Consider the following 144,179-nt stretch of genomic DNA (forward strand, 5'->3'; position numbering starts at 1 on the left):
GACTATTTATTGCTTCAACATGGTATAGGATGTTCAGCGTTCCAGGGATGTGTTGTTTCAATTTATCAGATCACTCCAGTGGAATAAAAGATAAAATAGGCCAACTAGAAGAGATGATAAAACATATAAAACAAGATGTTGACCAAGGATGGTGGGACTGGCTTTTGACTGGATACCTGACTTTGGTCAAATAAGGTATGTTTTAGGAGTGGCACTCGCCGTGGTCGCTGCAATAGTGTGTCTCTGCTGTTGTCTACAGTGTGTGCCCTCCCTTCTTACCATATGTAAAAAGTGGCCGGAAGAGGGGTACACTCAACATTCCTCTATACTCCGATAAAGGTGGAAGAGGTAAACACAACCCCAACAAAGCCTGAGGATTATACTCCTGAAGGGTATATGGAATATCTAAAGGCTTACCAGCAAACTAAGGAAGAACTAGAAAAGGAACAAAATGAAAAACCCACATTATATAGATATATGTAAATGGGTTTTAAAGAGAGGATTGAAGGGTTCTATTACAGTCCAAAGCCTATTTTTTATATAAGCTTATATTCCATCACTATCTATACATTAGTACATCACGCACACAGGAACACGTAGGGGGCAAAGTTCTTGAAAAGCTGCTACTAAGAGGTTTTGCTCACATATCATATATAGCCTTGGACTCTAATAAACGATAAGATAACTTAAATGCGTAGCTGACTAAGACGTGTGTTACTGGTTAACTTAAACATCATGTCATTTTGGACTATATATGTCTCATGAGATCAATAAAGATGCAGAGTGATTTTGAACTGCACAGAAGTGTGTCGTGCTTCATTATCTCTCTCTCTAGCGCTAGATAAGAGTCAAACCAAGCTGAAAACTGAAGTCTTATACCAGGGGTACACATAAGGGGGAACGAAAAGAATATTCCTTACAGCGCTCGCAACTGGGTCAGAACTGGGTACAGCTACGGTGCACTTATCGGGCGGGAGCAGGATATGCACCTGCCCGATCAGCTGCATGGGTCCAGTAGTCACTGATAGCCAGACCCCTGCTGTATGCGCCATCATCGGTGAAAACACTGATGCCGGCGCATTAACCCTCGCACTGCCGCGGTCAAGAAAAAATTGATTAACATAAAAAAAATCTACCTCAAGGGTTAACAAAGTTTGTAGCATCAGTTTTGAATAATTTGAGGGGTGTAGTTTGTAAAATGGGGTCATTTATGGGTGGTTTCCATTCCGCAAGCCACTCAAAATCACTTTATAACAGAATTGGTGTTCCAAAAAAATGGTTTTGAAAATTTTGTTGAAAATTTGAAAAATTGCTTCTAAACTTCTAAGCCTTCTATAACGTCCTAAATTTTTTTTATGATTTACAAAATGATGCCAAAATAAAGTAGACATATAAGTAATGTTAAGTAATAAATATTTTATGAGGTATCACTTTCTGTTTTAAAAGCGGAGAAATTGAAATTGTCAGAATTGCGAATTTTTGGTATTTTGGATTTTTTCATAAATAAAGGGGAAATACAGTACAGACCAAAAGTTTGGACACACCTTCTCATTCAAAGAGTTTTCTTAATTTTCATGACTATGAAAATTGTAAATTCACACTGAAGGCATCAAAACTATGAATTAACACATGTGGAATTATATACATAACAAAAAAGTGCAAAACAACTGAAAATATGTCATATTCTAGGTTCTTCAAAGTAGCCACCTTTTGCTTTGATTACTGCTTTGCACACTCTCGCCATTCTCTTGATGAGCTTCAAGAGGTAGTCACCTGAAATGGTCTTCCAACAGTCTTGAAGGAGTTCCCAGAGATGCTCAGCACTTGTTGGCCCTTTTGGCTTCACTCTGCGGTCCAGCTCACCCCAAACCATCTCGATTGGGTTCAGGTCCGGTGACTGTGGAGGCCAGGTCATCTGGCACAGCACCCCATCACTCTCCATCGTGGTCAAATAGCCCTTACACAGCCTGGAGGTGTGTTTGGGGTCATTGTCCTGTTGAAAAATAAATGATGGTCCAACTAAACGCAAACCGGATGGAATAGCATGTGGCTGCAAGATGCTGTGGTAGCCATGCTGGTTTAGTATGCATTCAATTTTACATAAATCCCCAACAGTGTCACCAGCAAAGCACCCCCACACCATCACACCTCCTCCTCCATGCTTCACGGTGGGAGCCAGGCATGTAGAGTCCATCCGTTCACCTTTTCTGCGTCGCACAAAGACACGGTGGTTGGAAAACAAAGATCTCAAATTTGGACTCATCAGACCAAAGCACAGATTTCCACTGGTCTAAAGTCCATTCCTTGTGTTCCTTAGCCCAAACAAGTCTCGTCTGCTTGTTGCCTGTCCTTAGCAGTGGTTTCCTAGCAGATATTCTACCATGAAGGCCTGATTCACACAGTCTCCTCTTAACAGTTGTTCTAGAGATGTGTCTGCTGCTAGAACTCTGTGTGGCATTGACCTGGTCTCTAATCTGAGCTGCTGTTAACCTGCGATTTCTGAGGCTGGTGGGGCGGTCCGCATGTGAGCCAGTTTCTTTGTAGCGCTTGATGGTTTTTGTGACACACACTTTCAAAGTTTTCCCAATTTTTCGGACTGACTGACCTTCATTTCTTAAAGTAATGATGGCCGCTCGTTTTTCTTTACTTAGCTGCTTTTTTCTTGCCATAATACAAATTCTAACAGTCTATTCAGTAGGACTATCAGCTGTGTATCCACCCGACTTCTCCACAACGCAACTGATGGTCCCAATCCCATTTATAAGGCAAGAAATCCCACAAAACCTGAGAGGGCACACCTGTGAAGTGAAAACCATTTCAGGTGACTACCTCTTGAAGCTCATCAAGAGAATGCCAAGAGTGTGCAAAGCAGTAATCGAAGCAAAAGGTGGCTACTTTGAAAAACCTAGAATATGACATATTTTCAGTTGTTTCACACTTTTTTGTTATGTATATAATTCCACATGTTAATTCCTAGTTTTGATGCCTTCAGTGCGAATCTACACTTTTCATAGTCATGAAAATAAAGAAAACTCTTCGAATGAGAAGGTGTGTCCAAACTTTTGGTCTGTACTGTATGTCACCCTCATACAGCATACAGATAGATAGATCATAGATACAGCTATTATATAGATGGTGCTAGATACTGTATATTCTATATATATATATATATATATATATATATAACAAGAAAAATGAGCGGCACTCCAAGTGATAAAGTGATGAATCCTTTATTCACACCAGTGGTGCAACGTTTCGGCTCTGATCGCGAGCCTTCCTCAAGCAAAGACACAACTCAAATGACTGTGGTTATATAGGAAATACAAATCATGTGACAACACCCCAGTGGGTGTGATTAACAGATCATAAATATATGACAATAGTGTGCATTGAATCAACATAATATCTGCAGTGTACAGCACATATATACATATAGTGATCATCATCAGTAGTGAAATCACAAATATAGGGCATGTCTGCAAGTGAATTTCATAAACCTAATGGTATAGTATACCAACGGTCAGTGTGCATACATATAAAAAAAAGGGAGGGGGGGAGGAGCATTGAAGTGTTACACGTAACATACTTGGCAGGTAAGGAGGCTCATTCCTTGCCGTAAACTCGGCGTTCCGGATGTCCGTCTGCGCAGGCGTGGCAGCGCACCAATGATAGATTCTCGGCATGCCGGACACGCTGCGCATCATCACACTGGCGCTGCGCGTCATCTCGATAGGCCGATCCTCCTCCGTCACAACGTAGGACACAGTATGTTGTCCTGGGCGCATGCTCAGTAAGAAAACGAGCTGCAGGCGCCATCTTTATGACTGGAGAGCTGCCCATACATACCTACTATGCAATCGCATCCAACCACAGACAAAAACGAGCATAGGGGGACAGAGAAAGGCACAGGGAGTCCCATAGATAGGGTACCAATGTGCCCCCAGACGGAAAAACCACAGTAGCCACGGAAAACCGCGGCATTTGCAGGAATAACGTCAGGGATTCTGTCGTCCCATACTGCCCGTGAGGGATCTCCTCCAGTGGTGCACAGATGCTGCAGAGTGTGCAAGGTTTAGCTCCCAGTATCAAAGAATAAGATATGTGACAACAGAGGAATATATATAAGGTGTCGATGAATATCAACACCAGGTGTCTATCACGCCTGACGATGACAGAACTAAAACAAACATAATATATAGAATATAATAAAAATAGACTCCTTCCGTAGTATGTTGCGTGCACTCCAATCGTATGATCCATACCCCAAAGTGCAAGTAGTGAGTGATCTGAAAAAAGAAGAAAAAGAGAATTAAAATAGGAATAAAATGAGTTGTATAACTCTCTTAGTGTGCACACAATTAGCAAAACGATATCCGGCAAAGCACCAGGGGCAAACAACCCTCACAGAACTTCCCCAAAATTGTAATCAACATTTAAGCCCTTTGGCTTCAGGCTGTCCAATTTGTGGATCCAGCTAAGCTCTCTGCGTTTGAGTATCCTGGATCTATCTCCACCACGCCGTGGCTGGGGTATATGATCCAGGATCCAGCATCTCAAATCGCCTTCTTTGTGTGTGGCCTCAGTAAAATGTTTAGATAGTGGTAAGTCCATACGTTTTTTACGTATGCTGAGGCGATGATTGTTGAGGCGTGTCTTCAATTCGGTTGTTGTCTCGCCAACATAAAGCAAATTACATGGGCAAGACAACACATAGATGATATAGTTGGAATCGCAAGTCAAGTGAAATGGAATACTGTAGGACACCCCAGTGTTGGGATGTACAAAGAATCTTCCCTTGCGAATGTACCTACAGTTAACGCAGTTTAAACAAGGAAAACAGCCTAAGCCAGACTGAGTCAATTTAGTTTGTTTCAAAGCTACCCCGGGGCCTATGTCAGCCTTAACCAGCTGATCACGTAGGTTACGGGATCGGCGATATGATGACAATGGTGGACGTGAGAACTCGGGGATATCTTTGAAGCATGTACCCAATAGACCCCAGTGTTTATTCAAAATCTTGTTGACTGACGGGCTCAGTTCAATATATACTGAAACGAACGGAATCCTGGCCTTGTTCTGGACAGTGTTCCGTTTCGTCAGTAACTCCGTTCTATCAAGCGTTCGTGCTCTATTCATATGTTCGTCCAGCAGTCGTTTGGGATAACCCCTGTCACGAAACTTAACTGCCATGGAATCTAGAGTCGCATCAAGTTTATTCTCATCTGACACAACACGCTTGACGCGGAGAAACTGAGAGAACGGCAACGACCGGATCATTCTCCGAGGGTGTGAGCTATTGTAACACAAAAACGTATTGGTGTCAGTAGGTTTTGTGTACAACTCAGTATGTAGTTCACCCTCATTGAGTGTGACTCGTGTATCCAAGAACTGGATCTCAGTTCGAGAATAAACAAGGGTGAACTGTAAGTCAGGATCCTGGCTATTCAAAAAACTATGGAACTGTGCCAGGTCGGTCTCAGTGCCGGTCCATATGAGGAAGATGTCGTCAATGTATCGCCACCACCTCAGCACCTGGCTGAAGTGGTGGGACAGATAGACGACATCCTCCTCATAGCACCGCATGAATATATTTGCATACGTGGGGGCCACGTGAGACCCCATGGCCACCCCACGTTCTTGCAAGTAAAAAACGTCCCTGAAGAGAAAGTAGTTGTGCTGTAACACAATCTTGAGCAATTCAATGATGAATTCAGAGGCTTGAGGAGAAAAGGCCGAGGTCCCCAGCATTTTCTCCACAGCTCTGAGACCCTTGTCATGGGCAATTGACGTGTACAGTGAGGTAACATCAAATGATGCGAGTAACACCGAAGACACCTGGGTTAAATCAACACTTTGCAGTTTAGTCAAGAAATCAGATGTGTCCTGTATGTAGGATGATCCCCCTATGGAAAATTCCCGCAGTACTTTGTCTAGGAAAACGGCTATGCCGCTGAAGATGGAATCTGAGCCCGAGACAATGGGGCGACCCGGGGGATCGATGAGGGTCTTGTGAATCTTGGGCAGCACATACAACACCGGAGTGACAGGATGCGCTACCTCAAGAAAATCACTGAGACCCCCATCGATGATGCCCGCGGCCTTGGCCTCCCTAAGACACCGGCGGATGATATCCGCTATCATGAATTTGGGATCAGAATCCAAAATCCTGTACACCTGAGGGTCACATAATTGTCGCATGATTTCTTGTATGTATTTTGTGGTGTCCATTACTACGACCGCACCCCCCTTGTCAGCTGGTTTAAGGGTTATGGTGGGGTCGGATCTAAGGGACTCCAGGGCTTCAATCTCAGTAGTAGTCAAATTGGGATGTCTGAAGGCCCGGCCTCCATTAGAGGAAGACCTGAGCTCAGAGATCCCCAACTTGACTGCACTGATGTATGCATCAACAGATGGCTCATTGATAACAGGTACAAAGTTACTCTTTGAAAATAGGTTGAGGGAGCCCAGAGTGAAATCACTAATCTGGGGTCTCGCAGCCACATTCCTCTTGTGGAACCAAATCTTCAACTTAATACGTCGAAAGAAGGAGAACAAATTGGATTCTAATTCAAACCAGTCAATAGGTGCATTGGGGCAGAATGAAAACCCCTTGGACAAGACACTCACTTGAGAAGCTGTCAGTTCCTTAGAGGAAAGATTGACCACAGTCACTTCTTCTTTCCTGAAGTTGGCTTGGCAGCCATTGACCTGGTCTTGCTGCGTGCTCCGCCTGGCCCTCCTGTGTCCACGACCACCTCTCCTGATACGTCGTCGCGTCTCGCTGATGTCTGTGGACCCTTCTCTAAAAAAGACTGTTCCACATTAGAAGAGGCTTGATTTGTCTTTCTCCGTCTCTTATTGTCACGTTGTAGCATGTTGAGTTGTCTATCGGTCTGCCAGTTGTAGATATTCCCTTTCCTGTAGTCATCTGCGTCCCGGCACCATTTCACCCTTTTGTTTTCCTCAGACTCAGTTTGGAAATTCCTCATGTGGATGGACATATCCTCCATATACTTGGTGAGATCTTCAGGAGATAGGAGAGTTTGCAAACCGGCCTCAATTTCGCTTTTTTCACACTGTAGGGTGGACAGTTCCTGTTGCAGGTATTCAATATTAAGCAAAATAAAATCTAAGGAGTAGCGGTTTGATAAGGATTCAAACTTTTTGCAAAACAGAGGATTGTCAAAAAACAGATTAGGTCGGATGTTAGACCGCATCCCTCTTGGAACTTTTTGTGTTCTGTGGTATTCACCAAGTGTCATCATATGAAGACGCTAAAGAAATAATACGTTTGGAGAGATTTTCATACTTGCGTTTTAACTCTTTAACAGATGGGGTGTTAAGGAAGGTGGTATCTCCCCCTATGCCTCGCAGGATACGTTCAGCATCTTCCGTTGTGTACACACAACCACTGATGGAAGCGGATTCAGATGTAGACATCGCAGAAAAATTGAAGAAAAAAGGGGAAAAAATGATGATAAATGCGCCGTGCTCAGCCAATGGACCAAATTATATGAAGAAAAAAGGCGGCACTGGCTCAACAAGGAAAAAGCGGGTGCACGCCTCAGAGGGAATGGAATGATTTCCCTATTGAAAATAACAAGAAAAATGAGCGGCACTCCAAGTGATAAAGTGATGAATCCTTTATTCACACCAGTGGTGCAACGTTTCGGCTCTGATCGCGAGCCTTCCTCAAGCAAAGACACAACTCAAATGACTGTGGTTATATAGGAAATACAAATCATGTGACAACACCCCAGTGGGTGTGATTAACAGATCATAAATATATGACAATAGTGTGCATTGAATCAACATAATATCTGCAGTGTACAGCACATATATACATATAGTGATCATCATCAGTAGTGAAATCACAAATATAGGGCATGTCTGCAAGTGAATTTCATAAACCTAATGGTATAGTATACCAATGGTCAGTGTGCATACACATAAAAAAAAAAAGGGAGGGGGGGAGGAGCATTGAAGTGTTACACGTAACATACTTGGCAGGTAAGGAGGCTCATTCCTTGCCGTAAACTCGGCGTTCCGGATGTCCGTCTGCGCAGGCGTGGCAGCGCACCAATGATAAATTCTCGGCATGCCGGACACGCTGCGCATCATCACACTGGCGCTGCGCGTCATCTCGATAGGCCGATCCTCCTCCGTCACAACGTAGGACACAGTATGTTGTCCTGGGCGCATGCTCAGTAAGAAAACGAGCTGCAGGCGCCATCTTTATGACTGGAGAGCTGCCCATACATACCTACTATGCAATCGCATCCAACCACAGACAAAACGAGCATAGGGGGACAGAGAAAGGCACAGGGAGTCCCATAGATAGGGTACCAATGTGCCCCCAGACGGAAAAACCACAGTAGCCACGGAAAACCGCGGCATTTGCAGGAATAACGTCAGGGATTCTGTCGTCCCATACTGCCCGTGAGGGATCTCCTCCAGTGGTGCACAGATGCTGCAGAGTGTGCAAGGTTTAGCTCCCAGTATCAAAGAATAAGATATGTGACAACAGAGGATATATAAGGTGTCGATGAATATCAACACCAGGTGTCTATCACGCCTGACGATGACAGAACTAAACAAACATAATATAGAATATAATAAAAATAGACTCCTTCCGTAGTATGTTGCGTGCACTCCAATCGTATGATCCATACCCCAAAGTGCAAGTAGTGAGTGATCTGAAGTAGAGAAAGTAGAGAAAGGCACTCCCTGTGCCTTTCTCTGTCCCCCTATGCTCGTTTTTGTCTGTGGTTGGATGCGATTGCATAGTAGGTATGTATGGGCAGCTCTCCAGTCATAAAGATGGCGCCTGCAGCTCGTTTTCTTACTGAGCATGCGCCCAGGACAACATACTGTGTCCTACGTTGTGACGGAGGAGGATCGGCCTATCGAGATGACGCGCAGCGCCAGTGTGATGATGCGCAGCGTGTCCGGCATGCCGAGAATCTATCATTGGTGCGCTGCCACGCCTGCGCAGACGGACATCCGGAACGCCGAGTTTACGGCAAGGAATGAGCCTCCTTACCTGCCAAGTATGTTACGTGTAACACTTCAATGCTCCTCCCCCCCTCCCTTTTATTTTTATATGTATGCACACTGACCGTTGGTATACTATACCATTAGGTTTATGAAATTCACTTGCAGACATGCCCTATATTTGTGATTTCACTACTGATGATGATCACTATATGTATATATGTGCTGTACACTGCAGATATTATGTTGATTCAATGCACACTATTGTCATATATTTATGATCTGTTAATCACACCCACTGGGGTGTTGTCACATGATTTGTATTTCCTATATAACCACAGTCATTTGAGTTGTGTCTTTGCTTGAGGAAGGCTCGCGATCAGAGCCGAAACGTTGCACCACTGGTGTGAATAAAGGATTCATCACTTTATCACTTGGAGTGCCGCTCATTTTTCTTGTTATTTTCAATAGGGAAATCATTCCATTCCCTCTGAGGCGTGCACCCGCTTTTTCCTTGTTGAGCCAGTGCCGCCTTTTTTCTTCATATATATATATATATATATATATATATATATATATATATGTCGCCCGCATACAGATAGAAGATAGATACAACAGCTATTATATAGCTAGTGTTAGATACTGTATATTCTCTCTCTCTCTCTCTCTCTATATATGTCGCCCTCATACAACATACAGATAGATACAACAGCTATTATACAGATAGCTGATACTGTATATTCCCTATATATTATATACGTCACCCTCATACAACATATAGATACAACAGCTATTATATAGATAGTGTTAGATACTGTATATTTCCTATATATACACGTCGCCCTCATACAGATAGATACAACAGCTATTATATTGTGTTAGATACTGTATATTCCCTATATACGCCGCCCTCATACAGCATACAGATAGATACAACAGCTATTATATTGTGTTAGATACTGTATATTCCCTATATATACACGTCGCCCTCATACAGCATACAGATAGATACAACAGCTATTATATTGTGTTAGATACTGTATATTCCCTATATATAGGCCGCCCTCATACAGCATACAGATAGATACAACAGCTATTATATAGATAGCTGATACTGTATATTCCCTATATATATATGTCACCCTCATACAACATACAGATACAACAGCTATTATATAGATAGCTTATACTGTATATTCCCTATATATACGTCGCCCTCATACAACATATAGATACAACAGCTATTATATAGATAGCTGATACTGTATATTCCCTATATATACGCCGCCCTCATACAGCATACAGATATATACAACAGCTACTATATAGATAGCTGATACTGTATATTCCCTATATATACGTCGCCCTCATACAGCATACAGATAGATACAACAGCTATTATATTGTGTTAGATACTGTATATTCCCTATATATACGCCGCCCTCATACAGCATACAGATAGATACAGCTATTATATAGTGTTAGATACTGTATATTCCCTATATATACGTTGCCCTCATACAGCATACAGATAGAACAGCTATTATATTGTGTTAGATACTGTATATTCCCTATATATACGCCGCCCTCATACAGCATACAGATAGATACAACAGCTATGATATAGATAGCTGATACTTTATATTCCCTATATATAGGCCGCCCTCATACAGATAGATACAACAGCTATTATATAGATAGCTGATACTGTATATTCCCTATATATACACGTCGCCCTCATACAGCATACAGATAGATACAGCTATTATATAGTGTTAGATACTGTACATTCCCTATATACGCCGCCCTCATACAGCATACAGATATATACAGCTATTAAATAGTGTTAGATACTGTATATTCCCTATATTTACGCCGTCCTCATACAGCATACAGATAGATACAGCTATTAGTGTTAGATACTGTATATTCCCTATATATACGTCGCCGTCATACAACATACAGATAGATACAGCTATTATATAGTGTTAGATACTGTATATTCCCTATATTTACGCCGCCCGCATACAGATAGATACAGCTATTATATAGTGTTAGATACTGTATATTCCCTATATTTACGCCGCCCTCATACAGCATACAGATAGATATAACAGCTATTATATTGTGTTAGATACTGTATATTCCCTATATATACGCCGCCCTCATACAGCATACAGATAGATACAACAGCTATGATATAGATAGCTGATACTTTATATTCCCTATATATAGGCCGCCCTCATACAGATAGATACAACAGCTATTATATAGATAGCTGATACTGTATATTCCCTATATATACACGTCGCCCTCATACAGCATACAGATAGATACAACAGCTATTATATTGTGTTAGATACTGTATATTCCCTATACATACGCCGCCATCATACAGCATACAGATAGATACAACAGCTATTATATAGTGTTAGATACTGTATATTCCCTATATATACGCCGCCCTCATACAGCATACAGATAGATACAACAGCTATTATATAGATAGCTGATACTGTATATTCCCTATATATACGCCGCCCTCATACAGATAGATACAACAGCTATTATATTGTGTTAGATACTGTATATTCCCTATATATACGCCGCCCTCATACAGCATACAGATATATACAGCTATTATATAGTGTTAGATACTGTATATTCCCTATATTTACGCCGCCCTCATACAGCATACAGATAGATACAGCTATTATATAGTGTTAGATACTGTATATTCCCTATATATACGCCGCCCTCATACAGCATACAGATAGATACAACAGCTATTATATTGTGTTAGATACTGTATATTCCCTATATATACGCCGCCCTCATACAGCATACAGATAGATACAACAGCTATGATATAGATAGCTGATACTTTATATTCCCTATATATAGGCCGCCCTCATACAGATAGATACAACAGCTATTATATAGATAGCTGATACTGTATATTCCCTATATATACACGTCGCCCTCATACAGCATACAGATAGATACAGCTATTATATAGTGTTAGATACTGTATATTCCCTATATATACGCCGCCCTCATACAGCATACAGATATATACAGCTATTATATAGTGTTAGATACTGTATATTCCCTATATTTACGCCGCCCTCATACAGCATACAGATAGATACAGCTATTATATAGTGTTAGATACTGTATATTCCCTATATATACGCCGCCCTCATACAGCATACAGATAGATACAACAGCTATTATATTGTGTTAGATACTGTATATTCCCTATATATACGCCGCCCTCATACAGCATACAGATAGATACAACAGCTATTATATTGTGTTAGATACTGTATATTCCCTATATATACGCCGCCCTCATACAGCATACAGATAGATACAACAGCTATTATATAGATAGCTGATACTGTATATTCCCTATATATACGCCACCCTCATACAGATAGATACAACAGCTATTATATTGTGTTAGATACTGTATATTCCCTATATATACGCCGCCCTCATACAGCATACAGATACAACAGCTATTATATAGATAGCTGATACTGTATATTCCCTATATATACACGCCACCCTCATACAGATAGATACAACAGCTATTATATTGTGTTAGATACTGTATATTCCCTATATATACGCCGCCCTCATACAGCATACAGATAGATACAACAGCTATTATATAGATAGCTGATACTGTATATTCCCTATATATACGCTGCCCTCATACAGCATACAGATAGATACAACAGCTATGATATAGATAGCTGATACTGTATATTCCCTATATATACACGTCGCCCTCATACAGCATACAGATAGATACAGCTATTATATAGTGTTAGATACTGTATATTCCCTATATATACGCCGCCCTCATACAGCATACAGATATATACAGCTATTATATAGTGTTAGATACTGTATATTCCCTATATTTACGCCGCCCTCATACAGCATACAGATAGATACAGCTATTATATAGTGTTAGATACTGTATATTCCCTATATATACGCCGCCCTCATACAGCATACAGATATATACAGCTATTATATAGTGTTAGATACTGTATATTCCCTATATTTACGCCACCCTCATACAGCATACAGATAGATACAGCTATTATATATAGTGTTAGATACTGTATATTCCCTATATATACGTTGCCCTCATACAGCATACAGATAGATACAACAGCTATTATATTGTGTTAGATACTGTATATTCCCTATATATACGCCGCCCTCATACAGCATACAGATAGATACAGCTATTATATATAGTGTTAGATACTGTATATTCCCTATATATACGTTGCCCTCATACAGCATACAGATACAACAGCTATTATATTGTGTTAGATACTGTATATTCCCTATATATACGCCGCCCTCATACAGCATACAGATAGATACAACAGCTATGATATAGATAGCTGATACTTTATATTCCCTATATATAGGCCGCCCTCATACAGATAGATACAACAGCTATTATATAGATAGCTGATACTGTATATTCCCTATATATACGCCGCCCTCATACAGCATACAGATATATACAGCTATTATATAGTGTTAGATACTGTATATTCCCTATATTTACGCCGCCCTCATACAGCATACAGATAGATACAGCTATTATATAGTGTTAGATACTGTATATTCCCTATATATACGCCGCCCTCATACAGCATACAGATAGATACAACAGCTATTATATTGTGTTAGATACTGTATATTCCCTATATATACGCCGCCCTCATACAGCATACAGATAGATACAACAGCTATTATATAGATAGCTGATACTGTATATTCCCTATATATACGCCACCCTCATACAGATAGATACAACAGCTATTATATTGTGTTAGATACTGTATATTCCCTATATATACGCCGCCCTCATACAGCATACAGATACAACAGCTATTATATAGATAGCTGATACTGTATATTCCCTATATATACGCCACCCTCATACAGATAGATACAACAGCTATTATATTGTGTTAGATACTGTATATTCCCTATATATACGCCGCCCTCATACAGCATACAGATAGATACAACAGCTATTATATAGATAGCTGATACTGTATATTCCCTATATATACGCCGCCCTCATACAGCATACAGATAGATACAACAGCTATGATATAGATAGCTGATACTGTATATTCCCTATATATACGTCGCCCTCATACAGCATACAGATAGATACAGCTATTATATAGTGTTAGATACTGTATATTCCCTATATATACGCCGCCCTCATACAGCATACAGATATATACAGCTATTATATAGTGTTAGATACTGTATATTCCCTATATTTACGCCGCCCTCATACAGCATACAGATAGATACAGCTATTATATAGTGTTAGATACTGTATATTCCCTATATATACGCCGCCCGCATACAGATATATACAGCTATTATATAGTGTTAGATACTGTATATTCCCTATATTTACGCCGCCCTCATACAGCATACAGATAGATACAGCTATTATATATAGTGTTAGATACTGTATATTCCCTATATATACGTTGCCCTCATACAGCATACAGATAGATACAACAGCTATTATATTGTGTTAGATACTGTATATTCCCTATATATACGCCGCCCTCATACAGCATACAGATAGATACAGCTATTATATATAGTGTTAGATACTGTATATTCCCTATATATACGTTGCCCTCATACAGCATACAGATAGATACAACAGCTATTATATTGTGTTAGATACTGTATATTCCCTATATATACGCCGCCCTCATACAGCATACAGATAGATACAGCTATTATATAGTGTTAGATACTGTATATTCCCTATATATACGCCGCCCTCATACCGCACGGGCTGCAGTGGGAGAAGGGGCATGCACAGGGCAGCAGACATGGCGGGCACAGCTAGCTGTTCGTCGGTCCCCGGTACTATGGGATAAGCCGCGGTTTCCCTCCACCCGGGTTACCGCTCGAAGCTGTCCCTTTAACGCGCTTCCACCTGAGCCTGCCCTACGAACATGGCGGAGTCCGGCGGGGAAGAGTTCGTCTCGCTGGGGCAGAGCAGGTGAGCAGGCTCCGGGGACATGGCGGTCACATGTGCCGACGACAGCCCCTTTCTCTCCGGTCAGTGTACCGGGAGACACTGGGGACGCAGACGGGCGGCTGCTGTAAGAAAGTCCGGGGATCTCTATGAGAGTAGGCCGCACGGGGGTCACTGCGGCCAGCCCTGTCTCTCCTCACACCCGCCCAGTCATCCTGAGTAATGGAAGCTGGGAATATACGTTCTTCTCCTAGATAGTAATAAAGTCTGCTGCTCCATAAACTGCATGCTCGTGTGTAACTCGGGAGGATAACCCTCATCATCCTTCCTAATAGGGCACATGGAGGCTGAAAAGTGAGTTCCGGGACCGTCCTGTATGGACATCTCCGTGCATTACCTGGAGGGGATCCCTATAATGCTACCCTTCCCATGTACCAGACCAGCTGCTAAGGACTCCGTTCAGGACCCCGTCACACATTCTGTCAGAAAGTCCCACATGCAGAACTTTTTTTTGTCTGGTGTTAAAAAAAAAAAAGTTTCCAAAACAAAAAATGAATGGACGCTATTATAGTTAAAGGGGTTCTCCGGGTTTAGGGCTGAACCCGGATATAAGGTATTCTTTTACTATATATGAGTGGAGCATTTCCTTGCTCTGATGCCCCCCCCCCCCCTCTTGCGCTGCATTACAAAGCGCATGGTCTGTTTAGGGTGGGTTCACATCATGTTTTATGCCTCCGTTTGACGTACACGTTAGAAAAAAAAAAAGGATACAAAAACGCAGCACACCACGTTCTTGTATCCTGCACAGTCCGGTAAAAAAAAGTATACTTTTTTTTAATGGAACTGTGTGGTGAACGGATGCCACTGTATGAGGCATACGTGTAAGGGCTCGTTCACACGAACGTGTGCGGCCCGTAGCCATATTGCGGATCACATTTGCAGATCCGCAATACACGGGCACCGTTCCGAGTGCAACCGATCTCGGTTTCGGTTACAACTAGTACCTCTGAACCAGAAGCCAAGTTCGGTTTCAAGTTTTAAAGGGAATCTGTCCCCTGGTTTGAGCATATTAAGGTGTTGTTACTACTGCCATGTACAAGAAGATCCCTTATTTCTTGCTGTAGTCTTCATTTTTTGTTTCATGGTTTCATTAGCAATAAAATCCACTTTTTATGCTATGCAAATGAGTGTCCGAAGTGCCCAGAGGGGCGTTATTATCCTTCTCTGGAGCCCAGGAACTCCACCGTACAGTGCCCAGCCCGCCTTCCTTTAGAGCCCAAGCACGGCTCTTCCAGCATAAGTAACTCCCCTCACCTGAACTCTTTGCCGCCGCCCCCCTCCGCTATGTGAAATCTCACGCAGGCGCAGTACCGCGGACTGCCTGCACGATGTAGAAGCTCCTGAGGGCAATAGATTTAAATTTGTCACTGAGCTCGTGCTTCACGAGATTACGGCGATCTGACTTTGTGAGCAAGGTGGAGATTGCTGGTTACAGGCGGTGCTGGGCTCCTTCACAGGGGGGCGGGGCTGGGCTCCAGAACGGTTAGTACAGCCCCTTGGGCTCCTTACCAGGCTGATTTATTTATATATATATATATATATATACAGTACAGATCAAAAGTTTGGAACCTTCTCATTCAAAGAGTTTTCTTTATTTTCATGACTATGAAAATTGTAGATTCACACTGAAGGCAACAAAACTATGAATTAACACATCTGGAATTATATACATAACAAAAAAGTGTGAAACAACTGAAAATATGTCATATTCTAGGTTCTTCAAAGTAGCCACCTTTTGCTTTGATTACTGCTCTGCACACTCTTGGCATTCTCTTGATGAGCTTCAAGCAGGGCCAGACTGGCCTACCGGGATACCGGGAAATTTCCCGGTAGGCCGCCGGCCCTGGGGCCGCTTTAAGATGTGCCTGCAGTTTTTCTCTGGCCGGCGTGCCGAATCCGAAAGCTCTGATGTGGTGGACGGTAGGTGGAGCTGAGCAGGCCGGTCTCCGTGGGAGCGGCACTGCTCCCTCCGACCACCTGGTGTCGCTGTGAGCGGCAGCCCGTGATCCTCCTGGCCCGGCCTGGCTGTCCTGTGTGTGGCCGCCCCTCTCTTCCTGCAAGTGGCCTCAGGCTCCCGCCGCCTCACCTCCAGATTCAATATGCCGGGCCCAGGCCGCAGACCGGAAGCAGAGCCCGACCCCTGTGTATGCCGCCGTCATGACCGATGCCCTGAGAGGACTTGAGGAGCCGCAAATACTGGGGGTAAGAAGGGGCCAGGCTGTGCCCACATGTGACTGTGCAGGCTGTCAGGGTTATGTAGTGTATATTATTTACATACAGTCTTATAAATTATAAGACTGTATGTACACTAATATACACTACATAACCCTGACAGCCTGCACAGTCACATGTGGGCACATCCCTGGCATCCAATATATATCACAGAGAGCTATACTGTGCAGTATAGCTTATAATGCACAGTATAGCTCTCTGTGACGTGTATTGGATGCCAGGGCTGTGCCCACATGTGACTGTGCAGGCTGTCAGGGTTATGTAATGTATACTATTAGTTTACATACAGTCTCTAGTTTACAGGAATCTCCAGGAGTGACATCGGCTGGGCAGATCCGCTTCTAGGATCTGGGCACCATGGACATTCTGTAGCCCTCACATGCTTCTTTATGCGTCACAGCAAGGAGATTGGGGCAATTGACAGCAGGGCTCTGGCTGGAGGTAGCACTTTGTGAAAGGTTGTCACATAGGTTGTCAGGGGCTGGGAGTGGAGAACATCTTGGTATGTAACCTGGTGTCACTGTGCTGTACAAAGGATCTGCTGGGCATGGTGCCTCCACAGAGGGCAGGGAATCAGATTGACTGAGGAGGGCTTGTACTTTGGAGAAGAATATGTGGCTTCATGTGACAGAGGAATGGCACAGAAGATTGTGTGGATGAGGATACGTCGTGTCTCCCGGAGATCTGCCCCTGACATCTCCAAGTGACAGACCCTGCTGGACCCCCCAGGCACCCTGCACACATTATAAATGCACAGTATAGATTTCCCTGATATGTATTGAATGCCAGGGCCATGCCCACATGTGGCGAGTGGCGGTGCATTATACACAGCAGCACGGTGTCCGGTACTCACAAAGACGTGGTAGACAAATGCCCAGCCCTGGGGTCTCTCCAGCACGTTGCACAGGTAGTTATGCAGCCTCCGATACTTCACGTACCTCCGGCAGCTCTGGCTGCTGTTGTACGATAGCGGCTTCCCCAATAAGCTCATGCAAGCTCCCTGCTTCCCTCGGTGGCTCCTGCAAGCCCCCTCCCGGTCCCACACCGCTGCCCCTGCCAGTGTCACTGGTGCCCAGGAGAAGCAGCCCGTCCCCTCTACTGGAGTTTAACAGCACCCTGTTGCCCCGACCCGACTCCACATCTTTCATGCCGTAGTAACGGTCCCTACCCCTGCCTTTACCTCCAGAGCTGCTTTTTATCCAGAGCCCAGAGCCTCCCACATCACCTCCACTATGGTTGCAGGACATTGCATCACCGGCGTGGGCACAGAGGGCTCCGGGTGCATGCACAGAGCAGACCTGGGGACAGGGTGGCAGCGCTTCCTGGCTTTAGACTGTCAGATCTGATCACAAGTTGGCACCAGCCATACATACAGGAAGGCTCTGTGTGCAGGGTGCCAGGGGGGTCCAGCAGTGTCTGTCACTTGGAGATGTCAGGGGCAGAGCTCCTGGAGACACGACGTATCCTCATCCACACACTCTTCTGTGCGATTCCTCTGCTCTGTCACATGAAGCCACATATTCTTCTCCAAAGTACAAGCCCTCCTCAGTCAATCTGATTCCCTGCCCTCTGTGGAGGCACCATGCCCAGCAGATCCTTTGTACAGCACAGTGACACCAGGTTACACACCAAGATGTTCTCCACTCCCAGCCCCTGACAACCTGTGTGACAACCTTTCACAAAGTGCTACCTCCAGCCGGAGCCCTGCTGTCAACTGCCCCAATCTCCTTGCTGTGATACATAAAGAAGCATGTGAGGGCTACAGAATGTCCATGGTGCCCAGATCCTAGAAGCGGATCTGCCCAGCCGATGCCACTCCTGGAGAGTCCCTTGCTGCTCTCTGTACAGGAGGGGACAGTGATCACACAGCTCTCTGCATCCAGCAGGCTGCTCAGCCTCCACACAGGCAGCTCCCAGCAGTCTACTGTGCCTTCCTACATAGAATACCCTGTTTATCCATTAAGTAACTAAATTTAATAGGTAAGTTCAGAATTTACATATATACAGACAAAACAGTTCTATGCAAATGATCCATGTAGAGGCCAGAATATGGATACCTAAGATACAGGTATACATAGGCGGGAGGCCGGGGAAAGTTATCCCTAGCACTGATTCCCTGATCTGGTCCTCTGCCCAGGGACGTCTCCTGATGGTGGGGGCGCCCTGTCCCCGTACCTGAACTCCAACTCCTAATTATCCCTGGTGAGGTGAGTGATGGAGTGGGACGATATACGTGGTGTCTAACATGGAAAACAAGCACAGATAGGAAAGGATAGGTTACAAAGGTGTCCACTGTATACTGCCCTCATGGCGTAACCAGGAGGTACAGGGCCCACCTAGAAGATAAAATATACTAACAAAACGCACAATTGGGTATAGATATATTAAGATAATTATAGATGACCTACAAACCCCGACGCGTTTCACCCAAACGGAGGGTTCATCAGGGGGTTACGTGTAGTAGGTATGCAAAGATAATGGGACCATTGCCAATGGTTATGGCCGCCCCAGTTCAGTGATGCGTGCGTGCATATATAACAGGAATAGACAATCCTTTATGACACTGCAGACCCACAGTAATGAAACGATTGCCAAATGGCAGTTTACATACGTTTTTGGCAGCGTGGTGAGTGAACTCGACTACCAACATACACACTGAGGTTGGCAATAATATATTGCAAACAAGGTCGTTCCTGAGGAGGCTCATAGATAGGAGCATATGCACCTGACTGAAGTGCAGCACGAAAGATATGCGTGCCCCAGTTTAGTCACCCAGGATGCCGGGTTACCCACCCAGAGGATACATGGTGTGGTCAGTGGTGTGGAATAATGGGTCACCTCAGACCCATTATTCCACACCACTGACCACACCATGTATCCTCTGGGTGGGTAACCCGGCATCCTGGGTGACTAAACTGGGGCACGCATATCTTTCGTGCTGCACTTCAGTCAGGTGCATATGCTCCTATCTATGAGCCTCCTCAGGAACGACCTTGTTTGCAATATATTATTGCCAACCTCAGTGTGTATGTTGGTAGTCGAGTTCACTCACCACGCTGCCAAAAACGTATGTAAACTGCCATTTGGCAATCGTTTCATTACTGTGGGTCTGCAGTGTCATAAAGGATTGTCTATTCCTGTTATATATGCACGCACGCATCACTGAACTGGGGCGGCCATAACCATTGGCAATGGTCCCATTATCTTTGCATACCTACTACACGTAACCCCCTGATGAACCCTCCGTTTGGGTGAAACGCGTCGGGGTTTGTAGGTCATCTATAATTATCTTAATATATCTATACCCAATTGTGCGTTTTGTTAGTATATTTTATCTTCTAGGTGGGCCCTGTACCTCCTGGTTACGCCATGAGGGCAGTATACAGTGGACACCTTTGTAACCTATCCTTGCCTATCTGTGCTTGTTTTCCATGTTAGACACCACGTATATCGTCCCACTCCATCACTCACCTCACCAGGGATAATTAGGAGTTGGAGTTCAGGTACGGGGACAGGGCGCCCCCACCATCAGGAGACGTCCCTGGGCAGAGGACCAGATCAGGGAATCAGTGCTAGGGATAACTTTCCCCGGCCTCCCGCCTATGTATACCTGTATCTTAGGTATCCATATTCTGGCCTCTACATGGATCATTTGCATAGAACTGTTTTGTCTGTATATATGTAAATTCTGAACTTACCTATTAAATTTAGTTACTTAATGGATAAACAGGGTACTCTTGCTGGACTAACTGTTGATACATATTGATACCCCGTTTTAGTATAAGCTCGCTATCTGTATTGCTGGACTTTTACTTCCTACATAGAAGCCTGGAGGTCACTTCCAGGCAGCTGAAACTCCATGCATGAAGGTCAGAGTGGCTGTAAGAAGCTTGGAGCCCACCACCTCCAGGCAGCTGCACTTCAACAACTTTTCCAGGAGAACCCAGCAACTCTGTGACAGCAGGAAGGGGGTGCCAGTCACTCACTTGTCCCTGTGCAGCCTGCAGCTCCAGTCCTTCTCCTGGTGCTGCTGCTGACATACATTCAAGGGGGACAGAAGGGGAAGGGGGTGAGGAAGAGGAGGACAGAGGGGGAAGGCCAGGTACTTACAGGAGGACTATATCTGAGTATAAATTAAAGGGGTTGTTCGGGTTCAGAGCTGAACCCGGACATACCTCCATTTTCACCCCGGTAGCCCCCCTGACTTGAGCATCGGAGCAGTTCATGCTCCGATGCTCTCCTTTGCCCTGCGCTAAATCGCGCAGTGCAAATGCATTTTTTGAAGATCTGGTGACGTACCGGGGCTGCCAGGAAGCCCAGTGACGTCACCGTCACTGATGGCCGGGATTTAGCGCTGCCCTAGCCAGTAAAACAGTAATATGAACAATGGGGTTCTACAAAAGAGCTATTGTGGGGCAAAGTTCATATTCGTGTTTACACACGTGTTTTAAAATGAATGCTTTCCCCTTTTATAAACAAGTAAATAATGACGCAACGCTGTGGGGCTGGTGTGCAACTTTTTCCAGGGCTGGTTTTTATCCCCAGTCCGGCCCTGGCTTCAAGAGGTAGTCACCTGAAATGGTTTTCACTTCACAGGTGTGCCCTGTCAGATTTAATAAGTGGGATTTCTTGCCTTATAAATGGGGTTGGGACCATCAGTTGCGTTGTGGAGAAGTCAGGTGGATACACAGCTGATAGTCCTACTGAATAGACTGTTAGAATTTGTATTATGGCAAGAAAAAGCAGCTAAGTAAAGAAAAACGAGTGGCCATCATTCCTTTAAGAAATGAAGGTCAGTCAGTCCGAAAAATTGGGAAAACTTTGAAAGTGTGTGTCACAAAAACCATCAAGCGCTACAAAGAAACTGGCTCACATGCGGACCGCCCCACCAGCCTCAGAAATCGCAGGTTAACAGCAGCTCAGATTAGAGACCAGGTCAATGCCACACAGAGTTCTAGCAGCAGACACATCTCTAGAACAACTGTTAAGAGGAGACTGTGTGAATCAGGCCTTCATGGTAGAATATCTGCTAGGAAACCACTGCTAAGGACGGGCAACAAGCAGACGAGACTTGTTTGGGCTAAGGAACACAAGGAATGGACTTTAGACCAGTGGAAATCTGTGCTTTGGTCTGATGAGTCCAAATTTGAGATCTTTGGTTTCCAACCACTGTGTCTTTGTGCGACGCAGAAAAGGTGAACGGATGGACTCTACATGCCTGGCTCCCACCGTGAAGCATGGAGGAGGAGGTGTGATGGTGTGGGGTGCTTTGCTGGTGACACTGTTGGGGATTTATGTAAAATTGAATGCATACTAAACCAGCATGGCTACCACAGCATCTTGCAGCCACATGCTATTCCATCCGGTTTGCGTTTAGTTGGACCATCATTTATTTTTCAACAGGACAATGACCCCAAACACACCTCCAGGCTGTGTAAGGGCTATTTGACCACGATGGAGAGTGATGGGGTGCTGTGCCAGATGACCTGGCCTCCACAGTCACCGGACCTGAACCCAATCGAGATGGTTTGGGGTGAGCTGGACCACTGCTAAGGACAGGCAACAAGCAGAAGAGACTTGTTTTGGCTAAAGAACACAAGGAATGGACATTAGACCAGTGGAAATCTGTTCTTTGGTCTGATGAGTCCAAATTTGAGATCTTTAGTTCCAACCACCGTGTCTTTGTGCGACGCAGAAAAGGTGAATGGATGGACTCTACATGCCTGGTTCCCACCGTGAAGCATGGAGGAGGAGGTGTGATGGTGTGGGGGTGCTTTGCTGGTGACACTGTTGGGGATTTATTCAAAATTGAAGGCATACTGAACCAGCATGGCTACCACAGCATCTTGCAGCGGCATGCTATTCCATCCGGTTTGCGTTTAGTTGGACCATTATTTATTTTTCAACAGATGCCTTTAGTGTGAATCTACAATTTTCATAGTCATGAAAATAAAGAAAACTCTTTGAATGAGAAGGTGTGTCCAAACTTTTGATCTGTACTGTATATATAATCATTTTTTCCCCTAAATAAAACCACTCAGAGATATGGGACAGGTATATTGCGGCGATCTAGCCGTGCATGTCTGCATGTCTATAGGGTAAAAAGAGGTGACAGAATCCCTTTAATAGCCATAACTTATTCAATTTCCCTAAGTGTAGCCATTAGTGTTGAGCGAGCATGCTTGGCCGAGTACTGCATGTGCTCCAGCGCAATGCTCGAGTCTCCTCCCTGCAAGTTTCGCGGCTGCTTAGCAGCCAATAAAAATGCAGGTAAGTACTGCCCTCACTGTAATGCCAGTAGCCATGTTGACATATAGCACCCGATGACACGTGTTCGGCTGATTCGAAGTCAGGGAGAGCTGACCATAGGAAGGGACAGACAGTGTAGGGAGTGTAATTGGAAGATTTTTATACAAAAAACTTTTCAGAGACCCAAAAGTCCTTTTAAGGACTATTGTGTGCGACAGCAGCAATATACAGTCAGGTCCATAAATATTGGGACATCGACACAATTCTAACATTTGTGGCTCTATACACCACCACAATGGATTTGAAATGAAACAAACAAGATGCGCTATAACTGCAGACTGTCAGCTTTAATTTGAGGGTATTTACATCCAAATCAGGTGAACGGTGTAGGAATTACAACAGTTTTCATATGTGCCTCCCACTTGCTAAGAACCAAAAGTAATGGGACAATTGGCTTATCAGCTGTTCCATGGCCAGGTGTGTGTTATTCCCTCATTATCTCAATTACAATAAGCAGATAAAAGGTCCAAAGTTAATTTCAAGTGTGCTATTTGTATTTGGAATCTGTTGCTATCAACTCTCAAGATGATATCCAAAGAGCTGTCAGTGAAGCAAGCCATCATTAGGCTGAAAAAAACTAAACAAACCCATCAGAGAGATAGTAAAAACATTAGGCGTGGCCAAAACTGTTTGGAACATTCTTAAAAAGAAGGAATGCACGGTGAGCTCAGCAACACCAAAAGACCCGGAAGACCACGGAAAATAACTGTGGTGGATGACCAAAGAGTTCTTTCCCTGGTGAAAAAACACCCTTCACAACAGTTGGCCAGATCAAGAACACTCTCCAGGAAGTAGGTGTATGTGTGTCAAAGTCAACAATCAAGAGAAGACTTCACCAGAGTGAATACAGAGGGTTCACCACAAGATGTAAACCATTGGTGAGCCTCAAAAACAGGAAGGCCAGATTGGGAGCTGCGGCAGGCAGTGCATGACCGAGGGAGCTGCCGGTCTGCGCCGCCTTAATGCTATACATGCCGTACTACAGTAAGTACAGTACAGTAATTGCGTACCCATTCAGATTGAATGTACTTAACAGCTGCAGGGCCGTGTATTAGAGTAGAGTCACTGCACCGGGCCCCACCATGAGTGTCCCCGCCTCCTTCCTCCACATGATACTTTGCTGGCCGCGCTGTGCAGCATAGCGGCCAGCGAAGTATCCGCTTTATAAGACACACAGCCATTTTCCCCCCACTTTTAGGAGGAAAAAGTGTGTCTTATAAAGCGAAAAATACGGTATATGTGTTTCAAAGTCAACAATCAAGAGAAGACTTCACCAGAGTGAATACAGAGGGTTCACCACAAGATGTAAACCATTAGTGAGCCTCAAAAAACAGGAAGGCCAGATTAGAGTTTGCCAAACAACATCTAAAAAAGCCTTCACAGTTCTGGAACAACATCCTATGGACAGATGACACCAAGATCAACTTGTACCAGAGTGATGGGAAGAGAAGAGTATGGAGAAGGAAAGGAACTGCTCATGATCCTAAGCATACCACCTCATCAGTGAAGCATGGTGGTGGTAGTTTCATGGCGTGGGCATGTATGGCTGCCAATGGAACTGGTTCTCTTGTATTTATTCATGATGTGACTGCTGACAAAAGCAGCAGGATGAATTCTGTTTCGGGCAATATTATCTGCTCATATTCAGCCAAATGCTTCAGAACTCATTGGACGGCGCTTCACAGTGCAGATGGACAATGACCCAAAGCATACTGCAAAAGCAACTAAAGAGTTTTTTTAAGGGAAAGAAGTGGAATGTTATGCAATGGCCAAGTCAATCACCTGACCTGAATCCGATCGAGCATGCATTTCACTTGCTGAAGACAAAACTGAAGGAAAAATGCCCCAAGAACAAGCAGGAACTGAAGACAGTTGCAGTAGAGGCCTGGCAGAGCATCACCAGGGATGAAACCCAGCGTCTGGTGATGTCTATGCGTTCCAGACTTCAGGCTGTAATTGACTGAAGGATTTGCAACCAAGTATTAAAAAGTGAAAGTTTGATTTATGGTTAATATTATGTCCCATTACTTTTGGTCCCTTAACAAGTAGGAGGCACATATGCAAACTGTTGTAATTCCTACACCAGTCACCTGATTTGGATGTAAATACCCTCAAATTAAAGCTGACAGCTAAAGCACATCTTGTTTGTTTCATTTCAAATGCATTGTGGTGGTGTATAGAGCCAAAAATGTTAGAATTGTGTCCGTGTCCCAATATTTATGGACCTGACTGTATATATATGTGTGTGTGTGTGTATATATATATATATATATATATATATAATTTTTATTTATTTTTTATTTATTTTAACTTTATCAACCCTCAATTATTATTTTTTATTCCACTAGGTTACATTGCATTTGTAATGCATTGATGTTCCAGTGCATTACAGCCTTTTACTGTAACAGTCTGTCTATTAGTCTCTATCTGTGGCACAGCCTAAACAGCATCCAATCATAGCAGGCCTGGGGACCTTTGTTAGCCCCCGGCTGCCATAACAATACATGGGCACCCTGCAATTCTGTTTGTGGGGTCGGGGCAGTGGTGACAGAGGGAGCCCCCTCATCTAACTAGATGTCACAGTCGCTGGGTCAAATGGCCAGTACTGAAGTTATCTCAGACCCCGGCCATTACAGGCTTCAGTCAGTGCCGGTCTTCCATGGTGATCTGAAGGGCTGTATCGGCTCGGCCTGTGCGGGTGTCTGCAGTCTCACCAAAAAGTATAAGGGTGCCTTTACACATTGCAGAAAATCTGCAGGCTTGTGGCAGATGTTTTGGTGTGAAGTATGGTCCAGATTTTGTTTCAGTCTTCCTGTATGAGAATCTCTCTATTCAATTCAATTGCAAACTGATTCTGCAGTAAGAATCATTGCGATAAAATCAGCGCAGATTTTGTTGCAGATTTTGTCCGAATGCACACGAGTGTATTACTGTAGTGCAGCGGCGGCACGAAGTGCACAGCGTCATAGCAACCAATGACGCCGTGCGCTCCTGCTCTCAGCAGGATGCCAGGCCGGGATACCAGGGACCGCTCACGTTCGTGTTCCACGGTCGTGTGCATTCGGCCTTTTCTGCAGCATTTTTCACTGCAGAATCAGTTTGCCACAGGAAAACATGGTGTAAGTCTTGATGCTGCAGATTTTCTGCAATGTGTGAAGGCACTGCACCCGCACTGAATCCGGATCCATTCACTTCAATGGGGCTGTGCAGATGAGTGGTGATTTTTCACGTATTACTTGTGCGTTACGTGAAAATCGCATCATGTTCTATATTCTGCGTTTTTTACGCAATGCAGGCCCCAATGAATGGGGGTGCGTCAAAATCGCATAGAATCCGCAAGCAAGTGCAGATGCAGTGCGATTTTCACGTGTGGTTGCTAGAAGATGATGTTAGTAAATTGTTAGTAAATTGTAAATTGTTAGTAAATTGATCAAAGTTAACATGGATATAAAGGAAAATAATAGCATTCTTAATACGGAATGCCTAGTAAAATATTGCTTGAGGGGTTAAAAAATAAAAAATGAACTCACCTCATCAGCAGGACCTGCGCTGACGTCACCCGCACGATAAAAACTGAACAACACAATTGCAGTCAAAACTGACTGAAATTTTGTGCGCACTCGCGCGGATTTCCCGCAATGCACCCGGGATGCATCCGGAGCAAATCCAGGACGCCCGTCTGAAAGAGGCCTTAGGGCTAATGCACACGACTAGAGATGAGCGAATCGACTTTGTATGAAACATCCAAAGTCAATTTGCATAAAACTTTGTTTGAATATCGTATGGAGCGAGAGCTCCGTACAGTATTAGAATGTATTGGCTCAGATGAGCCAAAGTTATTACTTCACAAAGTCTCACGAGACTTCGGGTAATAACTTCAAAGATTAATTTCTACTGTTAAAAACCTTTTCCCGAATTCCTTGGAACCAAAACTGAAAAAAATACATTTGTGTGGATGAACCCTTAGATTGCTTGTACAGCTGCTATGATGCATCATTGTGAGCGCTACCTCCCTTCTGCCACTGATAAAGCAGTTCTACCTGCCAGAAGCTTGGTACACGGGTATGGCTAGTTATTTGAGCAATGGGGTGGTTTTATTTACTTTTTTAATACCGTGTACATATAACTATGTAAATTCCCAGGCAAGTCACTTTATAAAGTATAACTACTATATTATACATCTGTTATCCCTTTATAAGGGCTGCCCAATATCTTGGATTGTTACACTGTTAGCCTTCAAGACAGCCCCATTTTATGTTTTGTGTTTTTGTCAACAACAAAAAAATCCCAAATTTAACAGTTTTCAAGATTTGAAAATGCATAGTTATATCAAACAAACAGTTGTGGGGTCATTTATTAAGACTGGCATTTTAGATTCGGTCTTAATACCCCTGTGCTGGTGCTTGATGCGCATAAGTTATATAGAGGCGCAGGCCTCTACATAACTTGAGCGCTGGTCGTGCGACTTGCTTAAATCTACACCAGCTCCCTTGCTGGCATAAATTTAAAGGGGTTATCCAACCCCTCTAATGCCCCCCAAAATGCCCAGGACTCTCAGATAGGTTATAGTTACCCTGCACCCGCGTCGCTTCTGATCCCCGCAAAGCTGCCGTTACATGTCCCCATCTTGCACATCAAAACATCTGGCGACTGTGGGGGGGTGTACAGCCAATAGCATGCCGCGACGGGGAAGAGCCTCCCTAGCATCCTCCGCTAGGCGTAGAAAATTATAAATTAGACTGTTCGGCTATGCCCCCTTCCCCGCCCACACCACGCCTCCTTATCCTCCCACCTCAGAAAAGTGGCGTGAGCAAGAAAAAGTTAAATATCCTCTTTATGACTGAATCTGCGACAAAAGTACGCCAAAAAGTGTCGTACTTCGCTTCATAAATGACTCCCTTTGTTTTTAATGTTTTTCATGTGTCTAATTTATGTTGGCATGACTTAGTTGGTTCATATTGTATGCCCAAGAGAGAGATTTTATTGCCATATTGTGGAGAACATCGGTTTATGGGGTTCATAGCCGCTCATATCATTATCTTCCTAGTGACATGGGGCATATAGCATATTCAGTATTGGATAATGGTTAAGAGAACAGCTTTCTCACGTTTCATAAGACAGCTCAAATAATCACTAATGCCAGTAGTGACACAGTGAAGGGTCTGTTAGTAGTTGGGAGGTATTTTCCTCCCAGCATATGCTGCAGACACTGATTGCAGCAAGGTGAGGTCAAGCATCGGGCCGGATTTCACTTGCCGGTCCGGGCTTTGTGGATGCCCAACTCTCATTAAAGGCAGCTAGAGAATGGGATAAAGCTGTCTGTGTTAGGCCTCATGCACACGGCCGTTGTGCGGCCGTTCCGTGCATTGGGGTCCTCCAATGCATGGGCAATGTTCGTGCGGCGGCCGAGACGGATCGAGACCCATTCAGCTTGAATGGGTCCGTGATCCATCCACTCCGTAGTGCTTCCGTGGGGTTCCGTGCCTCCGTTCCGCACCGCAGCTCCGGATTGCGGACCCATTCAAGCTGTTTGCGGGCCAGGCAACGGCCGTGTGCATGAGGCATTAAGGTATGAGGCTTGCTCCTGGATGAAGGTTTGTGACTTGAACTTTGGCTGGGACCTGTTGGCAAAGTGTGAACACACGCCTGGTCATGTCTGCAACATGGTATGAATGAACACAAGGACTTTCAACTTGACGTTGTTTGCTGAGCTGTTACCTTGTGTGAATAAAACACTGCTGTTTAAGCAAGAACTTTTTTTGGTGCCTCTGTTCTGCGTCCGCTCACCCTGTCTACCAGAGTGAATACCCACAATTGGTGGCTTGGAGCGGGCATACGCAGTGAGGCTGACGCAAAACCGGAATAATTTTTGTTTTTCATTTTTTCCTGGCACTGTTTAATGTCCTGGATTAAGCCTGCTAAATTGCAACCAGTGTCACCGGACAAGATGGAGGCTGTAGTAAAAGTCCTCATGGAGACTAGCCAACAACAGCAGGGGACTAACCAACTACTGCTAGAGGCTAATCAGTGACAGCAAGAAATGAACCACTGCAACACGTGATGGCCTTACAGAAGACAGGAGTATCTCAGTGAGTCCACGATGTCCAGAATGCAGTCCGCATGGCAATCCCCAAAGTGGCTCCAATGGATGACGTTGAGACCTACCTAGCCCGATACCAGTGGACTTAGGTTATTGCTCGGTTCCCGACATCCGGACCCCAACATGTCTACTTTGATTTGTTGGCTGAGCAAGCGGTGGACTACAACAAAGTCAAGGGTGAGATCCTGGTGCCACTGGGGGTGAATGAACACAAGGACTTTCAACTTGACGTTGTTTGCTGAGCTGTTACCTTGTGTGAATAAAACACTGCTGTTTAAGCAAGAACTTTTTTTGGTGCCTCTGTTCTGCGTCCGCTCACCCTGTCTACCAGAGTGAATACCCACAATTGGTGGCTTGGAGCGGGCATACGCAGTGAGGCTGACGCAAAACCGGAATAATTTTTGTTTTTCATTTTTTCCTGGCACTGTTTAATGTCCTGGATTAAGCCTGCTAAATTGCAACCAGTGTCACCGGACAAGATGGAGGCTGTAGTAAAAGTCCTCATGGAGACTAGCCAACAACAGCAGGGGACTAACCAACTACTGCTAGAGGCTAATCAGTGACAGCAAGAAATGAACCACTGCAACACGTGATGGCCTTACAGAAGACAGGAGTATCTCAGTGAGTCCACGATGTCCAGAATGCAGTCCGCATGGCAATCCCCAAAGTGGCTCCAATGGATGACGTTGAGACCTACCTAGCCCGATACCAGTGGGCTTAGGTTATTGCTCGGTTCCCGACATCCGGACCCCAACATGTCTACTTTGATTTGTTGGCTGAGCAAGCGGTGGACTACAACAAAGTCAAGGGTGAGATCCTGGTGCCACTGGGGGTGAATGTGTTGTTTCGGGCCCAGCGGGTGCATCAGTGGGAGTTTGACCCGGCCAAGCCAACGAGATTACAGTATTATGACTTGGTGCACCTATTGCAGAAATGGCTACAGCCCGAGGTACTGAATTCTACTACCATGCTGGATCTTGTTGTGGCTGACAAGTTCTGGAGGGCGTTGCCACAACCCCTCTAGCGCTGGGTTGGCCAGGCGTTCCCTGCTAGTGCCCTGGAGATGGTGGACCTGGTAGAGCAGTATGGGGTTACCGAGGAACTCCAGGGGTGGGGGGCTCTAGGGAAGGGAGTAATAGAACCCAGAAAATCCCTGCCCCAGACCAGGCGGCCTTGAGCTGAGAAAGACCGCTCAGGACTTGTACTTTGGGGATCTGGCCACAATAATTTGCTGGCAGTGTCATAAGCCCGGCCATGTAAGGGCCGACTCTCCCCACCTGGTTGAGCCCATGGATACAAACTTTGGGTACCGACAGTCACTATATGCCAGAAGGCTCTTGATAACAAACATTTGTGTCAGGTGGAAGTAGAAGTCACTCCCGCGTAGGGTTGATTCAGGTATCAAAAATTCAATACCCAATCGATACTTTTACACCCGTATCGATTCGGTACTGTGATGTTCATTTCTTCGATACTAGACTGCGCTACTGGGCAGCCTTGTATCTCCTCTTATAAGAGAACATGGCGTGTGGCGCGCAAGTTCTCTCCGGCCAGACGGTGGAGAAGGAGGGAGGGAATCCCTCCCTCCTATGACGCGGCTGCCACTGAGCCAAATGAATGGGCGGGTAATTAATGCAGGAGGAAGGACGTTGGCTTTTACTATGCAGTGGGCTGCCTGCCCTGCTGCACTATCATTACCATACACTGTGTACGATAAGGATAGCCCTGACCTGCGCTGTGTGCTACAGTCTTGTAATACATATCGCAGGCTGCTGACCCTGCTGCGCTCTCATTATCATAACAAGAGCACAGCAGGGCTGTCATTACCATACACAGTGTATGATAATGACATCGCAGTACTGCAGGGCAGATAGTTCTAGTAGCTTAACTGTGCAAAACAGGTAACCAGAAGTTCCTGTGTTGCACTGAAAGAGTTAACAGGGACAGCTCTGATCTGGAAAGGAAAGGGTTACCCAGGCGCTGCCACTTGCTGTATTTCTGTGATTCAGGGCAGCAGGAATGAAGGACTAGCAGCTCAGCCAATAAAAGAGAGACGGCAAGTCAGGACAGCCAATCAGATGACCCTCCCCATCTGCAGTTTATACTGGAGAGTAAAGACATGTGCTTCTGCCTGGGCTCTTAGGTTTCCCGGGAAGAGGAAGGTGGGGGGACACTGCATTGTGTGTATGGGGGGTGACTACATAGTGTATAGTGTGTTTATGTGACAGTGGGGGTGTGGGGCAGTGACTGCATAGTGTGTATCTGTGACAGTGACTGTATAGTGTGTATATGTGAACAGTGCAAGAGTATTAGGCTAGGGCTACACTGAATTTTTGTAGCGCGACTGATTGATTTTAACTATTGAATGACAGCTGCAGTCCATAAGATTGCTTTCAACTGAATTCAATAGTTAAAATCAATAAGTCGTGCTACAAAAATTCGCAGTGTAGCCCTAGCCTATGCCTGCCTCAAAAACATGTATCAGGCAGCCAGCAAGATTTGGGGTTAATGTAACTCATTAACCCCAATCTTGCCACTACCATGTTTTAAACATGGGGGGGTCACTTATTTTTTATGTCAGGCTAGGCACACGCTTTTGGACTGGACCCCATGTGCCTCACATTAATAGTAAGTGAGGTTTTTCTGTGTAATTCAAATCAATGTTTTACGTTTAAATAATCAAAAGGCTTTTTTATGTTTTATAAAAAACAAATTCTGCGTGGTTTCGAATGGTATCGAGTCTCGAAATACTTTTTTTATGGTATCGAAACTAGGGCTGCAACAATTAATGGACTTTATCGATAATACTCGGTAACGGGATTAGTTGTCGACGAATCCCGTTATCGAATAATCGCCGATTCGTTGCTATGCGGGCAGGCGGTTTACTTTAAATCAGCGCATATTTATTTTACCTTACAATGAAGCTCCAGTAACAGGCAGAGCGGGCGGCAGTGTAACGTCACTTACTCATGTGATGCGCCTGCTCCGCCCGCTCTGCCTGTTACCAGAACTTCATTGTATTTGATTTTGTAAGGTATTAAAGATTAATTCATAGTGCTGATTTAAAGTTTAATTAAAAGTTACTGCAGGGTAACGGTTAAGGAATACTATTTAGATATTGCTGTGAGCGGCGGGGCTGGTGTATTGGGACTCGGCAGATCTGTGGATGACACATATAGCATAAGATGCTATATAGTGTCATCCACAGATCCCTCCCCATGGCAGTGTCATCCACAGATCCCCCCTCCCCATACCAGTGCCATCCACAGTTCCCCCTCCCCATAGCAGTGCACAGATCCCCCTCCCTATAGCAGTGCCATCCACAGATCCCCTCCATAACAGCGCCATCCACAGATCCCCTCCATAACAGCGCCATCCACAGATCCCCTCCATAACAGCGCCATCCACAGATCCCCTCCATAACAGCGCCATCCACAGATCCCCTCCATAACAGCGCCATCCACAGATCCCCTCCATAACAGCGCCATCCACAGATCCCCTCCATAACAGCGCCATCCACAGATCCCCTCCATAACAGCGCCATCCACAGATCCCCTCCATAACAGCGCCATCCACAGATCCCCCATAACAGTGTGTCATGCACAGATCCCCCATAACAGTGTGTCATGCACAGATCCCCCATAACAGTGTGTCATGCACAGATCCCCCATAACAGTGTGTCATCCACAGATCCCCCATAACAGTGTGTCATCCACAGATCCCCCATAACAGTGTGTCATCCACAGATCCCCCATAACAGTGTGTCATCCACAGATCCCCCATAACAGTGTGTCATCCACAGATCCCCCATAACAGTGTGTCATCCACAGATCCCCCATAACAGTGTGTCATCCACAGATCCCCCATAACAGTGTGTCATCCACAGATCCCCCATAACAGTGTGTCATCCACAGATCCCCCATAACAGTGTGTCATCCACAGATCCCCCATAACAGTGTGTCATCCACAGATCGCAACATAGCGTGTAAGAAGAGAGCTAGCCATAGCCCTGACCATGTGGACATGTTGTCTTTTTCACATTGTAATGCAAAATTTGTATAATTATATAACTCCTAAATTTGTTTTAATATGGCTTTTGAACATCATTTTTTAAGTAAAATCATATAAACCCCTTTTTTTTGTCATTTTGGTGTTTTTTCCCGATTAATCGATAAAATTATCGACAACTAATCCATTATTCAAATAATCGTTAGCTGCAGCCCCAATCGAAACCGAATCAAAATTTTGGTATCGAAACAACCCTACTCCCGCAGTGGCTCTGCTGGACTCAGGGGGTCTGGTGACCCTTGTGAGGGCTACTCTGGTGCGACCCACAGAGTTTACTGGCCAGAAAGTCAGCGTATTTAGCATACACAGAGATTTCAAAGACTACCCCACCACTCTGGTGTTTCTAAACACGTGTCGCGGCAGGTGGATCCATGAGGTGGCAGTGGCCACGAGCCTGCACTATGAGTTGATACTAGGAAGATACTTTCCGTTGTTCCCAGCCCTGTGGCCAGCCGTTATACCTACTGATTCCCTAGAGATAGGGAAAGCTCCAGTGGAGAGGCCTGGCTCAGTCGAAGTGCTAGAACACAGGGAACCCAAGGCCGAGGGAGCATAGGAAGGCAGTTCAGCAAGCCCAGAGTCGGGTCTATAATCGAGGGGCTCGGGTCCGGAACTTTAACCCTGGAGACCAGGTCCTGGTACTGGTACTGACCATGGACAGTAAGTTCTTCTCTAGGTGGCAGGGGCCCTACGAGATATTAGAAAAAGTAAGCGACATAAATTACAAGTTGCGCCAGCCAGGTCGGCGGAAGCTGGAGCAGCTCTACCATATAAATTTACTGAAGCCTTGGAAGGATAGGGAGACCAGTACTAAGAACAACCCACGGCCTGTATGTCTAGGGCAGGGATGGCCAACTTGCGGCTCTCCAGCTGTTGTAAAACTACAACTCTCACCATGCCCTGCTGTAGGCTGATAGCTGTAGGCAGTATGGGCATGATGGGAGTTGTAGTTTTGCAACAGCTGGAGAGCCTCAGGTTGGCCATCCCTGGTCTAGGGGAAGAGATTATGGCACCTCTGTCTGTTGCAGGAGAAGCGACTGCCACAGTGTGTATTGCTGACAGCCTTTTCTCTAAGCAGGCTCAAGAGGCCAGGGAGTTCATTAGTCTGGACACGGATGTACTTTCGTAATCCAGTGTGGTATTGTCACAGAGCCGCAGGCAAAAGTCTGGTAAAGCCATACCGGGAGCCCGTGGCTCGGATACAATCCATCTTGGAAGATGCATGTATGTCATTGAACGCGGAGTCATCAAACCCCAGATGAATAAGATAGAGGTGATACGGAGTTGGCCATGGCCTGTCACCACCAGGCCAAAGAGTGGAAGGCACGGGTCCCTAGATGGTTCTTGTCTCTACAGAACTTCAAGTTCACAGTGGAACATAGAGCAGGCCAGTTACAGGGAAATGCAGATGCCCTGTCCCGTGTGCACTTTTTGTCGAGTGTTCACCCCCTCAAGGTTGAACAAAGGATAGGGGTATGTGACACAGTGAAAGGTCTGTTGGTAGATGGCAGATATTTTCCTCCCAGCATATGCTGCAGAGACTGATTGCAGCAAGGTGAGGTCAAGCACCGGGCCGGATTTTACTTGCCGGTCCGGGCTTTGTGGACGCCCAACTCTCATTAAAGGCAGCTAGAGTGTGGGATAGAGCTGTGGTTTTTATTAGTACCATTTTGGGATATATCCAACCTTTTGATTATTTTTATTAATTTTTATTTTAAAAGAACAGCTGTTTTGGCATTGGGCTGAGGCAGGGAGTAATAGAGGCTAAAACATGGCAGGCCTTGGCTGCCATAACAACTACTAAATAGCCCCAGTCTGCGGCACCTCCTTTTGCCTAACCTCTCAGATGCCGCTGTTACTATTGACTGCGGCATCTGAAGGGTTAAACTGCTTGGATCAAAGTTATTTCCGATCCTGGTAGTAAGAGCAGATTGCCAGCTGTATAATACATCTGGCACCTTCAAGAGCACAGACCTAGCTCCTCTGTCGGCACCATCACTGTGATGTACTGTTACCGCACTGACTGTTAACTACATACACTCAGTGACATAATAATTCATCACTGAACTTGGAGGGGTTAAATCTGCTAATTTGTAATAGACTTAAGAGAATTCCACCTGTTAATGCCATTTTTAACTAAATAGATTATGTACTGATTACTTTTTAATCCTTTAATGACAAGGCCCGACAAGGCGATTACGTGTTCCTGAGCGGCACATCACTGCTGGGTGACATGCCACTTGGGTACATGTCACTACTGAAGGCCGTCATTGGCTGCAGGAGCACATGTGACTCTGTCCATCAGCAAGTTTACAGGATGATGACTGGAAGACAGCTGATGGGAGCCAGGAAGGCGGAACAGAGCGTCAGGGAGCAGGTGAGTATGATTTAAAAAAAGAAAGTCTGCAAAACTGGATAGCCCCTTTAATGACTGGCAAAATTCTTTCATTTATGCTATTCTTCATTTCAGCAACCTTAACTTTTCAGATTTTTTCACTGACCAGACTGTCGTACCCTTAAAAGAAAGCCAACCATCTATTATGGAAAAATGTAAGGAAATGGTAAAATCATACTTGGCTGTAATGTCCCAGTCTGTACCTGATCCTAGTCCTCAAATTAAGAGACCTAGATTAGAGTGTATCTTCTGATTCTGATAATAATGTGGAATGCGACCAGGAATATAATAGGGTGGAGGATTATTTTTTTATCCAAGCCATTTATAGTGGAAATTGGAAAAATAATAATATTTTACCTTTGATCACATAGACGCTCTTCTTTAGGAGGTCAGAGCCCCTTGAATGTTGTGGAGGTAAAAATAAACATGCACCATCCAGGATAAATGCTTTGAGGGCATAGAGAAAAAAGATCTAGAGTCTTTCCCTTGAATAAAAATATTGAATTATGGACCTGTGGCAGAACCCAGAAATGAGACTTGGAGTATCTGTTACTTCACCAGTTTGATGTAAAGCTCTTTGAAGATTAACATTGTGGTGGACAAATTTGTCAAGAAAATTTCTTTTTGAGGACTACCAAGAAACCCACTGGAGACAACTGGAGTCCCTTTGAAATCCAACATGGCTGCTACCTTGTTTGCCCTATTTATGTACCATGCTTGCCAAATTGGAAAACCATTTGAAATACAGTCAGGTCCATAAATATTGGGACATCGACACAATTCTAACATTTTTGGCTCTATACACAGCTACAATGGATTAGAAATGAAATGAACAAGATGTGGTTTAACTGCAGACTGTCAGCTTTGATTTGAGCGTATTTACATCCAAATCAGGTGAACGGTGTAGGAATTACAACAGTTTGCATAAGTGCCTTCCACTTGTTAAGGGATCAAAAGTAATGGGATCATTTACTTCTGAGCTGTTCCATGACCTGGTGTGTGTTATACCCTCATTATCCCAATTACAATGAGCAGATAAAAGGTCCAGAGTTCATTTCAAGTGTGCTATTTGCATTTGGAATCTGTTGCTGTCAACTCTCAAGATGAGATCCAAAGAGCTGTCACTATCAGTGAAGCAAGCTATCATTAGGCTGAAAAAACAAAACAAACCCATCAGAGAGATAGCAAAAACATTAGGCGTGGCCAAAACAACGTTAGGAACATTCTTAAAAAGAAGGAACGCACCGGTGAGCTCAGCAAAACCAAAAGACCCGGAAGACCACGGAAAACAACTGTGGTGGATGACCAAACAATTCTTTCCCTGGTGAAGAAAACACCCTTCACAAAAGTTGGCCAGATAAAGAACACTCTCCAGGCGGTAGGTGTATGTGTATCAAAGTCAACAATCAAGAGAAGACTTCACCAGAGTGAATACAGAGGGTTCAGTACAAGATGTAAACCATTGGTGAGCCTCAAAAACAGGAAGGCCAGATTATAGTTTGCCAAACGACATCTAAAAAAGCCTTCACAGTTCTGGAACAACATCCTATGGACAGATGAGACCAAGATCATTGGACAGCGCTTCACAGTGCAGATGGACAATGACCCAAAGCATACTGCAAAAGCAACCAAAGAGTTTTTTAAGGGAAAGAAGTGGAATGTTATGCAATGGCCAAATTAATCACCTGACCTGAATCCGATCGAGCATGCATTTCACTTGCTGAAGACAAAACTGAAGGGTAAATGCCCCAAGAACAAGCAGGAACTGAAGACAGTTGCAGTAGAGGCCTGGCAGAGCATCACCAGGAATGAAACCCAGCATCTGGTGATTTCTATGCGTTCCAGTTCAGGCTGTAATTGATTGCAAAGGATTTGCAACCAAGTATTAAAAAGTGAAAGTTTGATTTATGATTATTATTCTGTCCGATTACTTTTGATCCCTTAACAAGTTGGAGGCACATATGCAAGCTGTTGTAATTCCTACACTGTTTACCTGATTTGGATGTAAATACCCTCAAATTAAAGCTGACAGTCTGCAGTTAAAGCACATCTTGTTCGTTTCATTTCAAATTCATTGTGGTGGTGTATAGAGCCATAAATGTTACAATTGTGTCTATGTCCCAATATTTATGGACCTGGCTGTATAAGTCTCCTAGCGAATAATTTTTAGAGTCCATTTCATTACTGAAATCTGCTAGCCAAAGCTCCAGTGCAATTAGTCTGCTTTGCTGCAGAGCAGCTAAATTCTGTTAGGAGTGCTCTTTGGATGGAATCGTGGTCAGGTGACACAACTTCAAAAAAATATGTTCCATCCCATTTAGCAAGGAGTATGTATTTGGACTGGTGTTTTTAAAATTCTAGAAAAAGAAGTTGATAAAAAGGAGTTCCCAGAGGAAAAACTGATTAAAAAGAAGCATCCCTTTAAGTCCCAGAACCGTAATTATAAGTGGAAACGAAAAACAGGATGTTAGAGTTATCAGAAAGGGGGAAAGGCATTACGTTTATCCTTAAACCCAATAACAAGCAATCCAGCAATAGACAATGACACCTTGGTAAGAGAAAGACTAAAGCACTTCCTTGCATACTGGGAAAGTATTAGAGAACGCATGGCTAGTTGAGGTAATCAAAATGGACACAGGAAATAATTTGTCTCCCTCCTTCCTCAGAGGTTTCTAGTAACAAATCAACCACTATGACGGTATCTATGATAATAGCATATTACAGGTTATGAAAAAGTATCACATTCAAAGAGAAACCATGATAAAATATAACCTTTATTTTATCAATTCAAATATAATAGACACAACTCTTGCTCTTGATAATCTACAGATAGAAAATTAAATAGCCAGTTGTGTTAGAAACGCCAAACAATGATGCCTGATCTTAAGGTTAGATGAGATGCAATAACTGATATACTGTATGAAGGGTGGGTCAGGGACTAGGGAGTTCTACCCTTACAATGTAACTACATGTTACCCCTGCCTAAAAGCAAAGTAACCGCCTTGAAAGCCTGGGTCGCCTTACTTATTGGTGGCTAAACTCTGATTTGTACACATCAGACTCTCCCTCCAACATCCATAACTTCAAAAGCCACCTAAAAACCCACCTCTTCAAAAAAGCCTACCACTGGTTAGCCCAGCGGTCCATGCTGGCGCTGCTGTCCCTACACGCGGGCACGGGTGCCTGGCTCCCTTTTTCCCTCCTGCTGCCGTACGCCGTGCTGACAAGCGTGGGCAGCAGGTAGCTTAACTCTTGTATCTGTGCTTCATGCCAGAGCTTACTTCCTGCTTGAGTCCTGTACTGGTTGTTAGGGCTTGCATAGGTGTGTCTCTCCTCCCTTGTGAGACACCACGTACACACCCTCTGTCTCACCAGCCTATGGCTGGATTGCAGGAAGTATTTAAAGGTGCTTCCTGTCCCAGTAGGATGCCTGAGCAACTAATGGTCACTAGCTTGTCTAGTTCCTAGTATGAAGGTGTTTTTGGAGTTCTGCTTTTCTGTGTATCGGATACTGTTTTTGGATTTATCGGATTTTGCTTGTTTGCCGCCTGCCTCTGACCTTGGACTTCGTTTACGGACTGTGCTTGATTGCTGCCTGCTCTGACTTTAGACTACCTGACCACGTACTTCCCCTCTGTGCTTACATTGATATCTTTGACCCCCTGGTCAGCTGCCACTGACCCGGGGACTGCTCTGGAGTGGCACCTGGCAACTACCCTAACGGCCCAAGCCTATTCTCACCATAAGAGGCTCTAGTGAAGACCAGGTAGTTGCTTAGTCACGCCCCTCCAGAATATAGCCAGTCAGTGGCGCAGTGGGTCCACACTGCTTGCATAACAGTTTGCTCAAGCCATGGACCTCGCTGTTTTGAACCCTCCCAGTGTCAGCGAGTTACACCAGGAGTTGGCCCAACAGCGTGAGCGTGATCAAATCCTGTCCTCTTTACGTAATGTAAATATGCGTCTAAATGACCTGACATCTGCTAAACCAGCATCGGGTCCCTCTACCTCAGTTAACCTGGCTCCTGCTCCGCCATCTTCCTACGTACCAGGATCTGGACCTCGCCTTTCAGATCCTCCACACTTCAATGTTGACCCTAAGCAGTGAGGGGGGTCATTAAAACAATGCACCCTTCATTTTTTACTCTTGCCTCACCAATTTGCCTTGGACCGAGCCAAAGTGGCTTTTCTTATGCCGCACCTTACTGGAGAGGCACTGGCCTGGATCAACCCTCTCTTGGAAAGGAATGACCAAGTTATAAACGATCTACAGGCCTTCCTAGAAGCCTTCCGCAGGGTGTTCAACGAGACAGGACGCACCACCTCAGCCACATCCTCTATACTGTGGTTGCGTCAATTGAGGCAATCTGTGGGCCAGTATGCAGTCCAGTTCCGTACACTGGCCTCTGAACTAGGCTGGAATAATGAGGCACTTGTAGCTACCTTTTGGGAAGGTCTCTGTGGGAAAATTAAGCACGAGCGGGCTGAACGGTATGTTCCTTCTATCTTGGATGACCTTGTCTCCTTGGCTACTCAAATTGATTTGCGGTTCCAGGAACGTGCCAGAGACGTGGCACGTGAGAGGAGACCTTTTCACCTTGCATCTTCCCTTCAGCGAGCTACTACCCCTAATCCTTCCATGTTGTCTGCAGGTCGACCGAGTCAGGCTGACTGAACATGAACGTGATCACCGCTGTGCTAAAGGAGTTTGTTTCTATTGTGGTGGTTCTGATCATTTTCTCCGTGCTTGTTTCCTGAAGCCGGAAAACTCCCGAGCCTAGGATTTGTAGGAGGGGCAACCCTAGGTGAAGATAATTCCTCTCTACCCCTGACTCTGCCGGCAACTTTGTCGTTTGGAGATAATCAATTCACGGAATGGCAGAAAACTTCCTGCAGCAAGCCATAGTGGATCACTATCGCAATCCAGTCCGACGCCTGCGGAGACCATTGATGGTGTCATCTGTCGATGGAAGGGCTCTATCTGAGTCCGTACAATTTACTACTGAACCTGTGAAACTACAGACGGGAGCTCTCCATACTGAAGAGATTTCGTTCTTGATTCTTCCAAGTTTCTCATCCTCTTCCTTTGGAACTACCATGGCTCCGTATCCATGAACCTGTTCTTGATTGGAAGTCCGGAGAGGTGCTTCGTTGGGGACAGTCCTGCCTTGGAAAATTCTTTCTCCGGTTCTGCCTGCTCGGTTACCCCGGGTACCACCAAATCTTGAAGATCTGCCTGCAGCATATCACGCCTATGCCGACGTCTTCGATAAGAAGCAGGTTGAGACGTTACCTCCACACAGGCCCTATAGTTGTCCTTTTGACCTGGTTCCTGGTTCTTTATCTCTCCGTGGTCGTATTTATCCCCTGTCGCCAGCAGAAACACAAGCCATGTCCAAATATATTACAGAAAATCTTCATAGAGGATTTATCCAGAAATCATCTTCTCCGGCTGGCGCTGGCTTCTTTTTTGTGAAGAAAAAAGATGGTTCTCTCCGGCCATGCATCGATTTATAGGGGTCTAAATAAGATCACAGTCAAGAACAAATACCCTCTTCCCCTTTTTCCAGAGTTGTTTGACTGACTCAGAGGAGCTAAGATCTTCTCCAAATTAGATCTGCATGAGGCCTACAACTTCACCTGAATTTGTTAAGTGGACGAGTGGAAGGCTGCCTTTAACACCTGTGACGGTCACTAGGAGTATCTAGTGATGCCCTTCGGGCTAAGCAATGCCCTGGTGGTATTAAGAATTTGTCAATGATATCTTCAGAGACTTACTCTATTCCTGAGTTGTGGTCTATCTTGATGACTTTCTAATCTTCTCCTCAGATTTGGTCTCCCACCGGAAACAGGTCTGTCTGGTCCTAAAAAGGCATAGAGAGAATAATCTGTATGCCAAATTTGAAAAATGTATCTTTGAACAATCCTTGCTTCCATTTCTGGGGTATATAATATCTGATACTGGCCTGCAGATGGATCCTAAGAAGCTGTCTGCGATTTTGAAGTGGCCTCGTCCTTCTGGTTTAAAGGCAATTCAATGTTTCCTGGAGTTCGCCAACTACTACCGCCAGTTTGTGCCACACTTCTTTTCTTTGACAGCTCCCATCTCAGCCTTGACCCACAAACGTGCGAATTACAAGAGTTGGACAGCTGAGGCTGAATCAGCTTTCAAGCCTTGAAGCAGGCCTTCTCTACAGCTCCAGTACTCTATCGTCCTGATCTCAGTAAGCAATTTTTTCTGGAGGTGGCTGCATTGTCTATTGGAGCTGGGGTGGTGGTTTCACAAAAGTCTTTCTCAGGTAAGATGACAACCTGTGGCTTCTTCTCCAGGGCCTTCTCCGCTCCTGAGCGTAACTACTCGATTGGGGACAGAGAGTTGTTGGCCATCAAGATGGCTTTGGAGGAATCGTGGTACATTCTGGAGGGAGACGGTCATCCTGTGGTGATCTATACCGACCACAAAAACCTCACCTATCTGCGGTCTGCGCAGAGACTTAATCCTTGACAAGCTAGATGGTCCCTGTTCTTTGCCCCTTTATGATTTCGTTCGTTACTATCAAATCTATGTCCTGCTCAACAGTAGGGCTGCAACGATTAATCGATGTAATCGATTATATTCGATAACTGGATTCGTTGTCGACGAATCCAGTTATCGAATAATCGCCGATTCGTTGCTATTCGGGCGGGCGGGCGGTCGCTGCATCTTTATTTTACCTTTTTACAATGACGCTCCCGCTCCTGTAACAGCCAGGCAGAGCGGACGGCGGCGTAACGTCACTCACTCACGTGACACGCCTGCTCCGCCTCCTTCATTCATGAAGTGGGCGGAGCAGGCGCGTCACGTGATTGAGTGACGTTACGCCGCCGTCCGCTCTGCCTGGCTGTTACAGGAGCGGGAGCGTCATTGTAAAAAGGTAAAATAAAGATGCAAGCATCGGGGCCGGGGCTGTTAGGGGGAAGGGGGAGGGGGGATCTGTCTATGGCACTGCTATGGGAAGGGGGGGTCTGTGTATAGCACTGCTATGGGGAGGGGGGAGGATCTGTCTAAGGCACTGCTATGGGGAGGGGGGGTCTGTGTATGGCACTGCTATGGGGAGGGGGGTCTGTGTATAGCACTGCTATGGGGAGGAGGGGGGGGGGGTCTGTGTATGGCACTGCTATGGGAAGGGGGGTCTGTGCACTGTTATGAGGAAAGGGATCTGTGCACTGTTATGCCCATAACAGTGCACAGATCCCCCTCTCCATAACTGCGCCGTCCACAGATCCCCCTCTCCATAACTGCGCCGTCCACAGATCCCCCTCTCCATAACTACGCCGTCCACAGATCCCCCATAATAGTGTCGTCCACAGATCCCCCATAATAGTGTCGTCCACAGATCCCCCATTATAGTGTCGTCCACAGATCCCCCATTATAGTGTCGTCCACAGATCCCCCATTATAGTGTCGTCCACAGATCCCCCATTATAGTGTCGTCCACAGATCCCCCATTATAGTGTCGTCCACAGATCCCCCATTATAGTGTCGTCCACAGATCCCCCATTATAGTGTCGTCCACAGATCCCCCATTATAGTGTCGTCCACAGATCCCCCATTATAGTGTCGTCCACAGATCCCCCATTATAGTGTCGTCCACAGATCCCCCATTATAGTGTCGTCCACAGATCCCCCATAATAGTGTCGTCCACAGATCCCCCATAATAGTGTCGTCCACAGATCCCCCATAATAGTGTCGTCCACAGATCCCCCATAATAGTGTCGTCCACAGATCCCCCATAATAGTGTCGTCCACAGATCCCCCATAATAGTGTCGTCCACAGATCCCCCATAATAGTGTCGTCCACAGATCCCCCATAATAGTGTCGTCCACAGATCCCCCATAATAGTGTCGTCCACATAATTTTTCAAGTAAGATCATATAAACCTCTCTGTTTTGTAATTTTGTCGTTTTTTCCGATTAATCGATTAATCGTAGAAATTAATCGGCAACTAATCGATTATTCAAATAATCGTTAGCTGCAGCCCTACTCAACAGACTCAGTTTTTAGGAGTCCTTCTAGATTATACAAAACAAACCTATTTAATCGCTTCTTCTGTGACCGGATGCGCACCGCGTCAGATCATAGTGCACACCTTCGTGATTCCCTGTGCCTCCCGTATGCTAATGATCTCTTCCATAATGGAAGCAGTCATTAGCATTCAGACTATAAGATGCATTGGCACTTTTCCCTAATTTTTTTGCGTCTTATATACCCCGAAAAATACCGTAATTTTTTAAAAGGGGCTATTGTATAATAAGTATGATCATGAGATTACAAGGGAATCTCACAGCTTGCACCCCTAGCCCCCCCCCCCCTAGCTTGCCCAATCGATACTTTTGCCTGGTATCAACCTTGATACCAGGATTTTCCTTTTCTCAAAACTAGACTTCACTATTGCGCAGTCTAGTATCAGAGAACAATGAGCGCGCTGCTCTCAGCACGCTCATTGTTCTCCTCAGCAGCACAGGAGAGAAGGAAGCAGTCTCTCCCTCCCCCTGTACCGCTGCTACCACCAATGAGGAGAGAGGGGCGGGCGCACTGCGCCAACAATGAAAGTAAATGGACCTTTCATCTGGCAAAAAATTCTGAACTAAGTATTATGATATGGTAAGCGGCGCCCAGGGATCTCACTGCACTTACTATTATCCCTGGGTGCCGCTCCATTCTCCCGCTATGTCCTCTGGTATCTTCGGGGACTTGGTTATACTGGGCGGCGACTGCCCTTGTTCTCCTGGGCATCTCTTTCTCCCAGGCTGTGAGCTCTGTACTGCGATTGGCCAGCGCTACAGCCTGGGAGAAAGAGACGCCCAGGAGAACAAGGGCAGTCTCCGCCCAGTATAACCAAGTCCCCGAAGATACCGGAAGACATAGCGGGAGAACGAAGTGGCGCCCAGGGATAAAAGTATGTGCAGTGAGATCCCTGGGCGCCGCTGTACATATCATGATAGTTAGTTGAGATTTTTTTGCCAGATGAAAGGTCCTCTTTAATACAAATCCCAGAGTGCTGGCAGGGAGCTACGATTAGCGGCAGTTAACCCCTCAGGTGCCGCACCCGCCTCCTGTATTAAATGTTAATATTATCATTGGTGGCACACTGGGCCCTCCCCCCCCTCCTCCCCAGTATTAAAATCATTGGTGGTGCAGTGCGCCCCCCCCCCCCCCCCGTATTAAAATTATTAGTGGCAGTGGACACAGGGTCCCCTCCCCTCCGCCTCATTGTTGGCAGTGGCAGTTTGAGCAGTGTAATCCTGCGGTTCTGATCGGTTACCATGGCAGCCAGGACGCTACCGAAGCTCTGGCTGCCATAGTCAGCTCCCTGCTGCTGTGTCCACTATGCACAGGGCAGCAGGGAGAGTGTGAAGTCCTTTTCACCCTAATAGAGCTCTGGCTCCTAAGGGGGAAAATAGTTTGCATATGTGCCTCCCACTTGTTAAGGAACCAAAAGTAATCGGACAGAATAATAATCATAAATCAAACTTTCACTTTTTAATATTTGGAGTCAATTATAGCCTGAAGTCTGGAACGCATAGACATCACCAGGCGCTGGGTTTCATCCCTGGTGATGCTCTGCCAGGCCTCAACTGCAACTGTCTTCAATGCCTGCTTGTTCTTGGGGCATTTTCCCTTCAGTTTTGTTTTCAGCAAGTGAAATGCATGCTCAATCAGATACAGGTCAGGTGATTGAGTTGGCCATTGCATAACATTCCACTTCTTTCCCTTAAAAAACTCTTTGGTTTCTTTTGCAGTATGCTTTGGGTCATTGTCCATCTGCACTGTGAAGCACCGTCCAATGAGTTCTGAAGCATTTGGCTGAATATGAGCAGATAATATTGCCCGAAACATTTCAGAATTCATCCTGCTGCTTTTGTCAGCAGTCACATCATCAATAAATACAAGAGAACTAGTTCCATTAGCAGCCATACATGCCCATGCCATGACACTACCACCACCATGCTTCACTGTTGAGATGGCATGCTTAGGATCATGAGCAGTTCCTTTCCTTCTCCATACTCTTCTCTTCCCATCACTCTGGTACAAGTTGATCTTGGTCTCATCTGTCCATAAGGTGTTGTTCCAGAACTGTGAAGGCTTTTTTAGATGTCGTTTGGCAAACTCTAATCTGGCCTTCCTGTTTTTGAGGTTTGCCAATTGTATACATCTTGTGGTGAACCCTCTGTATTCACTCTGGTAAAGTCTTCTCTTGATTGTTGACTTTGACACACATGCACCTACCTCCTGGAAAGTGTTCTTGATCTGGCCAACTGTTGTGAAGGGTTTTTTCTTCACCAGGGAAATAATTCTTCGGTCATCCACCACAGTTGTTTTCCGTGGTCTTCCGGGTCTTTTGGTGTTGCTGAGCTCACCGGTGCATTCCTTCTTTTTAAGAATATTCCAAATAGCTGTTTTGGCGACTCCTAATGTTTTTGCTATCTCTGATGTTTTTTTTATTTTTTTATTTCAGCCTAATGATGGCTTGCTTCACTGATAGTGACAGCTCTTTGGATCTCATCTTGAGAGTTGACCGCAATAGATTCCAAATGCAAATAGCACAATTGAAATGAACTCTGGACTTTTTATCTGCTCATTGTAATTGGGATACTGAGGGAATAACACACACCTGGCCATGGAACAGCCGAGAAGCCAGTTGTCCCATTACTTTTGGCCCCTTAACAAGTGGGAGGCACATATGAAAACTGTTGTAATTCCTACACTGTTCACCTGATTTGGATGTAAATACACTCAAATTAAAGCTGACAGTCTGCAGTTAAACCACATATTGTCAGTTTCATTTCAAATCCATTGTGGTGGTGTATAGAGCCAAACATGTTATAATTGTGTTGATGTCCCAATATTTATGGACCTGACTGTAAATCACCCCCTTTCCCAATTTTACATATAAATTATATAAACAATAAATAAACATATTACATATAGCCACGTCTGAAAAGTCCAAACTATTAAAATATTTTTGAAAAAATGTCCGATGGGGTGAGCACCGTAACAGAAAAATAATAAATAAAAACTGCGCAATTCGCCATTTTTTTTTGTCACCTTGTCCCCCCCAAAAATAGGATCGGATTATTCTATTATGGGCTGGATGTTCCATAAAATGCGGAATGCACGCGGCTTTTTTTGGTGTTTTATCAAAATTTTGGTATCGAAACAACCCTATATAAGACAGAAGTCATCAGATGCCATCTCATCTATGGACTCAGGAGGTAGCATATTGCTCCCCCCAATTTCCCCCCACCGCAGTTTCCCGAAAATGTTGCAAAAGATCCAGAAACAGCCTGTGCCAGTTATCTTAATTGGCCTATACTGGACAAAGACAAAAAGAAGCTGGTTTTCCCTGGAGGCCCTTTGTATTATACCTCAGAGGAATGACCTTCTACGTCAGAGACCTCCTATTTTTATCTGAAGCCTCAAAACTTCCAGCTCGCTGCCTGGATCCTTAGACGTCACTCCTTGAAAATGTATGGTCTTCCTCATAAAGTAGCTAACAGTCTTCAGGCTAGTGGGAAGCCAGTCACATCGGTCTTGTACTTTTAATATCTGGAATAGGTTCAGTTCTTAGTGTGGAGAGGATCCTCCGAATCAGAGTAGGCTGGTAATTCAAAGAATCTTGTATTTCCTTCAATAGGATCTAGAAAATTGACTGAGACCTAACACACTAAAAGCACAGATTTCTGCTTTGTGTCTTTTTTTTACATAAATATGGCAGAGCACAGTTGGAAAAGAAGACACATAAGGGTGGCATCTACTCTCCACCTTCCACTAGCAATTAGTAACATAGCTAAAAAGGAATTCTGTTCCCTAAGGCCCCTTTCACACAGGCGAGTATTCCGCGCGGATGCGATGCGTGAGTTGAACGCATTGCACCCGTACTGAATCCCGACCTATTCATTTCTATGGGGCTGTTCACATGAGCGGTGATTTTTACGCATCACTTGTGCGTTGCGTGAAAATCGCAGCATGCTCTATTTTGTGCGTTTTAAACGTAACGCAGGCCCTATAGAAATGAATGGGGTTGTGTGAAAATCGCAAGCAAGTGCGGATGCGGTGCTATTTTCACGCACATTTGCTAGGTGATGATCGGGATGAAGACCCGATCATTATTATTTTCCCTTATAACATGGTTATAAACGAAAATAATAGCATTCTCAATACAAAATGCATAGTAAAATAGCACTGGAGGGGTTAAAAATTTTTTTTTTAACTCACCTTATTGCACTTGATCGCACAGCCGGCATCTCTTCTGTCTTCTTTCTTTGCTTTGTGCAGGAACAGGACCTGTGGTGACGTCACTCCGGTCATCACATGATCTTTTACCATATTCAGAATGCTATTATTTTCCCTTATAACCATGTTATAAGGGAAAATAATACAATCTACAGAACACCGATCCCAAGCCCGAACTTCTGTGAAGAAGTTCGGGTTTGGGTACCAAACATGCCGATTTTTGTCATGCGCGTGCAAAACGCATTACAATATTTTGCACTCGCGCGGAAAAATCGCACATGTTCCCGCAACGCACCCGCACCTTTTCCCTCAACGCCCGTCTGAAAGTGGCCTAAATATAATTCTTCAGACTCTCTTGAGACATTAGTTTGAATCCTTGGTTCTCATCAGCCTTAAAGATCTGTCACATAAAGTAGCCTTTATGATAGACATGCTGTCAGCAAGATGACTAAGGGAGATCAAGGCTATCTCTGTAAGAGAACCCTAATTTAATTTTGGATGACAGTAGTCGGACCCCCGCCGATCTGATATTGATGACCAATCCTGAGTATAGGCTTAGCTGAGGCTACTCTAAAACAGATTTCCATACTGTACCTTGGTCTAATGTCCATACATTCATAAAGCATTATAGCTTAGTTTTACAAAATTCAAAAGATCTTTTTTTGGCAGAAAATTTTTACAGGCCATTTTTCCCTTTGACTACTCATCTTGGGAATCTCCAGGTGGTGGTGTAATGGGGAAGAAATGAAAAATTGAAATTAATCTTATCGGTAATTTGGTTTCCGTGAGTCCTCCATGGCAGCACACTTATATTGTCCCCTCCCTCATTGTTCTGCTTGGTGTGTAATCTTAACCACCTCAGCCCCCCTAGCTTAAACATCCTTAATGACCAGACCACTTTTTACAATTCTGCACTACACTACTTTCACCGTTTATTGCTCGGTCATGCAACTTACCACCCAAATGAATTTTACCTCCTTTTCTTCTCACTAATAGAGCTTTCATTTGGTGGTATTTCATTGCTGCTGACATTTTTACTTTTTTGTTATTATTCAAAATTTAACGACATTTTTGCAAAAGAATGACATTTTTCACTTTTAGTTGTAATTTTTTTTTTAAAACGACATCTATATATACATTTTTCTCAAAATTTATTGTTCTATATATCTTTGATAAAAAAAAATGTTTGAGTAAAAAAAAATAGTTTGGGTAAAAGTTATAGCGTTTACAAACTATGGTACAAAAATGTGAATTTCCGCTTTTTGAAGCAGCTCTCAGGGGCCCAAATGCGTGCAAAGTAGTTTTGGGGTGTCTTTTTACATATACCCATGCTGGGTGAGAGAAATATCTTGGCAAAAGACAACTTTTCCCATTTTTTTAATACAAAGTTGGCATTTGACCAAGATATTTCTCACCCAGCATGGGTATATGTAAAATGACACCCCAAAACACATTCCCCAACTTCTCCTGAGTACGGCGATACCACATGTGTGACACTTTTTTGCAGCCTAGATGCGGACTGGGGCCCACATTCCTTTTAGAAGGGCATTTTTAGACATTTGGATCCCAGACTTTTTCACACGCTTTAGGGGCCCTAAAATGCCAGGGCAGTATAAATACCCCACATGTGACCCCATTTTGGAAAGAAGACACCCCAAGGTATTCAATGAGGGGCATGGCGAGTTCATAGAATTATATTTTTTTTGGGCACAAGTTGGCGGAAATTTTTTATTTATTTTTTTTTCTCACAAAACCTCCCTTTCGGCTAACTTGGGACAAAAAGTTCAATCTTTCATGGACTCAATATGCCCCTCAGTGAATACCTTGGTGTGTCTTCTTTCCAAAATGGGGTCATATGTGGGGTGTTTGTACTGCCCTGGCATTTGAGGGTCTCCGCAATCATTACATGTATGGCCAGCATTAGGAGTTTCTGCTATTCTCCTTATATTGAGCAAACAGGTAATGAGATTTTTTTTTTCCGTTTAGCCTCTGGGCTGAAAGAAAAAATTAACGGAACAGATTCCTTTTTTCACATTGATCAAGGTGGATGAAAAAATCTCTGCCCAAAAAAAAAAGGAGGTGGAAAGGCGTCTTCAGGACATAGGAGCTCCGCCCAACATTCATACCCACTTAGCTCGTATGCCCTGGCAAACCCGAATGCTCCATTTACATTAATCGATGTGGATGAATAAATCATTGCCGGGATTTACTTTTTTTTTTTTTTTATATATATATATATATATACAAAGTGTTTGCCAAAGCGTATGAACGCCGCCGCCTCCTCAGCTCATATGCCTCGGCAAACGTATCTTTTACTGCAGAGGAGAAATCTCGTCTTGCAGCGCCGCATACACCGACTTTTGTGCAATGCTTCTGTCAGAATGCACATCAGTGCTGCAGCTAGTCGATCGGTTGGTCCACCTGGAAGGTAAAAAAAAAAAAACAGGCCGCAGCGCAATAAATTTATTAACTTTATAACAACATTTGAACAGAACATATAAACTTTAACTTTTTGAACAGAACGTTAACTTTTTTGCTTACCGGTGATTTGTTTTTTACCTTTATAGGACAAACCTCTCCTTCCCCATGGGACAATGTGCAAAGCGCAAATCGCCCAAATATGTGGCGAAGTACATTATGCACTTTGTCCCAGGTGAAAGGAGAGGTTTGCAGCAGCTCTGTGTGAATGTGCCCTAATAGCCCTGTGTGCCTGTCCTATGAGATGCAATCCCTATGCTAAGTGTACCTGTGTGTGGTACTTCCGGAAACACTCCCCTAAGCATAGGGCAGGGTGGTCAGGGCAGTCAGGACAGAAATAGCGGGTGTCACGCCTTATTCCACTCCTGCTACAGACATGACATTTTTTTCGGGGTGGCGGTCGGTTTGAGGTACCAGCAACGACACTGGGGAAATGTCGCTCGTGTAGACGGCTCACTACACTGGTGGATGGGGCCACGTTCTCGATGATCTCTTCCTGAAATTTGAGGAAGGATCCTGTTCTCCCAGCCTTACTGTAGAGAACAAAACTATTATACAGAGCCAATTGAATTAAATATACGGACACCTTCTTATACCAGCGTCTGGTCCTGCAGGAAAGTAGATAAGGATCCAACATCTGGTCATTGAAGTCCACCCCTCCCATGAGCGAATTATAGTCGTGGACACAGAGGGGCTTTTCAATGGCACGGGTTGCTCGTTCAATTTGGATTGTCGTGTCTGCGTGAATGGAAGAGAGCATGTAAACGTCGCGCTTGTCTCACCATTTCACCGCGAGCAGTTCTTCATTACACAAGGCAGCCCTCTCCCCCCTTGCAAGATGGGTGGTAACGAGCCGTTGGGGGAAGCCCCTGCAACTAGTTCGCGCAGTGCCACAGCAGCCAATCTGTTCTAGGAACAAATGCCTGAAGAGGGGCACACTTGTGTAGAAATTGTCCACATAAAGATGGTACCCCTTGCCAAATAAGGGTGACACCAAGTCCTAGACTGTCTTCCCACTGCTCCCCAGGTAGTCAGGGCAACCGACCGGCTCCAGGGTCTGATCTTTACCCTCATAGATCCGAAATTTGTGGGTATAGCCTGTGGCCCTTTCACAGAGCTTATACAATTTGACCCCATACCGGGCGCGCTTGCTTGGGATGTATTGTTTGAAGCCAAGGCGCCCGGTAAAATGTATAAGGGACTTGTCTACACAGATGTTTTGCTTCGGGGTTTACAAACCTGCAAATTTGTTGTTGAAGTGGTCTATGAGGGGCTGAATTTTGTGGAGCCGGTCAAAAGCTGGATGGCCTCTGGGACGGGAGGTGCTGTTATCACTAAAGTGCAGGAAACGCATGATGGTCTCAAATCGTGTCCTGGACATGGCAGCAGAGAACATGGGCATGTGATGAATTGGGTTTGTGGACCAATATGACCGCAATTCATGCTTTTTGGTTAAGCCCATGTTGAGGAGAAGGCCCAGAAAAATTTAAAATTTGGAAACTTGGACGGGTTTCTACCGGAAAGACTGGGCATAATAGCTTCCGGGGTTGGCGGCTATAAATTCAGTGGCATATCGGTTTGTTTCTGCCACAACTAAATCCAAGAGCTTCGCAGTCAAGAACAGCTCAAAAAATTTCAGGGCCGAACCGATCTGAGCTGTCTCAACCCGAACTCCAGACTGGGCGGTGAAAGGGGGAACTAATGGTGCGGCTGAAGTTGGGGACTGCCAATCGGGGTTTGCCAGCACCTCAGGGACTCTAGGGGTCTACGGGCCTGTCTGTGCGGTGGCTGCGACGGGGTAACTATTGCACGTGCCACCGTACCAGCTTCAACTGCCCTTCTGGTGCTCGCCACTTCACGATGTTGTACGGCAGTGCTGGTACTAGGTCCAGGATGGGCTGCGCTGCTGGTGTATGCCTCACCACGTAATCCGACAGCGCCAGCCCCACTCTGCTGCCCTTATAGCGGATCCTGCGCAACCTGTGGTCTAGCAACACGGGGCCGGGTACGCCTGGTGCTATCAGGGACCTCAACCTCCTCGTCCGAACTTTGGGTCAGACTGCCACTGCTTTCTACAGGTTCATATTCTGACCCGCTAGATTCGTCAAATGAGGGTTCCCATTCCTCATCCGACTGGGTCAGAAGCCTGTAGGCCTCTTCAGGAGAATACCCCTTGTTTGCCATTTGGTCAACTAAATTTAGGCGGTATTCCCTGAGACTACCCAAGAAAAAAAGCAAGCCTGTCTTACAAATGGGAGGCTAGCGAAGTACCGGAGGCCGCTGCGATTGATAAAAAATATCAAATCTGATTTTTTTTATCGTCACAGCGCTTGTAAAGTGATTGTGCAGTGATAAAAAAATATATATATTTTTGTAACTGCGGCGGGGCGGGCGTGGGTGAACGCACGTGTGGGCGACCGATCAGGCCTGATCGGGAAAACACTGCGTTTTGGGTGGTGGGTGAGCTAAGGTGACACTAATACTATTATAGATCTGACTGTGATCAGCTCTGATCACTTACAGATACTATAAAAGTACAAATGCTGATTAGCGATACGCTAATCAGCGAAACAGTGACTGCGGCGCTAAACAATCGCTAACTACCTAACCAAGGGGCCTAAACTATCCTAAAACTATCAGTCAATACCAGTGAAAAAAAAAAGGTGACAGTTTACACTGATCACTTTTTTCCCTTTCACTAGGTGATTGACAGGGGCGATCAAGGGGTGATCAAGGGGTTAATTGGGGTGCTAGGGGGGGTGATCTGGGGCTAAGTGTAGTGTTTGGTGGCTACTCACTGTGATGCCTGCTCCTCTGCTGAGACCAACCGACGAAAAGGACCAGCAGAGGAGCAGAGAAGCCATTTAACACCTTATATTTATAAATATTTTTTAAAAATAATCAGCCTGCCAGCCACGATCATTGGCTGGCAGGCTGATGACGGAATACTCCTCTAACTTTTGCCGGCCCGCGATGCGCATGCGCGGGCCGGCTTTGCCCGAAATCTCGCGTCTCGCGAGATGACGCGCTGGCGCGTCCACTCGGAATAACAGGGCCGCCGCCAGGACGCAATCCTGCGTACGGCGGTACTGTAGTGGTTAAATACACTATAAATTTATCTTGGCAGATTATTATTGGTGTACTTATTTGGTAAACACTGGTGGGAGTTTGTGTGGAGGGGGGCTCTGTTACTACCCCTACAGAGGTCAAGGTTCAGCCTTCAGGTGCTGCCATCATGAAGGACTTATGAAAAGCAAATTACCGGTAAGGGTACTTTCACACTTGCGTTAGAGGATTCCAGCAGGCAGTTCCGTTGCCGGAACTGCCTGGCCAATCCGGAAATCCGTATTCAAATGGATAGCAATTGTTTACGGATCTGAATGCGGATCCGTCTGACAAATGCATTGAAATACCGGATCCGTCTCTGCGGTGTCATCTGGAAAAACGGATCTGGTATTTATTAGGTCCGATCCCTAAACATGCCGCCGGCTCACGCGTGCAGCGGGTGCCTTAGCCGCGGGGTTTCTGCTATTTTAAATAGCAGAGACCCGCGGCATATGTATGCGATCAGCCATAAGGCTGATCGCATACCTCTTACCTTTCAGATGCCGTGGTCAGATGCGCAGACCGGAACGGGAAGTCGCGCGCTTCCGGTCCGGTAACTGTGTTCCCCGACTGAGATCGGGGAACCTGTTACCTTGAGCTAATTGACCAAAGCCTCAAGCAGGCTTCAGAGTCAATTAGCTGTATATATCAATACAGGCCACTAGGTGGCAGCCTTGTATTGATATAGTGCAAATGAAGTCTTCAATGATGGCTATTTAGCCATCACTGAATACTATGGGCAATCGAATGATTGCCAGTTATTGTCACCCAAGGTGACTTAAATAAAAAAGTTAAAAAAAGTTTTTACAAATATAAAAAAAAATCAAATAACCCCCCTTTCCTTTAAAATAAAAATATAAATACTTAACCCCTTCCCGACACATGACGTACTATTACGTCATCGAAGCCATTGCGTTCCCGCAATTTGACGTAATAGTACGTCATGGTGATCGGGCGGGCATCGGAGCGGTGCGCGCTTGATCACTGCAGAGGCCCGGCAGTCTGTGGTAGCTAGGCCCCTGCTGTATCCGCCGGCATCGCTGTAAAAGCCGCCAGCGGATTAAACCCTTCTATGCCGCGGTCCGCGCTGACCGCGACATAGAATGGGTTTGTGTTGGGTGAGGGAGCGCATCAAGTCCCCGTGCTGCTGTGGCAGGGACTCGATGTGTTAGAAGGCAGCCCAATGCCATGCAGAGGCTGCCCAATGCCTTGCACGGCATCGGGAACTGCCTTCTACGGGTGCCGAGGACATCCAGCCTCAGGCTGGGTCTCCTAGGCAACCTGTTAGTGTACTACTCACTGTAGTACACGAACAGGCAATGCATTACAAAACAGATGTATTGTAATGCATTGCAGAGGGGATCAGACACCCAAAAGTGAACATCAGAAATAAAGTAAAGAAGTGTTTTTAATAAAATTAATACAGTGTTTTAAGTAAAAAAAAAACGCCCCTTTCCCCTTATCAAAAAGGTGTATGTCCCACAAAATAGTATCAATAAAACCGTCACCTCATCCGGCAAAAAGTGAGCCCCTATCTAAGACAATCGCCCAAACAATAAAAAAAACTATAGCTCTCAGAACATGGAGACACAAAAAATTTTTTTGTTTCAAAACTGCTATTATTGTGCTAAAGTGAAATACATAAAAAAAAATACATATTAGGTATCGCCACGTCCGTAACAACCAGCTCTATAAAAATATCACATGACCTAACCCCTCAGGCAGGGGCGTAGCTAAAGGCTCATGGGCAAGAGTTCAGCTTGGGCCTCCCTTCCCTCAAACCTTCGTGCTGCATGAGGCAAAAATTGAAACTGCACCCCCCCCCCTTCATACCAAATTCTTAACCTAACCCCTTCTGTCCAGCCAGAGGTGTAACTTGCATACACTTTCTATAATACTAGTGTCTTCTTATGTGGCAAAAGGGTCTTTGGGCCCCTCAGGCTCCTGGGCCGGGTAGCGACTGCTACCTCTGCACCCCCTGCCCTCAGGTGAACACTGTAAAAAAAAAAAAAAAAATGTGTAAAAAAAAAAGCCAAGCGATTAAAAAGGCATATACCCCTCTAAATAGTACCAATCAAACCGTCACCTCATCCCGCAAAAAATGAGTTCTTACCTAAGACAATCTGTCAAAAAAAATAAAAAAAAGCTATGGCTCTGACTATGGATACACTAAAATATTATTGTGTAAAACTTAAATAAGAAAAAGTAGACAGGTATTGCCACGTCCGAAATGATCTGCTCTATAAAAACGTCACATGACCTAATTCCTCAGGTAAACGCTGTAAAAATAAATAAATAAAAACTGCTCCAAAACAACCAATTTTTTGGTCTCCTTGCCCCATAACTTGTAATAATGAATGATCAAAAAATCATATGTACCCGAAAATGGTACCAATAAAAACATTAACTTTTCCTGCAAGAAATGAGCCCCTGCACAAGACGATCGGCAGAAAAAATAAATAAAAATAGGGCGTTCAGAAAATGGAGATACAAAAACCAAATTTTTGTTTTCAAAAATGCTTTATTATGTAAAACTGAAACAAACATCATAGAAAGAAGACATATTTTGTATCATTGCGTCCGTAACAACCTGCTCTGTAACAATAGCGCATGACCGAAACTGTCAGATGAATGTTGTTAAAAATTTAAAATAAAAACGGTGCCAAAACATCAATTTTTTTGGTTACTTTGCCTCACAAAAAACGTACTATAGAGCAATTAAAAATCATATGTACCCCAAAATAGTACCAATAAAACTGGCACCTTATCCTGTAGTTTCCAAAATGTGGTCACTTTTTTGAGTTTCTACTGTAAGGGTGCATCAGGGGGGCTTCAAATAGGACATGGCATCTAAAAACCAGTTCAGCTAAATCTGCCTTCCAAAAACCATATAGCGTTCCTTTCCTACTGTGCCCTGCCGTGTGGCCATACAGCAGTTTACCACCACATGTGGGGTGTTTCTGTAAACCGCAGAATCAGGGTAATAAATATTGGGTTTTGTTTGGCTGTGAACCTTTGCTTTGCTACTGGAAAAAATGAATTAAAACTTAAAATCTGCCAAAAAAGTGAAATTCTCAATTTTCCATTAATTCTTGTGGAACACCTAAAGACCTTTCACACGGGGGCGAGAATTCCAGACGGGTGCAATGCGTGAGGTGAACGCATTACACCTGCACTGAATTCGGACCCATTCACTTCAATGGGGCTGTGTACATGAGTGGTGATTTTCACGCATCACTTGTGCGCTGCGTGAAAATCGCAGCAAGCTCTATATTGTGTGTTTTTCACGCAACACAGGCCCCATAGAAGTGAATGGGGCTGCGTAAAAATCGCAAGCATCCGCAACCAAGTGCGGATGCGGTGCAATTTTCATGCATGGTAGCTAGGAGATGATCGGGATGGGGACCCAATCTTTATTAAATATAATGCAAAATAATTGCATTCTTAATACAGAATGCTTAGTAAAATGTCCATTGAGGGGTTAAAAATAATAAACAAATTTAACTCGCCCCATCCACTTGATCGCGTAGCAGCTCTCCTCTTCTTTCTACTTTCTTCAGGACCTGGCTAAAGGATCTTTGAAGACGTCACTGCGCTCATCACATGGTCCATCACCAGGAGCAGGAGCCTTCTCTAAATACAAGAGCTGTTACTAAGGCCTCTTTCACACTTGCGTTGTCCGGATCCGGTGTGTACTCCACTTGCCGGAATTACACGCCGGATCCGGAAAAACGCAAGTGTATTGAAAGCATTTGAAGATGGATCCGTCTTCAAAATGCTTTCAGTGTTACTATGGCACCCAGGACGCTATTAAAGTCCTGATAGTAGGAGCGGGGAGCGGGGGAGCGGTATACTTGCCATCCGTGCGGCTCCCGGGGCGCTCCAGAGTGACGTCAGAGCGCCCCATGCGAATGGATGACGTGCCATGCGATCACGTCATCCATGCGCCTGGGGCGCCCTGACGTCACTCTGGAGCGCCCCGGGAGCCGCACGGATGGTAAGTATGCTGCTCCCCCGCTCCCCGCTACACTTTACCATGGCTGCCGGGACTTTAGCGTCCCGGCAGCCATGGTAACCACTCTAAAAAAAGCTAAACGTCGTATCCGGCAATGCGCCGAAGCGACGTTTAGCTTAAGGCCGGATCTGGATCAATGCCTTTCAATGGGCATTCATTCCGGATCCGGCCTTGCGGCAAGTCTTCAGTTTTTTGGGCCGGAGCAAAAAGTGCAGCATGCTGCGGTATTTTCTCCGGCCAAAAAACGTTCCGTTCCGGAACTGAAGACATCCTGATGCATCCTGAACGGATTTCACTCCATTCAGAATGCATGGGGATAATCCTGATCAGGATTCTTCTGGCATAGAGCCCCGACGACGGAACTCTATGCCGGAAGACAATAACGCAGGTGTGAAAGAGCCCTAACAGTTGGTTCTTATATAAAAAATATGTAAACAATAAAAAATAAACATATTAGGTATCAACGTGTCTGAAAATGTCTCAACTATTAAAATATTTGAAAAAAAAATCATGTGCAGTGAATGCCGTAACAAAAAAATATTTTGCCATTTTTTTGTCACCTTACCCAACAAAAAATTTTTTATAACAGTGATTGAAAAGTCGTACATACCAAAAAATGAAACGCAAAAATGGTAAATCACAGGTTCTTGAAGGATTTAATATATCTTTATAGTGATAAGAGCCTCGTTTTTTTCTGATACAAATTTACAAAACCCCTGCATCAATATAAATATAACACATAAATACCTTTAGCTACCACTAGAGGGAGTTCAGGAGATAACTGCATACATTTATTAATTGAATGCAGTGATAAGACAGTATGCAGCAAGCTCACACTAACGCCCCATTCACACAACTGTATTTTTGGTCTGCGTCCAATTTTTTAATTATTTTTTATTTTTTGGACCTGTTAATTTTAAAGGATCCGCAAAAAATGCAGACAGCCCACAGTGTGCTGTTCGCATCCGTATGTCTGTTCCGCAGTCACGCAAAAAAGATATAACATGTCCTATTATCTGACTTTCGGATGTGACACAGATGTCATCCGTATTTTATTGCGGATCTGTGTTTTGCGGACTGCAATGTAATGCGACTGCTCCCTAATAGTGACTCACGGCAGCCAACGTGTTATGTTTTCTATTCTTATCTATGGAGGAGACTTGGAGCTTTGTTTCAAGAAGTCAGAGCTCCAACACAGAATAATATATTAAGAAGAAAGCAGTTACACAAATCATACACCAACCAAGTAGAAGTTTATCAAATTGGTGTCTTTTTGTTCTTCAAATACTGTATATACCAGTACTAAATTGCAAATGTTAACAAATATATTGACTGGGAAAATGTAACGGTATAAAACTATTATCTACAGTTGCATGCATCAATATTTTGTAAAGTTTAGCCTTGGTTCATGCTTGAACCATGACAGCTGTGCCCGCAATGAGTTCAAATTTTTTTATGGTGTTATTTTTGCCATCAAAATTACAGTATACCAGAAAAGACTTGGAAAAACTGTGAACAGAGCCTGACCGATAGGTACAATGTTATCTCTGTTCTCAGTAGCCTAGCATTAGGTACTGTATGTACTATTGCATGTTTGAAGGCCACATGGGAATGTTTGTGTAAGAGATAAATCTATAATAATAGCAACTTGAGGCACACAAACAATAATGGAAAAAATGAAAAGACCTTGGACTTCTTAGGCTACTTTCACACTGGCGTTTTGGTTTCCGTTTGTGAGATCCGTTTCAGGGCTCAAAACGGATCAGTTTAGCCCCAATGCATTCTAAATGGATAAGGATCAGCTCAGAATGCATCAGTTTGCCTCCGTTCAGCCTCTATTCCTCTCTGGAGGCGGACACCAAAACGCTGCTTGCAGCATTTTGATGTCCGCCTGACGATGTGGAGGCAAAACGATCCGTCCTGACACACAATGTAAGTCAATGGGGACGGATCCGTTTTCACTGACACAATATGGCACAATTTTGACTATGTTACAGATAATACAAACGGATCCGTTCTGAACGGATGCATGCGGTTGTATTATCTGAACGGAAGCGTTTGTGCAGATCCATGACGGATCCGCACCAAACGCGAGTGTGAAAGTAGCCTTACTCTTAGGCCCCTTGCAGACGAGCGTGAGCGGATTAGGTCCAGATGCGTAGCGGATGCGTTCAGTGAAAAATGTGTGATTTCGCAAGCAAGTTCATTCAGTTTTGTCTGCAATCGCGTTCAGTTTTTATCACGCGGGTGCAATGCGATTTAATGCGTTTTGCACGCGCGTGATAAAAAACTGAATGTTTACAAACAACATCTCTTAGCAACCATCAGTGAAAAACGCATCGCATCCGCACTTGCTTGCGGATGCGATTTTCACGCAGCCCCATTCACTTCTATGGGGCCAGCGTTGCTTGAAAATCGCTGAAAATATAGAACATGCTGCGATTTTCACACAACGCACAAGTGATGCGTGAAAACCAACGCTCATGTACACAGACTTATTGAAATGAATGGGTCCAGATTCCGTTAGCATTATGCATTGCACCCGCTTGGAATACTCGCTCGTGTGAAAGGGGCCTTACTCTTACTCAGTCCTTGACATGTACAAGCGGACTCTCAAGTTACAATATTAATTGGTTCCAGGACGACCATTGTATGTTGAAACCATTATAAGTTGAGGAATTGGTTCCAAAGCCCCAAAATGTCATCCAAGATAAGAGAAAATTAGGATTTAAAGAAAAAAAGGCAGATAACTAGAACAGATAAAACAAGTCCTTACATATAACAGTCAGGAATAGTGGATAACTAGCAACTAATCCAGCTATTTCACCAGAGAAGGGGCCTTGATCGGTTGGGTCTGAGGCATTGTATGTTGTTGAGTATAGTTTCAACTTATGATGCTCCAGCAAATACCATTGTATCTTGGGGGAACACTGTATAGTTTGAAACTACATTGTGCAGTAGTAGCGGAGCATTATGATGTTTCTGTCATCTGCATTAACCATTCCGAAGACAATGCATTCAACAGGGTTATTGTTCCTCAGTATTTAATGATAGGCATTTAACTGTTCATCTTGACATGTGGTTCAGGTTATTGTAAACCTCTTCCTTGAGTTACAGTCACTGTTACCTTATTATGATGTGTCTTTGGAGAATAGAAATTAAATGATTTCTCATACTTTCTGAGATTTCCATTTCTTTATATTTGAATGTCGTGGAGCTTATAGACAGAACCCCATAATAACAAATATACTTCAGGCACTATTTAAAAGTAAAAATTGAAAAACATTCTGCATCTTTTAAATGGATGGATCAGGATCCTAATATTAAAGGGGTTATCCAACCCCTAAAATGCTTCCCCAACAAATATAGCAACGCTGGTGTCGGGGAGCCAGGTAAGTACAACCTCTGTGAGGGGCTCGGGCGTATGGGGAGGTATTTTAGGGCTTGGATAACCCCTTTAATGTCAATTCTTAAAATAGACCATCAATATCTGCTCGGTAGGGGTCCAACACCCTGCATCCCCCAATCAGCTGTTTCACAGTAGCTCCAGCCCCAGAAGTACACAGCTCTGTCCATTGTGTAGTGGACAAAGCTGAAAACAACTCCTTCCACTATACAATGGACAGAGACCTATAATTGGCTGGTAGTAGTCTCTGCATGTAGATGGCACATCACACTTTGTGCGGGGTACTAAAAGCGATATTAATAGGAGCCACAGTCGAGAGACGTTTGCAAGTTTATTCTCTCTTTTTTTCTTTATATACCATATCCTGCCCTTGAAATTTTTTGTCCACTCTTGGACAACCCTTTGTGTCACACACAGCTTGTGGCAGTTTTGATGCAGAACTTTGAGCCGAAGCCAGAAGTGGATCCAGCGAGAAGGAGACTACCGTATTTTTCGCTCTATAAGACGCACCGGCCCATAAGACGCACCTAGGTTTTTGGGGAGGAAAATAAGAAAAAAAATATTTTTAACCAAAAAGGTGTGCTGTGTGTTTGGTGGGTTTGGAACTAATGGTGGTCTGTGGATGGCACTATTACTGGGGATCTGTGGATGACGGACACTGTTATGGGGGGGGATCTGTGGATGACAAACACTGTTATGGGGGGATCTGTGGATGACGGACACTGTTATGTGGGATCTGTGGATGACGGACACTGTTATGGGGGGATCTGTGGATGACTGACACTGTTATGGGGGGGGATCTGTGGCTTGCACTGTTACAGGGGGGGGGGGATCTGTGGCTGACACTGGTACAGGGGGGATCTGTGGATGGCACTGTTACAGGGGGATCTGTGGATGGCACTATTATATACCGTATGTGCCATCCACAGACCCCCCAGCCCATAACAGTGCCATTCACAGATCACCCCCCCTGTAACAGTGCCATCCACAGATCGCGATCCGAATCCCCATCCCCCCCCGCCCGCCGCCGCCGCCATACAAATATAAGATGTCACATTGAATTAATAGATATTAAACATGCCCCCCAACTCCTATTACTACCTCACATCCTACGGTAATCGCTTCTGTAAAATTCAGGCCGGGCGGCCGGCGCGTCTCACTGACGTCACTTGCCTGCGCCGCCTACTTCATTCATAAAGTAGGCGGCGCAGGCACGTGACACGAGTTACGCTGCCGCCCGCCCGGCCTGAATTCTACAGAAGGATTAGGATGTAAGGTAGTAATAGCAGTTGGGGGGCATGTTTAATATCTATTACTTGAATTTAAGATCTTATACCGGAGCGGCGGGGCGGTGCTATACTACACTGACTGCACCGCCCCTCCGCTTTTGCCGGCCCCCAGCTCCTCCTCCCAGTCCCTCCCCGAGTCCCCGCTCTGCCCATACATCGCAGCTTGCGATGTAAAACTGGCAGCATTCGCCCCATAAGACGCAGGGGCATTTCTCCCCCATTTTGGGGGAAGAAAAAGTGCGTCTTATGGGGCGAAAAATACGGTAATTTCTTCCTTTATATTTCTCCTTCCCTTCCAATCATCTTCTGACATTTGCTCAACAACCTGTATTAAAAACCTGCCACAAAAAGCTCTGTTTGACACCACCCTCAAGGGTCTATTCATGTGGACAGAAGAGAAATTCTTTGTGGTAATGACCCTTTAATGGCTGAATGATTTTTCAGGTAAAGAGCAGTCCTGCCAGCAAAACCACTCCTTACCCTTTGCTTTCTGATTCATGGTAGCAGGTGTTTGAAACCATCATACAAAAATAACTAATTTAAAAAATCAACTACAGTATATCTATAGTAGAAATTGTATTAGTAAGAACCAAACAGAAATGTTGTGATGCTTTTTTGCCACTTGAAGTACCTTATTAATTATATAATTGCATGAAATATTCAAACCCATCAAACCCAATTCAAAAAAATTCTAATTTATATAATGTTAAAAATAAACCTTTCTACTGGATTTCCCAAGCTGAATAACTAAAGGAAAGCAAACGCAATGTGCTCTAGTGACTAATGGTGACTGATCACTATATACATTACATGTAGCGTTATGTTTGACCATTTTATCATAGCAATGATATATTAAAATTAGGCACAATTGCAGCGACTATTTTTTGTGCGCTTGAAATAATGTTCATTAGAATAAAAAGAAACGTGTCCCTTTTAATAACAAAATCTAAATATGATGCAATCCCATATTAGCTCTCTGTGATGATTGAAGAATGTGGGGGAGATTTATCAAGACTGTCTCATTCTTCTTGATATCCCTGCGCTGCCAGAGGGTGCACCTAATTCATGAAAAGATGCAGGCCTTGTCATAAATTAGGTGCATCGTCTGGCAGTCTATGCGCCTAGACAGATTTCTGGCTTCATTTGCACCAGGAAACTGTCGCTGCAGCTGGCCATGCCCGCTTCCCATGTCCCCTTTCTTAAAAGTTGTGAGGGCAGTGTGAAACTGCTGGTGTAATGAAATGAGGAATCATCGCATAAAAGTCTGCCCCCCCTAATAGTAATACATAGGATACTAACAAGTCAGCGGTGTTAGGGATATTCAGGACATCCTGCGGCCACGTAGGTTACCTCATGGCAGAGCTTCCAACTGGCATTTTTCAGCAGGATAATGCTTGCCCACACACAGCAAGGGATTCCCACCAGGAATGTCTCTGCCAGATTGCAACACTTCCTTGGCCTAGCGGGTCACCAGATTTATTGCCAATCGAGCATTTATGGGACTAGCTGGGATGCCAGTTTTGGCCACCTACAAATCTGTATGCAAATGTGCTGCAGGATTTGTGTATGCCCCCATGCCAAACCGCATCTCATCTGGTATCCAACATTCACACATGTATACACTCATAATTAAAAGACTAAGAAGCATGGAATTATTGAAATCCCCGGATTGATAAAACATATTGATGGTATGCAAATGATGAAAAATGTAAACAAAATATTCAGTGTAGATTATAAGCACCATCTGCAGAAATACACACTTACATGACTTGGCATTCTCTCAGTAATGTTATTAATGGTTATCTGAGGAATGCTCTGCCTCGTTAAATTCACTTAGACATGAAAATCATCAAGATCTGCTGTTGGAAGCTCCCTTTTGTGATGGTCAAGCAATGGCTTCCCAGATGTGCTTGATGGGTAACACATTTAAGCCACGCAGGTTGCTCACAGCAGCACAAGCAACATCTGGCCTGGACTTCTCCTGAAGTCTTCTTCATAGCATTGCCCACATGGACTCCAGAACAATCTCCCGCTATCATTGCATCCGAGACAAAAGCTGGACTCATCGCTGAAGAGGATAGACCTCTATTCCAGCCTCCATTGCCATGTCGCTGAGTACCAAGATGAGGTCATGAGGTCAATGGAATACCTTTAGCTGGACATCAGGCTACTAGGCCAATGTTGTGCAAATGACTTCTGATGTTTTCTGTAGATTCTGTTTGCCGGCTTGGGTTTGGGATGTGATGTCCAGTTTTATTTGCGGTACAGACTGGATCACTATGCACTATTCATCTAATCAGACAATGTCTGTCCAAAGGTTCACCCTTGTGCACTTCTTGGTGTCATTCCAGTTCGTCGTCCTTCTCCAAACCGCTAGGACCTACAATGTTGAACTATGCTGCCACCTTGGCCAAGGAACATAATAATCTGCTGGAGTGATAACCCAAGCTCTCTAAGTTCAAGTGCAGATAACTGGCACATGATCAATCATCCCACACAAATTCTTCAGATTTTTGAGGTTTTGTTTGGCAAAAAACAACAACTCTGCTTTCAGTCTGGCTTTTATGCCCCTCTCACATGCCACAGGTTGGAGCTACATGCTTGAAAATGTGAACATCTGCACATCTTAGCGACACCTGCTACTTCCTCGATTTGCATAACTTATGGCTTGTCCTTCTTGGTGTTGCAATTTCAATGTTGAGAGTATTAGATAGATATGAACACTATATAACCCCAATTCCAAAAGAGTTAGGATGCTGTATAAAATGTAAATAAAAACAGAATGCAATAGAATCCTACACCAGACAAGAATGAGACTGCATTAATCTCCCGAAACTCCAGCAGTTGGTATCCTCACTTCCCAGACATTCACAGACTGTTGTTAGAAGAGAGGATGCTACCCAATGGTAGACAATGCATTCTCCCAGTTTATTTTCAGATGCGTTGCTGCCATCAAGTTCCAAACGAGTTTTTTTTTTTTAATGAACTACCGTAGTAAAATGTCTCACTTTCAACATCTGATATGTCTTCTATGATCCATTGTAAATAAAATATGGGTGTGAGGTTTGCAAATCCGTGCATTGTTTATTTACATTGCGCACCTTTTTTGTGCTGAGGGGTGGAGGAGTGGGGACTGTTGTGACTAATGGGGAAGTGGGAGGTAATATGGAAATTTCATTTATACTGCTATGAAGAAGGGGGGATTTTACACTACAACAATGCAGGCTGCAATTTTCATTTTTTATCTGGAATTAACCTTTGTATGTTATAATAAAGTGGGTAATAGTTAGAGATGATTTTCAGTTCTAGTGCTGTCAATTCTATGCTTGGCAGTTAGTCATTGGTTTGCGACTGCCAAGTAGAGAGTTTCCAGTGTAAGCACTGAGAACATTCTGTGTATGATCAGTACTAGTGCCATGACTACAATTCACTGGTTATTATTCGTATATCTGCAGGAATAAAAGCGGTCTAAGACATACAATGTCACACATTGTATTAAATGTCATCTTCCAACAAGGATAGTCAGCGGCTTGTTGTTTTCTCTACTTTTAGCATGGCTGACAAGAACAGCAGCATGAAATGCACCTTTTCCGCTCCAGGCCATAGCACAACCGTTCTGCAGGGACTGACTGCACTACGAGCACAGGGCCTGCTGCTTGATGTCATTCTTACCATAAACAATGAAGTGTTCCAAGTGCACAAAGTGGTCCTAGCTGCCTGCAGTGACTACTTTAGGTAGGTTTTCACCATAAATTATTATTTTTTCTCTTAAAGACATATTTCAGGACAGTCAACTAAGAAACTCAAACAGAGCCCTCAACCTTTTTGTAGTTCATTGTCAGGCTCTACAAGTAATAGTGGCATATAAAGCTCTATGGAGGAGATTTATCGAGATCAGTGCTTCCTGCGCTGCCAGAAGGTGCACCTAATTTATGGTAAGGCGCACACCTTGTCATAAATTAAACGCATCCTCTGGCAGTCCGTGCTTAGAGTTGCCATAGATTTCTGGCTTAATTTGCACCAGTAAACTGTTATAAGTGAAGATATATTTCTCTCTGCTGTTGGCCACACCCCATTCCTGGCCTTGCTTTAGGAAAAGTGACAAGGGCGACGTAAAAAGAGGCACTTTTTTTCTCTCAAAAAGTTGCATTTAAAAAGTCACAAAAACACATCTTGCGACTTTTTAAAGCCATTTTTCTGGCGCAAGGGAGATGATAAATGTACCATCCTTGACACAAATATTTTAACGTCTGTCAGTATACTGGGCCTGTAGAATGCTCTTGATAAATAGTATTCTTGGCTCTGTATTATTTGCTCTAAATAAGTACAAAACATTGCTGCTTTTTTAAATGTATATTTAGCCCCATTTCTGCATTTTAAAAGCTATAACTCATAGCAATATGAGGGTTTGTGTTTTTTGAGACCAGTGAGTATTTGGTTTATTGGTTAACTTATATTCGCTCTTTCAAGAAAATGTGAAACAAAATATTTAATTTCTTTTAAATTACAGTTTGTGCTTTTTGCTATGTATAAATCTTATTCCCTTTATTCTATGGTACCAAATATGTGTAATTTTTACTAGTCTTTACTTGTTACACAATAGAAGCAAGTTTCATGGAAAAAATAGTTTTTCTGTGGTCAGATTCAAAGACCTGTAACATTATTATTTTTTCATTACTATTGCCATATGGGGGCTCATATTTTGCAGTGAGTCATATCTTTTAACCTCTTCAGGACACAGGGAGTACCGGTACGTCCTCAGAATTTACGATCACCGCAGCTCCGCCTGCGGTGATCGGAACAAAATGCCTGCCGAAATCATTCGGCAGGCACTCTGTAGCAATGCCCAGGGGGGTCTTGTGACCCCCGATGTTGGCGATCGATGTTGGCGATCGCAGTCAATTCAGACCTGCGGTTTTCTGCGTTTCCGGGCTATTCGGGTCTTTGATGACCCGATAACCCGGAAATGACGGTGATCGGTGGTGTGATTATACACCACCAATCACCGTCCTGCGATCCTGTGAGGTGGCGATCACGCCACCTCTCCGGATCGCCTGCGATTGGTCCCTATATGGCATGTGGGCGGAGCGCGGCAAGTTTGAATCTCCGCCGCTGCTCTCCTCGCTCATTCTAGTCCGTGGAGCTGGGAGAGCAGCAGGAGATCGCGCTGTCCACCGACATTTGAGTTTTTGGTGCCGTCAGGCACCTTAGGAGGCAGGGGCAGGCAGCTAGTGGGAGGTGTAGGCAGGGGTAGTTAGGGCAAATTTAGGGTTAGATTAGGTAAAAAAATAAAAATAAATATTTTTTCGTCTGTGAGCCCCCTGATTGGGTGTCTGGAGTCCACAGCAGTTAGCTGTGTGACCCTAGACCCCCCAGGGGTGCTGCAGCTTGCCCCGCCCCCCCCCCCCCCCCCACACACACACATCTGTGGCCGGCACTCTTTGCGTCCAGCCACTGTTGGCGCATCACCCACCCCGCCCCACAGCGCATTTGTATTTTATATTTTGTTTACACTTTTTTTTGTTAGGGATCATTTTTTTGTTTATAGCTATAGGGTAAGTGCGTGAACACTCGTGCCCCACACACACGCACACCTAATAAAGTTTTCCATGCACGCAGACACACACTCCCTGATGGCCCGCCGGACGTTCTCGGCCAAGGAGGAATACGCCCCCCTTGCCTCCGAGTCCGAGACCCCCAATGAGGATGAGGACCCCACGTTCCTGTTGTCATCCGCATCCTCCTCATTATCAAGCGATGATGAGCCCCCAAGCGGCGGAGATACCGCCAGGCGGATCGAGGGGACCCCCATGCTAGGGACCCTGTGGCCCAGCCTAGTACGAGCAGCTCTGGGGCTTGTACTAGTTTTCTGGCCCACCAGGTCAGTCCACCTGAGCCCCCTGCAGGTGGACTTGTCTGATGTACCCCAGAGAACTTTGAGCCCGCGATTCCTGATTTTGTTGGTGAATCAGGAATCCAGATTTACGACTTTTTCAGTCTTTTTTTTAGTGAGGAACTGGTAAATCTGATGGTAGAACAGACAAACCTGTACGCCCAACAGTTCGTCGCTCAACACCTGAGCTCGTTGAGCTGGTGGCTGGACCCCGGTCAGTGCAGATGGCCCCCTAGAGTAGAAACTCCGTAAAAGTTACCCCATCTAAGAAACTACACCCCTTAAGGTATTCAAAACTGATTTTACAAACTTTATTAACCCTTTAGGTGTTCCTCAACAGTTTATGGCAAATGGAGATGAAATTTCCGAATTTAAATTTTTGGTAACCTTACCTCACAAAAATGTAATATAGAGCAACCAAAAAACATATGTACTGTAAAGGGGGAACCCTTCCTCAACATGTACCCTAAAAATAGTCCCCCAAAAAACGCCACCTTATCCCGTAGTTTCCATAATGGGGGTCACTTTTAGGGAGTTTCTACTGTAGGGGTGCATCAGGGGGTCTTGAAATAGGACACGGTGTAAATTAACCGGTCCATAAAAATCAGCCCCCCAAAAGCCACACGGCGCTTCTTTTTCTCTACAACCCGCTTTGTGGCCGTACAGTAGTGTACGACCACATATGGAGTGTTTCTGTAAACGGCAGAGTCAGGGCAATAAGGATACAGTCTTGTTTGACTGTTAACCCATGATTTGTTAGTGGAAAAAATGAGTTAAAATGGAAAAAAAAATGTAATTCTGAATTACCCCCCCCACCCCCCCCCCACCCATTTGCCAATAACTCTTGTGGAGCACCTAAAGGGTTAATATAGTTTGTGAGATTAGTTTTCAATACCTTGAGGGGTGTAGTTTCTTAGATGGGGTCATTTTTGGGTGGTTTCTATTATGTAAGCCTCACAAAGTGACTTCAAACCTGAACTGGTCCCTAAAAAAATGGGTTTTTGAAAATTTCCAAGATTTGCTTCTAAACTTCTAAGCCTTGTAACATCCCCAAAAAATAAAATAGCATTCTCCAAATGATCCAAACATGAAGTAGACATATGGGGTATGTAAATTAATAACTATTTTTGGAGTTATTACTATGCATTGTAGAAGTAGAGAAATTGAAAGTTAGGAATTTGAAAATTTTTCCAAACTTTTGGTAAATTTGGTATTTTTTTATAAATAAAAATTGACCCAATTTTACCAGTGTGATGAAATACAATATGTGACGAAAAAACAATCTCAGAATGGCCTGGCTAAGTAAAAGTGTTTTAAAGTCATCACCACATAAAGTGACACTGGTCAGATTTGCAAAAAATGGCCTGGTCCTTAAGGTGAAATAAGGCTGTGTCCTGAAGGGGTTAATCAAACCAATTTGATGTACATATGATTTATTAATTAACTTTGATTATTTTTTATTGGGGATGGAAAAGCAATTCTACTAATGTTTTTGTGTAACCGCCATACAGGTTATGAATCCATAATAGAATTCTTAGATAACCCGAACCAGGACCTTGGATGCCGAACTTTAAACACAAGTTTGCTCATCCCTACTCAACACCGAAATTGCTGTTCTTTGGTTACCTTGCTTCCCCAAAAAATCTAATTAAAATGCTCAAAAAGTTGCATGTTCCCTAAAATAATGGCAATAAAATCTTCAGCTCGTTCCAAGTCTATACACATCTCCTCAATGGAAAATAAAATAAAAGTTATGGGTGATAAAGCCCATATTTTTTTTATAAAAGGTTTATTATTATTTTTTTAAGCCGTAAAACATAAAAAACAATATTTAAATGTGATGTTGCTTTATTGGTACCGAACAGTAGATAAAGTATTCATGTCAATATTACCACATAGTGAATGCCATGGAAACAAAACCAAAGAACAATAAGGGGAATTGTGGGTATGTTTGCACCCCACAGTTTTAGTTTTGCAATATGTTATATAGAGTATTAAATAGACCCATTAAAGACACCTTCCCAGTGCAATAACTTAAAAAAAAAAAAAAAAAAAAAATCCATTCAGATAACCTTATGAGGTCTTGTTTTTTGTGAGTTAAGTTGTACTTTTTAATAGCTCCATTTAATATTGCATGTAATGTAGTGAGAAGTTGGAAACAAATTCCAAATAGAGTGGGGAAAAAACACAATTCTGCCATAGTTTTATGTGTTTTGTTTTTCACAAGTTCCCTTTGCGGTCAAGCTAACCTAACTAACATACAGTCAGTCGTCTTATCGCTTCTCCCATAATTTGCAATAATTTAACATTGCAGCCTATGGGAGATTCACTATAGTCCTATGAAGCCCGGCCACAGGCATGACTCAATATGAACTTCGCTATGACAGGCCTTAAAGTCTTCAGAAGGCCTAAGGCTGCCATTGCAACACAGCATTTGAGGAGTTAAATGGACAATCAAGGTCTCTGCCTCCGGTTGTCTGCTGTGTGGAAAGTCAAAACATGCGCTGTACTTCTACTCCTTCTTGGGCGCGAGTCATGAAGGAGTTAAAAAGTGCAATTCGTGCTGTCAAGAAACAATACTTCATACTATTATGTCAATGAAAAAACTAAAAAGTTATGGCCCTTGGAAGGTAAGGAGGAAAAATCTAATATATTTCCAATATTGGCTTGGTCCCGAAGGAAGAGATGCTGACTAACTTTTGTCCTTCCTCTTTTGCATTTGGAGATGTGGCTGGTCTCGAAAGGTTTAAATAGGATAGCACCTAATACTCACCCCTATGCTAGTAATGGTGATCCATCTTAAGTAATACTAATAATAATCACCTAGCTTTTGGAAATAGGCACACAAAGTTTTGTTTCCTTTAGGGTATTATAGATGATTGAAATTAGACTTTAGAGTCAAAGTTGGGTCCAAATCTTCACACCCAAAAAGTTTTTCCACACCTGTCCTTGATAAAGTACACTTCCCATTTAGCAGTCATAGTGCTGGCTATATTGTTCTAAATATACTTACCATAGTGATCCTGTCTGTTCTTGTGTTGCTGATATTTGACTGGCTATCCATTTACTTCAATGTACAATGTTACCGTCTAGTCCAGGCATGTCCAAAGTGCGGCCCTCCAGCTGTTGCAAAACTACAACTCCCAGCATGCCCTAATAGCTGTAAGCTATCCAGGCATGCTGGGAGTTGTAGTTTTGCAACAGCTGGAGGGCCGCACTTTGGACATGCCTGGTCTAGTCCATACAGTAACATCACTTGTGTAGGCCATACCAGGCCACTACAGCCATAAATATTGGGACACGGACACAATTCTAACATTTTTGGCTCTATGCACCACCACAATGGATTTGAAATGAAACGAACAAGATGTGCTTTAACTGCAGACTGTCAGATTTGAGGGTATTTACATCCAAATCAGGTGAACGGTGTAGAAATTACAACAGTTGGCATATGTGCCTCCCACTTGTTTGTTTCATTCAAATCCATTGTGGTGGTGTATAGAGCCAAAAATGTTAGAATTGTGTCGATGTCCCAATATTTATGGACCTGACTGTACATCCACATGAGTTGTGTATATATTGTGGATTTGCCACTGTGTTTTCCAGTACCAGCAATGTAGATTGGATTTTATGTGCCCCTTCAGATGAATGATTTTCACGTGTAGGTGCCGTCTACAATGGACAGCACCCAGACTGAACACTGACGCATTATAGAGAGTGGGCCACAGTTCCGTGAAAATAAAATTACCGTATTCATTATTTTCTAACCGTTCTTCAAACTAGACTCACCCATTGAAGTCATTGAGTAAATGAAAATAAACGGACAGCACACAAACGGCATCCATGTGCATTCTGTTTTTCATTCATGGTAGCTATGAAATGCTGGGTGGGCATTCATATTTTTTATTTATTTTTTTAACGGAAAAACTGATAAAAACCTTTTACCAAACTCTGTTTCGGTTCAAAGTGGTACCTTGGAACCGAACCAGACAAACAAAGTGGTACCTTTTACAGTAGAAATTAATTTCTGAAGTTATTAACCGAAGTCCCGCGAGACTTCAAGAAGTTATAACTTCAGCTCATAGAAGCCAATACATTCTAATGCTGTACGGAACGCCCACTCCGTACAGTATTCTAACGAAGTTTTATGCGAATCAACTTTGGATGTTTCATCCGAAGTCAATTCGCTCATCCCTAATAGCAATGTTTGCTCTGGCCACTAGGTCTAATAATAGGTTGTGATTTCCTGTTCTGTACAGGTAACTTTTCAGTAGCTATCAGAATTACAATGACAAGTAACACCTCTATGTAGATAACACATGATCCACCATTTACAATTGGTGAGATCATAACCTATTTTCTACTTTCTGACCTCTTCACGGGTCACAGAGCATGCCCAGAAAACTTTCCCATACAAGTCATTGTGTCCATGGCCGATGTAGCTGCTCTCAAAGGTCTTGATATATTGATAAAAACATTATTTTAAAAACATGTCATTTTCTGGTGACACATTCCCTTTTAAATCCACAGCAAATTCCAGCTGTGTATTTCCACTGCAGATTTCACAATGCAGAGGGTGAAATCCATGAAAAATCCAGAGCAGAATTTCTGCTGTGGAAAGTTCGATGGAATGGTAACAGAGGTATGAACTTGTTTCTTGTGGTTCATTTATCAAGCAATCACGCCAGAAAACTGGAGGTTTGCAATTATTTAAATACCATGGAGTTTTTACGCCGTCCTCATCACTTTCCAAAAAAGAGGTGTGGTGTGGGCTGCACCATCGGACCTGGCAGGTTTATCATCATGTATGCAAGCCATCTGAAATAAATGATGACTAAAATTTATGCCAGCTGCAAGCTGGTGTATATCTCATTCTGGGCACATGGACTGCCAGAAGATGTGCTAGTGTGCACCTTATCATAAATGATGCACATCCTCCAACAGTGACCCCCCCCATTGTTTGTACAGTAGTTACTGTAAATGTATATATTTTTTTTATATAAATATTTGTTATTTCCTAGATTCAAAATCTCTGCATGTAGGGTGAAAATAAATGTGCAACATACCTATCGGTGAATACTGATTCCACTCTTGGGATTTTGTTTCTATTGCGATGTCGCCACTGAATCCACTTGTTGGTTCTCCCTTATTGTCCCACATGCAGAGATTATAATATCCCTCATACACCTTTAAATTTCTGTCTGTCTTTAAAAGTGCTTAATTCTTAATTATTTATTTTTTAAGGGCGATGTTTACAGGAGGAATGAGAGAAGCCAGTCAAGATGTTATTGAACTTAAAGGAGTATCTTCTAGAGGACTGCGACATATCATTGATTTTGCATACAGTGCGGAAGTTACTCTCGATCTAGACTGCATTCATGATGTCCTTGGAGCTGCTGTTTTTCTCCAAATGGTACCTGTTGTGGAACTTTGTGAAGAGTTCCTGAAATCTGCAATGAGTGTGGAGACTTGTCTAAATATTGGGCAGATGGCAACAACTTTCAGTCTGGCCTCTCTGAAAGAATCAGTTGATTTATTCACTTTTAAACATTTTCTTAAAATTTCTGAGGAAGAAGATTTTCTTCATTTGCCTCTGGAACGGCTAGTTTTCTTCCTCCAAAGTAATAAGTTAAAAAACTGCAGTGAAATAGATTTATTTCATGCTGCAATCCGTTGGTTGCAGTTTGACTATTCCCGACGAGCAAATGCTAGTCAAGTTCTTTGCCACATTCGCTTTCCATTGATGAAGTCTTCCGAGCTGGTGGACAGTGTTCAGATTGTGGACATCATGGTAGAAGACGTGTTATGCCGACAGTTTCTGCTTGAGGCCTTCAACTACCAAATTCTTCCATTCCGCCAGCATGAAATGCAGTCTCGTAGGACCATTATTAGGTCAGATGTATGCTCACTTATAACGTTTGGTGGAACGCCTTATACCGATAATGATCGAACAGTAAGCACTAAAGTATATTACTTGCCAGATCTGACTGCTCGTCAGTTTAAAGAACTCGATGAAATGGAGATTGGTTGTAGCCATGCTTGTGTTGCAGTCCTGGACAATTTTGTATATGTTGTAGGAGGACAGCATTTGCAATATCGAAGTGGTGAAGGTGCTGTAGAAGTATGTTTTCGCTATGACCCTCATTTAAATCAGTGGCTGCGAATTCAACCCATGCAAGAGAGCAGAATTCAGTTTCAACTGCATGTCTTGTATGGCATGTTATTTGCAACTGGGGGAAGAAACAGATCAGGAAGTTTGGCATCTGTCGAAAGGTATTGTCCAAGGAAGAATGAATGGACATATGTCTGCTCTTTAAAACGCAGAACTTGGGGTCACGCAGGTGCTACACTTCAAGGCAAACTATATATTTCAGGTGGCTATGGAGTATCCGTTGATGACAAGAAAGCCTTGCATTGTTATGACCCTTCTTTAGATCAGTGGGAATTTAAGACTCCAATGAATGAGCCAAGAGTTCTTCATGCCATGGTAGGGACCAAGAACAGAATTTATGCTTTTGGTGGTAGGATGGATCATGTTGATCGATGTTTTGATGTTTTGGCCGTTGAGTATTACACTCCAGAGACTGACACGTGGACAACTGTAAGTCCAATGAGAGCTGGACAATCAGAAGCAGGATGCTGTCTTTTAAAGCACAAAATTTTTATTGTAGGGGGCTACAACTGGCACTTGAACAATGTGACTAGCATTGTACAAGTATACAATACAGAAACTGATGAATGGGAAAGGGACTTGCATTTCCCAGAATCCTTTGCAGGAATAGCTTGTGCATCAGTTATACTACCACAGGTTAAAACTCAGAGCTAACCAAATATAACATTTCACATGGACTTGAACTCCTCTTTGTATTGCCCAAAGAACAGAAAACTAAAAAGGTGTTCTATACCTAAAGATGCATTAAAGCCTCTGTGTTCTGCATACTCATACCATCTTTGTCTACACACTGTATTTCCTGCAATGTTCATACATCACTAAGTATTGTGCTTTTATTCTAAATTATACTGTGAAACTAAAAGCAATAATGCATACTTGCTAAAGCAGTTAAGGTCTACTTTTTTCTGTAGGTGAATTTTGCCATTCCCTTCCTCTCCCTATATACTGTACAGTATATGCTATTTGTCTTCCTATCTATGGTTTATAGGTGGCGTCCAGTGAGAAATTGATGTCAGCAGGCTCAGAGTGGCTTAAAAATGTAACAAAACTGATCCTCACTTCACTAATCTCTCAGTGCTGCCCAGGTCTCTGCTGTTCTCCACTTCCTTCTAAAGTCTTGGCATGCAAGAAATGCTCACTCAGCAAATCACTGGTCATGACCCATCTCAGCTAGTGATTGGCTACTGTCCATTTCATGTGTGTCCAAAGTGGGAGCTGGAAGTTTTGAATAGCAGAAACTCGGGCAGTGATATTGGTTCTTTTACCTTTTTAAGCGACTTTGAGCCCACTGCCATCATTTTTTGTCCACACTAGAAAACCACTTTTACTAATCACCTTGTATTTCAATTTTGTTATGGATTGTTGTACATCATGTCTGATTATGACACTTTGATATGTATCTCTTTATCGATAGTCAAGCTTTCCCATTCTGCTACAGTAGATCTTGCAGAAAAAATATTGTTTTATCAGAGATCACTTTGTTTGGAGATTTTTTACTTAGCATTTTGCTGAACTACATAAACAGTTAATCACCAATAGGTCAAATTCTACAATCACTGTAACTGGGATACTCTATTATTGGATATTTCCACTATATGCTAACCATTATTATGGAATTTATATGATTATGATTTGTTGTTTTGATTTGTGTCTTTTGAATAAACATTATATTTTTAATCTATGGGAAGTAAATTTACTCTTTTTTGCGTGGTATTTATATGAACTGCATAAACAGCAAGCAATGTTTTTTATTAAAACCATTGTCTACTTTTGGCAAGCTATATCCATATGACCTAAAATTAGGACACATTCATACTATAGAGGAGATAGTATTATCTTTGGGCCCCCCTCTACTATCCAGAGCCTTGGGCTGGAAAGAGCATCTTCCTCTGAAGATGGAGAACCCTGCTTGTTTTAGATTTATGTACTGTGATAAGCAGGCAAAAAAAAAGGACATTGCCTTATGTAATATGGCTGCCGCGTCAATTTCAGTGCTTGGATTTATAGGAAAACAGATTGCCTTGTTAGGTATAGGAATGTGCATATAACCTACTATGTGGTGTTGGGTAACTGCTGGGGCAGGTGTTCTAATAAATGAACCTACAAACTCCTGACAGGGAGAAAAAGAGGCATGAAGGCTGAAAAAATATAGAAACATTTACATTTTATTGAAACACATATACATAAATGTGGAGAAAATAAATCAAGATGAGGACAAAGAACATCAAATTAAGAAATGGTCTTCACACATGCTGCACTGGGTACATAACCCCCCACATGCACAGGCTCCCACAAAAGCTGGAAATACATGTCACAGAGGTTAATGGACCAGTTAAAAAACCGAAAGTAATCTAACACTTGGGGTAAAGTCCTGCGCAATAAACCCAGCTCTGCAGTGAGGGTTAAACTCCCACCTAAGAATTCCTACACTCCCCAGTCACTATAGGACCAAAAGCAAGGGAGGAGGACACATAATAGCTTCGTCAATAAAATTGAATTTTTTTATACATTTTTTTTTCAACCATCATTCCTATTTTTCTCCGGGAGTTTGAAGGTTCATTGCTTTGGTTGTAGCAGGCTGTGATACATCATTTTGAGGCTTTCTTTGATTTGATTTTTTTAGGTTCTCATAAACCTGGAAACCATAACCTACTGAATTTAAAAAGTGATATCTATTAATCTGAACAAATTACTCTCAGCCTCAGAATATGAATTCAGTCTCACTGATATGAAGGAGGAACATCTTTTATTTGGAAATTGTGAATAAAGCAATCTTCTTCAAATTAATATTCCAAGCCTTCATTTGGATTTGAGGTGACAGTGCAACAATAGTTGTCGCTTTTGACAAATCCATGTTTAGATTTGGATAGACAGCGTATTTGCGATTTCTTTCCCGGCATCTAAAGTTGTTCGGCTTATTATCGATGGATCTCTTATATGGAAAGGTGTTTTAAAAACCATTTTATAGAAGGCTTTTAATGGAGTTGGTCCTATTAGTAGTAGGTAAAATGTTAGATTCTCTGTGCCTTTTCTTCTTTCAGTCAGCAAGCTACAAGTTGTTAGACGATAATGTAGCCTACATTGGATTTTCTGTAAATGACAACCTACACCTTTCTGATTTGATATGAAGGACTTGATTATGTGTCTTCTTTTTTGCATGTTTGTCCTACTGCATGTTTTTTTATGTTTAGACAAAAAACACAAAATATAGCGAATTATTACTGCTTTTAATTGAGAAATGATAATCCTACACGTATATCATCTTAAATGTTACCGCTGGTCACACCTTTAGCAGTAATAATTGCTACCAAACTCTATCAATAATTTGATACCAGTATCTTATATTGCCAAGGGATTTCATTCCATAGATATGGTTTTAATTAAGGCATTTGTAAAGTTTTATAAATGTTTATTTCAACATCTGTGGTGTGTTCAGATCAGGACTTTGAAAAGGCTCATCCCAAATGTCATAATTTTTTTATTTTCAGCTACTCAGATGGAGGTTTGTTATTGTAATTTGGATCTCTATATATCACTACATAACCCTGTTACACTTCAGCTCAATGCAGAATTTGTGATATCTTCCATATTGGTATGTTGTCAAGCTTCTTTACCATCACCACCTTGTTTGTCTTTGCTATGTTTTACTATGCTTTACATTATACATAAGACTCGTGTAAATGAATAGCACTCTGACCTATAAAATCCAAAAGGACCATGCATACATCTGTTTTATTTATGATTCCATATGCCTGATCCACCAATCTTGCATTCATTCAAATGAATGGGAGCTGAGCTACAGTATGCTACTAAACAGTGGATGGAGCCTTCTATCCCCGGCTCTGTCCACTGTTTAGTTTCCAGCCTCAAAGGCTGCATGATAGGTCATCAATATCTGTAGCCCAAACAGCCCATTTAAGGGAGTAGTGTAATAAGTTTACATTCCTTTTTGAAAATATGTGAACATTTTGGTGTAATAACTATGCAATAATAGGGGACGCCTTAAAAGGGAAAAAGAAGACATCATGGCATGAAATTCCACAGCTGTTCTGCTCCATATATTTATAGTCTTAGGATAACTATATTACAATTCTGTTAATTTCTATCTAATATTCGCCCAAACAACTATTTTTTATATTTTATATAAATTTGATTCTTCTCTTGATCAGTGTTAATTCTGCTTCTGAACAGTTGTAGATTCACAGAATATTATTGGTTTTTTTTGTTAGGCGCATCTTTCTAGAAGTTTTTCTTTACCTTCAGTAGAATTGTTTGTTTCATAGATACATTTAACAAGACGACAGAAACATTTCTTGCCAGTATTTAGACAGGGATATTTTTGCTTTTAAAATGCAGGTACACACCCTGAACTGGTGACCCCTAGTAGGAATAGTAGAGAAATGTCACAGCATAGAGTTACTAAAACAGACATGTCAGAAGAGGTAACAAGTCCTCTTTAAAGTAATATTCACCTCTCCAGTCCCCCATTTCTCCTGTTCTAATGCATTTTGGGTCCCCTGCCAGTCTTTGTAGTTCCTGTTCCCTCTCGATGTGGAAATATGACTGTTCAGCTTTCCACAAACTGCAGTGGTGACCCTCCTCATCCAGTGATTGGTGGAGGGGGTCACATTTCGGTGCCAAGAGGGTAGTACAGAAACCACTGGGAAGCATATGGTCAAGAGCGGCATTTGTTTTTTTTGTTTTTTTTTACTGCCCGGACAACCCCTTTATCAACAGTTTTGTATGTCAAACAAAAAATGTTTCAAGGCTATTATCACCTTCCTAATGTTTTGGCACATGGAATGACAGATTTTGACCTATTGTCAGTAAGATGCAGCAGACATAGAGATTATTTGAACCAGGCCACATTTTTCCAATTTTGAATTGTCAATTGTTTACCTGTGCGTGTGGGAAATCTCCATTTCTGTTCTTAGCCGACAGGGCAAGAATTGACTTGTGTTATATAATAGATCCACTACAGCAAAAAAGATCCGCTTTTTTTTTTTTTTTGCAAACCATGAAAGAGAGATTTTTATCTTCTGTAGCTGGAACCAGACCAACCTTTTGTCCTTCAGCCTCTCCCATTAACAGCCCCACTGAACATTCCAGGATAGTTTTTTGTTTTTCACATATTTGTGCCAGAACATGCACCAGTAATCATTCCACAGTGATATTTTAGATTTTAGGGTGTGAACCACCTCTTGTCCATTTCTGCATAATTGTGTGTATTACGTTGCTGCTCCATGACTGAATAACTAAAGTGTACCTCTGATTATAAACCGCTTTTTATTAAATCAATAGTTCAAGCGAAGATAAAGTGTAAAGAATTATTGTTAACCTTCTTTCTTTTTTTCTGGACATCTATTGCAGACAAATTGTAAAACCAAAAATGAAAAAGATAAGCATTTTGTGTACTAGCGAAGCAAAGCATCCGAAGTGGAATTCGGTCCAAATTTTAGGAAAAATTTGATTCGCCACAAAGCTGAATTTCCTTGCTCTTCGTGGTAACAAAATATTTTGTCTTAGAAAGAACAAAAAACAAAAAAACTTCATCCACTGCCGAAAAAGACCTGCAGAAGATCCTGCGCTGAGCTGGTCTTTTTCAATCAAGAGAGGAGTGGACTGCCTATGCATAAGTAAGTGATTTTGAAGTTTTTTTTTACACCCAAAAGGACATATTGCACTAGCGTATTACTGTTTTTAACATCCGTTAGACGGGTGCACTTCTGTCTAAACGGACGTAAAAACGGCCCCATTGATTGAATTTTTTACTTTCAGATTTTTATTAAGTTATTTCTGTATAAAGGTGTACAAACATACATTAAAGATGCAATTGAATAATGTGCAGGAAACAATTGAACAGCAGGCATCCATAAATTTCATAAGTTAATGAAATCAAAACATCACAATCAATACCTGTTAACAGAAAACAGAAACAGGGTGATCCATGGAAAAGGGAAAATGGCACAGACACATGCCCTACTGATCTAAACCTCCCTTATGGATATGAGGGTAGAATGCATGACGTTCCACCCTGGAGGATTTGTCTCCCCAGATAAATTTGAGCATATTAGTTTTTAGAGAGCGGAGTATCCTGGAGGGGATAAGAAGTGGAATACAGCAACGTTTATAGAGTCGTTTTGGTAGTATAAGCATTTTGACTGTATTCATTCAAGCTACAGTCTCCAAGACAGGAAGTTTTGGGAGTACTTGGCGTAATCTTCCAGGAGTTCCGTTCTAAAGGAGTAACAAATCAAATTTCTTGTCAAGGAACGCTGTAAAAATAGCGGCATGACGTAGCGGCGCTGCTGCGTGGGCGTGCCGCGCCGCGCATCCGTGTGGACTATCAGACTATCTATATTAACTTGTATAACCCACTAACTCTTGTGCCGTACAACTTTGGGGGCAACACAGGGAGATAAATTACATAGCTTGCTATGGCCCACTTATAGCTCACTACTACTATCGTTGGAAGGCTTAGTGGCCAAAAATCTGAAAAGCGTGTACCTATGTTTCTGGGCACCATTGTGTGTAAATGTTTGTGAGTTACTAGCATCGCTGACTGATACAGTGGTTGCAAAAGCAACGGGGTCCCAGATCTAATAGTGTGAGAGGCCCTGGGAAACGAGGGTCCATCCCTTCTATGGCCAAGTACATCCACAGAGCCCCTATGTATGACTAACTACTCTGCAAATGGTTTAATGTTGGATGCACTTAACCGGTAGAGTCTCCGTGTGAAGTGCCTATGAGACGTTGTGTGCTGCTGGGGCTCCCGTTAGACCAGAGCCTCTTATCCATCAACACTCCATGGACTGTACACTATTTCCGGATAACTTTGTGGTTGCATCCATTTTACATTTATACTAATCCTATGGACTGATCACAGTTATTAACTCACTACACAAAAGCAATACCGGAATGGAACTGCAAATATCTGTGGGGGACTGCATCTTGTGGGGGGTCATTGTAGTGGTTATATAATAGGGCGCCCAGTAGCAGATGGGTTGACAGAATACTTATTACGGCATAATCAAATCTAAAAGAACAGAGTTTTTTAAAGAGGAAAAAAGACTAAAAGATAACGTACGATATCTAGAAGGTAGGATTAGCATAAATAATTACGCTAACACGCGGGACATGCTCAAAATAGCCAATGACAGTTATATAAACTATATGATGAAAAAGGCACAAAATAAATTGTTCTTTCAAGGATATGATCAGTTTTGTGACGCAGGAGCCCCAGGAAAACTGTTGGTCTCCATAATATCTAACCAAAAGACCAGCCCAAGGATCAGACAAATTCTAACCTGCGACGGCCGTAAATTAGATAAAGCATCAGAAATCGAGGGAGAATTTGTAAAGTATTTCAACAACTTATACCGCTCTGAGGCAAACGACATAGAGACTCCAATAGACGGTGAGCCTTTTTGAACGTACAGATGGGGGGGGACCGCTCCATCCTGACCTTGGACGCCGCTAAGGCCTTTGACAGGGTGGAGTGGTCCTTTCTCTGGCAGACTATGCATAAGATGCACTTGGGGGCAAATTTTATTAAATGGGTCAGAATGTTCTATAACTGCCCAGTGGCCAGAATTAACATAAATGGAGCAATCTCCCCCTCTATCTGCTTACAACGGGGTACTAGGCAGGGTTGCCCACTCTCTTCATTACTCTTTGCAATTTTCATGGAACCCCTGGCCTGTAGGATCAGAGCGGATGAGGGAATTGTGGGATTTGGAGGAAGGGGAGCGGAGGATAAGATCAGTTTGTATGCGGACGATGTATTGCTTTATTTAAATGACGGCTGAAGAAATGTTCCGCGCGTCATGCAAATTATAGACTAGTTAAGCCGGGTGGCTGGGTATGAGATAAACTGATCTAAATCCGTCCTCTTTCCTCTGAATCGCGGACCCCCCACAAAATGCGTTAAAAGTAAAAGTAATATCTCCACTGGACCATTTGGAATATTTAGGGATAAAGATAGGTAGTTCAGTAACGGATTATAATAAATTAAATATTACTCCTCTGATAAACAAAGTAAAAGAGAGGATTAGGGTTTGGCAGAAACTCCCTCTTTCGCAGATTAATAGAATGGCACTGATAAAAATGATACTGTTGCCCTGGATATTGCATGTGATCGGCCCCTGCCCCATATGGATCGAGGATGTTTTTTTCAGCTGGATTGATAGACTGATCAACGATCTTATATGGGGCAGGAAAAGCGTCCGCATTAAGTTACGATACCTGTCCTTAGCTGAAACTGAGGGCGGTCTCAGTCTGCCATATTTTCAAGGTTACTATCTTGCTTCTCAATTGCAATGGTGCATTAATGCAGGAGATGGTATTTTGTCATCATACCTTGCCAAACAACAGACACGCCCTATATTGAACATTTTTAGCACATTGGAAACTGGACTTTTAGGCGGGTGCCCGGTAAGTTCAATGTTACAGAAGATGTGGAATAAGACCAAGTCTATCCTGCAGATTACGCATGCTCAGGAACTTACCCCGTTATGGGATAACCCCTTCCTGAACGAACTTCTTGCCCTAAACGATAATAATTATTGGACACGGAGAGGGATTACGATGTTGTCACATATTTGTAGTTTTGGTAAATTAAAACCTATAGGGGAAATATTTCACGAGACGCCTATCACGGCATTAAACCACTATAGATATGCTCAACTTAAACATGCACTCGCATATATGCGAAATAAAATTTCACAAACACCAGCTACGCAGACACTGTTATGCTTTGGTTATAACTTCTATGGGAAAAAAGTCAGGGTTTCACAAATGTATATTAGATTTAGAAAGGAATTAAGCACTGTTCTTAAATTTAAGAGTGTTGGTAAATGGGAAGCGGATTTAGGAGTAGGTAGTCCTCTACAGTGGTGGGAGGCATATAAAAATATTAAGATAGCCTCTCTTTCGCGCCAGCATTGGCTGACACAAAAATTCAAATAATACATCGGCTATATCTCACCCCGGGTCTTTTGTCCAAAATGTACGGGAAAAAAGAAAAAAAAATTTGTTGTCTGAAATGTCTCTGCCCTGCAGCCGGATATGTTCATATGTTATGGAGCTGTCCGGCTATAAAACATTTTTGGCAAAACATACTACAGGGCATGGCGCTACTAAAGGAAAATAGTCGTTGAAAAGTGTTCAGAGGCGCTGGTTGCAGGGACTCTTGGTGGCTAAAGTATTAATTCTTAGGAATTGGGTGACGGATAGGACCCCTACCCTATTAGAGTGGGAAAGACTAATGTATAGAGTAAGGGAATTTGAGGATATTAAACTCAAACCGACGCTAGATATAGATGGGGGAGAGCTGTCGGAGTGGAACTGATAATCAACAATAACTGGGGAAGCCCGGATGGGATTACATTCGCAGAGTGGTACGACTTACAGTGTATTAGGTACAATAAGAAATAGACTGGAACGGTGACGGGAGCCGCCCGCCACACTTGTGACAGCCGTGGCCCTGGCCTGGGAGTGAGGGAACGGGGGGGGGGGGGGGGGGGTTGGATTGGATTGGATTTGTTGTTTATGGAAGGAGGTAGATGAGCTTTTTTTTTGGCATATTTTGGGCCCTTTATATAGGTCGGTTTTGATTGACAACCAATGTGGCATGCCAGAATTTTATTAGTGTATATATTATGAAGATCTCACATTTGAAGATAAATTTTCTCCTCCTTTCTTTTGTACTGATTTGCATATTGTGTCGATTCTGAGAAATTTAATAAAGAATAAGTTAACCTTTTGCTCTTAAGACCTGCTGCAAATGTAATGCATAGCCAGACACCAGCTTGTGGCAGAGTTCCTGAGGAATCTTGGCCCATGTTCCTCAGGTTTCTATTCTGCAACCACCTTCTTTAAATCCCACCAAAGATTTTTCTATAGGGTTCAAGTTAGGCAACCGTGGCAACCACTCCAGAATCAGCCAGGAGTTCTGAACCCAAGACTTGGTGTAAATTGAGGTATGCTTGGGATCATTGTCCTATTGGAAGGTCCAATGGCACCAAAGCCTCAGCTTCGTCACAGAAGATATGACATGTTCTCCTAGGACTTTCTGATCCTTGATGGAATCCATCTTGCCCTCCATACTCTGCAGGTTTCCAGTGCCAGAGGAAGCAAGGCAGGTCCGAGCCTGTAGGTAAGGTGTTCTTTCCAGCATTCTGTGGCGCTTGAATGTTTGTGAACCCTTCACAATTTTCTATATTTCTGCAAAATTTTACCTAAAACTACATCAGATTTTCACAGACACAGAGATAATCAAATCAAACAAATGAGTCAGGTAATTTTCTGATCATATTTATTGAGGAAAATAATCCAATATCACATGTCTGTGAGGGGCAAAAGTATGTGAACATTTAGGATTAACAGATAATTTGAAGGTGAGATTAGAGTCTGCAGTTTTCAATCAATGAGATGACCATCAGGTATGAATGGGCAACCTGTTTTAAAGTCATATCTTCACAACATGTGGAAGAGTATCATGGAACAAACAAGATTTCTGAGGACCCCAGAAGAAGAGTTGTTGAAAGAGGTATTCGCTGATAGGCATAGTGAGTTCATAGAACTTTTTATTTTTTGTCACAAGTTAGCGGTAAATGATGATTTTTTTTTTCTTACAAAGTCTCATATTCCTTTAACTTGTGACAAAAAATAAAAACTTCCATGAACTCACTATGCCCATCATAAAATACCTTTGGGTGTCTTCTTTCCAAAATGGGGTCACTTGTGGGGTAGTTATACTGCCCTGGCATTTTAGGGGCCCTAATGTATGGGAAGTAGTTTGAAATCAAAATGTGTAAAAAATGGCCTGTGAAATCCTAAAGGTGCTCTTTGGAATGTGGGCCCCTTTGCCCACCTAGGCTGCAAAAAAGTGTCACACATCTGGTATCGCCGTACTCAGGAGAAGTTGGGCAGTGTGTTTTGGGGTGTCATTTTACATATACCCATGCTGGGTGAGATAAATATCTTGGTCAAATGCCAACTTTGTATAAAAAAATGGGAAAAGTTGTCTTTTGCCGAGATATTTATCTCACCCAGCATGGGTATCTGTAAAATGACACCCCAAAACACATTCCCCAACTTCTCCTGAGTACGGCGATACCACATGTGTGACACTTTTTTGCAGCCTAGGTGGGCAAAGGGGCCCACATTCCAAAGAGCACCTTTAGGATTTCACAGGCCATTTTTTACAGATTTTGATTTCAAACTACTTCTCACGCATTAGGGCCCCTAAAATGCCAGGGCAGCATAACTACCCCACAAGAGACCCCATTTTGGAAAGAAGACACCCCAAGGTATTTCGTGATGGGAATAGTGAGTTTATGGAAGTTTTTGTCATAAGTTAGTGGAATATGAGACTTTGTAAGAGAAAAAAATAAAAATAAATCATCATTTTCTGCTAACTTGTGACAAAAAAATAAAAATTCTAGGAACTCGCCATGCCCCTCACGGAATACCTTGGGGTGTCTTCTTTCCAAAATGGGGTCACTTGTGGGGTAGTTATACTGCTCTGGCATTTTAGGGCCCCTAATGCGTGAGAAGTAGTTTGAAATCAAAATCTGTAAAAAATGCCCTGTGAAATCCGAAAGGTGCTCTTTGGAATGTGGGCCCATTTGCCCACCTAGGCTGCAAAAAGTGTCACACATGTGGTATCGCCGTATTCAAAAGAAGTAGGGCAGTGTGTTTTGGGGTGTCTTTTTACATTTACCCATGCTGGGTGAGAGAAATATCTCGGCAAAAGACAACTTTTCCCATTTTTCTATACAAAGTTGGCATTTATCAAGATATTATCTCACCCAGCATGGGTATATGTAAAATGACACCCCAAAACACATTCCCCAACTTCTCCTGAGTACGGCGATACCACATGTGTGACACTTTTTTGCAGCCTAGGTGCGCAAAGGGGCCCAAATTCCTTTTAGGAGGGCATTTTTAGACATTTGGATCCCAGGCTTCTTCTCACGCTTTAGGGCCCCTAAAATGCCAGGGCAGTATAAATACCCCACATGTGACCCCATTTTGGAAAGAACACACCCCAAGGTATTCAATGAGGGGCATGGCGAGTTCATAGAATTTTTTATTCTTTTTTTGGCAAAAGTTTGCAGAAATTGATTTTTTTTTGTTTTTTCTCACAAAGTCTCCCTTTTTGCTAACTTTGGACAAAAATTTCAATCTTTCATGGACTCAATATGCCCCTCAGTGAATACCTTGGGGTGTCTTCTTTCCAAAATGGGGTCATTTGTGGGGTGTTTGTACTGCCCTGGCATTTGAGGGTCTCCGCAATCATTACATGTATGGCCAGCATTAGGAGTTTCTGCTATTCTCCTTATAGTGAGCATACGGGTAATTAGATTTTTTTTTCAGCCTCTGGGCTGAAAGAAAAAATGAACGGCACAGATTTCTTCATTCGCATCGATCAATGTGGATGAAAAAATCTCTGCCCAAAAAAAAAAAAAAAAAGGAGTGGAAAGGCGTCTGCCAGGACATAGGAGCTCCGCCCAACATCCATACCCACTTAGCTCGTATGCCCTGGCAAACCCGATTTCTCCATTCACATCAATCGGTGTGGATGAATAAATCATTTTATTTTTATTTTTTTTATATACAAAGTGTTTGCCAAAGCATATGAACACCGCCCAGCATAACATTTGAACGGAACATATAAACTTTATTTAACTTTTTGAACAGATTTTTTTTTGTGTTTGTTCTTTTACCTTTATAGGACAAACCTCTCCTTCCCCATGGGACAATGTGTAAAGCGCAATCGCACAGAGATGTGGCGAAGTACATTATGCACTTTGTCCCAGGTGAAAGGAGAGGTTTAAAGCAGCTGTGAGTGAATGGGCCCTAATAGCCCTGTGTGCCTCTCCTGTGAGATGCAATCCCTATGCTAAGTGTACCTGTGTGTGGTACTTCCGGAAACACTCCCCTAAGCATAGGGCAGGGTGGTCAGGGCAGTCAGGACAGAAATAGCGGGTGTCACGCCTTATTCCACTCCTGCTACAGACATGACATCTTTTTCGGGGTGACGGTTGGGTTGAGGTACCAGCAACGACATTGGGGAAATGTCGCTCGTGTAGACGGCTCACTACACTGGAGGTTCTCGATGATCTCTTCCTGAAATTTGAGGAAGGATCCTGTTCTCCCAGCCTTACTGTAGTGAACAAAACTATTATATACAGCCAATTAAATATACAGACACCTTCTTATACCAGCGTCTGGTGCGTCGGGAAACTAAATAAGGAGCCAACATATGGTCATTGAAGTCCACCCCTCCCATGAGCGAATTATAGTCATGGACACAGAGGGGCTTTTCAATGACACTGGTTGCTCGTTCAATTTGTATTGTCGTGTCTGCATGAATGGAGGAGAGCATGTGAACGTCACGCTTGTCTCTCCATTTCACCGCAAGCAGTTCTTCATTACACAAGGCAGCCCTCTCCCCCCTTGCAAGACGGGTGGTAACGAGCCGTTTTGATCACTTACAGATACTATAAAAGTACAAATGCTGATTAGCGTTACGCTAATCAGCGAATCGGTGACTGTGGTGCGGTGGGCTGGGCGCTAAACGATTGCTAACTACCTAACCAAGGGGCCTAAACTATCCTAAAACCTATCAGTCAATACCAGTGGAAAAAAAAGTGACAGTTTACACTGATCACTTTTTCCCCTTTCACTAGGTGATTGACAGGGGCGATCAAGGGGTTAATTGGGGTGATCTGGGGGCTAAGTGTGCTGTTTGGTGTACTCACTGTGAACTGTGCTCCTCTGCTGAGACCAACCGACGAAAAGGACCACCAGAGGAGCACAGCAGCCATTTAACACCTTATATTTATAAATATAAAGTGTTAACTGGCTTGTGATTTGTTTTTAAAAAAATCATCAGCCTGCCAGCGATGATCATTGGCTGGCAGTCTGATGATGTAACCCCCTCGAACTTTTGCCGGCCCGCGATGCTCATGCACGGGCCGGCTGTGAGCGTCATCTCGCGTTGAGCGAGATGACGCGTACATGCGTGACTCTGCCTCACACTGCCGCCTCCGGACCGTGATCGTGCGTTAGGCAGTCCGGAGGCGATTAATGTTTAAATTCTTTTTAACTTTTTTTTTACTTTTATGACAATAACTTTTAAAGAGGACCTTTCACTCGTCCTGACATTATCGTATAAATACATAGCCGTGTAGGGCATACTAATGACGTGATATCGCTCTTTTTTTTCTTTCTATTCGCTGCTCCGTTCCCCCACTGTGCCCCCCCCCCCCCCCTCCCCGTTCTGGCTTACCGCCTTGTATGTAAATTCATACCATTGGTAAAGGGAGGAGGAGACGGACGTGTTTCTCAAGGGATGTCTCCTTCTCCTATCCAGGCTGTTGGCTGGCCAATCCCAGCGGAAAGCATCCCAGCCAGTGAGGGGGAAAAAAAGCTCACCTTCTTCCTGGCTGTGACGCTCTACACTGCGATTGGACAGCTCACAGCCAGGGAGAAGGAGACGCCCCTTTAGAAGCACGGCTATCACCTCCTTCCTGTACTGGTGGTATGCATCTACATACAGAGCGGGAAACCAGAACGGGGGACACTGTGGGGGAACAGAGCAGCGCATAGGAAAAAAAAAAAAAAAGAGTGATATCACTTGTCATTAGTATGCCCTACACTGACAGGTATTTTATATGGTAATGTCAAGACCGGTGAAAGGTCTTCTTTAACCTCCTTAGGGTGCTAGAACCTGTTGGGATCTTTTTATCCCTTGTCCCACACCCTAATAAAGATTCTATTCAACTCATTCACCCTAGGGCCTCAAGCACACGAACGTATTATGTTTCCGTGCCCGTTTGGTTTTTTTTGCGGATAGGATGCAGACCCATCCATTTCAATGGGTCCTCAAAAAATGCGGACAGCACACCGTGTGCTATCCGCATCCGTATGTCCGTTCCGTAGCTCCACAAAAAAATAGAACATGTCATATTTTTGTCCGTTTTAGGCATTGTTACAATGGATCACCCCCAAAAAACGGATGGCATGCGGATGTCATCTGTTTTTTTTGCGGACCGCAAAACATATACGGTCATGTGCATGTAGCCTAATACAGATTCTGTTAGTGTGAATGCTTCTTGCACAGTTCAGCAGGGAGCTTACCATGGCAGCCCTCAGAAGTGACCAGGCTGCCATGGTAACCGATCGGAGCCCTCCAATTTTACTGCAGAGGCTCTGATCAGAAGGCAAAGATGCTGGGTTAAATGAAATGGTTCTGCATGATCTCCATTCCCTGTCATTGCTTGAGAAAGACCAGAGGTGGTCGAAACGTCGCTGTTGTTATGCTACCGGTCTAAATAAAGTAACCCGATTTTTCTATTCAACTGGTGAGTGCTGCGGAGTTCTATATATTTGCTACATGACAAGACCCCCAGCCAGGATCTCTACCTGCTAGCACCATTATTACTCCCCTTATCATTGAGATGTCTTTCCCAGCTTTGGATCTGTAGTGCTGCTTACCCTGCATTTATTTGCTGTATTATACAGCCAGCACCTGCTGCGTATGGAGCAGGCTCACTGCAGCAGTTCGCTCCATGCATTCTCTGCACTATTTGCCAGATACCTGACGCCCAACACTGTCCCACAGAAGCTCCTTGCCCTGCAGAGGCAGACTGAATGTAAGCAGCGGCAAAACGCTCTTCTTCTGTGAACGAAAAGGCAGGGGAGAAGGATCCTCCCCCTGCCTTCCCATGCATATTCGCACCGAAGATTGTTAATTCCATCAGTGCATGCGCGGGCACCATTTTTGAAAAAAATCAATATGTTGATTCAGAAAAAAACTGACATCACCAGAATCAAAACGGACAAATTTTATTATTCCGACTAATTGCTCAGCCCTACCTTTAGGGGGGGGGGGGGGGTGGCTGTGGAGGCCATTGGATGTCCAGGGGGCATCATGGGGAGCATTATGTATACTGAGGGCACTGCGGGGATTGGGATTTAAAAAAAGAAAAATGATGAAATTCATCAGTTTTAAATGACTATTTTTAACGGCAACTAAAAAGGGATGCAAACCAACCATTAAAAATGGATAAACTTTTGAGCAACTTAAGGCCTTTCTCATATTAGTTAACTTTTATGAGTCCACCATCAGGAGAACACTGAACAACTTGTGGACATTGTGCATGTCAGAATTGCACGGAGAAATCTGCTGCTCTCCAAAAAGAACATTACTGGCCATCTGAAGTTTGCTAAAGATCACCTCAACAAGCCAGAAGGCTATTGGTACAATAGTTTTAATTTAAATGAGAAGCGTTATATTTGGAGAAAGGAAAACGCTGCATTCTAGCATAAAAACCTGGTGGTATTATCGTAGTTTGGGTCTGTTTTGCGGCATCTGGGCAAGGACTGCTTGCCAGTATTGATGGAACAATGAATTCTGAATTTTACCAGCAAATTCTAAAGGAAAATATCAGTGTCTGTGAGCTGAATCTCAAGAGAGCATAGCACGACAACAACCCTAAGCGCACAAGTCGTTCTACCAAAGAATGGTTAAAGAACAATAAAGTTCAAATTTTGGAATTGCCAAATTGGTATCCTGGCCTTAATTCAATATAAATGTTGACCAGTTGCAGACTTGCTGCCTAGGGCTTGCACTGCAAATAGGCAGAGAAAGCGGGTGGGGTTCCAGTTAGGGCTCACTGTTCATGTCTTCCCTACCGACTGCAGTAACAAATGGGCTAAAATTCCACCAAGCCCAGATGCAAAACTAATCAACAATTACCAGAAACGTTTAGTTGCAGTTATGGCTGCTCAAGGTGTTGCCATACTGCAAACCTTACTATACTTTTGATACTCACAGATGTGATATTGGATCCTTTTCCTGAATAAATAAGTGACCAAGTTATCTTTTATGTATTTTTAGGACTGCGTGAAAATCTGATGTGGTCAAGTTTATGCAGAAATATAGAACATTCCTAAGTCTTCATAAACTTTTAAGCACCACTGTATGATTCATTCTTCCTCCTCTAGACATACTGCCGATCCATGGGCCCAAAAAGTTGCAGTTTTGTTTCAACAATAGAGTCTCAAACCTTCTGTGGCTTATTAGTATGTTTTTGAACATATAGGAAATGATTTTTCTTGTGCTTTTGGGTCGGTAGGGTGTACATCTTGGAGTTAAGGCATGGAGATCTTCAGTATTTAGTATGTGCCTCTCTGTGCAAACTGAAACCTCAGTGTCTGTTGCCGCTAATCTTGCAGCAAGTCTTTTGCAGTCACTCAAGGGTTTTTGACCACCATCTCAGGAATCCGGTGGCAGACAGTAAGAGCTTCTTCTTTCTGCCATATCCGTGTAGCCAGTGTTCCTTTAACTTTAAACTTGCAAACTATGCTTCCAACTGTATCTCGATCCATTTTCTGTTGTGTCAGAGAAAACGGATCCCTCCCCATTGACTTATATTGTGTGTCATGGGAGCGCAACCAAACGGAACGGAATGCATTTTGGTGCATTCCGTTTCGTTCAGTTCAATTTTGTCTCCATTGACAATGAATGGGGACAAAACTAAAGCGTTTTCTTCCGCTATTAAGATCCTATGACAGATCTCAATATCGGAATTGAAAACACTAATGTGAAAGTAGCCGAAATGCTTAATACCTGCGTGTATTTTGTTTATGTCAATTAAAGTGTAGATTCTTTTGCATCAAAAGTGAGTACTGATCCACTTTTTCTACTTGAATGTATGAGCCTGCAACCCAGGATACCAGCACCACCTCCTGCCAGGTTGCCGACTGATTATCTCTGAAATTTATTTGTGTTTGAAACAACAACTGATTTGCGAAAGTGTGCTTTTATGAGGGATTCTATTTGAATCATTTTGAGACTGCAATAATTATAAAACATTTTGTGTTTAGTTTGAAGAAACCACTTAAAGTATAACTGTCGTATTATTTTTAATTTTTTTTGGGAGTATTGAATTGTGGTGATTAATATCACCTTGGTGGCCCTATTTCAGCTTTTCACTGTGTATTCAATTACCTCTTGATTCCACAGTTTTGTTCCCTGTACTGCCTACTTTTACCTGTGCTTAAAATAGGGTTGCTAGGCATGGTCCGTCTATCTGTTGAAGGACGGAGGACGCAGAAGCAGGCTGCATGCAAGGTCACATTACTGACAGCCAGGGACTGTAAGTAAATGATTAAAGCCAGGTCCTCCCCAGCAGCTGATAACAGTGCCTGGGCTGTGTGCACTTCTCCCTGTCCCTGTGCTTGGCAGACCCTCCCTCACTTAGCAGAGCTGGAGAATGCAGAGTTGGAGCAGCGCAGACCAGGGAAGGGAGATCTGCCATCTGCTCAGTGTATAAATGAAAGCAACATGTGGTAAGAGGACCCCTTTGTGCTGCAGGAGATTAACCCTTTAGGGGGGAGGGCTCTGGTTACTGAGACTGTCTGTAAGGCCTTTACCCGGCAGGCAAGAATGGCCTGGGTGTATTTCTGGAGTGTAATAATATTACAGGCTATAGCTACTAGAGAGGGGTCGTTGATCCAGGGAGTTATTCTGATTGCCTGATTGGAGTTGGGAAGGAATTTTTTCCCCCTAAAGTGAGGAAAATTGGCTTCTACCTCACTTTTTTTTTTTTGCCTTCCTCTGGATCAAGTTGCAGGATAACAGGCTGAAATCGATGGACAGATGTCTTTTTTTTCAGCCTTACAAACTACTGTACATGTACCCACAGGGGCGGATTGGCCATAGACCTTACAGGGAAATTTCCCGGTGGGCTGATGCCCAGGGGGCCGTCTGAGCCCTCCTCATGGCTAACAGTGGAAGTTTTTGGGGATATATTTTGTGCTGCTAGCAGTATTTTGTGGTGGTATAATGTGCCGCAATATGGTATTGCTGGCCCTGCCCCAACTACAAAATGGGGTCACTTTTAGTATTTTATCCAGGGCCAAATTAAGTTCCCAGTCCGCCCCTGTGTACCCACCAAGTCAGCTCAAGACACATGACTTCCTTCATGAGCTACATACTGCTGACGTTGAAAGTAGGAAGTGGTCATAATAATGTGACTCTACTGTGTATTTGCTTTAGGCTACATTCACACAAAAGTAAATAAAAGTCTGTTGAACTGTCCTTTTTTAACTGATTGTTTTTTCACTGATGCCTTTCTGAGAAAGGGATGTTAAAAACAGTCCTGTTCAATTGTATGGGTACTGTTGGTCCATGAATACTGACAAATAGAACATTCTATTTTTTTTACGTCCGTTATTCACCGGTTTTGTTTGCAGTGCACCTGAAGACAAAAATAGTTTTAATACAATATAAGGCTATTTTCACAAATGCGACATGGCAATCTGAAACCCTGTTCTCTGCTAGAACACTTTTGATCCGTGCCGAATCCCAACATTTATGCTGCAGAGCAGTCAGATCCCGGCCAGTTCACATTTTAGTCAATAAGATCCGGCTGGCAAGCAGCTTACAAAATATTCTAAAGAAAGTTGGCATATATATAGAATATACAGTGTAATGTAGGAGAAATACTAACACATTGCTCTCAGGGCAGAGTGAGTTCTTGTAACAGATGATTAGCTCCACCAAGTGGTCATAATTCGGAAGTGTGCAAATTTACTTTTACAGAAAGCAAAAAGTTGAATATTCAAAAAGTAGTTATGGTCCAATCTAATAGTGATTCAGAAGGGTTATTTAGAGGCACAACCAAAAATAGTAAATAAATCTAAGCTGCATTACTGTTTTTCAAGAAACCTTAGAATTAAAGATGAGTGAATTGATTCAAAACAAATAATAATAATCTTTATACAGCACCAACATTTTCCACAGCACAACTAATAAATCAGATTAGTTTAGAATTTCTAAAAAAAATCTGCTTCTCAGCTAATCTGAAGCAATTTGATGTGGGCAAATCTCTCAAAATGCCATTTTACAGATCAGAAGACAGCACAGCAGGACACAGAAGATTAAAGCTAGTTTTACACTAGCGCTTAGGATCTGCCGAAACAGCCTGAAGAATCCTAAACGCTAGTGTAAAACTAGCCTAACAAGAAGATTCATATGACCCCAGGTGGGGCCCTGGCTGACGAACTTGCCCTTAATGCTTTGCGGTCAGCCTCAGGCAATCCGGAATGACAAGTTGTATTCTGAGCTTGTACAATGATGTGACAGACAGTGGTGTAGCTTGGGTTGCCAGCACCCAGGGCAAGCCATGTATTGCGCCCCGCCCAACCTGTGGACACGCCCCTTTTTGCAGATAACATAGTGAATGTCAACTGCAGTCCTATCGAGAGCACATTATGCAAAAAATCTTATTTTACATTGTTGGATCTTAAGGTTCCAAGTAGAGCTTCAACATGCAACAAGAAGAAATGAGAGTGAGACAAAACATTTTTTGAGCATTCAATTAATTGAAAGTAACAATTAAACTGAAAGAGGCTGTTTTTCAGGTGATCAAAGTTTTAGGACCACATGCCTTTAAAAGGCCAAATCTGTGCAAAGGTGTGGATTCATTGTCATTTTCTGTCAGGTAGTCACACGTTGTGATGGCAAGGACAAAAAAAACTCTCCCTTTTTGAACGTGGTCGGGTTGTTGAACTGCATAAGCAGGGTCTCTCACAGCACGCCATCGCTGCTGAGGTGGGACGCAGTAAGACAGTCATTTGGAATTTCTTAAATGATCCTGAGGGTTATGAAACAAAAAAGTCAAGTGCAAGACCCCAAAAAATTTCATCAGCACTGAGCTCGAGGATCCAATTGGCTGTCCGTCAAGACACTGGTAGATCCCCGACCTAAATTAAGGCCCTTACTGGTGCTGACTGCAGCACCATAACCATTAAACGGCATCTGAGACTGAAGGGCTTCAAAAACAAAAAACTTCTTCAAAGACCTCGTCTCCTTGAACGCCACAGAACTGCTTGTTTGGACTTTGCAAGAGAGCACCAAACATGGGACATTCAAAGGTGGAAGAAAGTTTTATTCTCTGATGAGAATTTTTTTATCTTGATGGTCCTGATGGTTTCCAACGTTACTGGCATGACAAGCAGATCCCACCTAAGATGTTTTCTACGCGCCACAGTGGAGGGGGCGCCATAATGGTCTGGGGTGCTTTTTCCTTCAGTGGAACAATGGAGCTGCAGGAAGTGCAGGGGCGTCAAACGGCCGCTGGCTATGTCCAGATGTTGCAGACAGCATTCCTCATGACTGGGTTTTTTAACAGGACAACGCTATAGTACACAATGCCCGCAGGACAAAGGACTTCTTCCAGGAGAATAACATCACTCTTTTGGCCCATCCTGCGTGTTCCCCTGATTTAAATCCAATTGAGAACCTTTGGGGATGGATGGCAAGGGAAGTTTACAAAAATGGACAACAGTTCCAGACAGTAGATGGCCTTCGTGCGGCCGTCTTCACCACTTGGAGAAATGTTCCCACTCACCTCATGGAAACGCTTGCATCAAGCATGCTGAAACGAATTTTTGAAGTGATAAACAATAACGGCGGAGCTACTCATTACTGGGTTCATGTTTGGAAGTTGGATTTCTTTTCTGGGGGGTTTAGTTTTTTTTTGGATGTGTGGTCCTAAACTTTTGATCAGCTGAAAAACAGCCTGTGTCAGTTTATTCGTTGCTTTCATTAAATTGAATGCTCAAAAAATGTTTTGTCTGACTCTCATTTCTTCTTGTTGCATGCTAAAGCGCTACTTGGAACCTTGTTAAGATCCAGCCATGCTAAATATGATTTTATGCCATTTTTCAAGTGGTCTTAAACTTTTGATCAGGACTGTAGTAGATGGGTGTGAGGCCCCAGAATTCAGAACACACACAGTGTGACCTGAAGTCTGGGGCCAGGATACGGCAGGGTGGGCCAAATTCTCAATCCACCCCCCAACCCTACCGTGAAACATATACAGTACAGACCAAAAGTTTGGACACACCTTCTCATTCAAAGAGTTTTCTTTATTTTCATGACTATGAAAATTGTAGATTCACACTGAAGGCATCAAAACTATGAATTAACACATCTGGAATTATATACATAACAAAAAAGTGTGAAACAACTGAATATATGTAATATTCTAGGTTCTTCAAAGTAGCCACCTTTTGCTTTGAATACTGCTTTGCACACTCTTGGCATTCTCTTGATGAGCTTCAAGAGGTAGTCACCTGAAATGGTTTTCACTTCACAGGTGTGCCCTGTCAGGTTTAATAAGTGGGATTTCTTGCCTTATAAATGGGGTTGGGACCATCAGTTGCGTTGTGGAGAAGTCAGGTGGATACACACAGGGCCGCCATCAGGGGGGTACAACCAATACCCCAGTAAGGGGCCCGGCCAGTTCCAATAAAAAAAAAAAATATATATATATATATATATATATATTTTTTTTTTTTTCCCCCTTCCCATTTTCCAGTGACTTGAGTTGAACTTTATTGCATCGCTAGAGGGGGGCAATTGATTATTCCTTTAGTGATGTCTGGTTCATGAACGAATCGTTCATTTGAATCGATTCAGTTCACTGAACCGGAGGAGTCGATTCACCTGACTGAGCGGATCCGAGTGAAACAGCCCAGTCTGACCCAGCACACAATAGCAGAGCCGCTGGCAGCAGGGAGGGGAGGGACTCGGAAGGAGTGTAATCTGATCCTAGAGTGGAAGCTGCTTCTGCCAGCCCCTCCCCTCCCCGCCCACCAACCAATCAGAGCTGAGGCAAGGCAAGCACTAGCAGCTCTGAGTCACTGACACAAGTACAGGGAGAATTAGGGCTCTTTCACACTTGCGTTCTTTTCTTCCGGCATAGAGTTCCGTCGTCGGGGCTCTATGCCGGAAGAATCCTGATCAGTTTTAGGGTCCATTCACACGTCCGTTGTTTCTTTCCTGATCTGTTCCGTTTTTTGCGGAACAGATCTGGACCAGATCTGTACCCATTCATTTTCAACGGGTCCTGAAAAAAAATCAGACATTGTGCTGTCCGATTTTTTTCAGGACCCATTGAAAATGAAGAAGTACAGATCTGGTCCAGATCTGTTCCGCAAAAAACGGAACAGATCAGGAAAAAAACAACGGACGTGTGAATGGACCCTTATCCTAATGCATTCTGAATGGAGAGAAATCCGTTCAGGATGCATCAGGATGTCTTCAGTTCTGGACCAGAAAGTTTTTTGGCCGGAGAAAATACCGCAGCATGCTGCGCTTTTTGCTCCGGCCAAAAATCCTGAACACTTGCCGCAAGGCCGGATCCGGAATGAATGCCCATTGAAAGGCATTGATCTGGATCCGGCCTTAAGCTAAACGTTGTTTTCGGCGCGGTTTAGCTTTTTCTGAATGGTTACCATGGCTGCCGGGACGCTAAAGTCCTGGCAGCCATGGTAAAGTGTAGTAAGGAGCGGGGGAGCAGTATACTTACCATCCGTGCGGCTCCCGGGGCGCTCCAGAGTGACGTCAGGGCGCCGCAGGCACATGGATGACATGATCGCATGGCACGTCATCCATGCACATGAGGCGCTCTGACGTCATTCTGTAGCGCCCCGGGAGCCGCACGGACTGTAAGTATACCGCTCCCCCGCTCCCCACTACTACTATGGCAACCAGGACTTTAATAGCGTCCTGGCTGCCATAGTAACACTGAAAGCATTTTGAAGACGGATCCGTCTTCAAATGCTTTCAGTTCACTTGCGTTTTTCCGGATCCGGCGTGTAATTCCGGACTACACAAGTGTGAAAGATGCCTTAGTTAGAGACTCATTTGATTCTTTGAGTTAAAAGAACCGTGAGTCACTATAACACTGAGGCTGTCGGCTGATGCTTTTGCAGCAGTGATAAGATTAAGGGACAGGAGCAGAGAGATAAGAGAAGTGACAGATGACTGTGAAGACCACGCAATCTGTTGCTCAGAAGCCATGAGATTGTAAGGCTACTTTCACACTAAGGCTGTTCACCCTGTCGGATCCGTCCTGCCGTTATTTCACCGGACCGCCGCTCCGTCCCCTTTGACTATAATGGGGACGGGGGCAGAGCTCCGGCGCAGCACGGAGTACTGCATGTCCAACTTTTTAGTCCGGTGGCCTCTCACCGCGAACTGCCATACTGCGCCGGAGCTCCACCCCTGTCCCCATTATAGTCAAAGGGGACGGAGCGACAGCAGGACGGATCCGACAGGGTGACAATCTCTCTTCAGGTTTATTAGAAAATTGTGCACAAATTGCACACTAGTTATTTTCCTGAGTGATGTCTGTGTGGACTGTGGGGACTATTTTATTATCAGCCAGTGTTAGGCTACTTTCACACTAGCGTTCGATCGGATCCGTTCTGAACGGATCCGATCATATTAATGCAGACGGAGGCTCCGTTCAGAACGGATCCGTCTGCATTAAAATGGCAAAAAAAAGCTAAGTGTGAAAATAGCCTCGGACGGATCCGTCCAGACTTTCAATGTAAAGTCAATGGGGGACGGATCCGCTTGAAGATTGAGCCATATTGTGGCATCTTCAAACGGATCCGTCCCCATTGACTTACATTGTAAGTCTGGACGGATCCGCACGCCTCCGCGCGGCCAGGCGGACACCCGAACGCTGCAAGCAGCGTTCAGCTGTCCGCCTGTCCGTGCGGAGGCGAGCGGAGCGGAGGCTGAACGCCGCCAGACTGATGCAGTCTGAGCGGATCCGCTCCATTCAGACTGCATCAGGGCTGGACGGAGGCGTTCGGGTCCGCTCGTGAGCCCCTTCAAACGGAGCTCACGAGCGGACAGCCGAACGCTAGTGTGAAAGCAGCCTTACTGTTATCACCTTAGCACATCCAGTTTTCCCTGTGCATTCACTTAGTTGTACTGCTGTCAGACTGCTGTCACTGTGGGTAACAATGCATTGCATGCACAACAGACAACAATGCCCACCACACAGCTCCTGAGTCCTCCTGTCCGCTTCCCTTCATTCCTGACTCACTCAGTCAGAGCTCAGACAATGTACCAAGAGCCGACTTAGCGAGTCAGCAAGTGAATCGAAGCATCCGCGCATGCGCACCACCTAAGCTCTTCAGTCAGTAGACTCAGCAAATGAACCGAAGATCCGATTCATGAATCAGTTCATTTGAATGAGCTGATTCAAATGAACCGATTGATCTGAAAGATCCGAACTTCCTATCTCTATTCCTTGCCCGACCCCCCCCCTCCTCCCCACCCCGCTCCGCTGATTCCCCGTATAATACCTGATATACCGGCTCCGGCTGCATTCCCCTTTAAAAGGCTCTGAGCCGCTGCGCAGAGGAATGTAGCTGCGCAGCGGCAGGTGACGCCAGACGCTGTCGCTGTCCGCTGCCGCTGCATGCTGCCGCCTCATGCCGTGACGCCGCCTTCAGATTAGCACACCGCAGCCTGCCTTCCTGCCTGCTGCAAGCAGCGTTTTGGTGTCCGCCTCCAGAGCGGAACGGAGACAAACGGATGCATTCTGAACTGATCCTTATCCATTCTGAATGCATTGGGGCAAAACTGGTCTGTTTGGGGCCGCTTGTGAGATCCCTGAAACAGATCTCACAGGCGGACCCAGAAACGGCAGTGTGAAAGTAGCCTATGCCGCATACTGCGCTGAGCGATTTCAAAGGCTCCAAATTATTTATTTTCATATTGATCCTTATGTTTTCTACTTGGCCAGGCAGCTCTATGTTGTGTGGTCTTTGCTCGGGGGTAAAATGCAAAGCTGTTTTCTGGATTATCCCACAGGGCCAGGATCCTCCATCACTTATTGTTATTAACCCCTCCCTTGCCAGCCCACCCAGCCCTATTTAGCGTTGTGTTCTGCTTTGAAAAAAATGTTTAGGCCATGAAGGGGTTAATTAAGTGTTGGAAGGGGTGGGGGTGTTATTGTGCATATTGTGTTTGGGATCCATTTAACAAGTTTGACCAGTTGGGTTTGAGAGTGGTTGAGTGTCATCCACAGATCCCCCATAAAAGTGTCATCCACAGATCCCCCATAAAAGTGTCATCCACAGATCCCCCATAAAAGTGTCATCCACAGATCCCCCATAAAAGTGTCATCCACAGATCCCCCATAAAAGTGTCATCCACAGATCCCCCATAAAAGTGTCATCCACAGATCCCCCATAAAAGTGTCATCCACAGATCCCCCATAACAGTGTGTCATCCACAGATCCCCCATAACAGTGTTCGTCACCCACAGATCCCCCATAACAGTGTATCATCCACAGATCCCCATAACAGTGTTCGTCATCCACAGATTCCTCATAACAGTGTGTCATCCACAGATCCCCCATAACAGTGTGTCATCCACAGATCCCCCATAACAGTGTGTCATCCACAGATCCCCATAACAGTCTTCGTCATCCACAGATTCCCCCCATAACAGTGTTCTCATCCACAGATTCCCCCCATAACAGTAAGTCCTCCACAGATTCCCCCCATAACAGTAAGTCCTCCACAGATCCCCCCATAACACTGTAACAGTAAACCTTGTGCTTTTAAGGTGTTTTTTCTTAAATGTGCCAGGGGAAGATTGCTAGGGCAGATAAGAACAGGTAGTGTAGTTAGTGTTAGTGTAGGATCCTGCTTAAAAGAGTCTACCTTGTCGTGGTAGCAGGCTTCATATTATTTGGTCAAAAAATAATTCCTTACTGAAATAATTTTTACTGTCTTTGTAGTTGTAAAAAAATAATGAAATTGGGGGTAGGTCCTTGGGGGTGGAGGGGAGGTGGAGTCAGGACGGATTCTAAAGGGGCGGGGTAGGAGGGGGGGCCCAGGCCTTGAGCTGTGTAAGCGGCCTAAAATTTCTGATGGCAGCCCTGGATACACAGCTGATAGTCCTACTGAATAGACTGTTAGAATTTGTATTATGGCAAGAATAAAGCAGCTAAGTAAAGAAAAACGAGTGTCCATCATTACTTTAAGAAATGAAGGTCAGTCGGTCTGAAAAATTGGGAAAACTTTGAAAGTGTCCCCAAGTGCAGTCACAAAAACCATCCAGTGCTACAAAGAAACTGGCTCACATGCGGACCGCGCCAGGAAAGGAAGACCAAGAGTCACCTCTGCTGCGGAGGATAAGTTCATCCGAGTCACCAGCCTCAGAAATCGCTGGTTAACAGCAGCTCAGATTAGAGACCAGGTCAATGTCACACAGAGTTCTAGCAGCAGACACATCTCTAGAACAACTGTTAAGAGGAGACTGTGTGAATGAGGCCTTCATGCTAGAATATCTGCTAGGAAACCACTGCTAAGGACAGGCAACAAGCAAAAGAGACTTGTTTGGGCTAAAGAACACAAGGAATGGACATTAGACCAGTGGAAATCTGTGCTTTGGTCTGATGAGTCCAAATTTGAGATCTTTGGTTCCAACCACCGTGTCTTTGTGCGACGCAGAAAAGGTGAACGGATGGACTCTACATGCCTGGAGAAGGAGGTGTGATAGTGTGGGGGTGCTTTGCTGGTGACACTGTTGGGGATTTATTGAAAATTGAAGGCATACTGAACCAGCATGGTTCAGTATGCATCTTGCAGCGGCATGCTATTCCATGCGGTTTGCGTTTAGTTGGACCATCATTTATTTTTCAACAGGACAATGACCCCAAACACACCTCCAGGCTGTGTAAGGGCTATTTGACCATGAAGGAGTGTGATGGGGTGCTGCGCCAGATGACCTGGCGTCCACAGTCACCGGACCTGAACCCAATCGAGATGGTTTGGGGTGAGCTGGACCGCAGAGTGAAGGCAAAAGGGCCAACAAGTACTAAGAATCTCTGGGAACTCCTTTAACCACTTGGCGCCGCGCTAACGCCGAAAGGCGTCATTGCGGCGGCTCTCCCAGGCTACGCTAACGCCAATTGGCGTCATCTCGCGTGAGCCGAGATTTCCTGTGAACGCGCGCACGCAGGCGCGCGCGCTCACAGGAACGGAAGGTAAGCGAATGGATCTCCAGCCTGCCAGCGGCGATCGCTCGCTGGCAGGCTGGAGATGTAATTTTTTTAACCCCCTAACAGGTATATTAGACGCTGTTTTGATAACAGCGTCTAATATACCTGCTACCTGGTCCTCTGGTGGTCCCTTTTGTTAGGATCGACCACCAGAGGACTCAGGTAGGTCAGTACAGTCGCACCAAACACCACACTACACTACACCCCCCCCCGTCACTTATTAACCCCTTATAAACCCCTGATCACCCCATATAAACTCCCTGATCACCCCCCTGTCATTGATCACCGCCCTGTCATTGATCACCCCCCTGTCAGGCTCCGTTCAGACGTCCGTATGATTTTTACGGATCCACGGATACATGGATCGGATCCGCAAAACGCATACGGACGTCTAAATGGAGCCTTACGGGGGGGTGATCAATGACAGGCGGGTGATCACCCATATACACTCCCTGATCACCCCCTGTCATTGATCACCCCCCTGTCATTGATCACCCCCCTGTAAGGCTCCATTCAGACGTCCGCATGATTTTTACGGATCCATGGATACATGGATCGGATCCGCAAAACACATGCGGACGTCTGAATGGAGCCTTACAGGAGGTGATCAATGACAGGGGGTGATCACCCATATACACTCCCTGATCACCCCCCTGTCATTGATCACCCCCCTGTAAGGCTCCATTCAGATGTCCGTATGTGTTTTACGGATCCACGCATCTATGAATCGGATCCGCAAAACACATACGGACGTCTGAATGGAGCCTTACAGAGGGGTGATCAGTGACAGGGGGGTGATCACCCCATATAGACTTCCTGATCACCACCCTGTCATTGATCACCCCCCTGTCATTGATCACCCCCCTGTAAGGCTCCATTCAGACGTCTGCATGTGTTTTACGGATCCACGCATCCATAGATCGGATCCGTAAAACGCATACGGACGTCTGAATGGAGCCTTACAGGGGGGTGATCAGGGAGTCTATATGGGATGATCACCCCCGTGTAAGGCTCTATTCAGACGTCTGCATGTGTTTTACGGATTCACGCATCCATGGATCGGATCCGCAAAACGCATACGGACGTCTGAATGGAGCCTTACAGGGGGGTGATCAGTGACAGGGGGGTGATCACCTCATATACACTCCCTGATCACCCCCTGTCATTGATCACCCCCCTGTCATTGATCACCCCCCTGTAAGGCTCCATTCAGACGTCTGCATGTGTTTTACGGATCCACGCATCCATGGATCGGATCCGCAAAATGCATACGGACGTCTGAATGGAGCCTTACAGGGGGGTGATCAGTGACAGGGGGGTGATCACCTCATATACACTCCCTGATCACCCCCTGTCATTGATCACCCCCATGTAAGGCTCCATTCAGACGTCCGTATGTGTTTTGCGGTCCCGATCTATGTATCCGTGGATCCGTAAAAAACATATGGACGTCTGAATGGAGCCTTACAGGGGGGTGATCAATGACAGAGGGGTGATCAGTGACAGGGGGGTGATCACCCCATATACACTCCCTGATCACCCCCCTGTCATTGATCGCCCCCCTGTAAGGCTCCATTCAGACATTTTTTTGGCCCAAGTTAGCGGAAATATATATATTTTTTTGTTTGTTTTTTCTTACAAAGTCTCATATTCCACTAACTTGTGTCAAAAAGTAAAATCTCACATGAACTCACCATACCCCTCACGGAATCCAAATGCGTAACATTTTTTAGACATTTATATTCCAGACTTCTTCTCACGCTTTAGGGCCCCTAAAAAGCCAGGGCAGTATAAATACCCCACATGTGACCCCATTTCGGAAAGAAGACACCCCAAGGTATTCCGTGAGGGGCATATTGAGTCCATAAAAGATTGACATTTTTGTCCCAAGTTAGCGGAAAGGGAGATTTTGAGAAAAAAAAAAAATAATACATTTCCGCTAACTTGTGCCCAAAAAATTTTTTTTATGAACTCGCCATGCCCCTCATTGAATACCTTGGGGTGTCTTCTTTCCAAAATGGGGTCACATGTGGGGTATTTATACTGCCCTGGCATTTTAGGGGCCTGAAACCGTGAGAAGAAGTCTGGGATCCAAATGTCTAAAAATGCCCTCCTAAAAGGAATTTGGGCCCCTTTGCGCATCTAGGCTGCAAAAAAGTGTCACACATCTGGTATCGCCGTACTCAGGAGAAGTTGGGGAATGTGTTTTGGGGTGTCATTTTACATATACCCATGCTGGGTGAGAGAAATATCTTGGTCAAATGCCAACTTTGTATAAAAAAATGGGAAAAGTTGTCTTTTGCCAAGATATTTCTCTCACCCAGCATGGGTATATGTAAAATGACCCCCCAAAACACATTCCCCAACTTCTCCTGAGTACGGCGATACCAGATGTGTGACACTTTTTTGCCGCCAAGGTGGGCAAAGGGGCGCATATTCCAAAGAGCACCTTTCGGATTTCACAGGTCATTCTTTACACATTTTGATTTCAAACTACTTACCACACATTAGGGCCCCTAGAATGCCAGGGCAGTATAACTACGCCACAAGTGACCCCATTTTGGAAAGAAGACACCCCAAGGTATTCCGTGAGGGGCATGGCGAGTTCCTATAATTTTTTATTTTTTGTCACAAGTTAGCGGAAAATGATTATTTTTTTTTTTTTGATTTTTTTTTCTTACAAAGTCTCATATTCCACTAACTTGTGACAAAAAATTAAAAATTCCAGGAACTCGCCATGCCTCTCACGGAATACCTTGGGGTGTCTTCTTTCCAAAATGGGGTCACTTGTGGGGTAGTTATACTGCCCTGGCAATTTAGGGGCCCTAATGTGTGCGAAGTAGTTTGAAATCAAAATCTGTAAAAAATGGCCGGTGAAATCCTAAAGGTGCATTTTGGAATATGTGCCCCTTTGCCCACCTAGGCTGCAAAAAAGTGTGACACATCTGGTATCGCCGTACTCAGGAGAAGTTGGGCAATGTGTTTTGGGGTGTCATTTTACATATACCCATGCTGGGTGAGATAAATATCTTGGTCAAATGCCAACTTTGTATAAAAAAATGGGAAAAGTTGTCTTTTGCCAAGATATTTCTCTCACCCAGCATGGTTATATGTAAAATGACACCCCAAAACACATTCCCCAACTTCTCCTGAGTACGGCGATACCAGATGTGTGTCACTTTTTTGCCGCCTAGGTGGGCAAAGGGGCACACATTCCAAAGTGCACCTTTCGGATTTCACAGGCCATTTTTTACACATTTTGATTGCAAAGTACTTCTCACACATTTGGGCCCCTAAATTGCCAGGGCAGTATAACTACCCCACAAGTGACCCCATTTTGGAAAGAAGACACCCCAAGGTATTTCGTGATGGGCATAGTGAGTTCATGGAAGTTTTTATTTTTTGTCACAAGTTAGTGGAATATGAGACTTTGTAAGAAAAAAAAAAAAAAAAAAAAATCATCATTTTCCGCTAACTTGTGACAAAAAATAAAAAGTTCTATGAACTCACTATGCCCATCAGTGAATACCTTAGGGTGTCTACTTTCCGAAATGGGGTCATTTGTGGGGTTTTTCTACTGTCTGGGCATTGTAGAACCTCAGGAAACATGACAGGTGCTCAGAAAGTCAGAGCTGCTTCAAAAAGCGGAAATTCACATTTTTGTACCATAGTTTGTAAACGCTATAACTTTTACCCAAACCATTTTTTTTTTACCCAAACATTTTTTTTAAATCAAAGACATGTAGAACAATAAATTTTGCAAAAAATTTATATATGGATGTCGTTTTTTTTTGCAAAATTTTACAACTGAAAGTGAAAAATGTCATTTTTTTGCAAAAAAATCGTTAAATTTTGATTAATAACAAAAAAAGTAAAAATGTCAGCAGCAATGAAATACCACCAAATGAAAGCTCTATTAGTGAGAAGAAAAGGAGGTAAAATTAATTTGGGTGGTAAGTTGCATGACCGAGCAATAAACCGCTAAAGTTGTGGAGTGCCGATTTGTAAAAAAGGGCCTGGTCACTAGGGGGGTATAAACCTGTGGTCCTTAAGTGGTTAAGACTGCTGGAAGACCATTTCAGGTGACTACCTCTTGAAGCTCATCAAGAGAATTCCAAGAGTGTGCAAAGCAGTAATCAAAGCAAAAAGTGGCTACTTTGAAGAACCTAGAATATGACATATTTTCAGTTGTTTCACACTTTTTTGTTATGTATATAATTCCACATGTGTTAATTCATAGTTTTGATGCCTTCACTGTGAATCTACAATTTTCATAGTCATGAAAATAAAGAAAACTCTTTGAATGAGAAGGTGTGTCCAAACTTTTGGTCTGTACTGTATGTGGATGTACATAATTTTATACAGTAGAATACAGCACCACATAATCATCCATCCAGTGACATCTCCTGTGATGTAGACTTTCCTCAATGTCTTCATTCGGAGATTAGACCGCCATAATACCTTCTTTCAGTCGACTCTCATCTCTACAGAGTTTCACAGAAAACATTTTTAGATTCCTCACTTTACTATCATCCTCTACTACAGTGGTTCTCAACCTTTCTAAAGCCATGACCCCTTAATACAGTTCCTCATGTTGTGGTGACCCCCAACCATTACATTTTTTCCTTGCTACGTCATAACTAATTTTGCTACTGTTATGAATTGTAATGTAAATATCTGATATGCAGGATGTATGCCAGTCTATTACAAGGTGTTAGGTAGTTCTCTAATTGGCGCTGTGTTGTGGGGGATCTGTGGAGGGCGCTGTGTTGTGGGGGATCTGTGGAGGGCGCTGTGTTGTGGGGGATCTGTGGAGGACGCTGTTATATGGGGCATCTGTGGAGGACGCTGTTATATGGGGCATCTGTGGAGGACGCTGTTATGGGGGATCTGTGGAGGACGCTGTTATGGGGGATCTGTGGAGGACGCTGTTATGGAGATCTGTGGAGGACAGTGTTATGGGGGATCTGTGGAGGACAGTGTTATGGGGGATCTGTGGATGGCACTGTTATGGGGTGGATCTGTGGAGTACGCTGTTATAGGGGATGTGTGCTATGACACATAGGGCCATGAGGGGGGCCAGCATAAGACATATAGCATCTTATGCTGGTCCCCCTCATGGCCCTATGTGTCCTAAACTGCGCACATAACTGTCTTTGCGTGTAAAGTATGTTACTCCTGTGTGAAACAATCTCTCTCCTATTTGTAGCGTTATATTACCCTACCTCGTGAGATTTCCCTACCTCCTGACTTCCTGTCGCACTGCTAATGACGTGAGGAGGCGTTCCTGAGTTTTGACGACCTGCGCATGCGCAAACCGACAGTTTATGGAAAATCTCAGTTGAGTTCAGCTTTACACCGGGACACTGCGCATGCGCAGGAGAGCCTTAGTAGGGAAATATTACGGCCCAGTGCGCAAGCGCGGCTAACTCCGGCCGGAGCATGCACAGTGTCCCGGTGTGAAGCTGAACTCCGCTGAGATTTTCCATAAACTGTCGGTTTGAGCATGCGCAGATCGTCAAAACTCAGGAACGCCTCCTCACGTCATTAGCAGTGCGACGGGATGTCAGGAGGTAGGGAAATCTCACAAAGTAGGGTAATGTAACGCTACAATCGTGCAGCCCTAATAGGAAGCCTCAGGCGACCCCCCGGAAAGGGCCGATCGACACCCAAAGGGGCCGATCGACCCCTAGGTTGAGAACCGCTGCTCTATCATTATACACAGGGGGCCATTATATATACTAATAATACAGAGGGGCAATTATATATTATAATACAATACAAAGGGGTTATTATATATACACTAATAATACAGAGAGGGCTATTATATATACTAATAATACAGAGGGAGCAATAATATATACTAATAATACAGAGGGAGAGAGGGAGCAATTATATATACTAATATTACAGAGGGGTCCATTATATATACTAATAATACAGAGGGGGCCATTATATATACTAATAATACAGAGGGGGCCATTTTATATACTAAAAATACAGAGGGGGCCATTATATATATACTAATAATACAGAGGGGGCCATTATATATATATACTAATAGTACTGCAGGGCATTATATATACTAATAATGCAGATCTCTGCTGTCCATATACCAGGCCTACCACCAGTATTACCCCTTCATATTCCGCCTGACCAGGCGGTATATGAAGGGGTAATACTGGTAGGCCTGGTATATGGACAGCAGAGATGGCATCCTCTGGGCTGTACTGTCTCTGGTCATCCTTCACCAGCACACTGACTGCCACCTGCATAGCCTGTGACACTGACTGTCAGTGGGCAGTCAAGTGCCATGAGAGCCAGGCTACGTAGGTGGCAGTCAGGGTGCTGGTGAAGGATGACCAGAGACAGTACTGCCCAGAGGATGACATTTCTGCCCATCTCGACTATACGCCTCAGGCAAGGGGGACTTAACTTGGTCAGTGTGCTGTGTGAGTAACTGTCTGTGACACTGACTGTGTCACACTCACTGTCAGTGTCGTGGGATGCACGGGTGTCGCGGATGCTGAGTCACACACAGACTGCACTCGGTCCTGAAGCAGCAGCTATTTTCTCTTAGTTCTTCTTGCTCCGCAGTGTCTGGAAGGTGGGCGGAGCCTATATCAGTGCCAGTGCATATAGCCGTGTGTGTCCTGGTGATTCACCAGGGCCCGCGCTCCTTCGGCCGGGCTGACAGTTTACCGGCGCTCCTCGCTCACTCTGTGCGCAGTGCAGCAGAGAAGCAGAGCGAAAACATTAGTGTTTTTGCGCCAGCGGCCAGCCAGCACCCCCCTGCAGTCTGACACCTGGGGCAATGCGCCCCCCCCCCCCCCCCCCCCACTATGCCAATGGTGACGGATAATCTTTAGACGCAGAATGCAACTAGTTTAGGGTCAAATAGTGACAGTGTTAGGGAAGATAATAGGTATATAGATTTAGTTAAATAATAGACAGAGAGGTTTTAGCTAAGGGCAGGAAAGGGTCAGACTCAGTGTAGTATGTGTGTCACTGGGCTGCAGCCATTTGCACTCGCTGAAGCTCTGCTTGCACTGCACATGAATATTTAAAGCTACACATCTCAATTTTCTGCATAATGTGTAGGAGCCAGTTAGCAGCCTAAAAAAAATAATAATATTGGCTGATGTATTTTTATGCATCATAGTCAGCCAGTATGGTGGCCTGTGCCTGCCGATGCCCCACTCCTTCATGCAGGCACTGCCACCACATCACTTCCCAGGCCAGTTCCTCTTCTTTCCAGTTGCCCACACACGATTTTCTTTCTCTTGCTGCTGGCCTGGACAGTGTTGTCTTATGTGCTTTTCCTGCAGGCCTTAGGCCTCTTGCACACTGCCGTGTTTCACGGCCGTATGCGGGCCGTGGAACCGCGGCCTGGATCCCTCCTGAGAACAGGAGCGCACGGCGTCACTGGTTGCTATGACGCCGTGCGCTCCCTGCTGCCGGCACAGTACAGTAATACACTGGTATAGATCATACCAGTGTATTACTGTATTGCGGCGGCAGCAGGGAGCGCACGGCGTCATAGCAACCAGTGACGCCGTGCGCTCCTGTTCTCAGGAGGGATCCAGGCCGCGGTTCCACGGCCCGCATACGGCCGTGAAACACGGCAGTGTGCAAGAGGCCTTAGGTTGTGCACATCCTCTTACAGGGCCAGCGTGCAACCCTCGATTTGTACCAGCCTATGGCTGGCCACCTATGTGTATTTTAGAAGCCTTCCCCAAGAGAAAGGTACCTAAGCTTTAGGTTTCCTATCTTGCTAGATACCAGCATAGGTGTGTTATTCTGTTTGTCTGCCTGTGTACCATACCTCTGCCTATTTACCGAATCTGACCCTACACTGACCATAGTTTGTTTACTATATTGACCCATTGTTGCCTATCCTGACCTTGGACTAGCTTCACGGATTTGTATGAACTGTAACCCTGCTCTAACCTCTTCCAATTTCCTGAATACGTGGATTGCGTGATCCCTTGGTGCTTCATACCGGTGTCTCTGACACACCTGGGTCAGCAGCGAAGCCCACTGGGACCATTCCAAGAGGAAGCAGCCTGGTGGCTCACCTATAGTCAAGGTCAAGTCTCTGTACAGGGGTTAAAGCAGGCATCCTCAAACTGCGGCCCTCCAGCTGTTGCAAAACTACAACTCCCAGCATGCCCAAACAGCCTACAGGTATCAGCCTACAGCAGGGCATTGTGGGAGTTGGTGAAAATATGGGAGACAGCAGGGCAAGGGTGAAAATATGGGAGACTGCCAGGATAATGGCCTTAGAACTAGCCCAAAGTCAAACCTGTTGGTTTTCACAGTGTTTCTACACCCACCGCCTGTAACAGTAATCTCAGGCCATAGATCCTACTGGCCCACCATGGATGGGTCTGCCATAGGTATTTTAAGAATTGGCTCAACAGCATAACTGCCAAGATAAACTAATTTACCCTCCTTAATGCCCTGTCTACAGGTGCAGTGGTACTGCAGCCTTGAGCAAAAGTTGCATTACCTGTTACTCCTCAAACTATACCCATAGGAGTGGAGACCCCAAGCTATGTTGTGGATTCATCAATCAATGCACTAACCACTTGAGTTTGAGCCCCACCAGTTCCCCACCGACTGGTCCAAGGTGGCATTCCTGATTTCACTTCTGTCTGATGAAGCCCTTGTTTGGGCTAACCTGCTATGGGAGAGAGGTGATCTGGTGACCAGTAATCTGCAGCAGTGACATTCCGCAGAGTCTTGGACATAGGCGTGCACAGCACCTTTCTTAGTCATATCTGTTAATGGTTTAACAACAGTCGAGTAATTCAAGATAAATTTACGGTAGTAGTTGGTGAACCCCAAAAATCACATGAGCACTTTCAGATTTTCGGGTTGATCCCAGTCCAACACAGAATGGACTTTTCCCGAATCCATACGAAAACCCAAAGATGAGAGTAGGTAACCCAGGAATTGCACTTCCGGAACAGTAATGCGATTAAGCTCACGAAAATCCAAATACTTTTGTGAGAGTAGAACGGATTCAATCTCAAACACCAAAATATTTTTGTCTAATGCGCTTGTTGTCAAACCATGCATAAGGACGAATTGGCCATCCACTAGGTTAACCCCTGCCCCATAGTCAAAAAATACTTCAATTCCCACAGTTTTGGAGTCTAGCGCCACCTTGGCAGGCAGGAGAAATCGGGTAAATGACAAAAGTACAATCTTAGATTCCCCACCCACACCACCAAGAGTGAGAAGAGGACTAAACACATTAGGTTTTTTTTTTTCCCCTTTTTCACCTTGACGTTTAACATAAGGACATACGTTAACAAAATGTCCCCCTTTACCACAGAAAAAGCCTTTTCTCAACCCTAATGTTTTTATTACCAGGTCCAGGAATAACTTCCCCCAACTGCATTGGCTCATCATCTGACATGAGCTCAAGTGCCTCCCTACCCAAAATGTCGGAAGAGGCCACCTCCCCATATGATAGTGCGTCCCGAGGGAGAGGAACCTTAGATCTCATCCCTCAGGAGTCTATCAATATGTACAGCCAGAGACAAGGCTGCCTCCAATGACTCTGTATATTCGTGAAATGCCAATGCGTCCTTCAGGTTCTCGGATAACCCTTGACAGAATTGACTATGGAGGGCTGGGTCATTCCATTCAGTATCAGTTGCCCATCTCCTAAATTCAAAGCAATAGGACTCAGCAGAATGCTCTCCCTGCCGTAAACCACGCAACTTAGTCTCGGCCAGGGAGACCCGATCTGGGTCATCATAGATAAGTCTCAGAACTCTGAAAAATGATTCTACCGACCAGATGGATTGTGATTCGGTCGGCAAAGAAAAGGCCCAAAACTGCACGTTACCTTTCAGTAACTAAATAATAATCCCCACTCTTTGACTCTCGTCCCCACAAGAGTTAGGACGTAGTCTAAAATATAGTTTGCACGACTCCCTGAACCGAATAAAGTTGACAACTCCCCCGGAAAACCTATCCGGGAGAGCGACCTTAGGTTCAGGGCAGGCCTGGTTCCCGCTGCTGGAAGCCGCCACCTGTGGTCTCTGAAACTGCGAGACGGCCGCGCGGAGGTCAGCCACCTCCAAAGACAGTCTCTGCATACAATCAACCAGTGCAGAAACAGTATCCATCGCTGCACTGACACAAACAAAATTATGTTTTTTTGGGCGGTTGATAACGTCACTGGTAATGGGGAGGGGATAACACCAAATAATACACAGAAGGAATAGACCAGAGTCTAGGCCTCAAAGCTAAAGGAGAGGGATGGTAACCTCCTAGGAATCCCTAGACCTCTGCCTGACTCCTGCCAGTATTAGTAGACCCTGAAGGTGGAAATACTCATACACCGGAACCTTAGCCCTGGAGACCCTAGAAGCCCCTAGGAGTGGTGGCAGGGAATGAGACTACTGGTTCCTCCCTAGATGAAGGAACCAGCATCTCCCTGAGGCCTAGAAAACAACACAAGCGAACAACAAAATGCAAAACAAAATACACATAGCTTAAGAACAAGGAGCAGGAGATCCAAAGGAACAACACACCAGCTCAACCAACTCCAGCAGTAAATATCAACCGCATGGTAAACAGTGTGAGTCATAACTAAATAGAGCCTCAGTAATGACCACCAGCTGCACCTAACAAGAGGTGTGGTCCTTACCAAACAACAACACTGCAAGGAGAAAACAGAGAGACTGTCAGATACCCTCATGTGCCGCCAGTCTCTCTGATCTTCTCACCTCTGTCATGGGATGGACTGTGACACATACACAGTGCCCACATGAAGCTGCCATACACAGAATCCACATAATGCTGCCATACACCGCTCCCACATAACGCTGCCATACACAGCGCACACATAACTCTGACATAAACATTGCTTTCATATGCAATTGCCCCATGTGATGATTTTGTATGCAGTTACCCCTTAACAGAGCCATAAACAGCTTTCCCAAGACTTTTCTGTAATTATTTAGCTATAACTGGGGAGTTACTATAACAGACCCAGTCACCCCACTAGGAGCTTATAGATCTTCCAGTGCCCACACTGCTCACAGCACCTCTTACAAGAGGCTGCTTACCACACCAGGCCACCACTCCACTAGCATTATTGGTGAAGATGGCAGCCCCACTGTACAGGCATCGCAGCAAATGGCCAGGCAGCCCACCCAAATTGACAAATCATCAGCCTCCTTACCAATAACAAAGCTCAATATGTATCTCTGCTACATATCAAGTATATACAGAGCTCTACTACATGATTGTTGAGCACACAGCTCTGCTACATGGTGCTAATTCCACATACAGTTCTGCCACATGGTGCCCATTGCACACACGGCTCTGCCATATGGTGCATATTGCACACACATGGCTCTGCCACATGTTGCCCATTGTGCACACAGCACTGCCACATGGTACCCACTGCATACACAGCTCTGCCACATGGTGCCCACTATACACACAGCTCTGCCACATGATGCCATTGCGCACACAGCACTGCCACATAGTGCCCACTGCATAAACAGCTCTACTGCATGTTGCTGATTACACACACATCACTGCAACATGGTTCCCACTGCACACACAGCAATGCCACATGGTGCTCATGACACACATAGCTCTGCCGCATGGTGCCCACTACACACACAGCTTTGCCACATGGTGCTCACTGCATACACAGCTCTACTGCATGGAGCCCATTACACACACAGCACCCTCAGCATGGTGCCCACTGCACACATAGCTCTCCCACATGGTGCACACTGCATACACAGCTGTGCTGCTTGGAGCCCACTGCATAAACACATAAACAGGTCTGCCACATGTTGCTGTCACGGAAGGTGTACAGGAAACAAGACAATGCAAAATGAATATATGACTCACTGGATCCAAAACTAAGGAACAAAAAGGGAGACCCCTGCATCAGACCTGGCTCTCTCCCTTACTGCTCAGCCTATGCGATAATCCCAATGGTGGATGCTCGCATATCCTCGTACCTCGACTATATAACACCTGAACACCCTACAATAGTGAAGGGACACGACCACCGGCTCCCTACACTAGACACGGAGGGAGTCAGGGTCACCTGGGATCCAGCAAACAGAAAATCACAAATGAATGTACAACACTTAATATGTAGAAGACTGGGAAATAGGATCAGCATGCACACACACTCCAGGAAGCTGTATAAACCGCACACTAATGCATTATGGGGAGGAATTCTACTCCCTTTCTGGTCATATCAGTGAGTGGTTTAACAATAGAGGAATAATTCAAAATAAACTTCCTGTAATAATTGGCAAAGTCCAAAAAACGCATCAGCTCCTTCTGATTCTCAGGAAGCTCCCACTCAAGCACAGCGCGGACCTTCTCGGGGTCCATGCGAAAACCAGAAGGGGAGAGAAGAAACCCCAGAAATTGAATTTCTGGAACCGCAAACACACATTTTTCCAGTTTCGCGTATAATTTATTCTCCCGCAGGATGAGCAAGACCTGACGTAAGTGTTCCTTATGAGTTTTGAAATCAGGAGAAAAAATCTAAATGTCATCCAAATACACTAATACAAATTTTCCCATTAAATGATAAAAAATGCTGTTCACGAAATGCTGAAAAACGGCTGGGGCATTCATCAAACCAAAAGGCATAACCAAATTCTCAAAATGGCCCTCAGGGGTATTGAAGGCCGTCTTCCATTCGTCTCCTTCTCTGACCCTGACCAGGTTGTATGCCCCTCTTAGATCTAATTTGGAAAAGACTTTAGCCCCAACAATCTGGTTAAACAGGTCCGGGATCAGAGGAAGCAGATAAGGGTCACGAATAGTGATACTGTTCAGCTCCCTGAAATCCAGACAAGGTCTTAAAGAACCATCTTTTTTCTTAACAAAGAAAAAACCAGCGCCAACAGGTGACTTCGAGGGTCGTATGTGTCCTTTTCTCAGACTCTCCGAGACATAAGCACGCATAGCGACCCTTTCAGGTTGGGAAGAATTGTATAAACGAGATTTAGGCAGCTTGGCGCCTGGGATGAGATTAATAGGGCAATTGTACTCCCTGTGCGGGGGCAAATCCTGAACTCCACTCTCAGAGAAGACATCCGAAAATTCAGAGAGAAAAGGTGGTACAGTCTTAGTAGAAACTTCAGAAACAGATGTCGTGAGGCAATTCTCTCTGCAAAAGTCACTCCAACCATTTATTTGCCTCGCTTGCCAATCAATGGTGGGGTTATGTTTAGTGAGCCAGGGTAGCCCCAACACAAGAGGAGTAGGTAATCCGCTAAGGACGAAACATGACACATCCTCAACATGAGCATCACTCACAATTAAACGAATATTGTGAACTATGCCCTTTAATGATTTCTGAGAAAGTGGAGCGGAATCAATAGCAAAAACAGGAATATCCTTTCCCAAAGTGCACACCTGGAAACCATGAGTTATCGCAAAATGATTATCAATGAGATTGACAGCTGCTCCACTATCTACAAAAATCTCACAAAAATTTTTATTGCTCTCTAGCGCCACCCTGGCAGGCAGGACAAAACGGGAACTACAAGCAAACGGAAAACCTTCAATTTCCGCCTCAACCCTGCCAATAGTAACAGATGGAACATTTTTAAAAGATTTTTTCCTTTTTGTTTCTTTATTACTCCCAGAAAACTGCCTGAATCTCCTAGAGGGACAAACATTTGCCAAATGATTTATACCTCCACAACAAAAACAAACCTTCCCATGTGGGCTGAATCTTCTATTGTCAGAGGCAATCAACCCCAGCTGCATGGGCTCCTGCTCAGAAGGGGCTGACAGCGACTTAGACCCCTGCGCACAGAATGAGACCGCTGCACTGTCCTGGGACTGAGTATGACAGGAAGGAGAGATCTCTCCTCTCTCTCTAAGACGCCTCACAATACGAACGGCCTGAGACATAGCAGAGTCCAAGGAGATAGGCCTCTCATGAAAGGCAAATCCATCTTTCAATCCCTCTGAAAGACCATGGCAAAATTGACTTCGGAGTGCAGCATCATTCCAACCAGTATCAGCTGCCCATCTCCGAAATTCTGAGCAGTATATCTCTGCGGATTGTTTACCCTGGCATAACAGACGTAGTCTAGCCAAAGCAACACGATCCGGATCATCATATATCTGACCCAGGGCTAAAAAGAATTCATCCACTGAACGGAGGGGCCGTGCCCCCACCGGCAGCGAAAAGGCCCACGACTGAGCGTTACCCCTGAGCAGCGATATAATGATCCCCACCCTCCGTTCCTCATCACCAGAGGAATGGGGAAGAAGGCGAAAATGGAGTTTGCAAGCCTCTCTGAAACGCACAAAATTCTCACTATACGGAGAACGTATCCGGGAGCGAGATCTTAGGCTCAGAACAAACTCCATGAACGCAAGCTGAACCAGTCACTAGAAACTGAGAAAGAGTCTTACGGAGATCAGCTACCTCCAATGAAAGACCCTGGAAGCGTTCAGTCAAAAGTGAAACCGGATCCATGCTTGAGACGGTTTTGGCGGTTTATAATGTCACGGAAGGTGTACAGGAAACAAGACAATGCAAAATGAATATACAGGTCCTTCTAAAAAAATTAGCATATTGTGATAAAGTTCATTATTTTCTGTAATGTACTGATAAACATTAGACTTTCATATATTTTTGATTCATTACACACCAACTAAAGTAGTTCAAGGCTTTTATTGTTTTAATATTGATGATTTTGGCATACAGCTCATGAAAACCCAAATTTCCTATCTCAAAAAATTAGCATATTTCATCCGACCAATAAAAGAAAAGTGTTTTTAATACAAAAAAAGTCAACCTTCAAATAATTATGTTCAGTTATGCACTCAATACTTGGTCGGGAATCCTTTTGCAGAAATGACTGCTTCAATGCGGCGTGGCATGGAGGCAATCAGCCTGTGGCACTGCTGAGGTGTTATGGAGGCCCAGGATGCTTCGATAGCGACCTTAAGCTCATCCAGAGTCTTGGGTCTTGCGTCTCTCAACTTTCTCTTCCCAATATCCCACAGATTCTCTATGGGGTTCAGGTCAGGAGAGTTGGCAGGCCAATTGAGCACAGTAATACCATGGTCAGTAAACCATTTACCAGTGGTTTTGGCACTGTGAGCAGGTGCCAGGTCGTGCTGAAAAATGAAATCTTCATCTCCATAAAGCTTTTCAGCAGATGGAAGCATGAAGTGCTCCAAAATCTCCTGATAGCTAGCTGCATTGACCCTGCCCTTGATAAAACACAGTGGACCAACACCAGCAGCTGACATGGCACCCCAGACCATCACTGAATGTGGGTACTTGACACTGGACTTCAGGCATTTTGGCATTTCCCTCTCCCCAGTCTTCCTCCAGATTCTGGCACCTTGATTTCCGAATGACATGCAACAGTCCAGTGCTGCTTCTCTGTAGCCCAGGTCAGGCGCTTCTGCTGCTGTTTCTGGTTCAAAAGTGGCTTGACCTGGGGAATGCGGCACCTATAGCCCTTTTTCTGCACACGCCTGTACACGGTGGCTCTGGATGTTTCTACTCCAGACTCAGTCCACTGCTTCCGCAGGTCCCCCAAGGTCTGGAATCGGTCCTTCTCCACAATCTTCCTCAGGGTCCGGTCACCTCTTCTCGTTGTGCAGCGTTTTCTGCCACACTTTTTCCTTCCCACAGACTTCCCACTGAGGTGCCTTGATACAGCACTCTGGGAACAGCCTATTCGTTCAGAAATTTCTTTCTGTGTCTTACCCTCTTGCTTGAGGGTGTCAATGATGGCCTTCTGGACAGCAGTCAGGTCGGCAGTCTTACCCATGATTGCGGTTTTGAGTAATGAACCAGGCTGGGAGTTTTTAAAAGCCTCAGGAATCTTTTGCAGGTGTTTAGAGTTAATTAGTTGATTCAGATGATTAGGTTAATAGCTCGTTTAGAGAACCTTTTCGTGATATGCTAATTTTTTTAGATAGGAATTTTGGGTTTTCATGAGCTGTATGCCAAAATCATCAATATTAAAACAATAAAAGGCTTGAACTACTTCAGTTGGTGTGTAATGAATCTAAAATATATGAAAGTCTAATGTTTATCAGTACATTACAGAAAATAATTAATTTTATCACAATATGCTAATTTTTTGAGAAGGACCTGTATGACTCACTGGATCCAAAACTAAGGAACAAAAAGGGAGACCCCTGCATCAGACCTGGCTCTCTCCCTTACTGCTCAGCCTATGTGATAATCCCAATGGTGGATGATCGCATATCCTCGTACCTCGACTATATAACACCTGAACACCCTACAATAGTGAAGGGACACGACCACCGGCTCCCTACACTAGACACAGAGGGAGTCAGGGTCACCTGGGATCCAGCAAACAGAAAATCACAAATGAATGTACAACACTTAACTTGTAGAAGACTGGGAAATAGGATCAGCATGCACACACACTCCAGGAAGCTGTATAAACCGCACACTAATGCATTATGGGGAGGAATTTAAAGGGATGCAATCAGTCCAACTACATGACAGCTGAGAGAGGCTAACGAGACGAGGAACTGAAAACCAAAACAAAGAAAACTCAAGGAGGAGGTTCTGAAAGGCTTCTGTCAGAGCTTCTCAGCTGTCTGGTTGTGACAGTTGCCCATTGTACACACAGCATTGCTACATGGTTCCCACTGAACATACAGCTTTACCATATGTGCCCATTACACACATAGCTCTGCCACAGGGTGCCCACTACAGACACAGCTCTGCCACACTGCATACACAGCTCTTCTGTGTTTGTGGGGGGCGAACAAACAATTCTGGAATTGGGATTTATTTTTTTTAGGAAGTTCACAGTGTGGGTTAAATAATATAATATTTTAATAGAATGGGTAGTTGAAGATACCAATTCCGTTATATCTTTAGTACTGTGTGAAAATTTTAGGCAGGTGTAAAAAGAAATTCTGCAAAGTTAGAATGTTTTTAAAAGAAATTGAAATGTTGTGTAACGGTCGCGTACACACACACACAGGGGGGAGGGAAGTGACCACTGCGCTCCACCCTTACCCCTGTCCCTGCCTACTTGCCTCACGAGTCCTAATGACAGGGGACAACTGGACGGCAATCCCTAGCTTGGAATAAGTGCAGGGATGACAGACAAACAACAGAACGTAAACGGACCGAGTAAATACCAGGAAAGCTACAAAGTACAAATGGAGCAAGCAGAGAATAGTCAGGAGAAGCCGGGGTCATAAATACCAGGAGAGTCGTGAAGTACCAAAGGAGACAGCAGAGGATCGTCAGGAGGCGGCCGGGGTCAGAATACCAGGAGAGCAGCAAAGTACACAAGGAGCAGGCAGAGGATCGTCAGGAATTCAGCAGAAGGTAAGTACGCAAGGAAAGACACAATCGCAGGTGGAACCTAAATAACAGGCAATCTGTGGCCAGCAGATTGCCTGTTTAAATAGGGAGCTAGAGGGGTCATGTGACGTGGCCAGTGTCACATGACTCCACACAGACTACACAGCCGATCAAATTTAATATTGATAAGTGCTAGATAATGCACCTGGGGCGCAAAAACCCAAGGGCAGAATATAAAATCAGTGATATAGTCCTAACCTCAGTATCTGAGGAAAGGGATTTAGGGGTCATTATTTCAGAAGGCTTTAGGTAGGCAGACAATGTCATGGAGCAGCGGGAAATGCTAGCAGAATGCTTGGATGTATAGGGAGAGGCATTAACAGTAGAAATAGGGAGGAGCTCATTCCGCTCTACAGAGCACTAGTGAGACCTGATTTAGAGTATTGTGCGCAGTACTGGAAACCATATCTCCAGAAGGATATTGATACTTTGGAGAGAGTTCAGAGAAGAGCTACTAAACTAGTACATGGATTGTAGGATAAAACTTACCAGGAAAGATTAAAGAACATTAACATGTATAGCTTGGAAGAAAGACGAGACAGAGAGGATATGATAGAAACTTTTAAATACATAAAGGGAATCAACAAGGTAAAAGAGGAGAGAATATTTAAAAGAAGAAAAACTACCACAAGAGGACATAGTTTTAAATTAGAGGGGCAAAGGTTTAACACCTTAAGGACCCGGCTCATTTTCACCTTAAGGACCAGGCCATTTTTTGCAAATCTGACCAGTGTCATTTTAAGTGGTGATAACATTAAAAACTTATCCAGGCCATTTTGAGATTGTTTTTTCGGCACATATTGTACTTCATGACACTGGTAAAATGAAGTAAAAGAAATAAATTTTTATTTATAAAAAAATACCAAATTTACCAAATGTTTTTTAAAAATTGCAAATTTCCAAGTTTCAATTTCTCTACTTCTATAATACATAGTAATTCCTCCAAACATATTTATTATTTTACATTCCCCATATGTCTACTTCATGTTTGCATCATTTTGGGAATTATATTTTATATTTTGGGGATGTTACAAGGCTTAGAAGTTTGGAAGCAAATCTTGAAAATTGTTCTGAACTTTTCAAAAACCCAATTTTTAGGGACCAGTTCAGGTCTGAAGTCACTTTGTGAGGCTTAAATAATAGAAACCACCCAAAAATGACACCATTCTAGAAACTACACCCCTCAAGGTATTCAAAACTGATTTTACAAACTTTTGTAACCCTTTAGGTGTTCCACAAGAATTAATGGAAAATACAGATACAATTTCAAAATTTCACTTTTTTGGCATATTTGCCATTTTAATAAAAAAAATTCCAGTTACACAGCAAGGGTTAACAGCCAAACAAAACTCATTATTTATGGCCCTGACTGTACGGGCACACGGTAGGACACAGAAGGAAAGGAATGCCATACGGTTTTGGAAAGGCAGATTTTGCTAGACAGTTTTTTTTGGACACCATGTCCCATTTGAAGACCCCCGATGCACCCCTAGAGTAGAAACTCCATAAAAGTGACTCCATCTAAGAAACTACACCCCTCAAGGTATTCAAAACTAATTTTACAAACATTGTTAACCCTTTAGGTGTTCCACAAGAGTTATTTGGAAATAGAGATGACATTTCAGAATTTAAATTTTTGGGCAAATTTTCCATTTTACTATTTTTTCTCCAGTTACAAAGCAAGGGTTAACAGCTGTCATGGTCTTACCTTCTCACTGTTCTCCTTCGTTTGACATGTGCTGGCGGCCATCTTGGTTTCTGGGTTTCTTGTAGCCTCCCACCCTGCGGCTCCTCCTTCCCACTGGGAGGAGCTGGATGCCTAGCTCATATATATAGAAGGTCTGTGGCTTCAGTTCCTTGCTTGGTCCTCCTGTGTGCACATGCTTCAAAGACTGCTGCTGCTTCTGGTTCCTGATCCTGGCCTCGTCTGACTACCCCGTTGGTTCCCGATCCTGGCTTCGTCTGACTACCCCGTTGGTTCCTGATCCTGGCTACGTCTGACTACCCTCCTGGTTCCTGACCTCCGTCTACGCAAGACCCTGCTTCAGTTTAGCCATCCGTTTGGACTTTAGCTACGGCTTGATTTTCAATAAAGCCTTCTTATTCCACCTATCTCTGTTGTACGTCTGGTTCATGGTTCCATGACATTAGGACCAAGCCATGAATTCTGACGGTACAGGGCCATCCTCGCTACCTACGCTGGTTGCCAGACTTGATCAGCAGGATCACCTGTTGGGTCGGTTCGCTGTGGCGTTACAAACCCTGCTTGAACGCACGGCTCATTTAGCTTCCGTTGCCGATGGGTCGGTTGTCGCTCCTGGGCCCGCTCCTACTGCCGCTCCGGTTGTTGCGCCAGAGTCTACCCCGACACCTGTTGCTGCACCTGCGGTGTTTCGGGGTATGACCGGTTCTGCCCCCCTTCCACAGCGCTTTGGGGGAGAGCCAACTCAGTGCCGAGGTTTCCTTAACCAGGTGGCCATTTATTTCGAGTTGCTGCCACATGCCTTTCCTACTGAGAGATCAAAGGTGGGCTTCTTGATCTCGCTGCTCTCGGACAAGGCCTTGGCCTGGGCCAGCCCTTTATGGGAGAACAACAATCCGGTGGTTGCCGAGTTTTCCGGTTTTGTTGCTTCTCTTCGGAAGGTATTCGATGTGCCGGCTCGTGCTGCCTCTGCTGCGAAGCTCCTTATGTCCATCAGACAGGGTTCATGATCCGTAGCTGAATACGCCATTGAGTTTCGTACCCTGGCAGCAGAGGTGGGCTGGAATAATGAGGCTCTGGTCGCTGCTTTCTCTCATGGTCTCTCGGATGCCTTGAAGGATGAGATTGCAGCCAAGGACCTACCAGTGGAGCTCGAGTCCCTTATTTCTTTCCTGATTTTGATTGACACCAGACTCAGGGAGAGACCTTCCTTTAAGGAGAGCCTGCGGAGGCCTTCTAACAGATTGGCGCCTACGTTTGCTGTCCCACCCGTGCCTCCCTCTCCTCCCACGCCTCCTGGGGATGACTGGTCTGGGGGTCAACCCATGCAGCTGGGGGTTGCTCGTCTGTCCGAGGGGGAGAGGGTACTCCGGAGACGCGAGGGCCGATGCATGTACTGTGGTCTCGGTGGGCATTTTCGGTTGGCATGCCCGAACCGTCCGGGAAACGCTCGCACCTGAGATCCTGTCGGGGGCAGATCTTGGGTGGAGTCTCCTCGTCCCCGGTTTCCCGTGTTGACAAACCACTGATTACTGTTGTCCTCTCCTGGGTCGGGGGCTCGGTGACGACCCAGGCGTTGGTGGACTCTGGTGCTGGTGGCTTGTTCATTGATAGTGTGTTCGCTGCCGCCAATTCCATTCCTCTGCAGCCTCGAGGTTCCCCACTGGCTCTTGAGGCGATAGACGGCAGACCCCTTCTGCCGCCACACGTGACTCAGGAGACCCTTCCAGTGGGGATGGCCATTGGTGCCGTTCACAGAGAGTCGGTCTGTCTCCAGGTTATTTCATCTCCACACTACTCGGTGGTCTTGGGGTACCCCTGGCTCCAGAAGCATAATCCGACTTTCGATTGGAGATCGGCCGAGATCCTCTCGTGGTCACCGCAGTGTGGGGCTAGTTGCATCCATGGGCCTGTCAAGTTGCTGTGTACTTCCTCGGACTCTCTGTTGCCTCCTGAATACGAGGAGTACCGGGATGTATTCGATAAGGTGCGTGCGGTTGCCCTACCTCCGCACCGCCCATACGATTGTGCCATAGAGTTACAATCTGGTGCCGTTCCTCCTCGTGGCAAAGTCTATCCACTGTCGGTAGCGGAGAATGAGGCCATGGAGGAGTACGTGAGGGAGGCGCTTTCACGCGGACACATTCGCAAATCCTCGTCCCCGGCAGGGGCTGGATTTTTCTTTGTGAAAAAGAAGGGCGGTGAGTTGAGGCCTTGCATCGACTACAGGGGTCTCAATCGCATCACGATCAAGAACGCTTACCCGATACCCTTGATTTCCGAGCTGTTCGATCGCCTCAAAGGGGCCACGGTCTTTACCAAACTCGACCTGAGGGCGGCATATAACCTGGTAAGGATCAAGGCGGGCGATGAGTGGAAGACCGCGTTTAACACCAGGACCGGTCATTATGAATCCTTGGTTATGCCCTTTGGGTTGTGCAATGCGCCCGCAGTCTTCCAGGAATTCATCAACGATGTTTTCCGTGACCTGTTGCAGCAGTGTGTGGTGGTCTATTTGGATGACATCTTGGTATATTCTGCATCCATGGAGGCCCACATTCTGGATGTCAGACGAGTGTTGCAAGCTTACGAGAGAACAAGCTGTTCGGTAAGCTTGAGAAATGCAAATTTCACCGATCCCAGGTAACCTTCTTAGGTTACATCATTTCCACTGAGGGGTTCTCCATGGATCCTGAGAAGGTTTCGGCTGTCTTACAGTGGCCCCAGCCCAGTGGGCTTCGTGCCCTGCAGCGCTTTTTGGGCTTCGCCAATTATTATCGGAAGTTCATCTGGGACTTTTCCATGCTAGCCAAGCCTCTCACGGATCTGACCAGGAAGGGCAGTAATCCTCAGGTCTGGCCGCTCGAGGCCATCCGAGCTTTTGAGGCTCTAAAGTCCGCCTTTGTGTCGGCTCCGATTCTGTCGCATCCCAACCCTGGGTTGCCTTTTGTCCTCGAGGTGGACGCGTCTGAGACGGGAGTAGGCGCCCTCCTGTCTCAGCGTAGAACACCAGAGGGTCCTCTGCTTCCTTGTGGGTTTTACTCCCAGAAACTGTCTTCCGCGGAGTGCAACTATCAGATTGGTGACAGGGAGTTATTGGCCATCGTGCAGGCCCTTAAAGAATGGAGGCACTTGCTCGAGGGCTCGGTGGTTCCGGTTCTCATCCTGACGGACCACAAGAATCTGACCTACCTCTCTGAGGCCAAGAGATTGACACCACGTCAGGCCAGATGGGCTCTGTTCTTGTCACGTTTTAATTACGTGGTCTCCTACCTACCCGGCTCCAAGAACATCAGAGCGGATGCCTTATCACGGCAGTACTCCGAGCTGTCCGGGGAGGAGTCGATTCCGACTACGGTCATACCCCCGAATCAGATCCTGGCTGCTATTCGCACCAGCCTGACCTCTCCTCTGGGTGAGCAGATTTTGGCGGCTCAATCTGGTGCTCCCTCTGGGAGACCCAACGGCAGATGTTTTGTGCCTGAGGAGTTGCGCACTCGGTTGTTGCGAACCTACCATAACTCCAAGGCCGCGGGGCACCCTGGAAAGAATCAGCTGTCCTGGGCGGTTTCACGTCTGTTCTGGTGGCCTTCTCTACGTTCCGACATCGCCGCATATGTAGCGGCATGCTCCGTTTGTGCCCAGAGTAAGTCCCCTCGGCACCTTCCGTTGGGCCTTTTGCAACCCATAGCCACCGGGGAGCGTCCATGGTCACACCTGGGGATGGATTTCATTGTGGACCTTCCTGCATCCCGAGGCCATACGGTCATTCTCATGATTGTGGATCGGTTTTCCAAAATGTGCCACTGTGTTCCTCTCAAGAAGTTACCCTCTGCACAAGAGTTGGCCTCGATTTTTGCCAGGGAGGTCTTCCGGTTGCACGGTTTGCCCAAGGAGATTGTGTCGGATCGGGGGAGTCAGTTTGTGTCCAGGTTCTGGCGCGCCTTTTGCTCCCAGTTGGGGATTCATCTCTCTTTCTCCTCGGCCTACCACCCTCAGTCCAATGGGGCCGCAGAACGATCCAATCAGGCCTTGGAGCAATTCCTTCGTTGCTATGTCTCCGATCACCAAGACAATTGGGTTGACCTCCTGCCTTGGGCTGAGTTTGCCAGGAACACGGCGGTGAACTCTTCCTCTGGGACGTCTCCCTTCATGGCCAATTATGGGTTCCAACCTGCCGTGTTACCGGAGGTATTCTCTCCCCAGGATACTCCGGCTGTGGAGGATCACCTTTCCGTCCTACGTACTTCTTGGGTACAGATCCAGAGGTCCCTTGAGGTCTCTGCGCAACGCCAGAGACTCCAGGCTAATCGCAGACGAGCGCCCGCTCCTTCCTACCAGGTCGGAGACCGTGTATGGTTGTCCACCCGCAACCTCAACCTTCGAGTGCCCACTCCCAAGCTGGCGCCTCGCTTTGTTGGTCCCTTCCGAGTGCTTCACAGGGTAAACCCGGTAGCCTATGCCCTTGCGCTTCCTCCTGGCATGCGGATCTCCAACGTGTTTCATGTCTCCCTGTTGAAGCCATTGGTGTGTAATCGTTTCACTTCCTCGGTTCCTCGGCCCCGTCCGGTCCAAGTGGGCAATCGTGAGGAATATGAGGTGAGCAATATCCTGGACTCACGCCTGGTCCGCGGTCGGTTGCAGTTTTTGGTCCATTGGCGTGGTTATGGTCCAGAGGAGCGTTCCTGGGTTCCCTCCACAGATGTCCATGCTCCTGCGTTGCTCCGAGCCTTCCACGCACGCTTCCCTCTGAAACCGTTCCTTACTCCGCGGAGGAGGGGCCCTTGAGGGGGAGGTACTGTCATGGTCTTACCTTCTCACTGTTCTCCTTCGTTTGACATGTGCTGGCGGCCATCTTGGTTTCTGGGTTTCTTGTAGCCTCCCACCCTGCGGCTCCTCCTTCCCACTGGGAGGAGCTGGATGCCTAGCTCATATATATAGAAGGTCTGTGGCTTCAGTTCCTTGCTTGGTCCTCCTGTGTGCACATGCTTCAAAGACTGCTGCTGCTTCTGGTTCCTGATCCTGGCCTCGTCTGACTACCCCGTTGGTTCCCGATCCTGGCTTCGTCTGACTACCCCGTTGGTTCCTGATCCTGGCTACGTCTGACTACCCTCCTGGTTCCTGACCTCCGTCTACGCAAGACCCTGCTTCAGTTTAGCCATCCGTTTGGACTTTAGCTACGGCTTGATTTTCAATAAAGCCTTCTTATTCCACCTATCTCTGTTGTACGTCTGGTTCATGGTTCCATGACAACAGCCAAACAAAACTCATTATTTATGGCCCTGATTCTGTAGTTTACAGAAACACCCCATATGTGGTCGTAAACCACTGTACGGGCACACGGTAGGACACAGAAGGAAAGGAATGCCATACGGTTTTGGAAAGGCAGATTTTGCTAGACAGTTTTTTTGGGACACTATGTCCCATTTGAAGACCCCCTGATGCACCCCTAGAGTAGAAACTCCATAAAAGTGACCCCATTTTAGAAACTACGAGATAGGGTGGAAGTTTTGTTGGTACTAGTTTAGGGTACATATGATTTTTGGTTGCTCTATATTACACTTTTTATGAGGCAAGGTAACAAGAAATAGCTTTTTTGGCACCGTTTTTTTTTTGTTATTTACAACATTCATCTGACAGGTTAGATCATGTGGTATGTTTATAGAGCAGGTTGTCACCGACGCAGCGATACCTAATATGTATGCAATTTTTTTATTTATGTAAGTTTTACACAATGATTTCATTTTTGAAACAAAAAAAATATGTTTTAGTGTCTCCATAGTCTGAGAGACATAGTTTTTTCAGTTTTTGGGCGAATATCTAAAGTAGGGTCTCATTTTTTGTGGGATGAGATGACGGTTTTATTGGCACTATTTTGGGGTGCATATGACTTTTTGATCGCTTGCTATTACACTTTTTGTGACATAAGATGACAAAAAATTGCTTTTTTTACACCGTTTTTATTTTTATTTTTCACTGTGTTCACCTGAGGGGTTAGGTCATGTGATATTTTTATAGAGCCGGTCGATACGGACACGCCGATACCTAATATGTATACTTTTTTTTATTTATGTAAGTTTTACACAATGATTTCATTTTTGAAACAAAAAAAATCATGTTTTAGTGTTTCCATAGTCTAAGAACCATAGTTTTTTCAGTTTTTGGGCCATTATCTTGGGTAGGCTATGATTTTTGCGGAATGAGATGACGGTTTGATTGGCGCTATTTTGGGGTGCATATGATTTTTTGATCGCTTGCTATTACACTTTTTGTGATGTAAGGTGTAAAAAAATTGTTTATTTAGCACAGTTTTTATTTTTTACGGTGTTCATCTGAGGGGTTAGCTCATGTGATATTATTATAGAACTGGTCGATACGGACGCGGCGATACCTAATATGTATACTTTTTTTTATTTATGTAAGTTTTACACAATAATATCATTTTTGAAACAAAAAAAATCATGTTATAGTGTCCCCATAGTTTTTTTATTTTTTGGGCCATTGTCTCATGTAGGGGCTCATTTTTAGCGGGATGAGGTGACGGTTTGATTGGTACTATTTCGGTGTACATGCAACTCTTTTGATCACTTTTATTACCTTTTTGGGGAAGTAAGGTGGGCAAAATTTCAATTTCCTGATAGTTTTTACTTTTTTATTTTTATAGCGTTCACCGTGCGGGGAAAGTAACATGACCGTTTTATAGATCAGGTTGTTACGGACGCGGCCATGCCTAATATGTGTAGTGTATTTTATTTTTTTAATTTTTATTCAGTGATAAATGTGTTTTTATTATCTTTACTTTTTTTCACTTTTTTTTTTACATTTTTTGGACCCAGACCCACTTGGTTCTTGAAGATCCAGTGGGTCTGATGTCTGTATAATACAGCACAGTACAATATATATTGTACTGTACTGTATTTTACTTACACTGAACAGATCTATGCTTTTAGCATAGATCTGTTCAGCATCATGGACAGCAGGACGCCTGAGAAGCTCCCTCCCTCTGTCCCCCCATCCATCTGGGGGCTGCAAAGGCACAGCAGCCCCCCGATGGCAGAGGGGGGGAGCTCCCTGACTTAACCCTTTCCATACCATATGGAAAGGGTGAAACGGCTAAACGGCTGACATCGCAGCGATGTCAGCCGTTTATACCAGAGTGTCAGCAATGTGCTGACACTCTGGTACCACTGACCACCAATGAAAATTTAGTGGGAGGCGGGCGGGGGATCGCGATCCCGCCTGCCGCACGCACAGCCCACAAAATGCCCCCCTGCACCCCGCCACATAAATGAATTCAGGGGTGCAGGGGGGTTAAAAAATTTGATTTTGGCCATTTTTAAGTTTCTGATCCCTGCAGTCAGAGACCGCAGGGATCAGAAACTACATAAAGCGCTGCAAACCGCAGGTCTGAATTGACCTGCGGTTTGCAGCGATCGCCGATATTGGGGGGTCACAGGACCCCCCTCGGCATTGACCATGGGTGCCTGGCTGTGTGTAACAGCCGGCACTCAGCGCTGTCACCATGTCTGCAGACATGGTGACAGTTTAATGCCAGGACGAGTATACTCGTCCTGGAGCGCTAAGTACCCTTGCTCCAGGACGAGTATACTCGTCCAAGGTCCTGAAGGGGTTAACAGTAATATCAGGAAGTATTACTTTACTGAGAGAGTAGTGGATGCATGGAATAGCCTTCCTGCAGAAGTGGTAGCTGCAAATACAGTGAAGGAATTTAAGCATGCATGGGATAGGCATAAGGTGTGGCTCTGTTATGGCGCAGGTTTCCACCCCCTACCACATGGTGCAGGCTGAAGGAGCTTCCCTAGCTGTGGCTCCTGAGACTGGAAATGTAGTGCCCAATGTCCCTCCAGCAGTCCTAAAACCACCTGGGAGGCTAGCATGGCGGTTTGGGAGAAAGCAGGCTGCAGTTCCTGCTGTTTCAGCCTCTGTGCCTCCTCCTCCAGCTCCTCATGTGGGTTCCCTTGCTATTCTGTTCTCGGCTGCTGCTGGGGCTGCAGTTACAATCAGTGTCCAGCAGCCCTCTCCGAACATTGACAGTGCTGTGGATTTGTTTGAGGCTGATATTATTCCAGGCACTTCTCAGTGGGCTCATGTTGATATTCCCATTGATGGTAGGTGTTTAATGAGCGGAAGGGGCTTTATCGCAAACTATTACCGTCGCTGCCGCCATTGCACACAGTCATCCTTCAGTTCGGGCGGCCACTCCCAGTTTTAACGCAGCCAATTGTACAGATCACATAGTCACAGCAGGACCATGTGACCTATACAGATGGCACTCGCATAGAAGCCACAGTAACAGGTGGTACCACAGTTCCCATAATCCTCCAGCATGGACAGTGGAGATTTGCATTCTAGGCACACGCAGCTAAGACGGAAACAGGAAAGAAGGAGCATGTCTGACGGCCAGGTGGACCGTACCGATGTGACAGCGCCAGCAGTCGTGGCTTCCAGCTCTCAAGTACAGCCTCCCACTCCAACCCCTGGTGTTCCATTGGTGACTCTGACGGGTGAGTTGGCTTCCAAGCAAGTATGGTCAGATGTTTCTGGCGGTAATAGCGGTGACATGTTAGTTGTATTGAATTCTATGTTGAACAGGTTGGAACACACCAACGTGGTTCGGGTACGGTTACTCAACAATCAGTAGACTTTCCGGAACCTTCTGGTATAATGTTCAGAGATACACGTATCTCAAGATGTGTGGGAAAAAAATATTAAGGACGAATTTGTGGATATATGGTTGTTGGTATCCAGTGACCAGCTGCCAGTTGATAAGGAGAGACGTTTGGATAGGTCAGATAATAAAAAAAACAGAGATACTAAAACATTTGGAAATTGGATTTAAGCTTTTATGGTTATGGCTAATATCATCAGCCAGCACCACCCAGGAAAAATTTTTAAACTATTCACATACAGTATTTAGATACAATGTATTTGGCCTATAAGTTGCATGGTGTGGAGGTATGATGAGGAGTTCAGGCGGCGGCTGGCCTTGCCAGATGTCGGTTGGGCTGCTATAGCCATGGACGTGTGGATAGAATTTATGCTGTTGCAAAAACAACCCTTTCCCTTTCTGCCCTATTCTGCTGCGGCAGCTACCCAGCTAATGAAGACCACTGTCATTTCTTTGCATCATGTAAATTCTGACATGAGTGATCTTTATGTGGAGGCTCCCACTCAGCCATACGATGTTTTAAAAACGGAAAATTTTCCTCCAGACCATCTGGCTCTACGCTTTCGCTAAACATCCTAGAGATGCGATTGTGGCTTGACCACTACCCCCATAAACAGGAAGTCACCATGATCCTTGAGGGTCTCATGGCTGGTTTTCCCATACCACACATTCAAAGCCATGCGGTTGTTTTTTCAACCAACTTCAAATTGGTTCTTGAACATCCGGAGGTGAAGCAAGAAAAAATGGTGGAAAACCTTTGGGTTTTACCTCTGGGCTTAGTGCCTAAGAAAGAAAGTGATAAATTCTGCATGATTCATTACTTGTCATTCCCAGCAGGTGATTCGATCAATGACAGAAAAGCTCCGGATGAGTCTGAGGTGCCTTACATATACTTTGACAGGGCTGTTCAGTTGATAGTTAAAGGGCGGCCCTTGTGCATTGCTTGCAAAATCAGACATTGAATCTGCATTTAGACTTCTTCCGGTCTGGCTGTATTGTTTTCATTTTTTAGGCTGCTACCTCAATAGTTTCTATTATGTTGATATGTGCCGTCCAATAGGTTGTTCAATTTCTTGCTGTTATTTTGAACCTTTTAGCTTGTTCTTGGTATGGGTTGTTAAAAGGGATACTGTGAATTTTTTGATTGCACATTTTTAGATAATTTTTAGATGATTTCTTGTTTATGGGTCCAGACGGTTTGAATGTTTGCACTCGCTCACTGCAATTTTTAATTTTATGGCTCTGTTGGGGTTCCAATAGCTTAAGAAGAAAATGGAAGGGCCCCCTAGGTCATTGTCATTCTCAGACTCCCCGTGGGTAAACTCAGGCGATTGTGGGTGGATATTGTCAATTGTTTGCATTCTTGCAAGATCACGTTCCATGAACTCCAGTCGTTTGCATGCAGAGTTTTTCCAAAGGGCTAAGTTTTTTCTTGCCGTTTGTTGCTGACGATGGCTGAGGTAAAGCAGCCACATCATTTCATTAGATTAATGAAGGTTCTGAAAGATAATTTACAGATGTGCCATTGCTTCCTGTTAGAATATTATGGCCTATCCTATTTCCCAGAAAGTGAGGTGACTAAGGAGGATCTCCAAGTATTTATAGACGCAGCAGGTTCACAGGGCTGGTGTTTTAGACCTTAAGGTCGTGTGCTGGCAGTGGATCTGCCGAACCTCTAAATAACCTCGGTGGCTGATCCATGGCCGCTTCTAAACATAAGACAGCTTCATAGCCATCTTATATTTAGACCATTTTCTTCGCCTAAAACAGGTGAAGAAAATGGTAAATGAGACAGGCCTGCCAGCCTGTTCCATTCCCTGCGCACGCCATGCCCACCTTTTTAGACCTGGCGTGAGCGGGGAAAAGACACAGAAGGTCCTTTGCGCTACAATCTGCACCAGAAAAACGCCCAATATAAGTGTGTTTATGTTTAACTACTTCTGTGCCTTACGCATAGTTTTCCAAACTTGTTCTAAGCTGTCCAGCCTTTTCCTGGACAATGTTTGTGTTGTGGGAGAATTAGTTAAAATCCTTATACATAGGTCGAAAACTGATGTTTACGGTAACAGCTAATGGTTATCAATTGTAAAAGTGGACGGTCCTCAATATGTAAATATATGTCGGTGCGTTCCTTAGGCCCTTGTTTTTTGTTGCGATGAAATTCCTGTTTGTATCGATTAACCCCTCTGAAATCAGAACACATCCTTTCCAGATTGGGGAGGTAACAGTCATGGACGCGGCTGGTCCTTTGGACGAATCGGTCAATGAAAGTCTGATTGTTACTGTCGATATATTTGTCCTAATTTACTTACCTGTTAATTGTTTGCTTTGTTTACAGGTCATAGAAGGTCGGCTGTATGTCTTTTGGGTTGCTCTTACGTTTATTGGGAGCCTCAGAGAGGTGGACTGGACCTTGGTTTTTCTCATGTGGATGTATCTTGAAGATGGATACGGGGTTTAAAATGGTTGCAGGTCCTTCCGGATAAGGGGGACCATTAGCAAGTTATCAGAGGCTCCAAACGATGTTGGTTCTACATGTCGTGGCAACAATCTGTGTTCAGTGCAGGTTTGGAATTGTTGTCCATTATTCGTTCTGATGTGCACTATTTTGCTGCCTTTTTACCAGAATTGGTGGTGGTGTGGTCCAAGATCATACCTCAGGTCCTTTGGAGCGGTGCCTGCAATTATGAAGCCATAGAGGGTGCGTGCCGTCTCCTGGCAACTTGAAGGTGACTTGAAGGTGATAGGCGTTTGATGCTTCACCTTAACGACATAGGTCTGGACATATTTTTGTCTTGATTACAAGATGCTATAGAGAAGGTCTTGTTCATTTTGTTGGGGGGGGCAGAGCGAGGTATAGGCTTACACACGGCTCCATTGGCGGAGTGGTAGACCTTGACATGATGATCACACAGGAAATGTAGGTCATCTGTCGGAACATGTAAGACATGCCCACCGAGGCTGCGGTGGCGTGGCATACGAGGTGATCTCCAGAGACGACGTTTTGTATATAATAATGTTGTGGACCTCTCTATTTATAACCATAAGAATGGTGTTTTGACTCATTATTTAATTTGATCAGTTAAGCTGCATTTACACAAGCCAATAATCGTCCAATTTATCAGGAATCGTCCCTGACAATCTGCCCATGTAAATGTGCGCCGATCAACGGGTGATCCTCTTATTCATGCCAGCGCCACCGATCATAGTTTCTGGGCAGCAGACCGTGTGGTCTAAACAACGATCTGCTGCTCAGAAACCATGAATCTGTATGAGGATGAGGGATCACAATAGCGATCCCTTGTCAGCATACAGTGAAGGAGATCACTGCATGTACATGCAGTGTTTTCCCTTACTGAACGAGCAGCTGACTGAGTAAAGTAGAATGAGTGTGCAGCAAGAGCATTCAAAGTATATACAGGTGAAACTCGAAAAATTAGAATATTGTGCAAAAGTTCATTTATTTCAGTCATGCAACTTAAAAGGTGAAACTAATATATGAGATAGACTCATTACATACAAAGCGAGAAATTTCAAGCCTTTATTTGTTATCATTTGGATGATTATGGCTTACAGCTTATGAAAACCCCAAATTCACAATCTCATAAAATTTGAATATTGTGAAAAGGTTGAATATTCTAGGCTCAAAGTGTCACACTCTAGTCAGCTAATTAATTCATAACACCTGCAAAGGGTTCCTGAGCCTTTCAATTGTCTCTCAGTCTGGTTCAGTAGGAATCACAATCATGGGCAAGACTGCTGACCTGACAGTTGTGCAGATAACCATCATTGACACCCTTCATAAGGAGGGAAAGCCTCAAAAGGTAATTGCAAAAGAAGTTGGATGTTCTCAAAGTGCTGTATCAAAGCACATTAATAGAAAGTTATGTGGAAGGGACAAGTTTGGAAGAAAAAGGTGCACAAGCAGCAGGGATGACCGCAGCTTGGAGAGGATTGTCAGGAAAAGGCGATTCAAAAGTGTTGGGGAATTTCACAAGGAGTGGATTGAGGCTGGAGTTAGTGCATCAAGAGCCACCACACACAGACGGATCTTGGACATGGGCTTCAAATGTCGTATTACAGCAGTGGCGTAGCGTGGGTTGCCAGCACCCGTGGTGAGCCATGTATTGCACCCCCCCTCCCAACCTGTGGACACGCCCCTTTTACAGATAATGTAGCAGTCTTATATAACACCACAGATAACATGGTGGTAACTCTCTAAGTACAGATGATGTAGTAGATGGGTATAAGGCCCCAGAATTCAGAACATGCACAGTGTGACTTGAAGTCTGGTGCCAGGATGCGGCAGGGTGGGGCAAATTCTCAATCCACCCCCCAACCCTACTGTGAAACAAATATGTGTTTGGACATTACATACATCACCACAAAATATACAGTATAATACAGCACCACATACCTCATCCATCCAGTGACATCTCCTGTGATGTAGACTTTCCTCAGCGTCTTCATTCGGAGATAAGACAACCATGACACCTTCTTTCAGCCGCGTCTCATCTATGCAGAGTTTTATTATTATTAGTTATTATTATATATAATGACCCCTCTGTATAATATATAATGGCCCCTCTGTAATATTAGGATATATAATGGGCCATTATATATCCTAATAATACAGAGGGGGCCATTATATATTATAGTAATACAGGGGGGTCATTATATAAAGTAATTATACAGAGGGTCCATTATATATCCTAATATTACAGAGTGGCCATTATATATTACAAACCGGATTCCCAAAAAGTTGGGACACTATACAAATCGTGAATAAAAACTGAATGCAATGATGTGGAGGTGCCAACTTCTAATATTTTATTCAGAATAGAACATACATCACAGAACAAAAGTTTAAACTGAGAAAATGTACCATTTTAAGGGAAAAATATGTTGAATCAGGCCTCTAACTGTTCAATCGTCTTGGGCCTTCTTTGTTGCACCTTCCTCTTTATGATGCGCCAAATGTTCTCTATAGGTGAAAGATCTGGACTGCAGACTGGCCATTTCAGTACCCGGATCCTTCTCCTACGCAGCCATGATGTTGTGATTGATGTAGAATGTGGTCTGGCATTATCTTGTTGAAAAATGCAGGGTCTTCCCTGAAAGAGATGACGTCTGGATGGGAGCATATGTTGTTCTAGAACCTGAATATATTTTTCTGCATTGATGGTGCCTTTCCAGACATGCAAGCTGCCTATGCCACACGCACTCATGCAACCCCATACCATCAGAGATGCAGGCTTCTGAACTGAGCAGTGATAACAACTTGGGTTGTCCTTGTCCTCTTTGGTCCGGATGACATGGCCTCCCAGATTTCCAAAAAGACCTTTGAATCGTGACTCGTCTGACCACAGAACAGTCTTCCATTTTGCCACACTCCATTTTAAATGGTCCCTGGCCCAGTGAAAACGCCTGAGCTTGTGGATCTTGCTTAGAAATGGCTTCTTCTTTGCACTGTAGAGTTTCAGCTGGCAACGGCGGATGGCACGGTGGATTGTGTTCACTGACAATGGTTTCTGGAAGTATTCCTGAGCCCATTCTGTGATTTCCTTTACAGTAGCATTCCTGTTTGTGGTGTCGTTTAAGAGCCCGGAGATCACGGGCATCCAGTATGGTTTTACGGCCTTGACCCTTACGCACAGAGATTGTTCCAGATTCTCTGAATCTTCGGATGATGTAATGCACAGTTAATGATGATAGATGCAAAGTCTTTGCAATTTTTCGCTGGGTAACACCTTTCTGATATTGTTCTACTATCTTTCTGCGCAACATTGTGGGAATTGGTGATCCTCTACCCATCTTGGCTTCTGAGAGACACTGCCACTCCGAGAAGCTCTTTTTATACCCAATCATGCCAATTGACCTAATTAGTGTTAATTGGTCTTCCAGCTCTTCGTTATGCGAAAATTTACTTTTTCCAGCCTCTTATTGCTACTTGTCCCAACTTTTTGGGGATTTGTTGACACCGTGAAAATTTGAATCAACTTATTTTTCCTTTAAAATGATACATTTGCTCGGATTAAATGTTTGATCTGTCATCTACGTTCTATTACAAATAAAATATTGACATTTGCCATCTCCACATCATTGCATTCAGTTTTTATTCACAATTTGTTTAGTGTCCCAACTTTTTTGGAATCCGGTTTATATACAGAGGGGGTCATTATATATTATAATTATACAGAGAGGCTATTAATAATGGGCCCTCTGTATAATTCTAATATATAATGGCCCTCCTGTATAATTATTATATATTATGGCCCCCCTGTATAATTATTATATATTATGGCCCCACTATATAACTATAAATTATAGTTATACAGTGGGGCCATAATATATTATAATTATACAGGGGGGGGGCATTATATATTAGAATTATACAGAGACAGAGGGCCCATTATTAATAGACTCTCTGTATAATTATAATATATAATAGCCCCCTTGTATAATTATTATATATTATGGCCCCACTGTATAACTATCATTTATAATGGCCCCCTGTATAATATATCATGGCCCCTCTTGCGCATCGCGAGATTACGGCAATCTAACTGTGAAGAAAGGAGGAGATTCGGAGGACGGAGGCGGGGCTAGGCTCCTTCACAGGGGGTGTGGCTGGGCTCCAAGAAGGTTAGTACAGCCCCTCGGGCTCCTTACCAGGCTCATTTACAAATCTATAAAATCATTTTTTAAACACAATAAAGGCACACAGAGCTATGGGACAGGTATATTGCGGACATGCTAGCGGTTATCTAGCTGTGCATGTTTGCATCTCTATAGGCTAAAACCAGGTGCCCAGCCGGGCAGGTATTTGTTTTGTTTTGATGTATGTAGGAACCACACCACCCCAGTGATTATTAACTAGATTGTTCCGTGTATGAAAAATGTCCCAATAAATGCAATGTTTGGCCTCGAAAGCTGCGGTGGGCGACAATTCTTGTGAGAATGACCCCCCAAGTACAGCAATCCCTTACACCTGGTATACACAAGATAATAAAAAGTTGCACCAAGAGCACCCATATGGCGGTGGAGCAGAAGGGTCAGTTGTTACAAAGTAAACATAAATTGTAATGGGACACTTTAGTGGCAGATCATGATACATACTGTAATCTGTTCTGGAACGTCAATGCTGATAAATTGCTTTATGTGGACAAATATACCTGAATAAGATGTAGTATAAGAGCACTGTAAGCTGGGGAATTAGAGGGCAGGTAACCTAGGAGGTACAGGACGCTGTACTGTCTGTTTACGCTTGCGCTCTCGGCGGAATGAGACAGGTGAGATTTTACCTAGGAGATGCAGGACATTGGGTTTAGAGCTGCTGCGCTCCTCAATAGTTCTCCTAAAAAAGCTGGAATTGCTACGCTTCCTTATCAGTGTAGGATATTTTTTCTGTGCTGGTGTGTCTGAGCTGATCGCACTATAGACATGTAGCACTTGCAGAGGGAAAAAGTGGTGGAGTGACTGAATGACCTATATTCAGGGGCGTAACTATAGGTGGTGCAGAGGTAGCAGTTGCTACCAGGCCCAGTAGCCTGAGGGGGCCCAAAGATCCTTGGGCCACATAGGAAGACACTGGTATTATAGAAAGTGCATGCAGGTCAAGTTACACCTCTGGCTGGTTAGGTCAAGAATTTGGCATGGGGTGGTGCCGTTTCAATTCTTTCCTCAGGCAGCACAAAGGCTATGTGCTTCCCTTCCCCTGGCCACAAAGCACTGAGGGAAGGGTGGCCCAAGCTGAACTCTTGCACCAGGGCCCATAAGCCTTTAGCTACTCCCCTGACTATATTATCACTTTTCCATAGTTATGTAGATGAAAGTAGAATAGATATGATGTTCTTGTAGTAAGTGGTTGGAGTGTGTTGTCAAGATGAACAACAGCTATGAATGAATAGGAATAAATGAAAATGGATATGTGTTCGGTGCCTGCTGAATACAGTTATATTAAAGCTAAATAAAAAGGGATGTATGATTGATGTGTACTGGATACTGATATGATAAACTGATACTAAATGCTGTCTTAACAGACAGTGAATGATATGTGTTGCAGGCTGGCATGATACACAATGATTGAAAGAATTCAATAAGAATCAATTTATAATAAGATTTCTGGAGATGTCGTTGATCCAGGGAGTTATTCTGATTGCCTGATTGGAGTCGGGAGGGAATTTTTCCCCCTATAGTGAGGAAAATTGGCTTCTACCTCATTGGGTTGTTTGCTTTCTCTGGATCAACTTGCAGGTTAATCGGCTGAACTGGATGGATGGATGTCTTTTTTCAGCCTTATATACTATGTTACTATGTTACTGGGGTTTAGACAAGAGTGGGCTGAATCAGAAGTATTACAAAAAATGTATTGTGTGGACAGACATTGGATTGTATGGGGACAATGTAGGATAGATTCCCGATGTGGATTTCAAGGGATCTGACTATGGATTGGTCATAAGCCAGCAGTGGACTAAATTAGGAGTTCAAAGAAAAAAATAATTCCAGCACTTGAAATCTCCCATAAAATCCAGTATTTATTGAAAGTGCATTAAAAATGATGTGTTCATACATCACACAGCGGTCAATGTGTTTTGGATAAAAATCCTTTATTCGCGACCTTTTTAGGGGATTTCAAATGCCTGAATTTGTCTTCTTTGGATTTAGCACACTGCGTCCGCCAGGCTCCGTGCACAGATGTCAGAGGCTTAGAGCTGACTACCTTTTCTCTATTAATATAGGAGTTCTCTCAGAAATGCCTGGTTAATTGGGTAGAGATAGATATGTATATACAGTTCAAAATAAATGGATAGATAAATAGATTTAATGACAGAGAAAAGACAGACAACAAATAATTGTTGTCATTGATAAAAGAATAGATACATAAATGTATACATAATTAACCCCTTCATTACCTAGCTACTTTTCACTTTAAATCCCAGGCCGATTTTTGAGGAACCACACTCTGTTCAAGGAGTATCACCAGTGCCGATCAAGGGCTTGTTAGGCCGTATCCAAGTAATAAAATATTGAGGCACTCAGTTTGAAAGTTTTGCAATTCAAATATATTTTTTATTTATTATTTCATTTTTCTGCATCATCCATTTGCCCGTGGTATATTACGACATGACAGACTATTTCTGACCAGACGTTTCGGTCACGGTGGACCTTCATCAGTGGTCATGTTATCTGTGTACTGGGTAGAGGTATTCCTGGGCGCTGGATGCAGCAAATCTGACATGTGTCACTTTATGTGGTAATAACTTTGGAACGTTTTTACTTATCCAGGCCATTCTGAGATTGCTTTCTCGTTACATATTGTACTTCATGACAGTGGTAAAATTGAGTCAAAATATTTCATTTTTATTTATTTAAAAAATGCAACATTTACAAAAAATTTGCCATTCTAAGCCATTCTGAGATTGTTTTCTCATCACATATTGTACTTCATGACAGTGGTAAAATTGAGTCAAAATATTTCATTTTTATTTATAAAAAATACAAAATTTTGAAAAATTTTGAAAAATTAGAAAATTTCCAAATTTCTATTTCTCAGCTTTTAAAACAGATATTGATACCGCATATAATAGTAATTACTTTACATTTACCATATGTCTACTTTATGGTTGGATCATTTTGTGAATGCCATTTTATTTTTTGGGTATGTTAGAAGGCTTAGAAGTTTAGAAGTAAATTTTCAATTTTTTTTAAGGACCAGTTCAGGTCTTTGTGAGGCTTTGTGAGGCTTACATAATAGAAACCACCCAAAAATGACCCCATTTTAGAAACTACGCCCCTCAAGATATTAAAAACTGATTTTACAAACATTGTTAACCCTTTAGGTATTCCACAAGAATTAAAGGAAAATGTAGATGGAATTTCAGTATTTCACTTTTGGGGCAGATTTTCCATTTTTTCCAGTAACAAAGCAAGGATTAACAGCCAAACAAAACTATTTTTTGCCCTGATTCTGTAGTTTACAGAAAAAAAACATATGTGGTTGTAGACTGCTGTACGGGCACACCGCGGAGTGCAGAAGGAAAGGAATGCCATATGGTTTTTAGAAGGCAGATTTCACTAGAGTAGAAACGATTTTTTTTTAATTTGAAACTTTTTATTTTTTTCACTTCTTTTTTAAAAAATTTTGTCCCACTCTGGGACTTCAACTTTTGGGGGTCTGATCCCCTTTACAATGCATTACAATACTTCTGTATTGTAATGCATTGGCTGTAAGTGTATTACTCACTGTAATACATATACAGCTTTCTGCCTGTGAGATCCAGGGGGCTGGATCTCACAGGCTGTCACGGAAGGCAGCCATGATGCCTAAGAAAGGCATTGGGCTGCCTTCCCTGCAATCGGGTCCCCGTCACAGCAGCGTGGGGACCCGGTAGCCACCCTGGACCCGGCAGGATCCCACACGTGCCACGGTCAGCACTGACCACGGCGGTGTGGAGGGTAATGTGCCGGCATCGTTTTTTTCACCGATGCTGCCGCATACAGCAGGAGTGCAGCTATCAGTGACTTCCGGACCCCTGCCGCTGATCAGGCGGGCGCAGCTTCTGCACCTGCCGATCAGCCTGCCGTACATGTATGTTTTAGATACCCATCTGTGAAGTTTGATCTGTGTGTGGCTGGGCACAGGGCATTCTAACAGATAGATCACAAACGTAGCAGAGCAATTCGAAAAAGAGGTTACCATGAATTCCAATGAGGTGGATCGAGTTTAAAAGGATCTCATCTTATTGGAGTTATACAGCATCTGCAGTGGTTCACCTGGCATCTAGATCCACTGTTGATGTGGATCTGCCTGATCCCCTTACATTGCAACCATTGTAACTTGCTTGGAGTCTGTGCTAGAGATGAGCGAATCGAAGTTGACGAAGTGCAATTCGATTCGAATTTCAGGATAAATTCTAATCTGAATTTTCTCACGCTTCATGGTAACGAATCACATTTTTTCCTAAAATGGTTGCTGAACATGTTAGGACATGGAGCAAAGAAGTCTGGGAACAAGGTATTACCCACAATGCCATGCATGCAGCCAATCACCAGCCAGCCAGCCCCTGTGATGTCACAGCCCTATAAATATCCTCATCCATTTTGGATTTTGCCAGTTTCCGGTGTGCTTAGTGCAGGGAGAGACGTCAGCAGGCGTTAGGGACAGTGCTAGGAAAGACTTCATTATGCTAAAAAACAAGTTCAAGAAGAGCTTATTCAAGGTGTAGGGAAAGCATAGGGAGGCATCATCCAAGCTATAAAAGGAGAACATGGTGCAAAAAGAGAGTCTACAGACTGGTTAATAGGAGCGATTCTATTACACCGTGCTGCACTCATTGGGGATCCAAATTACTATTATACTGCTGATTTTAGGTTTGCACTAGATGATACCTCTGTAATTCCAGCAAACCTTGTTTGTTATTGGGGTGTGAGTCCTGTGTTGCAGGATGTATTTATAGGAAATATACATAAGTCATATTAACCGTTCTGTGGTGCATTTAAATTGTTCTACAATTTCTTTTGGGGTGTATTAGTGTAAAAAAAAAAAAAAAGGACCTCTTATTTGCCGTTCTGCGGTACAGTTACATTGTACTACACACTTTTTTTAGGGTGTTTTAATACTCTAAAAAGTACGTATTATTTGCCGTTCTGTGGTGCAGTTAGATTGTACTGCAGCTTTTTTTTGGGGTGTACAGGTGAAACTCGAAAAAGTAGAACATCATGCAAAAGTCCATTTATTTCAGTAATGCAAATTAAAAGGAATTGCAGTAATGCAGCTTAAAGGATAACTGTCACATTTAGACCCTAATTTCAATTTTCATATATGTAGTTACTAATAACATGATATTCCAGAATCAGTTACTATTAGGCTCCATTCACACGTCCGCAATGTGTTTTGCGGATACACGGAGCCACGGATCCGCAAAACACGGAAAGTGGCAATGTGCGTTCCGCATTTTGCGGACCGCACATTGCCGGCACTAATAGAATATGCCTGTTCTTGTCCGCAATTGCGGGCAAGAATAGGACATGTTCTATTTTTTTGCGGAAACGGAAGCACGGATGCGGAACTGCGGATCCGCAAATGTGGATGCGGACAGCACATTCCGGCCCCATTGAAAATGAATGGGTCTGCACCCGTTCCGCAAAATTGCGGAATGGATGCGGATCCATTTTGCGGACGTGTGAATGGACCCTAAGACTGACTTACCCCATATTTAATAAGATTCAGCCCATAGCAACCATTCTGCATAAAACTGCAATTTCACTATTCAGTTAAGATGGCCGCCACTGCCCTCACCCTGAGGCTAATCCCGCCTGCCCTCATTACCCACAATGCATTGAGCTCCTCACATGCACTAGCCAGTAACAATAGCCCCCCCAAAAGTGTCAGTAACCAGAGCCTTCCCCCCTAAAGGGTTAATCTCCTGCAGCACAAAGGGGTCCTCTTACCACATGTTGCTTTCATTTATACACTGAGCAGACGGCAGATCTCCCTTCCCTGGTCTGCGCTTCTTCAACTCTGCATTCTCCAAGTCTGCTAAGTGAGGGAGCATCTGCCAAGCGCAGGGACAGGGATAAGTGCACACAGCCCAGGCACTGTTATCAGCTGCTGGGGAGGACCTGGCTTTAATCATTTACTTACAGTCCCTGGCTGTCATTAATGTGAACCTGCACGCAGCTGTCCGTCTATCAACAGATAGACGGACCATGCCTAGCAACCCTATTTTAAGCACAGGTAAAAGGCAGTACAGGGAACAAAACTGTGGAATTAAGGGGTAATTGAATACACAGTGAAAAGTTGAAATAGGGGCACGAAGGTGATATTAATCACCACAATCCAATAGTCCAAAAAATAAAAAATAAAATACGACAGTTATCCTTTAAAATTATAATTTTGTGAAAAGGTTCAATATTCTAGGCTCAAAGTGTCACACTCTAGTCAGCTAATTAATCCATATCCCCTAAGCAAAGGGTACCTCAAAATTGAGACTTTGGTGTTTCATAAGCTTTAAGCCATAATCATCCAAATTATAACAAATACAGACTTGAAATATCTCACTTTGCATGTAATGAGTCTATCTCTTATGTTAGTTTCACCTTTTAAGTTGCGTTACTGAAATAAATGAACTTTGCACGATATTCTAATTTTTTGAGTTTCACCTGTATAAGTTTTAAAAAAAAGTATGTCTTTTTTGCCGTTCTGCAGTGCAGTTACATTGTTCTACAGATTTTTTGGGTGTGTATAAGTATAAAAAAATAAATCTTATTTGCTGTTCTGCGGTGCAGTTACTTTGTACTACAGCCTTATTTGGGGAGTATAAGTGTAAAAAAAAGGAAATCTTATTTGCCATTCTGTAGTGCAGTTACATTGTTCTACAGCTTTTTTGGGGGTGTATCAGTGTAAAAAACTGTACGTCTTATTTGCCGTTCTGCAGTGCAGTAACTTTGTACTACAGCCTTTTCTGGGGTGTATAAGTGTAAAATAAGTACATCTTATTTGCCGTTTTGCGGTGCAGTTACTTTGTACTACAGCCTTTTTTGGGGTGTATAAGTGTAAAAAAAGTACATCTTATTTGCCGTTCTGCAGTGCAGTTACATTGTACTACAGCCTTTTTTGGGGTTGTG

At 44.2% G+C, this 144,179-nt stretch overlaps 1 protein-coding gene across 3 annotated transcripts; it reads left to right on the forward strand.

The window, feature by feature from the left end:
• Nucleotides 1-14,891: 14,891 nt before the first annotated feature.
• Nucleotides 14,892-76,522, forward strand: KLHL26 (kelch like family member 26). Of its 3 annotated transcripts, none has more exons than XM_044283318.1 (3): nucleotides 14,892-15,079; nucleotides 66,343-66,525; nucleotides 73,928-76,521. In XM_044283318.1, the coding sequence occupies exons 1-3, from the start codon at nucleotides 15,033-15,035 to the stop codon at nucleotides 75,507-75,509; spliced, it is 1,812 nt and encodes a 603-aa protein (XP_044139253.1). In that variant the 5' UTR covers nucleotides 14,892-15,032; the 3' UTR covers nucleotides 75,510-76,521. The 3 variants fall into 3 exon arrangements, with proteins under 3 accessions (XP_044139253.1, XP_044139260.1, XP_044139247.1); XM_044283312.1 differs by having other exon boundaries at nucleotides 15,037-15,079; nucleotides 66,246-66,525; XM_044283325.1 differs by lacking the exon at nucleotides 66,343-66,525 and having other exon boundaries at nucleotides 73,928-76,522.
• Nucleotides 76,523-144,179: the final 67,657 nt, after the last annotated feature.

This window comes from Bufo gargarizans, chromosome 1 (assembly GCF_014858855.1).
Source record: "Bufo gargarizans isolate SCDJY-AF-19 chromosome 1, ASM1485885v1, whole genome shotgun sequence".
Lineage (NCBI taxonomy): Eukaryota > Metazoa > Chordata > Amphibia > Anura > Bufonidae > Bufo > Bufo gargarizans.

Bases quoted from the DNA above. Each gene is read 5' to 3' on its own strand.
- KLHL26 (XM_044283312.1), top strand. From the start codon at position 66,290: ATGTCATCTTCCAACAAGGATAGTCAGCGGCTTGTTGTTTTCTCTACT. The intron at 66,526-73,927 runs GTAGGTTTTCAC...TTATTTTTTAAG, and splicing joins GCCTGCAGTGACTACTTTAG to GGCGATGTTTACAGGAGGAA.